Raw genomic sequence first — 110,833 nt, 5'->3', positions numbered from 1 at the left:
TTTTGAAAGCTTCACAACTCAAATCTTACCTGCAACTGCTGATAAGAAGGGCATAAATTGGTGGCGATGACGTAAAATCCCCCCCCCCCCCGTGAGTCTACACAAAGTCCTATCGATCGTATCGCATCAAACTAATAAAACGAAAAATAAAAGCCAAAGAAAAACCTCATACAATAGTGTAATAATTAGAATTGTGTCACAAAGTCCGTAATTCTCAAACGTCGATTTACAAAAATGTAGGATTTTAGCTCAATCAAACCTAGACTGACTTTTTGTTTTTAGGCTCAAAATTATAAAAATAGCCAAGTGGGTTAAGTTTTTTTCGAATGATGAGTTGGATGTTATTGAGTAGGCTAAACATTTTCACACCATAATGATAATGCTCTTTAAACTTTTACTTTCATAGATCAGTCGTTGGATGGAGAAAAATATCAGACATAAAACAGTCATCGAATTGTAACATTTGGTCTGCTCCCCATCGTTGACAAGACATGTACTGTCAGTTTGTACATTGTGAGAAGGGTACCACGCACACGCTGTAGTATAGTAAAATCATCTTTCCTGCACTGACACTTCATAATGGCATCATTTGGTAGCGATCCTTGGTGAGAATGTTGCTTAAATTGAAACTTTGTGATATTAATTTCTTGTATTTTGAAGTTTTTGGTATATGTTAGAGGGTTATTGTTGATAATATTAGATCAACATCCGTTTATTTTGCTTGAAAGTTGGCAAATTCAGTGCAACAAATCTTCACTGTTTTCTTTCGGAGTTCAACTGAATTCGATGCATGTCACACATGGCATGCTGCGGCATGCACACTGTAGAGTCATACGAGACTGTGTCTGACCGTGGCGAAAAATGGAGGAAGAAATTAAACAACTCCATGCATGGCCATGGTCAGACCATGGAGGACTGTACTTCAACGGATAACTTTCCGTATCCTGCCACCACTTTCAACTTTGTCACTCATTTTTATGTCACTCAGTTTGATTTTGAAGATAATGATACTATTTCCTATTTATTATTATAATAAAATACTAGTGTATCCTGGTGTCATGTGTTTTCAGTAGGATAACATTAACAGACAAGTTGTTTACAATCAAAAACTGAAAGGTTTTTTTTCAAATCGTCTATCCAATTTTTTAACAATAACACTTACACTTCATGGTGTGTTAAAATTTTTAAATTTTTGGTTTTACATTGCGAGAGACAGTCCGCCATTAACAGTGCTTATGCAGCATGCATGCACGACATTGGAGCAACGTCATATGTTTTCACACCTTTCAGTGGTTGGTATTTTATTGAATATTCAGAAGCTAGTATGGCGTGCAAAATAAATCAAAAATATTATTCAATTTCTACTTACCAAATTTAATGACATTTTTGTCCCAAGGCAATATGGCTACAATATTAGAATCCAGAGGTATCATAAGGCATGAAAGTAAAACACCCCCCCCCCCCCCCCCCTTGAAGCACACACACTTCATAAACATCCGTTTTCCCCCATTTCAGACCAGTAATGTTTGGTTTCAGGAGTTAAGAAACCAATCTATGATATTTTATTTCTAATGTAGACTTAGTATTTATTACGCTAAATCAGAATTTATTACAGTATGCAGTTGAGCAAAAAAGAATGTTGTCATTTTCACGTAAAATGTTTTAATTTTTTTCCCCTTATCGGCACACCATAGAATCCCAAAAAGTAACCACCTCAAGTGATCCATCTAGAGACTAAAGCAGAATGAAACTCAATCTACATTGTAGCAGATAGTAATTTTGTTTTGAACTTTCGAGGTTGGATGATGTTTCTTTGACTCATATGAATGTTGGCATAATAATGCACTAGTGATTTGTACCGAAAATCAATCATTTTATAACTGTTTGAGCATAACCAACGACAGGAAACTTTATTCTCAGCATGATTAAGCCTGATGAAAATACAGACCGTGAGTAAACTGCATAGCTTCTGTCACCGGTGCAGCTTGCACAATCTCGCGGTAAACAGGAATCAAAGTTGGGGTTCGAAAACATATGAGGGACGATAACGTATGACGCTACGATACTAGAAAGCTTCCCTTCAAATTTCACTTTTGAGGTGCTATAGTTTTTTAGAAATGAGTTAAACAGTCACAAAAATAATTTTGGTCTCAGTTTAAAGGCAGTGGACACTATTGGTAATTACTCAAAATAATTTATTGGCATAAAACCTTTATTGGTTACGAGTAATGGGGAGAGGTTGATGGTATAAAACATTGTGAGAAACGGCTCCATCTGAAGTGCCATAGTTTTCGAGAAAGACGTAATTTTCCACGAATTTGATTTCAAAACCTCAGATTTAGAACTTGAGGTCTCAAAATCAACCTTCTGAATGCACACAACTTCGTGTGACAAGGGTGGGTTTTTTCTTTTATTATTATCTCGCAAGTTCGATGACCGATTGAGCTCAAATTTTCACAGGTTTGTTATTTTATGAATATGTTGAGATACACCAACTGTGAAGGCTAGTCTTTGACAATTACCAATAGTGTCCACTGCCTTTAAGAATGTGTAAAAAGTTCTTAACCAGTTGTGGTACATGTGTGATATGATATCATATCTGGAAATACAATTTTACATGCTAAAATAATTTTTGTCTCACTAAAGCTGAGACGAAAATTATTTTATGACTTGTTTCACTCACTTCTCAAAAACTATGTACAGCACTTCAGTTAGTACTAATATTTTAAGGGAAGCTTTCTACTATCATTATGTTCAAACCATGTTAGTTTAATGTAAATCTGTGGACATTTAAAAAAAGTAACCGAATCCTTTAAGGCAGCGGACACTATTGGTAATTACTCAAAATAATTATTAGTATAAAACCTTACTTGGTAACGAGTAATGAGGAGCTGTTGATAGTATAAAACATTGTGAGAAACGGCTCCCTCTGAGGTGACATAGTTTTTTTGAGAAAGAACTTATTTTCCACGAATTTAATTTTGAGACCTCAGATCAGATTTTGAGGTCTCGAAATCAAGCGTCTGAAGCACCCATTTTCATGTGACAAGGGTGTTTCTTCTTTCAATATTATCTCGCAACTTCGACGACCAATTGAGCTAAAATTTTCACAGGTTTGTTATTTTATACATTTTGTTGAGATACACCACGTGAGAAAACTGGTCTTTGACAATTACTAAAAGTGTCTGACAGGGTCTTTAAAGACACTGGTCACTATTGGTAATTGTCAAAGACCAGTTTTCTCGCTTGGTGTATCTCAACATGCATAAAATAACAAACCTGTGAAAATTTGAGCTCAATTGGTCGTCGAAGTTGCAAGATAACAATGAAAGTAAAAAACACCTTGTCACACTATTAAAGTTGTGTGCTTTCAGATGCTTGATTTTGAGACCTCAAATTCTAAATCTGAGGTCTCGAAATAAAATTCGTGGAAATTTACTTCTTTCTCGAGAACTACGTCACTTCAGAGGGAGCCCTTTCTCACAATATTTTATACTACCAACCTCTCCCTACTACTTGTTACCAAGTAAGGTTTTATGTTAATAATTATTTTGAGTAATTACCAATAGTGTCCACTGCCTTTAAAATTGGTTTTATCACAGTCGCCATAACGGCTGTGATGAGACCGATGTTAAAAGGTATACATGTACTATACTATAGCCATAACAGCTTAGCAAGGTGGGCTAGTCCACGGCCTGCTGAAAACCAGATGTTGCATCCTTAAACCGTTTAGTCCCAAATGTTTTGGCGACAGTTATTCCAATTCACTTTCATCCCAGTACCGTTTCATCCCAGTTGAAATTCAATAATATGCTTGGTTGACACACACTAGACATGCGAGAGTTCGCTGTAGTTTGCAATAATTGTAATCCTCCGGTTTGGAGTTTCTGGAGGCTGCAGCCGATTTCATGAAGGGCTAGGATTAATCCTATCTCGAGTTGGGACGAGTAACCCGTCCTAACTTAGGATGGGTTCAATGCCTCCTACGTTTTTGGATACGGAACTTTAGTCGTCCTAAGTCCTAAGATTAATCATAAGTTAGGAAGAGTTTGGTGAAATCGACGGCTGGAGGGTTAAGGTTGTCGCAACGAGTCCCACTGTACAAAACCTTAGGGCAATGTTCAAATACCCAGTCGCAGTTGGTATTTATGTAATTGCACTGACTGACTCTAAGTAATAATAATAATAAGTCTTATATTGCGCACTTATCAACCAAACAAGGTACTCAAGGCGCTGAGTATATACAAACTTTCAGAAAGATAGGTAATTGCAGTGATGAATTTTGAGAACCAATTATTTAGCACCTTATAAGGGTTTACAAGGTGCCACTGACTCTGAGTAACACAGACTGTTGCACAGACTGCGCCTTGAACACGCAGCAGGGTGGATACGTGCGCATTACAAGTCTTGTTATTATTATAATTATTATTATTTATTATTAAAGTTGGAATGATTGTAATTATTATGTGAGCACGATGTTCTTGTTGCAGGTTAACGGAGTATGAAACATGTCAACGTACAGGGCAGACGGTCATGGAGATGATCAATCAGAGGAATGACCTTCAAAGAAAAGGCTCCAGTTATTCAAAGGTTAGTGGTCACATTTATTTCTTGAACTGTTTGAGAGGATACAGTGATAGTGGTATGATCAGGGTCCCAGGGATAGGAGGGAAGAGTTCAGTACAAGCTTGAAGACTAAACCCGGGTGTGTTTCGGTTGTTGGTCGTTGGTTCTGCTGTTCAGACTGAACGATAACCGAGTTGTGAGCTCGGTTACCGTTTTGGTTATGACATCAGAAATAATTATTCGTTACAGCCGCCAAAATCGCACCCCTGGTCACTGGTCCTACATTTTGTACTCCTAAAATAGACCATGTCATTACGCACAACACTATAAACATTGGAGGGATAATGTGCGTATAAAGTGCCCGTGTTTAAGCCCTGTTCATACTTCCTAAAAGTGCCGATGCAAAGCGAATTTAACCTCATCAGTCTGTTTTCACTTCAAACGTTTCGCCATCTATCTATCCAGCTATCTTGCGAACTGTTTGTTGATAATCAGTGACTTCAAATTTGCACTGTATACTGTATTCTCAACCCAAATGCAGCGTTTTCATTGGGTAACTGGAACAATAGTTAAATCTTACAAACAAAGAGTCATCCCTTTCATCATCCCTTCATTTGTTATTTTGTTGTAAACATTTATTTCCAGTTCGCCGAAACAATAATTTTAAAATTTTTGAAAAGAACAATTAGGCTAATAATGTTTACGTACAGGTATGTAGAACTGATAGAATTGCGAGCGAGGCATTTCACTACAAACTTTATGTTACGTTTAAAGCTGGTCATAAAATTGTTGCTCGACAAATTTGGGTTGTTAACATTTAATACAATGTTTTGCTGAATTTTTTCCCCCTGTCCGACGACTTTTTTCAGCACCTAAAAATTGGAATGGCCTAACAAGATTGTACTGTGCACCACATTTGAACAGCTACATAAACATGTCGGTTGAATGTTCACGATTTATTCTCCCTATTTTAATCTGATTACCAATTTTGAGCCTTTGAAAACAAATATGTAAAATTTGTATTCAATAGCTGGAATGAAAAAGTTAATAAGCAGCAGTCTCAGCAGCCAACTTGAATCGCCAGATACTTGTTTTTGTATCCCACTCATGCTGTGATTTTACATTTAGCATTTGTCAGCCCTTGTATTCCATAAAGTTGTCCTACTTTGTTCAAGAACAATAATGCCTGGGAACTTTGTGCCAATATCTGAAATATGAAAACTGGCATTTTCTTAAAGTTTCAGAACAAGGGATTGTTTTTCACTGAAAGAGTTATAAATTTATTTAAAAATTTTGTTTCACTGTAAAGACTGAGCTTTGAATTTCTTAAATGTATTCTTATTATGTTTGTCAATTACACTTGCAGATAGAAGCAGAGATTCGACTGGCACTGAGAAGGTTCACTAAGGACACAGAGACACTCAAAGGGAAACTGACAAAAGCATCTTCAGCATACCACTTGTATCCTTGGTTTGGTTTGCCAGTAGCTAAATGGTGACTGCTCTATATATATGCCAACACCCCTTTGTTCCGACAACCTTATGTTCCGAAAAATAACCTGTGGTTTATTTGCTAGGGTTTGGGTGAGGTACACTAAGGTTGTCAGAACGAAGGGTAGGTGGGTTGTAATGGATGTATCTTTCCTTGCCTTCCATCTCTACGAGTGGCACCGGGGGCACTGTGTGGATTGGGTTTCCCTACCTGACTGCATGGGTTTTCCCTGGAATAACCTTTGGGATTATCCTGCCACATATAAAACTTAAACTTCCTTTCTTGTCTTCCCTCCATGGGTTCTTATCTGGTACAGTGATGGAGTCCTTGGCTTCACAACAAGAACGTAGTGTGTAACCAGTTATAAGCATGAGGCCTATGTTGGTCATTGTCAAAAACAGTATCTGTATTCTCCCTTGGTGTATCACAGCATACGCATAAAATAACAAACCTGTGAAAATTAGAGCTCAATCGGTCATCAAAGTTGCGAGATACTAATGAATGAAAAAACACCCTTGTCACACGAAGTTGTGTGCTTTCAGATGCATGACTTCGAGATCTAAAATTCTAAATCTGAGGTCTTGAAAACAAATTCGTGGAAAATTACTTCTTTCTCAAAAACTACCCTACTTTAGAGAGAGCCGTTACTTCAGAGGGAGCTATTACCAATAGTGTCCACTGTCTTTAACTGTAATTGCTTCTCACCATCCAGGAGTATAAATGGATACCTGCAAGGGAGCTGAGAGAGATTAAAGGAATTACATTTGCCCAATGACCAGCCGTTGATTTCACAAAACTCTTCCTAACCTAAGACTAATCTTAGGACTTAGGACGAGTCCCAACCCTGCACTGTAGCATTCAGACCTTAAGACTAATCCTAAGTTAGGAAGAGTTACTCGTCCTAACTCGAGATAAGACGAGTCCTAACTCTTTGTGAAATCGACCCCAGGGCACTAATGCAAAGCGCATCGATACAATGTTATTGTAGAATGTTTTGTAAGAACTAGTTATTATTATCCTAGTTTTTAATGTTAAATTTGATGTCCCATAATGATCTCCTGAGATTCCTTAACTGTTTGACCGAAGCACCCAGAGGGAGGTGGACAGAAGGCTTGGTCTCCTGGAGAACCTCCACGCTAAGGACATGATCCTCAATGAGGCCTTCAGAAAAGACATCACATACTCCGCCCCCGAGAGGTAAATCTAATGTTCCCAAAATCTGTATGTCTAGGCTTGTGCGTAAGTCGCTAAAGGTTTGTCATGGTTGTAGTCGAGATTCATGGTGGTGGCGTAATTATTCAGGTATACATGTTTGAATACTGCTCTCACGAGATCACTACACTCGCGCAAAGCTGCTGGCTGCCCACTTCTCCCCTATTAACTGCACAGTGCGACAGCAGTAGTCTCCTGGTGGCCAGCAGTCTCACAAGAATGCTTGTGTTGCGCAGAGAGATGGAAAACTATCACCTTGACAGACATTTGACAACTTGTCCACAAGTCTACTAATGTCAGGTGTTCAAACATTGTGTATGTATGGACTGATTTGTTGTTTCACTCCTTTATAATAGAGTTACATGTAGCTTGAAACATCTTTAAAAAAATCAGGAGAAAATTTGTCCCCCCAGGAAGAATAATCCCAAACAGGAGTACACAACTTGAGAAGCGTTTATTGTATCAAGTTCAAGATTTGGGGTGAAAAAAAGATATCTTTTTCTATAATCACTTTACTTCAAAGTGAAGTGCCTATTACATGTACTTTGGAAAGCTGCTGTACTTCAAACCAAGTAAGTTTTCATTGCCATTATTTTAAAGAGCGATTACCAAGTGTAATCATGAACCTTCCTTTTTGTGGAGTCAATTTTGTTACTCTATAAAATGGCCGACCATTTAAGTTTGGAAAGTTAAAGGAAAACCATGCAGTTTTAAGGCATTGTGTGGGTTATAATATTCTCCCTTTAAAACATCTTTCTAACATACATATTTTATACCAAATGGTTGCATACGCTTTTCATTGACCAGTTCGCCCGATTCAAGGCATCGTACTGCCCCTTTAACCTCATGATTTTGTGTGTATTGTTCATATTATTGCAGAACTAGACTTCTAGCACCTAATACCTCTGGGTTTGGACAGGACACATTTGACGAGCCAGAGGAAGTAAGAGGTCTTTCCATAAATGAAATCAGAGAGCAACAACTCCTAGTCATCCAAAGTAAGTACAGACAAGGTTCAAACCCCTAAAGTTGTATTTAATACCAAGGGGTTTGAACCAGACAAACTTTGCTTTTTCTACATACACCCCGCCCCATTTTTTGGCCGCTTTTATGTGCAAGGCATACTGTATGTTTTGTCTTATTTTCTTCAAAACATGTTTTAGTTCGCATTAATGACTTGCTTAGCCATAACTTACACTGTACCACTTCAATTTGAAAGGGCACCAAGGCATTTCTCTTTGGCAAAGGGCACCCTATGAGGAAATTGTAAATTTCTACTGGAGCATTTCAAGGGCACCAAAGCTTTTGAAAGTTTTGAAAGTTTTTGAAAGGGCACCAAGGCGTTTCTCTTTGGCAAAGGGGACCCTATGAGGAAATTGTAAATTTCTACTGGAGCATTTCAAGGGCACCAAGGCAATGGCAAGGGGCAACGGAGGCAATCACCTCCGTTGCCTCCGTGAAGTATCAGGCCTGTAAGTTGAAACTAAGCAAGTCAGACATGATGGCTTATTAGTGCACACCCTCCCATACTTTCCTTTGCTGGTCTGTATTTCCACTGGCTACACTCTGAATGAGGGAGGTATCATGGAGACATTAACTATAATTTTAATTACTGTTTCAATTTGTGATTGCTTAGTTTGTATTTTGTGTTAAATTTGTGATTGCATTATTTATATTTTTTATTCAATTTGTGATTGCATCATTTATATTTTGTATTCAGTTTGTGATTGCATCATTTATATTTTGTATTCAATTTGTGATTGCATCATTTATATTTTGTACATAAATATTGTTTTAGCTTATATATATTCTATTTGTCTTGCTCTTTAAATGTACTCCAATTTCCGATTGCATCATTTATTATGTTTTGTACAAACATTGTTCATTGATTTGTCTGCTTTTTGAAATATGTTGAAGAACTGTTCCTTATCTGAACAGAGTTTCCAACACTTTTGTCTGTACTATTTTGATTGTTGTTCCTACATTTGCCTTAATTTTTTCATGATTGAGGTGCAATGTATCATTAACTTTTCTGTTTCTAATCGCTTCATTTACAATTTGTACTTTGATATTGTGTTTACTGTTGTTTCTTGCATAGTGCTGACATGTACATATATTCATTATAATGTAATCCCTCTCTTGTTTTTAAATCAAAATTGTTCCAAAATTTGAATAGCGTCTTTGACACCTTTCTCTTATTGGTGTAATTTTAACCTTTTCCTTGCTGTCTCGTACTTGAGGCATGGAGGAAGGAAGAGAAGGAGCTTGAACGATGGGACTTCAAAAGTCGAACCCGTGGTACCGCAGTCGTTTAACGACACCTCGTAATCAGCCACATACCTTATACAGACAATGGGTGACCTGGCGTATGTGAGTTTGCACGTGCGCACTTGGTTCTTCACTCAACTATGGTGTTGTATGTCGTATGGATATAATACAGAAAATTGTGTACGTCACGTTCGCCCACCAAATCGAAAAATACAATTGAATACCAACCACCCTCGTGTGCTAATACCCAAATTTTGAACCACCGCTAGTGACAGGAGAGTCACAAAAAATGTAAAAATATTCCATGATGTTTCCGTGAAACACCACAAACGGTAAATGAAAACTTGTATATTCACAATTCTTGTCTCCAATGATTCAACTTTACAAGAAGGCAACGGCGCAGTCTGGCGGTACCACACCTTCTGTACAAAGAGATTTAATCCGGCTCGTTAATCGGCCGTCCAGCTGGAGGTCTCCTATCTTTTTCCACTGGCCAGACAGGGGCATTGTCAGAGTATTCTTTTGTTACTCTGTGGTTTTGCGGGTCATTCGAGCTCCTTCTCTTCCTTCCTCCATGCTTGAGGCAAGTATCGTTAGTGGTAGACTGGGCCCCTGTCTTTATCCCCAAGGATAATAAAGACAGGTACCTGCTATTTAGATCCAGTGATTCCATTGGATACAATGATATTGCATAACTGGCACAGTGAAATGAGCTTTCCATAGATGCTCAAACACTACACTCCTATCACGTTCGCCATAGAATTTGACTGTGTATCTCTTTGTGAAATTGATGTAGGTTAAAGGTGAATGTACACGCTGGTCCAGAGATAGGTCTCTGGCGTTATTCACGAGCCTTGAAGTGTGACAACAAGGCTACATTATTAACTGACAATTATTAATTAATATTTGTATTAATTTAGCTCTTATTTTATTATAGCTTTAGAGATTTAAAAAAAAATGTCAAAAGCTGTTGGCTGCGATGGTAAAATATTAGGCCTACATGTAGTTAACCATTCCATATCAAATATACGAATAGGTAGTTATAAACGATGCTCAACTTTGTCTCGATCATAATATAAGTGAACTAAGTAGAACTAGCTGCTGCAATCTTCTTACCAACCAAAATGACCTATATGCACTCATGTCATGTTCTGTTCTGTTTTTGTGAAATATTTATTGTGTGCTTTTTGCTTGAATAATTATTGTAATCGTTATTATTTTGATTGGTTCGTTGTGTTATTGTTTAACTTTTGCTGTGCTTTTTTATGTACTTGTATTTGTTGAGGTCAAATAAATAATAATAATAATGATAATAATAATGATAGTTAATTGCCCTAGGTTTCGATCCTAGCAGAGTCTGTCTGGAAGGCTAAAGGGAAAGACTCTGCTAGGGACGAACATCATCAAATATTAACTATTTTTGTATCTCTTTGTTTGGACTCACAGAACAAGATAAAGGGTTGGAGGCACTGGCTGATGTTATATCCAGACAGAAGCAGATGGGGCAGAGGATAGGGACTGAGCTGGATGAGCACAATGGTAAGCCAGACTCAAATAAATAATCGGAATAATATTAACAGTTTTTATTTATTGGATTTGAGGCATTGCATTGTGAGGTATCGATATATTTGGTTTGTGGTAACAAACATGTATGTACACATGCCATGTAGATTTTGTTCTATATTCTACTACCGTTGAGTAGATTTTCGGAATCCAGGAGACTTCTTAGTTCTGTTTAACTATTTACTACATACCTGGACAAAAGGTAGAAAATCGGCTTGGACTTCTACCTTAGATTTTTATGGATAGTTATTAACTTCAGTGCGGACTCAGGAGTGAGTTCTTTAAATTGGTCTCAACATTTTGTCTAGCTTGCTCTAGTCTAGTCATGTTTTACTGGACATGACATTTTAGAGCAGTGTCTTTTTACCCCTAGAACACCGAGCTTGCTCGGTAGCTAGAGGAAGTTTTTAAGACACTGGACACCTTTGGTAATTGTCAAATACCAGTCTTCTCACTTGGTGTATCTTAACATACATGTAATGCATAAAATAACAAACCTGTAAAAATTTAAGCTCAATTGGTCATCTAAGTTGCGAGGTAATAATGAAAGAAAAAAAGTTGTGACCCCAAAATCTAATTCTGAGGTCTCGACATCAAATTCTTGGAAAATTCCTTCTTTCTCGAAAACTACGTTGAGGCACATACATGCTTGAGGGTAAAGATGTTGCAAACCGAAGAAACCAGCGGCTGTACTCAACTGCAATGGAGTTATGGCCACTTTTGGAGATAAGTTTATCAACCTCCATGACCTCAGCTCGATCAATATCTGCACTTAGCAAGTAATCTGTTGCTCTGATCGACCATACACATGTACATACAGATACAGTAACAGGAAAGTTAGGCATGGTCACTTCATCATTTTGTGCATTAAGGAGATTTTGAGGCATCTTGAAAAAGTATGACATAACTTATCCTGTCTTGTCTTTAAATCCAAGCCCGTAATGGTGAATTCCAGGCGTCATACCACAGGTCAGTGTCCTTAATAAATCCCCTTGTGATAACAATCAATGAACTTTCTGGGTCTTTGCTTTTAACGTCAAGGAAGTTTCAAATTGACTTACAGAAAAACAAAACCACTGATCCTGAAATAGACAGGGGTGTCAGGGAACATATAATTACATGAGGAACTGATCGGGCACACTGATGAGTGACGACTCGGAGAGAACTTATATAATGCAGAGGAAAATGTCATTACTGCTCAGTAAACACAGATTAATCTTGTATTACGGAAGGCATTTCATTCTATAGCGCTATTGACAATGAATAGTAAGTGAAATACATGAATTGATACATGTAGAAAGACAAGCCATTTATTTCACACTCACAACAACACGCTGTATTTACATTATAGGCTTATATAGCATTACCCAACATTATAATACAATTTAATAAAAATAGGCGTAGGGCTCATGTGAATACGGAAGGCATTTTATTCTCTAGCCCTGATTGATGACAATAAGTAGTTGGTGAAATACGTATTTAAAGCGGACAAAACATTTATTTAATACTCACAACAACGTGCCATATTTACATAGTAGTGCTTATAATAACATTATCCAACAGTATAATACAAATAAACAATACATAGTATATAAAAATAGGTTGATCGCTTTTGTCTGCCATAGACGTTATCGCAAATACTCGGTACTAGCACAATAGAGGTGGAATGAGGTGCATGCTGGTCTAGCTAGCTATCAAATTTGATAGCTAGCTAGACCAGCATGCACTTCATTCAACAGTCTGGGCTTGCGCAATGGTATTTGCGAAAAGGTCTATTAATATTGAGGGTCAGTAAGTAGGAAAATAGTGAAGCTAAAAAACGTTTTTATTATTCCCTCTTTAACAGACAAGACAAATAATCATAGACAAGGGACGGTTCAATTGGTTCATGTCCAATCTAAACTGATTGAATATCACTTGACATTTTATATATTTGAGTAGAGCAAGTTCAACTGTTGTAACCCGAAGGTTTGATTCAATCTCCATTTTTGTTGTCCATTTATCAAATGGTCAGATTTATCACTGAAATGATAGTCTGCTGCCCTCATGTGTCAAGTCGATGCTAAGTGACACACAGCACTGTGGGTTCATTGAACTTGTTGAAAAAAGTACATTTGTGTGTAAACATGCAAGGGTTCAAAGGCTTACATACATTTACATGTAAATGTTTATCTTGTGAAAAGAGTGTGTGACTTTAGTGATGATATACATGTACCTGTCCTTGTTTCTACCTATATGTACTCCAGGGGGATACTTCTATGGGGGAAATATGAGTTTGTATTGGAACCTTGCAGAGGGCACCACAGCAAAAACACAGGGCACCACAACAACTGCTGGGTTATTTCGAGGCCAGCATTTGTTTCCAAATGGATTTTCCAGTCTAGTTTGCTTTTGTGTAACTTGAGGCAGCAGTGGGAAGTGGTCTGCCCAACATAGTGTGTGTCATCCACTCTCTCCATCGGTGATGACGTTACCGAAACCGAGAAGGGAGATCAGTCGAGTTTATTGGCCAGTTGTTTCATATCCCAAGAAGGATGAGATGAAGTTTCTCTGCATGAGATAGCGTCCAGTTGTTAATTCTCACACAATACGCAGTCATTTCTTAAATTCCTTCTGCATATTGGTTTTCATTGATGTTTGGCCAGGTTTTTCGATTGTTTTGTCCATGAAACTGTAAAGTGTCTCAAGTAATTGATTGATTTTAGTTGAGGTACATCAAGCTAAATCATAAAAGGTAAAACTTTTGTTCCCTCTTTGTTTTGGGGAAAAGAATTTTGAAAAGTTCTGGAGAGTTCTGAATTGATCCTTGTACGGTGTGGGTATAAGAATGTTGGGTGCAATGCCTTTTTTTTTTCAAACCGAGTGAATGCTTTTCCAGCTTATTTTGGTTTAATTCAGTTAGATTTCCCTGGTTCGTCTTAGACTGATTTAAATGTGTCTTCCTTTGGTTTATTTACATGTAGGTGTCTTTTTGCTTGTAACTTTTACTCTGTGCCGTGTCGTGGCCAAGCGGTTTAGTTCACTAGAAGCTCTGGTGTTGTCAGCAGCAGAGTGTGGGTTTGACAACTGGTCATGACACTTGTGTCCTTGAGCAAGACACTTAACCATAATTGTTTCACAGAAGGTTGGGAAGGTAGCGCACTCTGCTCTACCAGCCAGGCTTCTAGTGGATGATACTTGCCTATACCTACAGCCTTGTGGACTGTGGAGGGGTATACCCCGTTTCAGCCCCTGGAGTAGATGCCATTGTTTAAGTTACTTATTATTGGCAAGTTTGATACAGTACAATACCTGAAAGTCAAAGTATACATCTTACATGTATACATTTTATGACCATAAAAACTCACTTGGGAAGCACTGCAGCTACATAATCTTTTGAAAACATTCCATTCATAGGAATGTAGTATTGAGAGAGGGATTTAAAAACATTTCAATCTGAGAAGAGTGTGTATTCCAGTTTCACAAGTTAATTTTATTGTTGCATTTCGAACAGTTTAAACAGGTCCAAAACCTAATGCTTACTTTTGAATTAAAGCAACTTTCAATGAATTTGTAAGCCTACCCAGAGTCTTAAAAAGAAAAGCTTTTTAAAATTTAAATCTCAATTTGGAGATCAACTGAGCCGACAATAATCGTTAATACCACTTCTGTTTCATATGTGAATGGTCCATTAATCATAGGTTGTCTTCTGCGATGTCCTACATGTGTTCCCAATACTGGGATATTTAAAAAAATCTGACACTCCATCAAGTTAATAATGTAGGCAGTAGCAGGTGAAAGGGAGCTCGCCCATATCAAAACACCCACACTGGTAACCCAATACGCCCTGCCCAAATAGCCCTTCATGGATTATATAAACTTGATTGGCAAGGCACTGCTGTGCAGCTTGAGTATCGGTTTTTTTATTCAGAGGTTAATGTTGGTTATAAAAAGGACACTTGGGACGGAATTCACACACTGTATACATGTATCAAAAGGTGGCTGTTCAATTTGTTGGTCAAACTGTCTTTAATTTGAATTGACCATTCGGAATCATTTTGAGATTTGCTCATTCTTGTCTAAGTTGGTGAGATCAGCTGGAAGTGCCCCGGGTTTCCCTGACAACTACATTTGTATAGCTGTTGTCTTCCCCTATTCTTTCTTTCCTGTTTTGATGACTACATCATGTACATGTCCATGTAGGTGATAGCTGAAAGATGAAGGTTATTTTGTATGAGTGCCCTGCTAGTCTCCAGACAACTCTGTTGTATTTTACAGTGGCTAGTTTTGGTTCATCTCCATACGTTTCAGTACTTTTGCTGACTCCGTTTCACAGAAGTTTTGTGTAGCACCTGTCTAGTAGTTCCCCCTGACTGTTCATTTAGACCATGGAGGAAGGAAGAGAAGGAGCTCGAACGAAGGGACTTCAAAAGTCGAACCTGCGGTACCGCGGTCGTTTAACGACACCTCGTAATCACCCACATACCTTAAACAGACAGTGGGCGACCTGGCATATGTGAGTTTGAGCGTGCGCACTTGGTTCTTCACTCAACTATGGTGTCGTATGTCGTATGGATATAATACAGAAAAAACAAACTTTTTTGAGACCTGATAAAAATTGTGTACACTTGTGCCCACCAAATCGAAATTGAATACCTACCACCCTCGTGTGGTAATACCCAAATTTTGAACCAACCGCTTGTGACCGGAAAGTCACAAAAAATGTAAAAATATGCCATGATGTTTCCGTGAAACACCACAAACAGTATTAATGAAAACGTGTATATATTCACAATTCTTGTCTCCAATGATTCAACTTTACACGCATGCAAGAGCGCAGACTGGCGGTACCACACGTTCTGTACAAAGAGATTTAATCCCGCTCGTTAATCGGCCTTCCAGCTGGAGGTCTCCTATCTTTTTCCACTGGCCAGAGAGGGGCATTGTCAGAGTATTCTTTTGTTACTCTGCGGTTTTGCGGGTCGTTCGAGCTCCTTCTCTTCCTTCCTCCATGTTTAGACAGAGCTATGATAGATGTAGTTGATTTGAACCGGGCACTGTAGTTTGGTCTTTCTGTTGGGGCCTGATTAATGATGCAGCAGTCATTTTGTTGCATGCTGACCATGCCATCCCTGAAATACAGATTTTCTTTTCAACCAATATTTTGTGACAACAGTTTGAACTTTGAAGTGTTTATACAGTATGACACCTGAAGAAACCAATATGGGGCTTGAGTGATTTTTTTGAGGAAGTAATTTGATATGGATATGTTGTGATTGAAAACACCCCCAACTGAAGGAAGGAAATTCCTGCATGGATACATGGGACTGATTGGCTTCTACCCCCACTTGTCTGTAAAACTAGTGAACATTGTATCCTGTGTGCAATGTGTGGAGTGTACCCATGGTCACTGGTTCCTAGCCTCTGGTTTGATTGTGTAGGCTATGTTGTAGGCCTCAAGCCTAGGGTGAAAATCAAAATGCTTTTAAGCCATCCCCCATTTCCCCACCATAGGGACTTTTCGTTTTCGACGACGGATGGTTCTGCGACGGTAAAGATGACATTTGGCGTCATCTGCGCATGCGTCGGCTTTGAGGACGGTCGTTCCTCAATTTCTACGACAGTACTTGGGATGAATCTTCGTTGTGCTGAAAACGACAACGTTTAGCTGAACAACCATCGCAGAACCATCCGTCGTCGAAAACGAAAAGTCCCTCATGTTGGGGACAGTACACCATCTCAAGCTCTTTGTCACTAGGTACAGTTGTACGTACATGTACGATATTACAACATTTTTGGTAATGCTAAGGTGATGTAGTTTTATGTAGTTTTTACAATTTAGATTTTTGTTTAATTAAAGTCTGAAAGAAAACACAAAATATAGATTGTACATGTACCCAGGGGAAGAAATGTTTTTAAAAACTGATTCTTTACATCATGTAAGTTTTTTCCAGTTTGTTCAGTTAATGACATTTTCAATTTGAAGATAATGATAGTGGAAAGCTTCCCTTCAAATATTACTTACTGAGATGCTGTAGTTTTTGAGAAATGAGTAAAACAATGTCATGAAAATACGTTTGTAAATGCTTTAAATAATTTTGGTCTCATGAGCCCAAAATTATTTTCATGCCATTGTTTTACTCATTCCCCCAAAACAAGAGCACCTCAGCATGTAATGTTTTCAGGGAAGCTTTCTACTATCATTATCTTCAAACTGTGTAAGTTTAGTGTAAATCTGTGGACATTGTGTTTTTTGTCCTACAAAAAGTACATACACCCTTTAAGGCAACCTCCAATTTCCCTCACTGTAACTTGGACAACTCATTTCACAAGTTTGTGTAGAGCAGTTACAAGATTCATGTCAAGTCAAGTCTAAGGACAGAAATGTCCATCATTCGTTTGGCGTTAACCAATGCAAACAGTTCCATTATGTATCCATAATGTACACTGCTATCCATAAAAAATGATGAGCATTGGTGTTTTGTTTTCACAAGACTGCGCACTACCCATTACACACAAAGCATTGACTGACTCCTCGATTTAGAACTGGCCTAAATTGAAGGAGCCTGTACAAGAAACCACACCACAAACCAAGCCTACTGCAGGGGACACTTATTTGTCTTTTATTGTGGGTTTAAGGTGCAACATAGAGTTAGTTAGATAATTGCTGGCTATGCACTCACTGAGGTCGGCTGGTCTTTTTCTAGTTGGGCTTAGTAATTTTTCGTAGAATATTCCCTATGACCTGTTTTTCTGAATGTTCACTCATTGTTTGACTTACAATTTAATAGGCATATGATACGTCTGGACCTTACAATAAACACCTAAATTTCATCCAAGAAAAGCTTAGCGCCGCCCCCCCACCCCTTCTCCCCCTAGAGGAGAGAAGTAGGAGGAGCTTTCAACACCTGGTCACAAGTTGCACTGTCGCTCTACCCAGAAATACTCTGTGAACCCTCTAACAAAACACGGCATCTCGTGCGAGAGAAAGGGAAAAAGAAACACTGAGCTTCCCCTCTTGGTGTTGCCCTTGGCTATGGTCATACCTTCTTGTTTACACCAGCACCCACAAGTTGATGGTAGCCTGTACCCTGAACCTATCCTCAGTTGTAGTGTGTAGGGGCTTGCACATGCCCAACTATTGCCCACTGTTGACAGGTATGTGCAGGTGGGAGTTCAAGTGTAGGGTTGATTTTTTTTCCTGGAGATCTATATTTCAGGAGGAGTTTCTGATTTTGTGTGTATGAGCTTTTGAAACTATTGACCGAACAAAGCTCCTAAAGATACATGTATTATACAAGGACAGACAGCAGGCTCGATACTTCTCAGGGGCAACGAAGGCGATGGCCTCCATGCCCCCTGGTCATTGCAGACTAACAATGTTTGTGCTTGTCGTCTGGACTTAAACAAACCAAACAAGTATTTTAGATGATTCATTTGTCGTGAAACAAACCATGCTTGGCGATCCAAGCAAAGAGGGCATGGTAAAACATGGTGATTTGCAGATTTTGTTTGATCATGAGGCCTAGATGTACTTGGTGATTTGCAGATTTTGTTTGATCATGAGGCCTAGATGTACTTGGTGATTTGCAGATTTTGTTTGATCATGAGGCCTAGATGTACTTGGTGATTTGCAGATTTTGTTTGATCATGAGGCCTAGATGTACTTGAACGTGGCTCTTGAAGGGGTACAGCAATTTTCCTGTGGTAAAGGGTCACTTCAATTAGGAACATTGAAATTTGTATTGGAACTTTGAAAAGGGCACCACAGCAAAAGCCAGGGTGTCATAGCAATTGATGTTGATGCTGTGGGTTACTTTGAGGCATAGGCTGGCTGTTATATTATGTGCATACATGTAGGTGCGTAGAGAAAATTAATCGTAAATCTACACGTACATGTATGCCCCCTTGTGACTATATCAGCTTTTGTTTGATCATGGACCTTATCCCCCATGCCGTAAGTAGGAACAGGTCAAAATGAATTCGTAAGATTTTACTCATGAGCTTCTCTCACAACACATGAAGGGTATCTGAATGTGTGTGAGTTAACAGGAAAAATTGTAACCCAGCCCCTTGTGACTGTCTGTCTCATGTACCCTAGAGTAGGTACATGTATACCAAGGTGCCTACATGTAGTAGGAGTAGTAACAGGTTATCTAAGACCGATTTAGACTCGACCTTTGTGTATGAATCTGGGTTAACAGGAACACATCCAAAATGAATCTCCATGCGACCATCTGCCCCATAATTCAAAATTTTCAGCAGGTACCCATACTTGGCTAGGAACATCTCAGTATTTGTTTCATTGCCTGCTTTGTGGTCTAGACGATTTATTCAACTGGTTTTTGGGAGATAACAGTAGATGAGCATGTTGTAAGATATTTAAGAGATGTTTAATTTGCATCAGGGATCAAGAATGTAAATTTTGGTTTTACCAAGAGTAGAGTTTAACAAGAGGTTTTGGACAAGTAAGGCACAAAATGTAGACCACAGTTGCACTAATTCATATTACATGTATTAGGTATGGGTTATTATTTGGAAATAAAATATACATATTTATGCAACGCGTACGTTGCCATGTCCAGTACACCAATAATAATTTTGAGAATGACTGCCTGTGTTTAGTCATCATATTGAGTAGTTGACACTACTTCCCCATTATACCAAACAGTACCACAAGCAGGTTCAACAGAAATGAGTCTGGGAGAAACTCTGCATAATCCCCTTTGTGACTGTCTGCCGCTGTCCACATTACAGTAAAATCCGACTTTGTGCCCAGGTACCTCTTTTGTCTGGGTAACGTTCCCATATGTACTTGGTACATGTATGTACATGTACATGTACAAATGTAGGTACCCAGTTTGCCAAGGTATCCAACAATATGGAGGTTCGTACAGGTACGTACATGTACGTGTACATGTACATGTAGGGTCAAAATGGTTGCAGGGATGAAAGGTCCCTTGTGGCTGTACAGTGTATGTCACAGTCCACAGTCACCCAACTTACAGTACACGACTTGGTGCCCAGGCGTGCCAGGTACATTGTACATTGCATGTTCATGTACAATGTACCTCTTCTGTCTGGATGCTGTTCCCGTGGAGTAGGTACCCACTTTGCTAAGGGTACAGGTACATGATGGTTTCATGTATGAGAAATCCATTGTGGCTGTCTTTGAGCAGACACCTGTACGTTGTGTACCCACTTTCAGTCTCTGTTCTTCCTCTGACCCCAAGTACTCCGAAGTAACTCGCCTTCCCTAAAAAAAACCTGGACCTGTGCGTGCAGGTGGGTTCAAAATGGTTTCAGGGATGAGAACTCCCTTGCGGCCGTCTGCCACTGACTATTTTTGAGTAAGTATCCACTTTCAGTCTAGGTTCTTTCTAATGTACATGTATGACCCCAAGTACTCCGAAGTACATGTAACTTTCCTTCCCTCAACAAAAAGCTGTCATCCATGTCTGTTCTCAAATACACATGTCCGCGGCCAGTTACTTGTCGGCGTGTAACAGGAAATTCAGAAATCTGTCTGCCTCGGTCATTGTATTTTACTGGGGGGAAGAGGCAGAGATGTAAGTTGCTCACTGATAAGGTAAGCCCCGAGAATCTAGAGGGACTTATCCAAGTGCGAAATGTCGACACCATCGCTCATGAAACGAAATAGCCAATGTGATAATCGGAGTAGAGGAAGGGGGCGGGTCTGTGTTATGGAAAAGGCTTGTACAAGATCCGGAAAGCTATGATGATTACGACCAGATGGTCGGGGGAATAAACCCTTTAATTTATGTGTACGGTATTTAGTCCGCAGAGAATTAAGCTGGTTATTTTATTCTAGATATTTTGGAATGAGGGAGGAGTACCTGTGACATTTTTGTACATGTACATGTAGGTAGCTGATGTACTAGGTGTTGTTCACCCTCCATTGACTGGAAGCGATTTGGTCTATTTCAAAAACAAATTTAAAGTGTAACTGAGGTTGACTGGGTTAGGCTTACTTAAGACGTTGTCTCACACACATGAACTGTTGTTGCCCACTCATTGGCTTGAACACGATTTTCACAGTTGACTTTTTAAGTTCATGAAAGTATTACACTGTATCATCGAACAAAGATATTGCCAATTAAAGAGACCACCCACATAGGGCTAGATATAGCACAGTTGGTAGAATGTCAATCTGGAGGTTGCTGGTTCAAATCCCACTCTGGTAATTTTTTCTTTGTTCGACCCCAAAGAACAATCTATTTTGTGACCTCAGATGGCAGATTGATGTACAATGTTTATAACAAATTGTGTTCACAGAAAACACGTAGATGTAAACAGCGCTAGAAAAGGCATGTCAATATAAATTTTGTTCTCTGACATGGCATACTGACAATTTCAAATTTTTTTTTTGCTCAATGGCAAAACTGCAAAGAGCGGCTAGTATATATAGCTGCCATTTTGTTTTGATTTCTCAGAACAGAGTGTTCCCAGAACTCCCCCAGTTTTGTTTTAAAGCTACCTACGCATCAAAGGTGCCCACACCAAAGGGTTGGCCAGTGGGTACAGGGTCAATTTTGTGTGTTGATACCCTTGTAAAAATGTATCGTGCAGAGACAGAATAGTACTGCAGACATTTGTAGCTTTGTGTACAACCATTAACCTTATTGAGATCTGATTGACACTTTAGGAGTGTAGCCAAACGTTGTAGTGTTATGTACAGTATCGCTCAACCAAATCTTGAAATGGCTATTGCACTTTCAACCACCACACCTTGGATGATCAGTAGGTCCTGCAATCATCTCTTGGTGACAGGCTAGCTCAAGATGTGACTCTTTAATGCTCATCAGGATGATTGCTTCCACTAACCACCCCCCCCCCCCCCCCCAGCCTCAACAGGCCTTCAAGAAAGACCTGCTTTCAGTGTTACACTTTAATTAAGATCTTAATTTATTTTGATTTTTGAATGTCGGTTGTTCAGTGCAGTGCAGTTGAGGTGCACTGAAAGATTTGAGGATTATGTTCGGGAAATCACTTTCAAAACCGAGTCTGCTGTGTTCCTCGTTTGGATATTTCATTCCTTGTGCAAGGTTAAAAACTCTATGGCTCTGCTTACCCTAAGCAAGGAATTGACACTTGCTGATCATGAGTGTTCTTTAAAGTATTTTTTGGGCAGTATGAAGTAAAACATTTTAATTTATTTTTTCAATTTGTTCTCTTAAAATGTATATGCATTTTTCATCTAGTTACTTTTTGAGTATGAAGTTGCAATTAATGACCTTACACCACGGAGGCAACGAATTGTGTCCCATTTGTGTCAGGCTTGAAGTACAATCAAATATGAAGGTCAAAAAAATAAACTTGTGCATTGAAGTTAAGTTACACAAGTTTGAAATTCAACAAACTTTCATTGGAATGGAGGAGGGAACTTAAAAACACTTTCCCATCCACAAGGACTGCCTAAAATAGACCAGAATCTCAACGTTGAGTTTGTTAAAAAAATAATCAACCCCCAGTGCTGAAAGGGCATCACGTAGATGCTACTCAAATAATAATTTGTTAACATTATAGCCTCGAGTCACAGATCAATTCAGCTACGGAGAGAACACCTGCATGATGGTTTATTATTTTAGTAATGAATTTCTCCGTCGAAAATCAAAAGAGGAATAAAACAACAACACCTCGGCCACCTCTTTCTGGTGGCTGGTGGTGGTACCCGGTGCTCCTTCCACGCACTCAGCCCACCCAGTAACACAAGCCTGTAGGGCCCAGGGAAACTTACCATAAGCGATCAAAACTCGGGAACAATTTACACTTTTTTTTCTTGTGGCGGAAACTCTCTGGAAAAGTTGCACCTGACAAACAAACTAATTTTCAGGAGTCAAGCCCCGGCTTGCCCTGGAGCGAGAGAAGCCAGCAAGGATATTTCAGAGGAATTAGGAAATTCAGAGGTTGCACTTTGCAGGGTCAGGGGAATCATTATTGGATAATTTACAGTCATGATGAAAAAAAGGACAAGTTAACACTCTTGATATCGGAGTATTTTTTGATATTTTTTTCTATGGTATCACAATTGTGGTTGAGGTTAGTATTTATAACTGGGGTTACAGAGTGTACGTAAGTCGGTCAGGACAGCATCTCACCAATGGCCTGTCTTGAAACTGTGCTTGAGCTGTTCTTTAAGCTTAAAGGGAGGGTACAACATTGGTTTTGTGAAGTACAGTAGACAGTTTTGTTGCTTTTGTATGTTTATGAGATAAGAAAGGTCTTAACACCATTGTATCATTTTAAAATGGTGTGCAAGTTGCTCTTTAAACTTAAAGGTGGTCTTGTGCAGAAGATTGTTGTTTGTGTAGTGTTTGTGAGATTTAAAAAGTCAACACACCTTTAGCATGCATCTTAAATCTTAAAGATAGGGGGGGGGTAGAGTAGAACATTTTTTCTTGGTTTTATTGAAATGTACATTTTGTAACTTTTTTACTTTAACATCAGGTAAGTTCTGGAATACGTACTTGGAATGTTTAAATTCCATTACACAGCTATTTTTATGATACATTTGTACAGTGTATCTAGATTAAAACGTCCACCCCCCCCCCTCCCCGGAAAGACGAACATAGCATCGTTGATGAATTATGTCTGGTCTGGAGCAGTCCGTTGGTATAATCTAAGTCTCCCTTTCGGATGTGCTTCATTCCTGTCCAGTGAGTTTTTTAAGTTGTAATCAAAATAGAAATTAACACATTTGTTGGTCTTCTGACTCCTGTGGTTTTGAAGTTGTTAGTATCCAATTACATCTTGTATTCAGTGTCTAAGTTAACACTCGGGGCCCGATTGCAAGGGCCACCGTGTGTATTTCCACCTAACCGCTCAGTGACGGCTACATTAGGCATTTGTGCCGTCTTCAATTTGACACAGGACCATAAACTGTTTTCCAATTCCTTGCCAACACCTTACCAACCAAATGTTTACTTGAAACCAATGTCTCAATGGAGCTTACCCACTTAAGCACAACAAGTAGCTCAACACAAACAAGTGTGCTTACCAGCATAAGGTTACCCTAAAAATACCATCACTTGTTGTTGTTGCTTTAAACCGGAAATTGTTGAGCAATATTGAAACTTTGTGTCTTTTGAAGGCAGCCCTATCTAGTTGGGTGGTGATTAATCAAAGTGTAAACAGATATTCCTAAATACATGAAATACAATCACAGAACTTTGACAAATTCTGCAGGTTTCTCTGGCCTAATTTTTGTTAAATAAACTTTAAAAACCGACAAACTATACATTGTATACATGCATGCATTATTAACTGAAATGAAAAGTTCTGTAGCTTACATAACATGTACATGTAGCTTCTCTGGACCAATCAGTAGGTTGGTGTTTCAGTTACACCAAGATTATTTGTTTTATAGATATGTAAAACAAAGAAAGAAAAAAAAACGAAGGAAAAAATAGGTCCCTACCATGATTGATCCTAAATAGTTTGTCACTTGCATTATATGAAGCTGTCAACCGCTGTTATGATATGTACTATATTTCACACCTCATTTGCGCATGTGAGTGATTGATACAGTAAATAGCGGTCTGGTATGGAGAGGCTTGCAGTCTGGGGGACAAGGCTATGGGCGGGATCATTTTAAAGGGATGGAACATTGGGTTTTTTCCTTGGGAGAGGATTCTCGGCCTTTGCTGTAGTGCTTTTGCAAAGTTACAATACAAAGTTACATACATGTATTTCTCAAATATTAGTACCCCTTACCAGAGGGTTGGGTGGGGGGGGGGAACGCTGTGGCCCTTCAAGAACAAAGTTCAAGGTCTGAAGTGCTGTTTTTCCATTCCCTTTAACAGAGAGTTCTTGCAAAGTGGAATGTGGTTTACAGTTGCCAACATGTTAACAAATTACGCAGTATTACAACAAACGCGGCTGGACTGTAAAGGCGGAGTCCCCCCTCCGTACAAGCAAACACACCCAAGGCATGGGTGAATGTGATGATGTGAATGGGCCTATTCGAAAGATGAGGGTGAGGGGTTTTGTGTCCACCAATTTGTTCACCTGTTTACAGAGCCAGAATTGCAATAAGTTTTCTCAGGGGAAAATATTTTGGTTACCCTGGTGTTAAGGAACACGTTGCCTTGGATCGGTCGAGTTGGTCTTTGAAAAGCGTTTGTAACCGTTTGTTATAAAATGCATATGGTTAGAAAGATGGTGTAAAAGTAGAATACAATGATCTACACAAATATGCCGCGAAAATGCATGGTTTTCTTTTCACCTCGTCGACAAACACGGTCGACCATTTATGTTTGACTCCCATAAATGGCCGACCATGTTAGTTCGCGACGTAAAAGGAAAACCGTACAATTTCGAGTGATACTTGTGTGGATCATTATATTCTACTTTTAAAGTATCTTTCTAACCATTGCATTTTATAACAAACTGTTACAAACGCTTTTTTATAGACCAACTCGTCCGAACCAAGGCAACGTGTTCCTTTAAGAATGTAGACTCACCCTCCCACCGCACTTTCCCTACTTGATCAGGCTTTAACGAAAATGGAACAACCCGGTTTCTCCTGCCTAATAAGAAAGTAGACAGTTTTTAATTGAAGAGAGCTACACCATGTATCTTTTTTTGCATCAAGGAAACAAAAATTACCCTCGCCATCCACACTTGACGCGGGACCTGAGAAAAGTGTCAGTATTTTGACGCAAAGGGAAATAGTAGATTTAAGGAAAAGTGATTTTATTTTATTTAAATGGTACAAGAGTACAGAAGCTGCGCAGACACACTTGTTCACTGTTCACACTGCATGTGTAGGCCTGATATCATTTTCTTTTTTCTATAAGAAGAAAATGTCCAGGGCCCAAAAAACAGGATTACCAACCAAGTTTTCACGTGATTTTCAGGATTTGCATTCAACAGCTGAACACCAGTAATTAGCAATTTACAACAATTGGAAATTTGTTTGGTAATCCTGTTTTTATGAAGGAAGAAATTTCATGCTAAGCAAATTTTTGTGCTTAGCAGCTCTCTGAAATTGGGCCCAGGTATTACTCTAGCTTTTAGACAGTCTTGCCACCAGCATACACTGTACCATGTACATATAATTTGACCAGTCGTTTGGCTGTGCGTTTGCCCATTCGGTTTTGCCTGTAGCAATATTTTCTTCTTGCACATGTTGTACATACATGTGTCCCCTTAACATGGAGGAAGGCCATGCCCTTTCCAAGATTGTTTTTTTAGCTTCGTCTCAGGTAAACTTAAATATATAACAAAGGTAGCTGTCTACCAAACCTATAGAATGATCTTGCATTTGAAATTTGTCAAGCTTGTTAAGTTGTAAACTTAAAATCAGTTCAAAACAGCGCTTAATTCAAATTACTCTAGTTCTGTTTTGCATCGTTTATCTAACTGTTTATTAAAAGCGTTTTGGGGCTTTACCTATTTGTGTAAATTTGTAGGGAATGTTCTTCATTGTGATTAATTCAGATTAACTCACATTTAAAATGTTGTGAAATGGATTGTGGTGAGTGAGGGGGAGGGGGGGGCAGGGGGTATCATTTTGTTTGGAATTTTAAGATTGTGGGTGTGTTATCAAACTAAGTGTGTAATAGATTGCAAGAAATCCAAACAAACAATGTTGTGGAGTGTGAGTAATGACAAGATCTCTTCAACTACTGTGGAATCCCTTCAACTACTGTGACCTCCTGACTTTACTTTTTTCCTTTTTTATCCTTCAAGATGTATGTGTGAGGCAAAGCACTGTACCTGATAGTGATACTCGTACATGTATGTAGTGTATGTCTGATAGCCTGTAAACTTATATGTTGATTTCCGTGTAGTTTCAGATACTGTTTTGCAGGACATGTAGTTTGACAAATTATGTTTTGAATTTTGGGATGGTTAATTACAACGAGAAGAAGTCCCCTTGAGATCTCCTTAACCCCCCCCCCCCCCTCAGATAGAAGCTAATAAGCGGTACATGTACAGTTTCTTTTAGAACTACATACTGTACATTGTAGTAGGGGTACATGTAGTGTAGCCTCCACAATTCTACTCTGCAGCAGTAGGATAAATAGCATTGACCGACTTCTCAAAGAACAAATCTATACACATGGTGTTACTGCAAACTGAGTATTGATACTTCACCATGCAATGCCTCAAAACCCCTATGATACAATATACTTTATTTAAATATTAGTAGACATATAATGGACTTATCATATTTGCTATCATGAAATATAAATACAAAATGTCAGCCATAGATATTAAAAATTTTAATGTTTTTGTTACTTTACAGAAATCTTGGATGACTTGTCCAGGCATGTCGGTAGAACGGACGACCGCATCTTGAAAGAGACCAAGCACATACGAACAGTCACACAAAAGGCCAAAGATTGCTGTAAGTACTTGACTGGATAAGAAATTTGTAGAGATCAAAAGCCCTAAAACCAAAAACAACTTCACCACAGCCCACAAACCCTGAAAAAAGGGAAAACAGAAGGTTGTGATGATTATTGTAGGATGCAAGGTACGGGCGCCTAGTGAAATTTACTTCTGAACTATTCGCATCTCAAATAGTCGCGAGTTTGACAATAGTCTCGGCTAATTTTAAATCCCCAAGATGCATTGCGGCATAATGTTTGCCCCAGGCGCAATATAGCAACACTCATGCTTTTAGGATTGAAGGATTGTGTCGCTGATGTCTAATTGTGTTTCGTAAGTAAAGTACGTCGTGAGCGACACAATTGGTTCACCAAACAGGTAGTTGCGACTATTTTTCTAGTACACCTGGGGTGGATTTCACAAAGAGTTAGGACTAGTCTTATCTCGAGTTAGGACCAGTTACTCGTTCTAACTTAGGACTATCCATGCAATTTGTATATCTCCTAGGACTAGTCCTAAGTTAGGACTAGTCCTAACTCTTTGTGAAATCGACCCCTGGTGGCACATTGAATCGAGTAGTTGAAAAAACGGTAGTCGCAACTCGGCTAAGCAATCAATACCTGTAGTCGTGACTCGACTAAGCAATCAATAGTCCCGACTATGACACTACAGCCGCATTAGGAATTAAGGTTTGTAGCGAGGTAAGGGGTATAGTGATACTTGGTATCTCACTTTATACAAAACATGTTTAGCTTGTAAATGTGTCCACGCCATTTTGCGCATGGGTTTTATCTTGTGTTGGTACTAAATTTTGATCAGTACTGTATTAGGATTCGGACATTTAGGACTTGGGACCAGTCAAAAGACATTTACCTTTTGAGACCTGTGATGGGTTATCAATACTCAGACCTGCCTTGCTCGACCAACTATTATAGGTCCCATGCTTACCAAGGTACATGTAAATGTACACAGTAGAATAATGCGAAACATGTGATGTTCTTTTATTAGGTGGAACTGGCTAGTATCACATCCCCATGGGAAGTGTTATACACCCCCAAGTCTGTCCCCTGCTTCATCCCATGTTCCGTGGCTAGAGAGCAGAGGGGCCGGCCCATCTGTTTCCAAAGAGGAAATGTTGTGTGTATGAAATTTGTCCCCCTGTAACCTAGTGGACACTTAATACTGTATTTTGACTGTCAGAAATTTGTGTAGCTACTGGCTATGGGCATTCAGTGTAGAAGATGACTTGAGAAATAATTTAACAATGTTTTTATTTTCTTGACATAACTTTCCGGGAAAAAAAAGATAACAAGTTTGAGATTGTAGTTCACTACCTGCATACATTGTTTAATGTGGCTAACTACTACACCAACAACCATGACAACATACATATTGTACAGTACATGTACGTGTATGTTAGGCCATGTCATTTGACATACATTTGTACATGTTCTATACATGTTACCCTCCCCGTTCTTTTCTTGTAGCCCCCCTCCCCACCCCCCTATATTGAGTTATGATTTTGTGCTGGACAAATCTCAAAGACGAACAAGTTTTCAGAACATTGGATAAATAATGTCTGACATCACTTTTACTAGACAGCTGTTGGTTAAAACGCCATTTTTCCTGCCTACATGTACTGTAGTTGTCTAATTGGCAAACGTCTTGTTCCCAAGTGTCCACACCCCTCCTGTTTTCTTGTTTGCCCATAATTGCCCCCCCCCCAATTTCATTAGTCATTGTGACAAGTTTTGACAGAAATAGCTGTTCATGTCAACATGTTCTTCCTACACTTGATGAGGAAGTTCGTCAGTTAAGAATCCTGAGGTCCAATATGTGACTTCTTTATCGCACTGGTGTCACCGCTTCATCAAGATACTTGGCTCTGAATCAAGTATCCTCTCTGCTGAACACACTGATAGAGGTGGGTGGGAAGAGGAACTTTGTAATGCATCAACTTAAGATGACGTTTGTCTTCCAAGAAAACGTGTGCATCAGGGCCAAGAAATATATGAGTTTTCATTCCCCAACCCAATGATGATGTACATAGTGTGTACATGTGCAGTGTACTAATTGTACACAAGTTCTGGTTGTCTTTCATAGAATCTTGGTGTGCAGTACTTGTATTACATGTATGAAACATTTCCTGTTCTGGTGATCAGTCATCACTTCATGACAATACTATGTCAAAGAACTCAAAACCTTCCCGTGGGTGTAGTGAGGGCCACTCCAGTTTCTTCCCAGTGTCCATCGATAACATGGGAGTAAATGTGAATCATTCGTGTCATCATCGTCAGTGTTGAATACAAATTAGGAGGAGTCTGTTTACTACACTTACAATGTAGAAGTATGTGCCACAAGCGTGTTTCATTGATCTTCCCTCAAGGGCATTTACATACAAACATGTATGAGGCACTTTTAAACTTTAAAGTGTTTTACTCTTCTTTTTGTTGGGCCATAGCATTCCTGGATCTCTCCAAACTCCTTTTGAGTATGCATCAACAGTAGCCGAAATTGGTCTGTATGGATGTTGCAACTGACATGAGCCACAAGCTAGTTTCATTGCTTTTCCCTCATAGGCATTTAAAGTACAAGGCACTTTTACACATTGATCATAGAGTTTTACATCCATTTTGGTTTGGCCTTGCCCTTAAGCATTCTTGAATCCAGCTCAACTCCTTTGGAGTTTGCAGCACCGCCAGTCAAAATTGCTCTTATTAGATGTTGCATGAGCCGCGACCCAGTTCATTGTTTTTCCCTCATACAAATTGGTATTTTTTTAAACATGGTATCAAAGCTTTTTTGTATCCTTTTTTATTGGGCCTTAAGCACTCCTTTTAAAGCCATCTTAACTCCTTTGGACTGTGCAGCACCGACAGCCATAATTGGTCTGTTACTCTTATGTTGCATGAGCCACAACTCAGTTTATTGTTTTCCCCTCATACATGTACAGTAGGTACTTTTTCAAAACATTGTATCAAAGCTTTTTTCGTATCCCTTTTTATTGTTTCATTGGGCCTTAAGCATTCCTGAAGCCATCTCAACTCCTTTTGAGTATGCAGCATCGGCAGCCAAATTGACGCACAAGTTTCTAAAAGTTCCCATCAATAATCTCTACCTTAATAGGTACCCATTTACATGTACTCTAATTTGACCTACTATTGCGTGCCAATCATGCGCGGAAGAAAAAATACCACTTTTTATTTCTGATCTCCTTCATTTTCCAGTTCAAAGATAAAAAGCACATCCTTACAGATTATTTCTCAAGTCTGTTCAGTTTACTTTGCCAACTTGACATTGATAGATCTCTCAATTACTACCTCGGTAATTTCAAAATCATGTTATTATCAATAATGCACTTCTAGCCACTAAATGCTGCATCCTCTTAGAGCCAAGGTGTACATGTGTAAACCCTGGTTTTTAGGTCTGTTTTCCACACCACAAATTAGTTACTGATTTGGTAAATTATAAAATTGTTTAAGAGAATTCCATCAACTGCAAAATTTTGCAGTGAACCAGCCACAACACAGGAAATATCTTCTTATAATCTGGCTGGTGACCTTCATTCGTCTCGTCGATTTTTGGGCTATGCATGATGGAAAGGTTTTCTGTCGAGTGTCAAGTACATAAACAACATGTAAAACTCCCTTAAGCAGAGGTGTAGGCTCTGACCAACAGCTGGTTAGTTTTAAAAAAAACATGGCGCACAGCACAAAGGGTAAAATGAGTTTTGTTACCAGTATACATATTATGTATCTTGATTTGATCGACCCCACCGTTGGTAGATTTCCAGCGCTTTGTACAGTTAGAAACAGCCATGGTTTCGAGAGAACAGTGAATAATTGTTTTTTCTTTAAACAACACAAATTAGTTACTGATTTGGTAAATTATAAAATTGTTTAAGAGAATTCCATCAACTGCAAAATTTTGCAGTGAACCAGCCACAACACAGGAAATATCTTCTTATAATCTGGCTGGTGACCTTCATTCGTCTCGTCGATTTTTGGGCTATGCATGATGGAAAGGTTTTCTGTCGAGTGTCAAGTACATAAACAACATGTAAAACTCCCTTAAGCAGAGGTGTAGGCTCTGACCAACAGCTGGTTAGTTTTAAAAAAAAAAAAATTCCGGAATAAATAGTTAAGTGTTGTAGGTCGAGAACCAATCACTTAATTGGATACAAAGACGCTTGTTACAAACATGTACATTGCTACGTATAAGGATGCACTATGCATGGCGCACAGCACAAAGGGTAAAATGAGTTTTGTTACCAGTATACATATTATGTATCTTGATTTGATCGACCCCACCGTTGGTAGATTTCCAGCGCTTTGTACAGTTAGAAACAGCCATGGTTTCGAGAGAACAGTGAATAATTGTTTTTTCTTTAAACAATATGTACCCCGTCGGAAAATGTTTGAAGATGACAACTAAATGGCTCTTTAAAAGAGAAATACGTTACCATACAAAACAATTGTTATACCCTGTGACGAGGTCCATGGGTTTTATACATTCTCGGGGGCAAGTGGCACCCTCATCCTCTCATCAGGTGCCATTTTGCCCCCTTGGGCATGTTGGGTGTTCAAAACGCCACGGATCCTGTCACAGCGTGCACCAATTGTTTAATGTATAATGATGCTCTTAGCTTGTCCTGTACATGTAAAATTGACCCCAGATGTAGGCCTGTGTTTTCCGCGATCCATAATTTGTGACCACATAAAGATAGAGTCATCATTTACAGTCACTACAAACTAACATGGCCATGTTTGTGGTCGTGTGCTGCAAACTGTCAACACCTCTTCACACAGCCTTAAGGAAATTAAATGGGAAATGGATCAATACAGTCTTCAATAATTTGGAAAACTCATCAACTGGCTGCAAAAAATAAGACTTGATGATGTTGATTCCCTGTGGGATTCCACATGCTTCCTCGTTTTTATATTACCATAGTCCCTCTTTATACGTGTACTTAAAGGCACTGCCGTCGATTTCACAAAATTCCTCCTACGTAAGTTAAGACTAATCTTAGGACTTAGGACGAGTCCCAAGCCTGCACTGTAGCATGCGGACCTTAAGATTAATCCTTAAGTTAAGACGAGTTACTCGTCCTAACTCGAGATAAGACAAGTGCTTACTCTTTGTGAAATCGATCCCTGGACGTCTATGGTATTTGTCAAAGACCACTTTCACACTTGGTGTATCCCAACATATGCAAAAACAACAAATCTGAGAAAATGTGGGCTCTATATGTAATGGTATTTGCAAGCTGAAAGAAAAAACACCCTTGTTACACAAATTTGTGTGCTTTCAGATGGCCAAAATAAATGCTTCAGCCCAAAGTCTTTTACTACATGTATTTGAGTGAGAAATGACCTGTTTCTAAAAAAAACTTTGAAACTTTGGAGGGAGCCGTTTCGCACAATGTTTTATACTATCAATAGCTCTCCATTGCTCGTTACCAAGTAAGTTTTTATGCCAACAATTATTTTGGGTAGTTACCAATAGTGCCCAGTGCCTTTAATACTAAAAAGAAATGTCTGAGTAAGGCTAAAGGGAGTGGGGAAGTGGTGTTTTAAATCATGGCTAACGATCAAAAATATGTTTTTGGCAATATTTTGCATGTACATGTAATATCTTAATTGGTTGACGGACTGTTTCATGGTATTAGATTTCCTGAAAAGTTGCTACACCTGTTTGCTCTCATGAGGGGCAGTAGAATGTTTAACAGAATATGAAATGGATTACCGGTCTGTGGGACATTCTGTCCGCTTGAAATGAGGTCATGTGCCGCTGTATTCGGGGAAATTAAACATGTAATACGCGGGCCTTGAACTTTGTACGAATACACTTGCCCAAGGCTTTTTCATTTTGTAAATCTGTCAAAAAAACTAAATTGTTGTCTTGGCCTTGACACCCCTTAGATGTTCTAATAAGATTTTCTTTAACATGTATTAAATCGTTGCAGTAATGCTGCTAAAAATATAGGATTCAAACTGCCTCCGCTACCAGGCATTCCCAGTGGTCTAGTTGGTAAGACACTGCTCTAGGATTGCAAAGATTGTGGGTTCGAATCCCACCCGAGTAATATGCTCAGAACTTGAGGAAAGTACTGAAGTATACAGTGGTCAACACACATCGGTGTTAGGGTATAACCAAAATGTGTTCTTTTTTCTCCTATACAACACCCCCCCCCCCCCCCCCGAACAGTTGTATTGACTAAAAGGGAGTCCGCCAACATAGGGCTAGATAGCTCAGTTGGTAAAGCGCAGTTACTTGAACCCAGAGGTCATTGGTTTAAGTCCGGCTCCAGAAATTGTTTATTTTTTTTTCAAACCCAAACTAAGATTTGTACTGTAGTGTTAATGATATTAGCTGTATAATAGCAGAGGTGGTGGATTCGATTCCCCCTGAGTAATACGTCTGTGGATTTGTTTTTTAGACAGTTGGGAAAGTACCGAGTATACAGCGCTTTACACATTAGCGTAATGGTCAATCAAACAAATACTTGTTGTCCCCATTGCAAATTTAATATCTAAAAATAATATTTCAGTAATTTCCCCCTAAAGAGATCCTCAATCCAAAAGAGGAATTGCTCACCCATTCAAGAAGAAAACTTCTAATCCAGAACCTTTTTTTTTCTGTTTTTCCTGAAACTGTTTACTGCTTTTTGTTGTTCAGAGCCCAAACCTCAAATCTATGGACACAGGAAAGATGGCAAATTGTCGATGACATACGTTGTTCACAGCTTCCTGGACCCTATTGTGATTAACCCAGGGAAACTGTCATCGCAAACTGGCGGGAACAAAACCTTCTTGGTGTGACCAGTATTGTCAACATGCCTGGACCCATTTAACCATGACACTGAAAGTATTGAAAACTAAAGATATGGAAACAACTGCACAACTCTGCTTGGATATCGCGCACGCATGTCCGACTTTATAGTGTCCTACTTTTGGTTAAGCAGTGGGTTGTGATTGGTCAATACACAGTGGGGCGGAGCTTAATGGATCGATCTATTGTCTTCATCCTCAAAGTGATGTGAATTATCTGTCCAGGTAGTGTTGTCAACAGGACAGGAGATCATTTTTCTCTGGTCCTCGGTTGTTTTGTGGTAGATTGCACACATGAAGGGAGTACTCTGGTCTTAGTCAACGCAGTTGGTTCTGATACTGGTCTTCCACCTGCAAGTAATTTGGTACAGTTAATATTGAGTGCTACATGTGCTAGTGATGGATCATCGGTAAGGAGACATTTTTAGGCCAATTTTTTTTCTCCAGGTCGATCAGCCGCTGTGATTGCGTGAGCTAAGCTGATCAATCAATCATGATTTAACTTGGCTAGAATTTGTGCCAATGTCCATTAGTCGGAGGCAAAGACAATAAAGTTAGGGTGGACAACAGAATAATGTTTGTTTCATGTCGTTACCTAAAGACTTGTTTTGCAGTGATAAGGGGGGGGGGGGGACTTTATGCTGTTTTGAATCTTTTAGGTTGACTTTTGAAATCAATCATAGTCAGTAACGATAGTGCCTTATCAATTCCATGTGTGTTCCAATTTTTCATGCTGGTTCATTGCCTTGTAGAACGTGCACATACAATGTTGATATGCGAACCATGTTGAAAGCGTGAATGCTTACTAATTGTCAGCTACTGCAAGTTTGACTACTAACCTATAAGGCAATGTTCTGCAAGTGTGACTGCTAACGCACATGTAGAGTCATGTCACTGCAAGTGTGACAACTAACTTAGGGTCAGTTACATGTACTGCAAGTGTGACTGCTATTTAGGGTCAGTAACTGCAAGCGTGACTTCTACTTACATGTAAGATCATGTCACTGAAAGTGTGACTGCTAACTTGCACGTGGTGAGTACTAACTTGGGGTCATGTCACTGCAAGTGTGACTGAATCTGCCAAAGACGAAAAATGCTGTCTTTCATGTTTTCACTTTTAGTGCAATCGGTTTCTTAAATAATTCTTCTTCTTATAGTTGACATGGTGACTAGCACAGCATTTTTCTTCTTTGGCAGATTCATCATTAACGTTTACTAAACCTTGGCAGGAATCTAAAACTTTGGGCGAAGAACAATGGGCTATTACTTGGGAAGAATATTGGAACTAAAACCTTGACTTTCAGAACCCCGAAGCAACCGCTCCACTCCAACAGCGCCCTCAATCGACAGAACCCCAGTTCCCTGAGTTTGGGTGTTACAGTGACTGCTAACTTAGGGAAATGTCACTGGAAGTGTGACTGCTAACTTAGGGTCATGGCACTGCAAGCAAGTGTGACAACTAACTTAGGGTCAGTAACTGCAAGTGGTGAGTACTAACTTGGGGTCATGTCACTGCAAGTGTGACTGCTAACTTAGGCTCATGGCACTGCAAGTATGACTGCTAACTTAGGGTAATGTCACTGCAAGTGTGACTTCTAACTTAGGTTCAGTTACTGCAAGCGTGATTGCAAACTTAGGGTGATGTCACTGCAAGTGTCATTGCTAACTCAGGGGCATGGCACTGTAAGTGGTGACTGCTAATTTAAAGTCAGTTATTGCAAGTGTGACTGCTAACTTACAGTAATGTTACTGCAAGTGTAACTGCTAGCTTAGAGTCTGTAACTGCTAGCTTAGAGTCTGTAACTGCTAGCTTAGAGTCTGTAACTGCTAGCTTAGAGTCTGTAACTGCTAGCTTAGAGTCTGTAACTGCTAGCTTAGAGTCTGTAACTGCTAGCTTAGAGTCTGTAACTGCTAGCTTAGAGTCTGTAACTGCTAGCTTAGAGTCTGTAACTGCAAACATGACTGCTAACTTGGGTCATTGCACTGCTCGTGTGACTACTAACTTAGGGTTAGTAACAGATTATGTCACTGCAAGTTTGACTGTTGTGGTTTACTGTTGTGGTTAAACAGAAAGTGTTTATTTTGGTTCATAAAGGAGCACTCTTTCTTTGATCTGTGTATTGAGAACTCACAGTTTGGGTGTAGATTTAATCATCACGCAGTTGTGTGATTGCTGTACTCATGTATTTGTCAGTTTGCAGACTGCGTAAATAAATGTTGCTTCAATTATTACTTTAAATTATTACCACCTCGCTCAGTTCATTAATAAGGGTATACTACTCGGGTGGGATTCGAACCCAGGACCCCTGCAACTCCAGAGCAGCGTCTCTCCAACTAGACCACCGAGGTTGCCCGATAGCTAGAGGCAGTTCGAATCCTATGTTTTTGCAGGGGGTACCGCAACGATATAAGAGATGTTAAATTTGCATCGGGGATAAAGAATATTAATTTTGTTTTTTACCCATACACCGATGTGTGTTAGCACTGTTTACGCAGTACTTTTCCGAATCCTGTGAAAAAAATATCTTGGGAATACACTAACACAGATGTGTACGCTAAGTACACTACAGAAGTACACTACAGAAGTTGACTGGAAAGTTCAGTCTTGCCTCTGTCTGTAACGGATGTAATGGTCAGTAAATTTAAACTTCCTTCTTGCCAGAGGTTATAGGTACGTGTACATGTAGTATGAAATCACAGAGTATTACATAAGGAAAGTTGTAGCTGATTGGCAAAGCAATTTAGTCTGACCTTTGAAATGAGAGGGATTAAAATCTATGGAAGCCAAAATTGTTTTTTAAGTAGTATTTCCATCAGTGACTGATGGGAGCATGTGGAATAGCACCTCAACTTGGAACCCCTTAAGCATGTAAGAGGTTGTACAATGCACAGAGGTTTCATTATTCTTAAGACCGTTTTGACAGTACAGCAATAGACAGATCCATTAAGCTCCGCCCCAATGCGCATTGACCAATCACAACAAAACGAAGGTCCGACAAATAAGGTCCGACATGCGTGCGTCTACCTTGGCGCGCGCAGCAGAGTTGTGCAGAAAGGCATTGGAGAGGCTCATGTGTTCTTGCTCACATGTGCATCGTGGGCGGAGCCTAATGGATTGGTCTATTAAAGACACCCCCTCTATAACCAAAGAGTAGTACTCATTAACATTGTGTCCTCCCCCGGGGTGGAACTTGGGGTATGAGGGGGTCCCATATGTGTGAAAGTTTGTACCCTCCACCATCCAGATGACTAGTGAAACTAGTCGAAACGTAATCGATAAGTACGTGAGTATTGGCCGTGTTTCATAGAAAATTAGTTTATTAAGTTGATATTTTACCAGCCTGACGATTTCTTTCATGATAACATTGTAAACATCTTGAAGTCTTATACATGTATAGTCTCTGACCACCCTACCCAAGTTGTTCTGTTTGTAGATCTTGGTGAACATTTCGACAACTTTGGATGGCCTATTGTATGGCACCTCATATCCATCTGACGTTTTTCTATCGGTAAAAAATCCTTCAAGAATTGCAAAGGTTTGCGCATACTGAGAGAATGCACACGTACAAATGGCCAGGTTGATGCATGCTTAACTGTTTACTGATGTTAGCAACGTCTGATGTTCGAAGTTTAGATTTTGCATATATTTTGGTCTCTTCTTTGTTGATCAAACTTCAAATACTGTAGCTACATGTACACATGACGCTGGAACCTGTTGAACATAATTTCAATTTGTCTTCAGGCAAATTCCAGGCACAATACAAATGTTAAGTCACTAGTGCTATGTGCTTAGTTTACGCCACTGCGGGCTAAGTTGATTCCAAGTACCTTATCCAGTTCTGTTTCTTAAGTCTTTACAATACGATCCAGTTGAACTTCAACCGTCATACTTAACACAGTCTGCAGCACAAGGATCATGCCTGCTCATGAACATTATCGATGTGGCCGAGTGCTTAAGAGAACAAGACTCAAACTCTGGTGTATCTGATCAGTAGAGTGTGGGTTCGAGTCCCCGTCAGGGCACAAGTGTTCTTGAGCACGATATACTTTACCATTGTTGCCTTGTTCTTCAGATGAGACATTAAGCTGCAGGTCCTGTGTACTACGCATTGGTAGTGGCCGTAAAACATCCAGAACACTTATCGTGGAAGAGTAGGGGTTACCCCAGTGTTTCTGGCTCACGTAGCAAACACCCTTGTTTACAGGTTTCCTCAGGCTTGTGAGCTACAGTGATTAAGTTCACTTATGAGGGATCCTTGAAATATATAAAAATGACAATTTGTTTTTATAAAATCAAATCAAAGCAAGGCACTTTCCCCTTTGTAAAAGGGCACTTCAGTGAGGGCCATGGTGAGGGCAATGGATATTTGCACAGGAACATCTCAAGGGGCACCAAGGCATTGACCAGGGCAATTGAGGCAATTGTCTCTGTGAAGAATCATGTTTGCTGACTTTTAGGTTGTTCTTTTCAGAGCAAAGGCAACCCCTGACAGATATTTCTCCAGCAGACAAAAAAAGGCTCAATTTTGTTCTTGTTTTTGTTTTTATTCTTTTGTAGCGTTCTATATCGTCATGCTTCTACTTCTTATTGCTATTGTTGTTGTCATCGCCATCCCCAACTCCTAGTCACCCTCGCAGACAACGTAAAGAAGCCACACTGCTGTCATCGTAGCGTCACACACATGTCTAACAGGATGTTATAGTATAATACTGTAGCTGTTGGAATCAAACATTGGGCCTATGGACATGTCACGCTCAGGGGTCTATACAGGGTGTCTCAAAAAAAGCTAAATGCTTTTGTAATGCTGCCGAATAAAAAGTATATGATTCTGGTGGAAGAGGTTTATATGTATGGATAGCTTATGGATTCAACTTTCATATATGACACCAAACAAAGTCCGAAAATAATTCATGATTGGTTGAGCACTGCTCACTTTTGTAAAGGGTATGAAAATTAGGCTGTGCAGAAATTAGGCTTCCAATCTGTGAGAGCTTTGGAGCTTACAAAATTCACTCCAAGATGTCAGCTACATGTACATGTACTTGTTCTTCCATGAGAAGTGCACCCAAGCAAGAATTATTTTTAGAGTTTTTGGTGTCATATGAAAGTTGAATATATAAGCTGAACCTTTTCCCCCAGAATCATTTATTTTTTATTCGGCAGCCATTTCAAAAGTGTATAGTGTTTTGAGACACACAGTAGTGGTAAGATATCTGCTGTAGAATACGTAGGTGGGTTTGAATCCCACCTCTGTGTTGGTTCAAATAAGACTTCAAGAAAAGCACTCAGTGCTTATTACACATTGGTGTAGGGTAAAAACTATTAACTAAGGGTTCAAATCAAAACCTTAGTGGTATACGGTATGCCTAGTTTTTTTTTTCTTCACACAAATATTTGGGGGAAGGTACAGTGTGATCAAAAATGATCATAATTTGTTATGATTGTTTCTTTTGAGAAATACAATTCTAAGTTGAATATTGTTTTTGATAATAAGTATTTCAATACTATTTTTGTATAAAAAAATTGATATCTGTAAATAAAGAATTATACATAGTAGATGGGTTTAATGTGGTATACATTTGTAATTTGTAACTTAAATTTTATTTATTTATTTAGTTGTTATTGTTTTTGTTTGGGGGGGGGGGATATACAATTTTACCCCAAAAGATATTTGTATTTAATATTTTGCAAGAAATAGTATTTGGCAAGCTTTGGGTAACATCGTTGTAAACATGGAAATACCTATGTTTAATCAGAAAAGTGCAATGAAACTTATCAGATCTCGCAAGATGCCACCAAGTTATAAGTGTGTATACTGGAGACGATGGCTAAATGTGGGACCTACTAATGTACAGCCTTTACCACACATCGGCCATCTTTATCGTGTTCCTCATGTATGCAATCACGAGCACAGCACTGATCCTCATACACAGTGAGGTATCAGACTATTAAGGCTCCCAGTCTCACCTAGGTTTTGGTTAAAAACACTCTCTAGTAAACCAATAAAGACATTCATTCACTCAGCGTGGAATATACATGTACAATGTTTTATTGTTTAAACAAGTCAAAGCAAAACCCCTCTCTGCTTTTACTAGGACCTCGGTCCATTGAATGAGAATTTACATCATTCCATTTTGCTATAAACAATAACAGGTATTGTGAGCTGTTTATTCAAAAACAAGAACACAGTTGCAAAATGTCATTGTATTGTATTTTAGAGCAGAGTAGACGTTCAACACATAAATAGCACTGTTCTCTATTTGCAAAATAGTCTTAAAAACTGGATTCATTTATACACGTTGTAATGTCAGATGCAGTAATCTGGGCTAAAGATAGTTCCTGAAAAAACGCCATCTTTACAAACATTTGGGGTTTCTGTTGTAAGCTTTTGAGTTGCGTCAAGCGTTTTAATCTTTCTATGCAGCCAAATGGTGCACTGATAAATCATGCGCAGGATTTGTCTAGAACTGAGGCCAATTTTATGGCTGTGCTTACCGCTGAATTCTGAGCTTACAATCACTGCTTGCAGGGCTATTTCTGTGCTTAGGCTGAGTAAGCAAAGAATGTCTACATGATGTAGTAACATGGAGTACATACGCAGTACGCTCGGGCATAGGCCAATATTCCCTGCTAACCCATGAAATACGCTTGACATCAGCACAGAATTCCCTGCTTCCGAAAGCGTAAAACAAATTCTTCTGAGCTGAAATTGGGACCTGATCTGGGCGTTTACACATAACGCACAGTTTAGCATTAACATTTTGTTTCTATCATTGCTCATAAAGATGGCCTCATAAAAGTATAGGAACTACCTGTTGGAATGTGTAACTATTCAGACTTAAGAATTTGTATTATAGCGATATCAGCATGTACCTAAAAATAGAATGTTGGATACCATGGATATGCTCTCTGAATTCATGAACTATTCCTAGATACCATTTATACTCTTATTTGTGAGAGCAGTACACATTGAAGCATATTATTAAATAGAAAGCAGCACAGGGAGGCATAACATTGAGAAATACACATGGCGATGACAACATTTTATCACAATTTTTGTTGTAAAAAGCATTTTGAAAATCTGAAGATTAAAGCAGACATATATATATCCAATGAACTTTTCTTTCTCTTTTTTTTCCGTTTGAAACATTTTTTTATACAAAATACATAAGTTCTAGATATTACTGGTTTAAAATGTGAGTACAAATTCAATTGAAGTATACTACCAAATGATTGGAAACCCTTGTAAACTCATTTACTTCTGAGTGTCCTATTGTTTGAAGCCTGTACATATAATGAATACATCGTGTTGGTTCACTAATTTATCTATAAACGTTAATAGACGTTTATTTTATTCATGAATGACAGTGGACATCCTTGTGTACAGTATATGGCTTTATGTTGAATACACTTTATAAGTAATATTTGAATACTATATTTTTTAATCTGCAAATTGCAGTGAGTTTAATCATTCAACTAAGCATGTTTCATCCAAAGGAATTAGCCACTTTGCCATATACTTTAATTATTCTAAATAACAGTTGAAGAATTTGTATCACCATATCTCAGTGACTGAGTACATTTATGCCAACTTTGTATGGTATGCTTCAAGAAAATTGTATCTTAACCAACTTATGCAAATTAAGGATGAATTTTGAAAAATACTTCTAAAGACAAATTTTGCAAGTACATGTTATTCTATACTTCTTAAAATCAACGTGACTGTCTTACTAATTTCAGCCAGGATTAATTGCCAGGAATGATTGAAAATGTAATGTACTTTACATGGGGCATGCTTTGTATGTGCTGGACCGTTTTGATATTTGAGTGTGACCGGGAGCGTACCTCAAAAAGAAACAGATACATTTTTCACGCAGTAGAGAAACAGGAAATGATATGCTATGACTGTATCCTACAAGGGGAGTCTTTGAAAGAGGATAGGTTTCCACATCTTAATTTTCTCGCTAAGCTAATTAACAGGTTTTTCAATCAATTATAATCAGTTTTTAATTGGTTGACTTTGTCAGGTTAAGATTATGTTCTGAGGCAAACTGTGCAAAAGGTAACAACCTGAAATTTAAACCCATTTTGCAAGATTTGATCACATTTATGGATAACCTGCTTGGAGCATAAATACATTTTTCAAAAAGAGTAAATAGAAATATACAGATTCTGCTTTTTTCCTTCCTTCCTTTTCCCACTTTTTTTACCCTTCTGCCTCTAAGACATGAAATTCCCAAAACACTGAGGAGGTAAAATTCTTCGGAAACATAAATATGACATTTACATACTATTATTCAAAAAATAAATCAGTTGAAATTCACTGGTCTCAAAAAAACAAAACAAAAACAAAAACGGAACAAAATAGTAACAATAAAAATAGGAAAGCGAGACTTGCCAGTTTAAATTAATAATCTATTTACAAAAACCGTAATTACTTAATTAAAATACATTGTGGTATAACAAAAAACTTTAGCTTACTGAATAACTCAACAGTGTACTAGGATGACAGATAAGGCATACATACAAATTGGAAGCAAGATGCACCAGACTAAAACGCCTATTATTTTCAATATGATAATACGGTCTGGCACCACAATCAAAGCATAATACTGGGGTTAAAAAAAATAATAAAAATTACCAATACAGATCATGACAAGAGAGTAAAAGAAAAGTAATTCCTTTTTTAATATTAGAAATGTCTACAACAGTGTATTAAACATCGCTCAAAATAGTGTACAGCGGGGCCTTTTCATATAATACAATTGTGCAGCCTTTTTACATTGCCAATCAATTTTATCTAAAATATGTTTTTTATTGTTTTTAATAAACAATAACCTCTTTCTCATAGAGTTAAAATACTATTCACAGTTGTTTTCTTCCTCGGTCAGCCATTTTGGTGGGGTCACATCATAACACACAGATCACTTTGTACACCTTTTTTGATAAAAAATAAATTATAAGCCACATCAATAAGCCATTTGCGAGTAAGAGTTGAATAATGTCTGGTACAATGACTTGCTTAGTCTTAAGTTACCACTGACTATTCAGACAGTTGCTGCGTCACTTGATTAGGGGTAAGGTTTTGCTTAATTACGTAAGAGACGGTGAGCACCCAAACACAATTCTGAATGGATGTGTATGGCACATTGGTACCAGGGTCTGCTCATCTGGAGGTTGCTATGTAAAAGCTTGCCCTGAACCAGTTGACATAGCAACTGTCTCTATAGACCAAACTGACGAAACAAAATTGGTAGCGCCCTCTATTGAAAAACTAACAACTGCAGTGTCTTTTTGTGCATAATCTAGGCACTGAAGACACCGCAGCAAATGGTGCACGGTGCTCAACACTTGCGCGCTCGTTGGGCACCTGGATTGGTGTATAGTCTGATGAATTCAAATTTAAGTGGTAAGTTGCTATCAAGCACGTCATTGTACTAGACAATATTCAAATCTAACGCGTAAATGCCTTATTGTAATACCTTGCATTCCAAAATAACTGTTCTGGCTGAGGACTCTTTTTCTTCTCTAATATGAGAAGATCAGTGGGTGCCACAATTCCAGGGGGTCACCTGTACCCCTAAAGGCCCCCACTATGGTTGGATGCCTATAGAAAAGACAACTACCCCCTCTGTTGATGGTAACCACCAATTTATTAGAAAAAATGTATTTTCCTATTCAGACATGTGATCCTCTTTTAGTTAACTGTTTCAACCTCTGTTAACCCTAATCCGTTTGCAGTAACGCCATGTATGTATCTACTTGCCAGGTATATACATGTACATGTATATTAAAGTCTTTTGAGAAGTTGTCTTTTTGCTGTATATTCTGCTACAGCAGAGTAGATTTCTCAGTTCTGAAAACCCTCTCGCCTAGGAGCAAGATTTGTAGTATGTGCTTCTTCAAAAGAGATAAACAATTTACACTAAGCAGTACACTCAACATGATAGTCTATTATGATTATCCAAGATTAAACATATAATAGAAACAAATGTTTGTATGTATATGTATGTATATAAAGCTTAAAGCTTGATTGGGAGAAACGGGGTTTGTGTAATTGGGGAGGGGGTAGGAGTAGGTGGGTTTTACAAGGGGCTGATGCTTGTACTTAAAAACTTGTCCTCGAAATAGGGGACAATGAAAGAACACCGTGGGCACAAAATACTCTTGAGAAGCAACAAATAAACCGAGTTTCCTCAAACTCTTAGGAAATCATCGTAGCAACCATTCATGGTTGCCATTATAACTATATTTGTTCATTTTTCTCACTTGGTGGGAGGAGACTGAGGGGAGGCTGGGGGTCTAACTAGCACTCGTTAGATCGCTCCTTCCGTTGGAACTTTCTCATTCTCTCGTTCCAATCGTCCCTCCACTGCAGCACAATGCTGCGGCTGTCTGTGTAGATGCCGTCGTGGTCCTCGCTGTCGCTGCCCAGGATCAGGTACTTCTTGCCCAGCCTCAGCTTGGGACACTTGCAGGTGAGGTCCTTTCGGGGCACGTACAGGAACTGGTCGCCCCGTCGGATGCGCCGGGCACCGCGCTTGAACACCGAGAGAACGTTGATGGTGAACTTGACATACTCTTCCCCCATCTCCCGCGAGAGGACATGGGCCTGGATAACTGGAGGAGAAAGAAAAAGACGAAGAAAGCGATTTAGAATGACTGATTGCATGTGTTGTATCTTCAAGTGGTGACTTTTGGGGGATCAGGTTGATTAAGTGGTTTCTTTATCCACTGCCTTTCACCTTTGTTGTCCCCAGTTCGAATCCCACCTTGGACCAGAGCCAAGTGGATTGTTTTGTCAGACCCTTCCTGGTTTGTCAGACCCTTGCTTGGGTTTCCCTATTAATTAGACAGAATGAGCTCTGCCCCTCCTCATGCTGCTGCCCCGCCCCCTCATACCAAGATGACATATGTATAAGTACAACAGTGCCCTCTCAAGTATGAATCCATCTCAAGAGTGAAAAGGTTAAAGTTCATCTTCATGGATCATAAAACAACGTTTGATTCTTGGTGATCCCCAACGCTGTTACAGGAGAGAGAAAGAGGGCATAGAGAGAAACACTGCACACAATCTACAAGATTGACTACATTCAATGGGACATATCGAAGCCAGCACTCCTGGAAAAACACTACTTTGATAATGACAAATGGGACAGCTATATAGGCTGCAATAACACCTGCATAAAGCATGGGTCACAACCCGGGGTCAGAGGGCAAGCTTTTATAGGCAACTGGGTCACAACCCGGGGTCAGAGGGCAAGCTTTTATAGGCAACTGGGTCACAACCCGGGGTCAGAGGGCAAGCTTTTATAGGCAACTGTGGCATTCATACAAAAAAATAATCATCAAACTTGGGTTTTGCCTGCAGGAAGGTAACATGTATCACAAATGTTTTTGTCTCCTCTGAAAATCTTGAAATTCCAAGGAATGCTCTACACAAAAAGAGAGAGCAAAATGTGCGGCTTGATCCCCTCCCCCAATGTATAAAGCACAAACACAGCCCTTTGAAGGAATTAAACCAAGTCTTGCACTGTTGCGAAGTAAGAGTGGGGGAGAATGGTTGGTGTTGATAAAAAGGCTGTTCAAATATTGAGTCTTGATTTTAAAGAGTCCCGTAGCTCATTGTGGTCGTTGTAAGCGCATTATTGGCAATAGCCTATGGTCATTTTGACTGAGATTTGGGAGTCCACCGGGTACCTTTCCCACACATATCAATGACCAAGGAGATTGTTCATTTTGTTTCCCTCTCCTTCTGTGTTTGCTTGTCTGTCTCGGAGAAAAACATTCAAGTGAGTGGTCGCTTTAAAGTGGTAGTTACTGCTAGTTATCACCATGCAGTAAGACTGGTCCCTTCAAAGCAAGCCTGGTACCTTCAAAATGTGATCAGTCTAACAACTGGTTGTTTTGAGAACTGTGTTCAAGACTACAGGACTCGAGTGCCAACTGATGCGTTTCTTCTGTATACGGCAGCTTTTTAAAACCGCCAAACCCATGACTACTGGCACATATTTGGCTTAAAGCAGGCATGCAACTTTTCAGCTGATTTCCTCTTTTGCATATTCAAAGCAGTGCCACATAAAACTGAAAAACACTGTAAAAAAGTTAAGTGTGATCAGCCATTTTTTATTTATTTATTTATTCATGTATTTTATGTATTTTGGTTTTTTTTTTTCGGGGGGGGGGGGGGGTCACTAGAAAGGTGCATGTCTGTATATCGCGTGCAAATACTGAGCTTGTTGTGGATATAGGAATGTTCAACGTGCATTATTATTCATTTCTCTACCAAAATCATGAGAAGAAACCCATGTACTGTCACATAAGCTCATTATGCTATTCGTGCTGTGTCTGGCATGTTGTTTTGACTGCCTCTGTTAAACAGTTTCCTCAAACCCCTCCAGCAAACTTACTGCGACCCGTAATTGTTTTGAGGGTTTTAATTAAACAAGCAGCTCTCTGTGCAGAGTGAGTGGTTTAACCCATGAGAGACGGATGAAACACTTAGAGCTAGCCAGAGGTGATTGCTCGATCAAATTCAGGATTGCAGCTTTTTTCATTTGATGCACCGCTATATGCAGCTATTTATCGAGCGAGAGCGACGGGTCTGTAACGGTAGAGAGAACCTGGCTCCTGGGGACACCGAGAGGTCGCTTTGTTTTAAAGAGGAAGTTTGATGTGCATTGCGGAAAAATTTGTATGTGAATGTGTATAAAGTTTTTGCCATACTTAGCACATGTGTCCATGTGGATATTCCTGAGTCAAGAGTGACCCGGATTCGGGTATGAGGGCAAGAAGGGTGCCAGATTTGGGGTCAGCGTGACTTTGTTTTGTGCTAGTCAAATTGCAAGAAATGCATTTTTGAAGAGGAGTTATGATATGCATCACGGAGAAATTTGTTGTGAGCTTTTAAGCCATACTTGTACATTGTGTTTCTCTGGATATTCCTTGATGTTGACTCGGATTTGGGTTTGTGTGGAAAGGAAGGGGGGAGCAACATTGTTCAATATAAAAAACCCGTTTCTGACTCTCTTTTTCGACTCATGAATTAGTCAGACTTAGTCAGAAATTGGTCCCACATTTTAGGCCTGGATGTTGGGTCAATTATAACCCTGGAGTTTATGAGAGTCCAGGGGTGGTTTTCACAAAGAGTAAAGACTAGTCTCATATTGAGTTAAAACGGTTTACTCGTCCTTAATTAGGCCTAGTCAACTAAGTTTGTAACAACTCCTATAAAGAGTCCGTGGACTTCTAGTCTCAAGCTGGACTACCTTTGTGAAATCGACCACAGGCTTCGAGCAGATACAGTTTTAAGGTGATTGATACAATGTGCACAGTAATACATCAAATGAGATCTGAGCTTTGAGATTCATTCGGTATTATCTCTTTAAATGGGATGAGAGGAAGGGACGTTGGGAGTTATTGATGTTTCTGAAGAGTATGAGTCTTTATCCCCATTCTTTATGTATTGATCCTAGTAGATACCTGAGGCAAACTCTTACATTACGTATTACACACAAGGTCCGAAGAGAATTACTGACATGATAATGCGATGTTTATGACTCAACCTTTTAAACCATGAAGGGGTGGGTTGAATTTGCTAAAATGCAAAGGGAAAAAAGGTAGAACACCTGTATGAACAAGATTGGGGTAAAAATTAGTTTAAATCAGTTATAGAGTTTCTGTCTATTATTTAGTTTCAAGGTGGTGTGATTTAATACAGAAGGGGGACAGTGGAAGCAGATACCACTCCCAGCAATAATAATATAGGTTTCTTATATGTGCTCATATTCGTCACTCATCTCAAGGCGCTTAAACATACAGTATATAGTTTTCCTGCGAGGTACATGTATGTGGGATTACGTTTGATTTATAAGACCTACTCCTTTTTACAAAGAATGTAATAGTTTACAAGGTGATGTGGTGCATTATGCAGTCGAGCATACTGGGAGCACCGGGCGAGCCCCTCTTCTTTGCGATAAGTGCACTGGGTTACGTACGTTACAGAACACACGGGACTAACCGCTTTACGTCCCATCCGAAGGACAAAACAAATGGCAACACGAGTATAAAGAATCATCATTTGTGGCTGTTCTTGACTTTAATTCCGGTGGGATAGGACTGATAACTACCTGTATACCGGACAAAAACGTTTGTCTGATGTTTTACATGCTGCTGTGTTTAGGCCTATTACTCACACTCCAGATGGGGTGAATTAGATACAGGTAAAAGGAGAAAAGTTGCGAATTATGTGGGCCAAAAAAAAGAGGAATTTACTGACTTCTATGGTGTACGCAGGCCTGTATGCTTCTTTTTTTTCTCCTCGGTAAATGGCACCCTATCGAGGAAATGTCTACTAGAGCATTTTAAGGGCACTAAGGCCATGGCCAGAGGGCATGGAGGCAATCGCCTTCGTTGCCTCCGTGAAGTATCAGGCCTATGTAGGTGACTCATTTTCTAGACGGCAGTGATAACAGTTGGGGGAATAGCTAAGCAAAGCAGACAGAACTGAGTACAGTTAGGGGAATAGCTAAGCAAAGCACTGATATCTGGCAGTGACAAGGTGACAAGTTACTGTAGGTGAGGATGTCCCTAACACTTCAACAACACATTCCGTGTAGGAAACAGCTAATATTTCACCAGTTAGAATTGAATCGTAGATGTCAGGATTGGGGTGGAGGGTCGAGGGGCTCTGGGGCTCGGGAGGGTCGCCAGGGCTCCGGAAGTTCGGGGCTCCGGTATCTCGGTCAGAGTTGACTTCATACTTTTGATACGAGGTCCTTGTCCCCTGAATGAAGTGCAGTCGATAGGGGGATGTGGCTGCCAAACACCAGCCGGGCACTAACCACAGACATAAAGAATCCAGGTATTTTATTTTACTGTGGCAATAACAGGCATGCTAGTTTCCATACTTTAGTCTGTATTCTGATTATTTTTTCCTAGTAAAAAATCTGCAAATATTGATTAAACAGCCTAAAAAGTATTAAAGCCATTTAAACATTTTTTTTTTTTTTGGGGGGGGGGGGGGGTTGGCGGGAGGATTAGGGAGAATGCCATTTACCTTTTCAATCTTATACCATTTTGCACTAACCGTTTCTTGGATCTACCGCAAAGGTCAAGGCCATCTACATGTATCTGCTTGGGGCATCCCCCATCTCGCCGGGCTTTAGTGATTGGGAAAATAAGGGCCTGTGAATTACGGGGTAACTGGGGAAAACTTACTTGTCTAACTAAGTTAAATGACGCTAAATGTACCCTACAAAAATATGCGTGTTCATGCTTCCTGATGATCAAAAAATCATGGTATCGAAGGATAAATAGCATACCCTGTGGATATTGCATGGTTATATTTAGAATAGAAAACTATGTTAAATACTATTATACGGATATGGTACTTTCTAAACCGAATTTCGTTTTTCCATCTCGTTCAATATTTTAACGAATTTGACTGCCATACCTAATACAATCAATAATTGCTTTGGTTTGATAGGTTTTAGTTTTCCAAACACTTGGACTTGGATTGACAATAAGCAGAGAAGGCACCAGGGAACTGCACAGATGAGTCAATAAATGGTCGATAGAAACTACGGTATACTATCTAGTGATGATTCAGCACATTTCCAACCACGTTAGTGTTTGCCTTCATCCTTGTGGAGGCACTTTATCAATTTAAAACTTTAAAAAGGTTCAGTAATTGTAATCGTATAAACAGTAAAGACTGCGATTTAGTAAGTAATAATAGCCTGTTGAAATGCCTATTTTTGTTGATACGGTTTAGTTTATACCAGTCACTGCCCCGCCCTTTCGCTTGTTAATGAGCAACGTTGTGAGAAGTAAGTAGATGGTTATATTATAATAATAATAATAATAATAATAATAATAATAATAATAATAATAATAATAATAATAATAATAATAATAATAATAATAATAATAATAATAATAATAATAATAATAATAATAATAATAATAATAATAATAATAATAATAATAAACTACAGCATTTATAACGCGCACTTTACTGAGAAAGAGAAACATTCAAAGGCGCCGGTCAAGTTTTGTCAAGATGTTGGAAAGCAAGCAAGAACAAGTGTGTTTTGAGTTTCTGCTGGAAGAGAGTGATGTTGTGTAATTGTCTGAGGTATTCTGGCAGTGAGTTCCAGAGTCTGTTTTTGCGCCCAGAGTCTATATTGCGCCCAGGTAAACTGGACATGAACCAACAGCTGTAAGTTGTATCACACCATTGTATACACACAATCATTCGTCAAATTGTGGTTTTCAAGCAAAAAGTGTGGTTATGTTTGTAATTTCCATGACCTTATACGACACGTCTGCAAAAGGAAGCGATATATCGGTGAAAACTAGTGCAACGGGAACCTTGTTTAAACCACTTACAAACCTGACATCATTGGGATACAAATTTGTACACAAGTTGTTTCTTCACATTAAAAATTTTCTGTTTCTTATCAAGTTGTATAGGTCGACACCCCAACAGTAATTAGTTTTTTCCCTCGTTACATATAATTTTCACAAACTGGATAATTTCCCTGGAAAAACAGAATACAATGAGAACATTAGGCCTACGTGGCTTACACACCTGCCGGAATCATGTTCACGTCTCCACTACCGAAAGAATGTTATACTTTTCGTAAATATGATTACAAAAGAAGGTGTAGTCATATACATACACGTGTTTTTTTTTAAATTAAAGTTGTTGTAAAATGTTTTGAGCAGAAGCAAAACCATGGTGGCGAAATTTGTTTTTGTTTGGGGGTGCTTTTTGTTAAATCCAGCATGGACGAGGAGCGTACTTGCGACAAATAAATGCATGATGAATGGCTGTCTGACAAATTCAATGGATGTCTGGCAAGTTCATTATATAACCAATTCCGGACAACATCAGCACCATTTGACATTTTGTTTTCATAATGAACTTGCAGACTTTACAGTTCACAAATAAGTCGCACCATATTTTCTGCTTAATGATTGCAAACCACAAATTTAGGCGTACATTACTGTGGTAGGGTTGGTGGTCCTAACATAGCATTCGCAAAACTCTTGAAAAAGATCACAGAGTTGATCCTGCGCCCCGAGCCTATTGATATTAGTAACAACACAATCTCTTGGGGTTAATGACCAAGTGCAAGACAGACCGCCACTTTTGATTGGCCAGTCATAGTTACAACGCCCCAACGCAGGAAGTAACAACTTTCACTATTGGTCGCTTCGGGGCATGTGATGGGTGTGCGGATTGGCTTGTGTTAGGAATAAAGTTCGATCCTGCTGGGAATGAAAGTGTATACACATAACAGTCCCAGTGATTGGTTGCTCATGGCGATCGGGCTTTCTTACAGCCACTCATCATCCTGAAGCAGGAAGGAGTCATACCGGGTTGTAGTAAAAGACCGCTGATTGGTCGCTTAAGGCAGAGGGCATTGTACTACTCTGTGCCACCTCGACACCAGGTTCTAGGGATCCAGCCACACACCACAGGGGAATGAACTTCATTTGGGGTCCAGGTATAATGTTCACCCCTCACCGCTTTTACAGAAGCACACTTCTGTCAGTCAGTGTTAAACTGTCCTATTTTTAAAAACACAAGCGGGAAAGCGTGTGTACTCTTATTTTGTGGATGTTATTAGGGACGTTGCCTTGAATAAACACCAGTAACGATATAAATTCACCGCGGACTTTATATTTGTTACTGGGTCAAGAGATCAAGCTGGTGTATAGCAGCTGTTTCTTTCACAAGTTGGTATCGTGGTCGTCATGTAAAACAAACAGCGCGTAGGACTTTCTTGTTTATTGGATTTCGAGGCATTTGATGGTGAGGTATAAATAATATTTGGTTTGCGGTAACACCATGCATACTTGGTAGATTTTGTTCTTAGAGAACTGTCTTGCTGTATCGTCATATGAAACGAGCAGCGCGTAGAAATGTCTTGGTTAAAAAAAAACGGTATTTACCAGAACGGCTAGATGAATGTTGTTGGTGTTGTTGAACGACAAACCTTTCAAGTGCTGTGGGAAATACCTGTTCTCTTGTCTGAGCTGATGAGCATATCACAAATAAAGCATAAACTATGTTCTTGTAATAGTTATACTCACTTGGCAAAATAACATAAACATGCATTTGTTTTGGAATACACCCCTACCCCCAGTTCCCTATTGTTTATTTCATGAACTTAGACATTCACAGACAAAACGTTTGTCGTTTCTCAACCTGAACATATTGAACAAGGACCCTCGCCCTTGCTGCATGGACTATTATCACCCCATCAGACCTGTTACTTCACGGCGAGGAAACGAATGCGCGTGCCCCATGTCCCCTGGTTGTTGCTTTTGGTGCCCTTAAAAATGTACAATTTTCTCATTGGGTGCCCTTTACGAAGGACGTGCACTTGCCCTTTCAAAAGCGAAGCATACAGGCGTGCCCCCAATACTTCATAAGCCGACAATTAGACCCTCTGTTATAGATGTGTCTTTCTCACACAAAATATTACAGTAAAGTCTGAGTATACATTATTTCCGTTTGATTCTGTTTACCTATTAGCACCCAACCTAAATCTCTGTTGCTCATAACAAACAAAAACACCCTGGACCTTTCGCCAGCGATGTATGCTCTTTTTAACCCTGAGGTATCCTTCTAGATTCCTGTACGATTCCCGTCAATACCCATCAGCATTAAGTGCTAAACACCATACAAATACCAACAAAGACTGCGCTAAACATCCTTTGCGGCACGGTGGAGCCTGTACAACACATCATCAGTGTTGTGCACAGATTTGAGTGGACGGCTGTGGTAGCTTTGCTGAATTAGAAAGTTTTCAACTATTATGGCTTCTTCTTGTGCAGGGGGCGGGGGGTTTAGGGGTAAAAGGTAGGGGGTTTCAGGGGTTATTGTTGTCGGTTTGAATGAGCATCAACGAGGTGGGAGAATACACCGTGATGTTGCGGTACTCGGAAGGCAGTCTCTTGCTCTTCAGACACCCGTTCAAGATCGCACGCCTTATATTCGCTAAAGGGGTCCTTCTTCCCTCTGAAGTGCCGCCACCCTTACAGAGGTTAAGACCCAACAGAAAACAGGCTTCGGTTAAATTTAAAGGCACTGGACACCTTTGGTAAATTGTCAAAGACCAGTAACTCACTTGGTGTGTACACATATTAGTAATCTCATCACTTGGTGTATCACAAGACATAAAATAACGAATGTGAATATTTTGACTCAATTGGTCATCGGAAAATGCAAGAGGATAATGAAAGAAAAAAGACCCTTGTTGCCCAAATGTGTGTGCTTTCTGATGCCAAAAAAGGGCTTCAGGCGTGAAGTCTTTTAATATGTTGAGTGAGAAATTATCTCTGTCTCAAAAACTACGTGAAATACTTCGGAGGGAGCTGTTTCTCACAATGTTTTATGCTATCAAAAGCTCTCTAGGCGCTAGTAAGTTTGTATGCATGGTCATTCGAGAAAGACTCTGCTAGGGTCGAAACCCCAGACCATTAACTATTTTTAAAAGTTATATGTTAACAATTATTTTGTAGTTTTTGGTGGTGTCTAGTACCTTTAAACCACAGCATATTAGTCTTTGCCTTCAAGTACAAAGTATTGTTGTTTGTTGTTCTCAACCAAACCCCAAAAAGAGAGAGCTAGAGAGAGGGTCTCGAGAGAGTATGGGCGACAACAGAAAGGATGAAAGACTGGGAAAAAAGAACAGTATCAAAGTGGAATTTAACGGAAGGTTTGTCGGGAACTTTTAAACATAACCGTCGGCATAAATAAACCTCAAACTGGCCCACACCACTGGTTCTTTTGTTGGTGGCTGGTTGTGAGCCTGAAAACAGTTGGCAGTTTGGAATGTAACAATTGACTGTCGGTGAGATGTGGAATTTCTTTTCTAAATTGTTACACACAAAAAACGTAGAATCCACATTTTCGCAAGTATCTTCATGTGTTTTGGTTGTTACCTTTGCTGATAATGGGTTTTCAGAACTGAGTAAATACTGATGAGGTATTTTCAGGTCATGGCGAGGTCATTCCTGTAACTGGTGGTCACATTGTGACCTTATTATAAGATACATCCAGTCTCTTCAAACACTGTTTTTGAAAGGGCAAGGGCACCAAGGCCTTTTCTCCTCGGTAAAGGGCACCCTATGAAGAGATTCAGTAAATTTCTACTGTGGTATTTCAAGGGCACCAAGGCATCAATGCACCAGGGGGCATTGATGCCATCGCCTTCGTGCCTCCGTGAAGTTTCAGGCCTGACCTTAATATTTGCTTTTCCAGATTAACGTTTTCATCGTAATGATGAGGCAGCCTCAAACCTTCTAATCCCCTCAGAAGCCCCCCCCCCCCCCCTCCACACTTGCTTTGCCAGCCCCTTAATTTTGAATCGGTTCTCCCCTTTGGCTGTTTGGTCGTATTGCAAACGCTCTTGAGTAGTTGGTTATTGATCATAGGAAGTTCTGATAGCACCTCAGTCTTCTTATCATTTACCCTTAGGCCGTTCTGCTTCACTCTAAAGATATTAAACTCTTTAAGGGGGCCAGTTTGCTTGTTCTGTTTTTGACGCAGACTTTGTGATTCAATTCTAATGTTGTGTGAGAAAGATGTAGGCCTATTTTCAATATTGGTTGATACCCATATTCAAGTGTGAAAATATGAATTTATCAAGTGGAAAATTATACGTTTCTGCATTTGAATTGGTGTATGCTAATTGGTGTATTTCAAAGTGTTGTAGTGTCTGGGAAGAAACCTAACATGGACTGTTACGTTAAGGACGTGTGATATGGATGAACGAGATAAGTTGTTTTCGTGGGTTGAGCAACACGGTATATAAGGCAGGGGTGATGAGGTCACAGTTTATATGAAGCTGTACGCCCTCAAGCAGGGACAGATGGAGAAGTATCTATACAGTATACGGTAGAGCATGACTTGCATTATTAACAACTCATTTATTTACAGTAATATGCTACTTCATTCAGCAATGCCTCACTTATACACAGAGATTGCACTTTCCAAAACAACCCGACTGTACCGTGTCTACCTTTAATCCTGGGGCGATGGACGATCATGCACAACGCTATGCCTTTTAGTTATTCTGTATATAGACAGTGTGATTATTATAGCTAGGATGATGCATTGCCTCTGCACATCATTACAGTTCCCTCCTCTCCTTGTCAAGAGACAACATCCTTCCCCGCATTTGCAACCGCAGCACCCTTCCCGAGTCTAATGGGTCGAGGGGAAAGAGCTCCAGTACACGGACACTGACTTTGCAATTTTCTTGGATGAGTCTCGGAGGGGTTGGAGTGTCGCCGCCGCCGCAAGGCAAAGATGGTTTTTATTTTGGGTTAGGTGATTACATGGTTTATGGATGTGAGAGAGAAAATCTCCAACCACGTCACCGTGTGTACAACATGCCCTGGTAATTTGTCTCTTCCACGCCCTGCGTTGCTGGAGAACAAAAGGTCTCGTGGAGATGTTTAAAAAAAAAAAATGCTAACAGTAAAAGAGAAATGAATGCAGGTTTTCTTGTCGTCTAATCTTGGATCGTTGTGAAATTTATACGGGGGATTTGGACAGTCTTGTCCCCGGGGGTTTGTGGAGGGTGTGTTGGTTAGTTACATGATTTACTGAGTGACGAGTTTCCAAGCCACAATCTAGACGTCGGTTTCACCCAAGGCCAGGGTAAATATTGTCCTCAACTTTTCACACACCTTGACTGAGATTTAGTCAGCAGTCACAGTCATGGATAGTGTTTACAAACACTCGAAAATAGCTTTAGTAAAACAATTCAGCCTGGGCAGTCGGGCCGTCTCGGTAGTTTTTACCTCCCTGCCTTTCACCTTTCTGGACCCCTGGTTTGATTTCCGGACCAAGGCCTTGCATGAGGATTCGGGTTTTTCAGTCCCTGCCTGACTGCTTGGGTTTTCCCTTCTTGTGTATAAACAAGCCATGGGAGGGTGTGAATGACAGGTACATAGTTTCTAAGACCAAGTGTAAGATGTATTGTGTTGTGTCACTCGTGAACACGAATCCACATGTTACCACCAGAGCTTCGTACTCCTCACACCTTCCCCATGCAAGGGGCGGTACGTTAAAGGCAGTGGACACTTTTGGTAATTACTCAAAATAATTATTAGCATAAAACCTTACTTGGTGACAAGTAATGGGGAGAGGTTGGTGGTATAAAACATTGTGAGAAACAGCTCCCTCTGAAGCGCCATAGTTTTGGAGAAAGAAGTAATTTTCCACGAATTTGATTTCGAGACCTCAAGTTTAGAACTTGAGGTCTCGAAATCAACCATCTAAACGCACACAACTTCGTGTGACAAGGGTGTTGTCTTCTTTCATTATTATCTCGCAACTTTGATGACCGATTGAGCTCAAATTTTCACAGGTTTGTTATTTTATGCATATGTTGAGATACACCAACTGTGAAGGCTAGTCTTTGACAATTACCAATAGTGTACACTGCCTTCAAGTTTTAAAAGAAGGGTTCAATTACTTTCATTTACTACACATTGATAAAACATTTTTAAGAAACAATGAGGTGACTTGACTTACCATAATCCGTCTTGCAGTATCTCTTCTGATTTATCTGACTGCTTGCCTTACAGCTCGGGCATTCATCTACAGAGATAAAACAAGTACAATTCATTAAGAAAAGTAAAGGCGCATGCTGTTGGATGTTGGTTTTACATTTGCAGATGATTTGAGTGTATAGCATAGGAAGATGGGCTATACCGCTAAGCCACATGTTCATGTATGTGCGCAATTATTAATTTCAATTTCATCAAGCGAACTGTTAGCAAAGATGATATTTTAATGGAAGTTCATATTTCTATAAAATGTACATCACTGAACAAGTGGCACTTCAACCCTCTCTTTACAAAAAGAAGTACACGCTACTGCCTCGAAAGATTTATCATCACGGCAGCTATATCAGTACGCACTGGCACTTATTACACAAGTCACTGGCATCAATCAGAATGTGACGTCCTGGCACAGTTCCGTTTCAACTTGAAGAAAATGAAGATGTTCTTGCGTGAAAAACACATTCCCCTAAATAATTCCACTCTAAAGGCAAGTTATTATACCCTTTGGTTTGGGGAACATTCGCTTGTTTCAATCCTAAATAAATGTAGAGGTAGACAATAGAACTATTACCTGACCTGTCATACAAAAAAAATCAAAAGGTTTTTGTGTTTTTGAGATATAGCCGAATAATCCGTATTAAACTATTAGGAATAGTGAGAAGCGTTACTGCAGTAACACTTCAAATTTGGGGGCATACCAACTTATATCTGTTTACTTAACCGCATAACTTCAAGTGAAATGTTTTCTCAAAACGCTTTATACTATCGAAAGCTGCATGTTGTAGGCTTCTATTCTAACCCAAAGTTTGTATTGTCATCATTAATAATGAGTGTTTACCGAAAGTATACGCTCCCTTTAAAAGCTGGCTACAGTCAATGTTATACATCTTTCCATACTCAAGACAAAATAGATTAATCATTATGAGAAACTGCTCCCCCTAACTGTGGCACACCATATGTTAGAACCATGTAACACTTTCTTCCATTTTGATATCTCCCCGAAGGCATGGTGGCAATGTCCCCTGCTTCAATCGGTATGTACCGGGGAGGCAATCTTGAAATACTTGGGTGTTTTTTTTTCAGTCTCTTTGACCACAGACTTAAAGTTAAAGTGATGATCCGAACAGGTGAATCTTATTTGAACATTGTTAGGATGTTCAAGACCAATGCCTCTCTTTAATTAATCTCCACACATAGTCATTAGAGAATATTACACGAGGGTACAACAGTTAAATCATATATAACATATACATTAATATACAATGAAATAAGTACCGTAATAGTATAATGTCTCTTTGGGTCTTATTTTCTAAAGCAAAACATGAATCTAATTATTAGGAATCATCATCACTGATCCACGTTAACATTTAAACGATTTCTGTGTGCTAAACAAAGATTGTGTGCTTGTTTGAAAATCAAGCCCTCGTCAGTTTTGGACGTGCGCATTTGTACTTTAATATATACCATGGTAGTTTGGCTGATACCCTTTTCTGCTAAGCTCATTTCATGACAACTACTTATTGTGCTTAAGCAGCTCTATAAAATTGGGCCCTGAGCGCCATTGGATAGTGTTGAGTAAATCCACAGAGAGCTCAAGTCTCATTCCTTCGTTTTTGTTCCAGGGGAAAATAAATCATAGCATTTCGCTGTCGTCTGCTACCGCGGTTTGTGAATGCAGTTTCACGATGAATGCAAACAAAGAAATTACATTTCTGACATACGATAAGCGCCAATGATATGAAATGCACACCCCGTTTGAAATTAGTGGCAACTTTTTTCAAAGTATTGGTGTAATTTATGATTGCAAGTGGCTTGGGGTTCATAACTGTTCATAGACTATGGAAAATCTGATTTTTTTTCCTTTGGGGACCACATAGCCTATCCAGCACCACTAGAAAGGATCCCATTAAATTAAGGGGCACAGACATGGGGAGGGACATGAAAGAAACAAGTAAACTTGGTAACCACATACATCCCACCAATTGTGTGATTTTAACTTGGTATTTTGTGTAATTAATTTTGTCTTGCTCGACAAACCAATTGTTATCTAAAGATGGAACATACAGAAGACAACCTGATTCATGGTGCCTTACTTGGGTGGTTATTATAGGTCCCGTGTGATCAAATCTGTTTGGGTCAGTATGCACATGAATCTGTGTCAACATGACACAGAAATGGGCCAAACTAAGTTTATATGCTAGTTTTAAAAACTAGTTCCTGGGTCAGTCTGACCTAGATATGGGTCAGACCTCTTGGATCTGGAATGCATGTCAGTTCTGACCCGGTGTGTTTAGCGTAAATAAGTCGGTCATGATACGAATGGTATGGAAAAGGTATATTACCCAAATTTGTGTAACATGGACAACGGTATGGACAATGTGAATGTTTAAAACACAAATCATGTGTAGCCCTTGAGTATACAAAAATTCGCACTGAACTTGTACCATGATCATGTAAAAACGAGTTTTTTGTGTGTTTGCAATGACTTGTAATAAAACGAACAATGCTCAGTTTGTCTGTGTCACGCCAACAAGTAACTCAAGTTCACCAGAACATTATTGAGCCGGCTATAAATTGAGCTCACTGCCAATTTGCCAACACGATTACTACGAACATGAATGTTTCAGTCACATTAGACTAGTGAACAGAACTTCATTATCTTAATGAGTTATGGTAGTAGTGCAAGAAATTGACATTGGCAGAATGTTGTAGGTTGACGTCCTCTGAATGCGTGTCATAAGGATTCTTCCTCCTACGGTAAAATATGTCTTCATAAAATCGGGAGGACTTTTCCATAAATCTGTTTCTAGAAAGAAAATAAGTCGGTCATGAACGACGTGGGTTCAACCGGCGTAGAGCCTAATAAAAGCTCATAGCACCTTGACTTATGATTGACTCGTCAGAAGACAATTCAATCTGTGCAAGAACAAAAGGGATCTGTTTTCACAACAAAACCTTAAACCTTTCATGCTATCAATTCAAATATTTCTAACGGCATGGTTGGACTATTTTGTTACATACCAGAAAGTAAACAGAACAATGGTTGGTATTATTGAAGATCATAGTTTTACTCTGTGCAGTTAGGTCAGGCGCATCGAGGCAGAGAATACTTGGCATTTTTCGGAGTTTGTATTTTTTTACTCGTTGTTTGAGAATGCGAGTCAGGCGGAAACGTGAGGAATTAGTTTTGCTTTTCCCGTCTCTTCTCTCTAAAAGTATGTCATTAGGTTTGAACAGATCTCTTGTTTTGTTACATTCCCAAAGAGTCCATGTTTGCTATCAGGTATGTACTGTCTCGCACTTAACCACATCGTGATGTTGCCACCCATGTAATGTTAGTACGAGTGTGAATGATATTATAAAATGTACTTTGGTTGTTGAGAATTCTTAAAATGTTTCAGACCGTAAGCTAGACTACTTCAAGTTGAGAACTTACCAAAACAGTTGCTGTTTTAGTCGCAACAGATACAATGATGGCTGGGAAAAAATCTCTCTCATCAAACAAAAACAACAACAACATTCAAAGTGCCCGGCAAACACAGTTGTTGTTTTGAGCACGGGTTCAACAAGGGGGCTATCAAAAGATTGTACACAAAACACTGAAACAAACTAATCTCAAAACGATCAAAATAAATGTACCGTGTTACAACTAAATCACCTTGGGAGATATTTTTATCAATACGAATCTGTGAGTGTTATAAAAAACCCTATTTACATGTATGCACACTATTAACATGGTATAGAATTGACCCATAGAGAGCTCCATGGCTGACCCAATTCACATGACGTCATGACATACGATCATTAACTGCGCCATTTTGGATGGTAGATTCCCGTGTGTGAATTGGGACAGAAGAAAAACAACTTTTAGCCTTTAAATAACTTTTATTTCCTTAAGTTAATAATCCTCTAAGTTGTCTTTAGGTTTGTTCGCACCGATCGTGTCCTTTACTCACAGGATCCCACATTAAAGTTCATTGAAACTCGGGCCGTACTTAATTTCAAAGGAAACCCAGTTGACCTAGACAAGTGCCTTCTAATTTACTAAACCCAACGTAATTTTGAGTGGAATTTAGTCAACATCCCCACTTCAATTAGACCTGTCAGTATTATTATAGTGACAACAATTGTGTCGGGGGGGGGGTATTCGTTATTTAGAGAACACGTGACTTCTATTTACATATGGGGCGCCCTCTTTTGAAATGTTCTATATGTGTCGACCATTCGAATATTTTGAAAGTGTCAATATTTTCAAATGGAGAAACTCGAAGACTTTGGGATACACCCCAATCTAGCACACATTACTGTCTATGGATTAAAACTTATTTCCAATCTCCCTGTGTATAGTTCTCAACGTCGAAATTCATTTAATACCTCGCTGAAATGTTGGGGGGGGGGGGATACAATGCAACGGACGTCTCGACAAAAATTGCTCGCAAATCACTTCATCAATTACTTTAGCTAAGTTCAGTGTCCTTTCTGAGGCTTAACACATAAGTTTAAGGGGTACAAAACATTAACACCTGGGCCGAGATCATAGAAAAGAATCAGTTTCATGGCACTGCAAGGCATTTCTGACTGTCACATTTTTACTAATGTTCCTATTGACAGACATACGGCTTCCTGTTAGGGCACCTCTGAACACGAACACCTTAAAGGGATAAACACAACTTCATGTAAAGGTATCAATTGCACACACATGACCTGACAATCGTGATGTATAACCTACTTTAAAGGCACTGTGATTATTAACTGGGATTGTGAAGGGGGGGGGGGGTTTCTGGTCCTGCAGAATTTCCCTTCACTGAAATTCTCACCACAAAACAAACAGAGCGAATTCAATCGTATTTGGTGCTTGCTTTGATGTTACCCACAGCATTTACCATAGCGCCCTGTGCTTTTGCTATAGTGCCCAATACAAACTTCTACCTTCCCCCCATAGAAACGCCCCTACCAGTGAGCCCCTTCAAGAGAGAAGTCCAAGGTCTGGATGTGTACATGATTGTTTTATTGTATTCATTTATTTCTTTGTGCTGTGGGAAGGATTGGCTGTTGCAAACTGCTGACTGTTGTGAAAAAAGCAATTTGTTGTGACTTGGTTCAAAGAATTGCCCCATCTCGCTATTTAACAAAGCACTGCATAAAACACAACATACTCATGATAGTAATTCAGATGGGAGTATGGTTCAGTTTTTGGGTTGGTTATACCACATGTAGAATTGAACTGGATTTGTGTGAGTTATTTATTGTGCTGCACATTACCAATCCACCATACACTGTCTTTAAGCGGTTATCTTGGTTATAGTTTGCATTGTGTATATTTTCTAGCGAGAACACACCTGTGTCTCTGATATACACTTGTTGCCACACCTTCTTCCCTACAAGGGGTCAGGGGTCAGGAGGGGTCAACTTAAACAATATTTTGTTTAGACTGAAAAGCCCAGGTGTGTGAACAAGTGTTTTGACAAAAATACATTTATATACTCTATAGGCACACTTAAAATGGCAACTCCAAAAAAAGGTTTTGGGTGTTTAATTTAAACATATCCCAATCAGGACGGTATGTAACTAAAATACTAAGCAAGATTTGAGAAGGACTTGCGATTTTCTAACTTTAAACATCAATCTGACACTGTATTATATTAGATATACACTAAGTGTGCAATGATAATTTATAGCGTGTGGATAATGCAGTGCCTATTTTGTTGAAGTTTTGAATCTGTGTTTTTCCGGGAAGTTCATCATTCCATTACTAGTCCATTTAAACTACATCCCCTTTCAATACAAACAGACAAACAAAATAGTCGTATACGACGACAACAGGTAGGCCTATATAGATGTGCTTGGGAATGCTGAGTTCTAACCACCCTAGTCCATCTGTTATTTTCATTCCTAAAAACTCAATGAGAAATCTCATTATTGGTTAGATTATAGTTACACGTGTAGCGGTGTGTGTGGGTGACCCCAATCTGTATCGGTGTCACACACCTTTTTCCTCCGTTCCATCATCTTTTCACAACTCGTTACCAATAAAGCTTGCCACGGCTAAACGCTTCACCACGCTAGAGAAAAGTTCAGCAAGCTATGCTTCCTTATCCCTCAACACCTTACGCCGTAATCCTGTCGCTACCCTGACCCCAACTTGCTTCCCTTCCTGTTTCCAAAATACCGCCACCGTACAAAAAATGCACTCGCAGTACCACCAGAGGACTGCTCCCTCCTTTAGCCCTTTCCCACGACAGCGATTTAGCAAGGGTCTCTCGCTTATTTTAGCACGGTTGCGAAATTGCACGTCGTGTGAAATTATAACAATGTTAAACTGTCCACAAAAGATGGCAAATATGAGATTTCACTACGGACATTGGATGATCCATGCTCAAATTAAGCAAGGGACCCTTGCTAAATTGCTGTCGTACTAAAAGGGTTTTTGAAAACATCGAGAGAAATGAGTGGGACGGTTAAGGCTTGATGATATTATGACCCCAAGGTGCGCCAGAGTTTCAAAGGGTAGCATAATATCAAAAAGAGGAGTCAACACAAGTCGGTGCCAGAGGGTTATAATTTTGCGTGCGAGGTAAAACGGCAGTATTAATGAGATAAACAGCTTTAACACTAAAGCCATATACGAGACTGAAACAACCAATATCACTAACACACGATTTGGTAATGTTAAACGATTTCACAATATTTTGTACTTAATCTCAAAGCTTCATTTTGATATAGGGGGCCAACTGGGTGCCTACTTAGCATCAGCACTTATATATTACCCGCTCCCTCTAGAATGGAAGCAATGAGACAAACAGCTCAAAAAAAATATCGGCATAATGAGACTGAAATAACCAATACCAAAAACGCACGATTGGTAATGGTTAAACATTTCAAAATGTTTGTGTCTCAATCTTTAATTTATAGGTTCATGTTGACACAATTCGCATCCGTACTAATATTACCCGCCCCCTCTGAAAGACTGTTATATGAGATTGTTTCCAACTATCGAATTGCTATTTTGATTTGACATAGACATTCTTTATAACAAGATAAAAAGTACACATACATTTTCTGAAGGTAGTTTTACGTTGTGAGATAGATGTGACCTGGACTTGTATCTTCCAATGATGGAGTCTACTTTTAAAAGACCGCGAATACAAAATGTTGTTTCGCGATGTTGTTGCCTTGAGCCAGTGAACCCTATCACATGTTTTCAATGACTTCATTTTGAAGTCCCTGTAACTTATAGGAAAACCAATCAAAACTAACGTCTCAATTATATTTTTTCCTTGGGGGATGCTGTCCCTCAGTCAATGTCTACTCGACATCCCAAGACTCATTTTTGAAAAAACAACATTCAAATTGAATTATTATTTTTCTACATTTTTTAACTGATCAAAACACCCGATATTCCTAGTTGCCAGGTAAGCGACGTTAGAGGTTGTTTTCAGCAAACCTGGGAATTTGGGGATACTTAACCTCATAAGGCAGGCATTGGCCTATATTTAAAGACTTCCTTTTGAAATACTTGCTTCTCGTCTTGCTCATATGTTCGTGTTAACTATTATGAATACGTTTTCTATGCAAAGAAATCTACATTAACAAAATAGTTTTTTATGTTGTTGGCATTGGATTCGAAACTTTGCAAGATATAAAACTAATCTTGAAATTAGCACCACCATGCATTACCACGTCGTAGAACCACCATGTATACAGACTTTGTCATGATGTTGGACAGGTTACAAGGGCCTTGAACACTACCAAAAACTGTTGTCTTTGCATACGAAGCATATTTTTTTAACACTGTAGGCTACACCCTTGCTACAACTCAGCAAGAAACCATTGCTAAATTACTCTCGTGTGAAAGGGGGCTTAAATATCACGGTTGTCCAGTCTATAATATTGACTTATCTGGATTAATTGCTGTTTTAATTACGCAAAACGTGACTTTCTCTTTGAAACATTAACATTTCAGACCATGAGGACAGGTCATTTTCCAAGGCCTCGTTTTTTACAGATTCTTCTCCAGTATTTCTTTGGACGTGGATTATGATTTCTTACCCCTCCACCTGTCTCTAGACCTGTGATAACCATTCACCGCAACACTGTGCTTTCTTGGTGAGGGGTTAATTTCTTGGCGTTATCATTCTGACCTTGCCACGAAGGCCCCCCCCCCCTTATCTCTCTTTCTTCAAGAGTTCAGTCCAACTATGCCAACCTAAAATGATTTATCTCTCTGTCGACACCTTTCGTTTCCTACTAACTGCCCTGGTATTATTAAATGTAGCACTCCTCGCCTGTACTGTATACCCATAGAATATTCGATTGGAATTTGATGTTGCATTCTTTTCGTATTTTTAACAGCAGCCAGTAAGTTTCTCTCTTGCTCGTTTTTGCTGCCTTTTTTAAAGTATTTTTTTTATATGCCCTTGTGTAAATACGGTTTTAAGATCATATCGTAAATATTGTTTACTTGAGCATAATAGGTGTTTTCGGTAATTAAGACTGACAATCACTCTGCTGATTTTTTCAGTAAAATATTCTTGCAACATTATCTTAATACACAAACAATGGGAAAATAATAACCCAGCCTGCCATGGAAGTTGACTGTTTATTTTTATGTCAAAAAATATAGGGAGAGGCACGACTGCACTTCCTGTGTAGTCGTGTTTAGTATGCAACGAACATGGGAGAAGCAGACCATGGTAGAATTGCAAGGTTGGGCTACTCTCAAGTGGTGTGGCAACCGCCTCGCCTCATGCCGCCTATATCTGTACCAATACACAGAGCTAACCTTTTCAATGACACATGATGCCCACCCAACGCCTTCCCACACCTCGTAGCTTGTTAAATATCAGTTTGTAAAACATAAAACCAATTCCACTTGCTCCTACATTCTCATACGATGGTGCAAAGAATATTTTAAAACATCATTTGAAGATTTGTGGAATTGCCTGGTTAGGTATCAAGCAATGTTTGGTTTGCGGTAATACCACGGTGTTACCGTAAACCAAATATGACTACAACGTGAGGACTTTCAATGCTTGGAACAATAATAAATGTTATTCCTTAGGTAGATAGTCAAATGTTGTTTAAAGGCATGAGAAAAGGCTTCTTCTGAAGTAACGTAAAGATTTTGAGATCACTCTTTCTGAAAGTTTGTATATACTCAGCGACTTGAGTACCTTGTTTGGTAAATACATGCGCTATATAAAACTTCGATATTATTATTATTATTATTAAATACTAAAAGACTTCAGGCCTAAAGCCTTTTCGGCATCTAAAAGCACACAAAAGGTTTTTCTTTCTTCATAATTCACAGATTTGTTATTTATGCATATTATGTTTGGATACACCAAGTGAAAATACTTGACAATATTTCCAAATTATGTCCAGTGCCTTTAACACAAACCTCAGGTCAACCCCACTAAATCCATAAAACCCCAATTGAGCAACAATGATTCCCGATTAACCCACTAATGAAGTATATTAACTGTGATAATTTCCCAAATCCAATAAATCCTTGCCAGGTATGGCCCGCCAAAACAACAAAAAGAGAGAGGGAGAGTTTTAAGGTCACACACCACTATATTCAAAAGCCCCCCTCCTAAATCTGTCAGCCTTACAGGTGTTAAGTAGCGCCGAGGAGCTCACCTGTTGCGGGTACCAATCACCCAGGGGTAACCCCATGGGCCCCCGGTGCACCGCTGACCGAAAATAGCAGCCCTCATTTGTCAATTTCGTTTTTTATTTCTTAAAAAGAAATTATCGTTAATTCAAGGCCGTGTTCGTTAAGCAATATTTCCCGTGTCTGATTACTATGTTTTTCCGCCGGGGAAAAAGGGGGGACTACTCATGAAGGGGCGGGGCTTGTGTAAGTGAAAGGAAGGGGTCATCATGGGAACATAAGTTGGGATGGAGTGATACTTATTTGTGTATGCTGCCTTGGTATGTCACTTTTAAAAGGGAATACTAAAGCAAGATGGTAGGCCTATCCTATACTATCGTAAACCTTTAACTGCTTCAACAATGTAGGATGATTATAGACATAATGTACGTGAACACACGTATCGTGTAAGTTTAAAGCTTACAGGTCAAAGTTCAGCATAGACTTTTATCAGTCCGCCGCCATCTTTGCTTGGTTTTCAGTGTGCAACAATAAATACATATTTAAATTAAACCAACAGAGGCACCAAATTGCTTCTTCATCTGTTCTCAATCAAACTGGGACACCATTAAATATTGTTGGATTCAATGGCTGCCAATGTCCCTATGGTCACAAACAAATCTACTGTTACACATGAGAAGTTTCGAACATGAGCAATACCACAAAATAGTTTATTGAAATTTAAAAATCTAAAACAAAGATGCTAATTATTTTAAGGGATGGATACCTACCCCGCGAACGTTTAGAACAAAAGAAATACCTTTTTAAAAAGTAGAACATCACATCATACAAATAAATCTTGACGGTGTGTTACTAACCTGTGTTTGCAGGGGCAGGTGCTGGCTCATTTGGAGGTGTTGTTATCTGCGGAATTCCTGGTTGGAATTAAGAAAGTATAACATTAATGCCAGAGAAAAAGTAAAACATTAAATATATTATCAGCAACAAAAAAAGTGGGGGTCGATATGGACGATCTTGCTTATGTTCCCAAATTTAGACTGACACCTCCTTAAGAAAGGTGTTTAATCAAACTATTTCGCTATAATATATTATATGATAGAATTTCTAGAGAACATCATTTCAAACTCAACACAAGAGCTATGATGATATTTAAACACTGCTTTGCTGGCTAAAAATTGTGCCACCTCTCACTTTTTTCTTCTTAATTTTATTCTACTACAGCGGAGTAGATTTTCTGAATTCGGAAGACTTCTCAGTCCTGCTGTCCTGCTTTACAAATTACTACCTAGGCAGAAGGTAGAAAATCTGTTCATAACTTAAAATTAATGTCTTTTCCAAGTGATTCATATACGACTGCACCGCCATAAGTTCGCGCAGTTAACCAGTCGATGTAAACATCCGGATTGAGCGTTTACCATACACACCCTCAGGGGGATCCGAAAAGAAGTCTGCGATCGAACGGGGGAGCGAACGAAAACATCTGCCAAACAGTGCGAGGATTTCGAGAAAGCGAACCGGCCTGATGTCCTGCAGCGGTTTTAAAACTATTTTCAGGAGGATTCGTAACGGGGATTTTCTAGCTCCTCGAAAGCAGAAAGTATCAAATGACTCAAGATTTGTTGTCATCTTCTTGTTCGTCTTCTTCGTCTGAGATTTAAAGGCACTGGACACTGTTGGTGATAACTCAAAATAACTGTTGGCATAACAACTTACTTGGTAACGAGCAAAGAAGAGATATTGATAGTATTAAACATGAATAGTTCCCTCTGAAGTAAGTTTTTGAGAAAAGGGTAATTTTTCACCACTCACATATTAAAAGACTTCAGGCCTTTTAAAAGCCTTTATTGGGCGTATGCAAGCATACAGAGTTGTGCAACAATGGCGTTTTTTGTTCCTTTCTTTTATTATTCTCTTGCAACTTCGATGACCGATTGAGGCCCAATTTCACCAATTTATTATTTGATGCACATTATGTTTGGATACACCAAGTGCGAATACTCGTCTTTGACAATTTTTTATTACCAAAATGTGTCCAGTGCCTTTAACGGCGGACTGATACCCGAGTGGCGACTTGGACAAAAAAATGAATAAAACTGGGACGCGCTCTGATCGATCTGTGGTGTAAAGTGATCTGAGAAGCTCTTACATTACAAGTCTAAGACACCGATGGAATTTTATTGGAGTGTCCCCAAGGGAATTGATTTTTTGTTCAAGAATTCTTTTTTTGTGAGCAGATGTTTTTTCTTTAGAAAGACAGTTAGGTTTGTGAGTTTAATGACGAAGGCTTTTGATGATGACACTTGTTGCCCATAAGCGGACTGAGTAACCATGACGAACCTTTGGAATAACCAGTGATGAAACGCACTGGTAATTGGAAACATGTGAATTTGTGACAATGTATGAGTACTTCAGACCCGAAGACATGAAGTTTTGGAGTTGGGCCAAAATATGAAAAGTAATTTTTTCTGTTTTTTTATTAGCTCACTGATACTTGAGTTCCTTTTAGTTAGCCTTTTCCATGAAATATGCTAATTATGTTCACGCATTAGTACAGACCCTATTGGTTGGCAAAACGTCATAAGAGCTGTCTACATTGATCATGTATAGTTGATAATGGATATATGGTTGTGCACAAGGTAAACGCACACACGCGTATGCGTCACGCCATCAGCCCCTATTGTGCAGCATTCTTATCTCTCATCTCCAAAGTCAATGACATTTAATTTGTACAAAACGAACGGATCGGTTGTGTTTGATCGATATTTTTCATCTACATTTTGATTTATTCTGGCGTCTTCCAAGTGGGCCGATTTTTGCATTTAGATTAAAAATAACGTCCAATAGCATGAATGATGTTGGCACAAACTGCTATGTGTTTTGGTTGTTTTCTTCTTCAAATTTATAGAACAACTTGTTCTGCATCATGTGTAGGTTGAACCTGCAGTGGATTGTTTCATGTACAACTTATCTTTAATAAAAGGTATTGCATATGCATGTGTTGGTTTCTATTTCGATAATGGTTGCAATTTGATTTTTGTTCAGTTCTGAGTTGTTCTTAAATTTACTTCAGAAGGAAATTATATTTGTGTTTGATCCTTCGCTGCTGTTCTTGTTTTTGAAAGATGTATGAGGGAGAGGTCGTTGTCTGGAAGAAAACCAAATCTAAAACGCCGTTCAACTCAGATTAAAATCTTAAAATTTAAAAGGGGTTTGTGAACTCAAATAGTTTTTATTGCAGGAATCGAGGGAAAATATTAACAAGGCGATATAGATCACGATGCTAGTCTAGGTCTTGCGATTTCCGTCCTCTCTAGTTTAGATCTAAGATTGTTTTCTGTGTCCGACCCCCTTGTCACTCCCAATGGATCCAATGTATAGTGCCGATGACAGGGCTACTTCAGTATCAGGAAGCGATCTACGGAATACATTAGCAGACCATTGCACCCTAAAACACTCAAGAGATCTGAGAGAGAAGAAAACGTGTACGAAATTGACTTATTAAGAGTTTTCAGTTCACACGTCAGATTGGAAAGAAATCCTGACTTGCCTCCCGGGGGGGAAGAAAAGGTGGATGGAGAAATGTGAAGGAAAGTGCCTCCTCATGGATCTTAGAAAGAGATGAGGTGAACAGATGGAGTTCAGGAGTAAGTGGCCATGATGTTTGTGGTGGATGTAGGGGGGAAAAATCACGCAGAGTAAGAGGATATATTTTGAAAAAGGAGGGGTTTATTTATATCTGATTCGAAACAGTTTTTGAAAGAGAAAGTAGGATGATAAGAAAATTGTTGGCTTATTGCATGATTCCCATCGGTATTGAAATCGTGTACAAGATTTAATCGACATTAGTGAACATATCCCTGTGTAGTGTGTACATGTACGTGTGTAGAACACGCTTGTGGGATGTTGCTACCACATGTTCAAGCAAGTGTTTTCCCGATGTGACGTCATTGGCAGGATGGAGTTCTATTTTGAGGCTTTAGTATATCCCATTTGTGATTGTTTGTATGCTGTTTTATATTGATGAGGGATAAATGAAGATTCACGAGAAGGTGTCTTTTCATGCTGATGTCACATAAAGGGTTTACAGTTTGTTGCCCCGTATGACAATTACTCAAAATATTGGCATACAAACTTACTTGGTTACGAGTATAAAACATTGTGAGAAACGGCTCCCTTTGAAGTAACGTAGTTTTTTTCTTTTTCTTTTTTCTCACTCAAATATTAAAATACTTCAGGCCTGAATCCTTTTTAGTCAATTGAAGTACACACATTTGTGTAACAAGTGAATTTTTGCTTTTATTATTCTCTTGCAACTTCGTTGACCAATTGAGTCCAAATGTTTACATATTTGTTATTTTATGCATATGTCGGGATACACCAAGTGAGAATACTTTAACAGTTACAAAATGTGTCCAGTGCCTTAGATAGTTTAAGCGGCAATGACCGTGTATTGAGGGCAAGTTACTTTAGCTGACAAGTCCGGTCACGTCGCTGTGCCTCGATGCTCACGACACGGTGACGCATATTTTGCGCGTTGGTCGTCACTCGAGTTGTGAACCCGAGATATCAACTTTAAAACTCGCATACAACCACCAGCAAGGATTCGACCGTTCATCATGAATACATGTATGAGATGGGGAATATAATAGCGTGGGGAATATTCGGTGCTCTACATTCAGGTTTTGAATCTTTGTTTTTCTTGGAAATTCATGGCATTCCATCACTCAAAAATTTGCCTATGACCTCCTCAGCTATTGTGTGTGATTTTGTTGTTGATGTTCACGAGTGTGTGGAGTTTGGGTGTATATGATTTTTGTTTTCTCGTTATACTGTTCAATTCTGTGACTCTTAACAAACTCCTCTCAAAAAGTGGCCTACATAGCACAGTGGAAGGCCATAGGCAATGTTACAAACCCCTGGAACAAAGGGTCTCGCATTATATTAAGATATAATACACTTGCCAAAATCGACATTACTGATTACCCCCCGCCCCCCCCCCCCCCAACCCAAGGCATTTTGCTCTCCCTATTTTATCAATTCTTAGATCTCGGCCACGGGCGAGGATTGCTGATCACTGTTTTCTTAGTTAAACTATTCTCTTTTTTCTACCCGCATAGAAAAATCCACTCGCTTGGTTTGGAAAAAAGAGAAGGGCGAGGGAGGCATAAACTTTCAATGGTTTAATTTTTCCCACAAACACATAATGTAAACCGTTCTGACAGCTTATGCTACAGGGGCTATTGGACGGTTCAATAAAACTGTTAGTTTTTTCTTCTTTTCTATTTAACTCAACAAAAGAGTTTTAGAAGGAAATTGTACCGCGGGGAGTGAACTGTAAACCTCAAACAGCAGAAGGTATTGTTGAAAGTTATTTTTTTTTCAACATTTTTTTCGTCTCTCTTTTGGTTGAAAAAAACTTGTCTGGCGGTTACAAAATACAATGCACAATAAAACCTTGGTATATAGTGATACTGCGAGCGTTTTGTAAACAGGGTCGCAGAACTTCGGACAAAGTGTGCTACAACTAAAGGAATGGAGGAATTAGGCAGCCTTTATCGGACCATCGCATTTGATTTAACAATTGAACTTTTCATACATTTATAATATTTATCCGTAGTGTAAATCTTTTCTGCAACAATATGTGTTCTGTGTTCCCCATGTAGACAGAAGGGTGTTTAAGACTCATTGTGTTATTTGATTTAACATTAGACGTATATGCCGAGCATTTCATTTGACGAAACCATGACTCAGTGTGATTGCTGAAGGTTTTCTAAACACAATTATCATAAATGACCTTAAAAAAATGACCTTTCGGGAGGGGGGGGGATTAATAATCGATCCATTTATTTTTTATTTCTGTTCGATCCCATTGAGGGAGAGGATGGGATTTCCCGTTTACGCCACGTGTCAACTACTTCAATGCCACATTTGTCGCAATCGAATGGGTGAACAAAAACGGTATTTGAGAGAAGCAGGGGACACGACCCCATTAGGACTTTCTGTCTAATCAAAATTATCATATTAATTGGCTGCCTTGGTTTGGCTGCTAAATATGGTTCCCCCATCTCCACCGAAGCCCAACCCTTTCTGACATACACGTCACTAACCGTCACGTCTTTAGTCGCTCTTTTCCCATATTATTACCCGAGTGAGGCTCAGGAACCAAATAGACTGGTACCTAGAAGTTTATGCTGTGACAACATAATTATATTTGCCTATGCTCAGTGACCCGAAATAGCTTTTGAAAACGTCCGCCAAAACACACCCCGAATTTCAAATGGTCAAAGGTGGTCCGATTCCATCATGTGGCAATATTTTTCAATTCTGTGTTAAGTGTTCTTAGATAGCATAATCGGTCATTATTTTTACTTCCGCATTCAGCGACCCACAAAGAGCATTTGACAACACACCCTGATTTGCAAGATGTTCAAAGGCGGTCCAAGTTCATCAATCTCCTTTTAAGTGGGAATAGGTGAGTAGTGGGATGGTGGGCTTGTCTAAAATAACAGTAAGAATTCACTCTCCAGTCAGTGTTCTGATCGAGCCCTGTGTGTCATGTCACTGTGGAAACGGACCCATTAAAATCCCCTGGGAAGGATCATGACACCGTGTTACAGCGTACTTCAGCTGAAACAACACCTTAGAATGGTGAAAGATGTTACCTTGACAACAAACCCAACTTTTTAAATTGAAGGACTTCTCTTTGGAGTGTTGTGTTGTGTTGTATGCTGCAGCTTGACACTTGTTGGTCTACGAATAAGAAATGCCATTTCCATTTGACATTTAAGTGGCTGGTTTTTTTTTTTTTTTTTTTTACAAGGACGATAGCATTTCTGTTCAAGTTTTGGTGTGAAACTAAATCGGTTTACGTCAATCATGTCAATATATCTCTTTAAAAAATTACAATATGTTTTCTTAGACTTTAATATGTTTGCCCTTGTCGTTAATCGTTGATTTTTGTCTGGCTCTTTAATGTTTCCACTGTTTCTGTGCGTTAACAAATCTGGCCAAATCATGGCTGTATTCATATTGGTTAATAATGTAAGACTTTTTATGTTGTTTTTTTGCCATAGCTTTTCAGTATTGTTTACTTAATGAGTATTTAAAGGTTTGAATGACAATTTTCCTCTGGTGGAAAAAAATAATGATATTGTTAGACGAGGCACAGCCAAGTTTAGAAATTTGTAGTTTTTGCCTTTAGAAACGTGTTTGGACCGTGGCGGTCATTATGCCCAATTCTGCACTATATCACGTCTCGACAACGTAGTAAAGCTTGCTCTGGCCATCTCGCACCACAGATCCCCACATGCACGTTTTTTTGTTTAGACCCTCTTGAGTTGTGAATGGTCAATACCATTATGTGGGCTCTTTAGCAGTAACGTACATTAACGCTTGCTCTGGCCATCTGACATCACAAATCCCCACACGAACGTTTGTGAAATATTTTAAATCCGTGAACGCCTTTATAAATGGTCAATACGTGAGAGGCCAAGGTTGGAACTCATCGGTCTTTTTTTTTTTGCTTTTAAGTCGGGTGTTAAGGAGAATCACAGCAGGTTTTAAGTACTCGTTGCATCTCAACAAAAGTGGTGAATTTTCTGGGCAGAAGTAGGCGTGGCATCGTCCACCTGCGGCATTATTACGCGCACTTTGTTGTAATGCCTTCACACCGTTAGCCTCTTGCACTACATATACACGCAAACTGTTAGACTTAATGACAAGTCGTTAGTCAGTGTCATGTAACGGTCACAGTGCGATTATACATTCATGCAACGATCGTATATTATTGGGATCGAGGGTGTGTGTGTACCGTCCCCGCAACGATACACAGTGCGACGGGCGGCGAATAAGGACGCACAACAATTACCGATTTGATTTCAAGACTAAGCAAAACGGATGCTTGCTATATCATGTATCCTTAAATACCTGGGTAGAAATACAGTGCTTAAAAGTCCACTTACTCGTGAGGGTTTATAATTTTAACATGATGAGGTGCTCTTGTGCAATTTATGAGAGAGCCTGCCGGCTGTGCACATTGTGGCGTACAGATTACACACTCTTGAGCTCAGCAAGTTTGTGATGTGACAAATGGGTGGATGAATGGCGAGTGTGTGCAAAAATACAACATTTAACAATGTACACTAATTATACAATAATTAAGAACCTCAGGCTACAACAATGTAGCGGTAAACATGTCAGCCTGGGCCATCCGTTGTGTCTACCCAAACTTGACATTCCAGAAAAACCCTGGATAAAATTATGTCTTGGTTTTACATTAAGGTGGATATTGGAAAGTATAAAGTTGCAGTTTTTCTTCCTGCTTACTTCATGTGTTTTGGGTAATGACTTTTTGTCTGATTAAAGCAGGTTTCGTTACTAAACAATCGGTTATGCGAGGACCTTACTGGCCCCTCTGATAATAATGACCACTTTAAACCAGTCAAAATAACCATGACACAAACTTACCAATTGTGTTAAGTGCTCAGCAGAGGTAGGCTACCAGCCAAAACTCCATGTTATAAAATATCGTACTGGTACCCTGCCACCTCAGATTAGCAGAGAGTTTGATAAACTTGTCCAGGTCGTTTTACTATTACAACTATTCCCACATAAGCAGGTTATATGAGGTAATATATCGACGGACTAAGTCCCAATTTGACTTTACATAAAACAAATGATCATTGACTGATAGGTCAATGTATTGATGGTTCAATGCACTATCGATGGCCCAGTCATTACATGTTGGTAAACCCTGCAATTGAAATAATCATTAAATAACTATATACATTGGTGCATACCTTTGATCTCTACAAGTGTGTGGTGACCAGTGCAGATGAACATTGTGCACATAGAAAGGGAAAAGAAGATTAAGAAAGAAACAAAAAATATTGCAATTAGCTACACAATTTGGGTCAGATGACCTTGTTTCCCTACCAACAAATACTAACTTTTATAGTATTCTTAACAATATCTATGTCTTCACCCATGAACATTAATCTTCTTTAATCTTTTGTCATTTGTTTTCTTCTACGATTATAGTGTTTGATTCGTTTTTGAGAACACTGTGGTCAAATGAATTTATTTTTATGTCTATACTTATTCAGCCATCTTAAAGTGAAGTTGTTTATACATCTGTATTTTTAGTGGAAATAGTCAGCTAGTTTTCTCGAGAACTACTACTGGACCAGGAGTTAGGTTTGGAATCAAACAACTTCCACAACACAGCGCCACCCGTGGGCTATTTATCAAGATTATTCATACGAATACTTAAAAAAAAACATGCATTGTATCAATGATGAACTAGTTTTGTACTTTCAATGCAAGATAACAAAAAGCAAAGTGCACCCGGACTTTCACCAAAGCCAAAGATCTAGAATGTCCATGGGTGAAAACAATTCTTCAAACGGTACAGAACATACTTGTACGTGTACTTTCCATAACAGGAATAAATAACATTAGTGTTCCTTTCAACCCTTCATCTATTTCTTGAATCAAAATTCAATTATTATTATTATTGTTTGATTGTCAAGCGCATCACAAACCACCAAGCTTTGTTTCCCCCCGAGAGAAAGAAAAGCTAGATAGATATAGAAATAAAGCGCGACAGAAATTGAGATAAATTTGTGTTTCTTGTATTCAAATGATTTCTGTGGCTGCTGAAAACTCCGTGAACAGAAATCCTTGGCTCCCTCCGCAGAAAAAAGCTTAATAGAAAAGAATGTAATTCAGCCACATAATTGTGTATTTATGGATTTATTTGTCGCTGTGAAGTGATTTATGAACTGTGCCCCAAGGCTTTCTAAGCCCTTGAAGAAAAGCACTGAGGCCACTGCGTTATATAGGCGATTGTGAAGAAAGAAAGAAAGAAAAAGGAATAAACATTTGCCACAAGACCAAACTATCATGCAAGGCTAACATGCAGTCGTACCCACCCACTTTTAGCGGGGAATGCAATCTAATTTAGCGTGCATTTAACGAAATAGGTCATTATCTGAAAACGGCTGCCCTGATTGGTTTTTTTTCTCTGTTAGTTTCCTTTGCTTAGCTGCCATGTTGCAAGGTTTTGGTGTCAGCTGGTAAAACACTTTTGTTGTCCTCAAGGTCTGACTTGGAATAAAAAAGAAAAGTCGAGCAGAGAGATTTCTGGGCTCGCTATGGCTGATCCAATTCAGTGGAAATGGGGATAAATTGGCTGACGGATTCTCGAGAATGAACACAGGACAACGGCAATCTAGTCAGAATTGATCAGTGGATGTGATTCGTTGTGAGGAAAAATTACCTCAGGCCAATTTGATTTTCTTTCCCCTATAAAGTAGGAGATGAGAGTCGAATTTCTAGATCGAGGATTATAGATGAGGGAAACATCATGTGGAAAAATATTTTAAAACAAAATGCAAATTTTAAGTAAAATATGTGTAAATCTGTATTGTTTTGTAGTAATTACATGTGTGTAACTATCTTGCCGGGTAGATTATGTTCTTTTGAAAACTTGTCTTCGGAATTCGGGAGACTTCTGTAGCGGTATTGTTTCAAATTTGTGTCAGATCTAGTGAGAATGGATCTGGGTTTTAGATAATTTTGGGGGTTTGAATTTTAGCTTCTCAAGAAAAGCTTTTAACAAAATGAAAAGTGATCTGGTTTTGTGCTTTCCATCCCCTTTAAAACGTCAGAATAATTTGTTGTCATCAAAAATGTCCTTTTCCAGAATATCACACATTTTTACCCCGTATGACTGTTTTATATTTGGCCAGCTGCCAGGTGTGAAATATATATAAAAATGCCACCCTGGAAACCGTCTTGTTTTACCTGCCCTGCAGCACTATTTCCCGCCACAGGCAGTCAGACAAGTGTTAGGGTGTAGCCCGCAAGTTTCCATGTCAAGTCCAAAACCCTTTTTTCCCTCTCTTCCTTGCAACATGAGCCCAGCTTAGAAACGAACAGTACCATGTTCGGATGTATTATATGGCAAGTCGTATCTATTGAATTGCTATTTTCGAAAGCCCGACTTTGTCTTACGGCTTTTGGCTACGGTTCCAATGACCTGAACTGAAATCCAATTACTAAGGCACGGAGCATTTCAATGTCGCTGATGGAGCCGTTAGTCACTAAGCCGAATCATCGAGCTTTCGAACAAGCCAACGGTATTCACAGGTCGGCCATCCTGTCTGTTTTCCCCCAAGACGTACACTACTTATTGCGGTAACCAGACTCATGTATTCACAATGTCAATGCTCTTTTATAAAATAAAGGAAAATACCACATGGTTTGAGTTAATGAACCATGAATCTGGAACACTATTTTGTAGGAATTAATAACAGTACACACTAATTTGTATTTAAAGGATGTGCAAGAAGAACATTCACCAATACCTGTTTATGCTGTTGCATTAATGTAGTATTATTCATACATGCGTTAATAAACTGTTACCCAGTTAAACACTAATTAATGACCATGCCATGCCTTGCTGGTTATGTTAATCGCGATTTAAAAGTAGAGCCAGTAAAAATAAAATCCACATTAACGAGCAAATTAATCCGGGGTTTGTTTTGTTTCAATTAATACTTGTTAGGGAGAAGTTCTTATTGCAGCAACTGCCATAGATTATCAGATATTGGAGATTATTCTAACTGTAGCGCCCCCCCCCCCAAAAAAAAAAAGAAGAAAAAAAAAAAAAAGTCATATGACTAAAGATAGCTAGGCTATCAACACTATATACCCCTTTAAGGAAGTTCAGTATTGGGTAAAAAAAAAATCAAGTTCCGGTAAAAGTAATGCCACAAAAACCCTTATATTTATGAAGAAAATACTTGTGAGGTTTTTCTCAACAAAGACAAGCAATATAAGCTTGAATCTCTCTTTCCTTGCTCACACAAAGGCGTTTCTTTTTATAGAATGACTGACCCCTTTCATTAAAAAAAGACCTTCAGAATTTACGAAAGTGGGTGGCCATATTTTATATCGAAGGAAATCGAGTAATTTTATATGATTTGCCCTGACAAAGAGAACTGCGAGGTAAATATTATAATGCCCAAATACCCATTGCTGTGCCATTATTGCCAAAGATATTAAAGTAACCCTTAAACCCAGATTGGAAAGTCTCGTAGAATTCAAAGAGTTTCTTGTATAAACAGAAATAAGCGCCATTATGTATCAACTAAGAACTAAGAAGCTAGAAGCTACAACACAAATGCAACTGTTGACCCCATAGAAACAGGTTTTAAACTACCGCTTTTTTTTTTAAAGATAAACAATTTTTTCTCTCTTTAGATGTAAGCGCCATTTATTATCCGCTAAGAAGCTAAAAGCTACAACATAAAGCCAAATTGTACACCCTAATGGCTTAAAAGAAGCTGGATTAAATCTACCACTTGTGTTTTGTTTAGAACTTAGAAGATGCAAATAACTACTTAAATATTCAGTAATGAATACACATAGTGCAAACCTCAAGTTTTGGCAAACCACCACAGAAAGCAACAAATAAAAAAACAAGGCTTTTTTGAAAATTTCTAGCTAAGGAAAAAGCTTCCATAGTATACCATCAGGCACAGAAAGGAACAAACATTTTTCTCTTGCAAAATTTATAATAAAAGGAGGTATCTAGCACAGGAAGCAGATATAAATAATAATTGAGGATATAATAATTCCACAAGAAATAACTGAGAAGCAAGAAATGATAAAACAAGAAACCAATTCATTCTTGATCGGTTTGACATTCCAACTCCTGAGAATTAATTACCCAGCTCAAGATCGGCTCCATCTAGGCGCGGTACAACAGTAGCTGATGATTTCAAAATAAAATAAGCAGCTCATTTAGGGATTTTTTTTTCTAATTTTTTGTATTAAAGCAAAAAGTTAATAGCTTATAACATAAATAAATGAATTAAATAAATGACAATTATAATTACGTGTGATGAAACAATGAAACGGTGAATTCTGACGCATGAACCTGTGATTGTTGGCATTCTGGGATCCATTGTTTTAAGGGAAAGTCATGGGTAGGGTCATTACAATTGGAGGGGATAAAGGGGCGTGGCTAATCAATGTCTAACAATGCTTAACACCAGGCAAACTGACCAGTTTTGTGATTTGAAGTTTCATGGGTATGTTCCAAAACAATGTGACAAACAGTCACATTTTGAATTTCCAATGCAGAGGGCCATGTATTTCAAACACCCAGTAAGATGAGTAGATTTGATTTAAAAACGTGAAGGATAGCTTAACGATACAACACTTTCTTATTCCTGTCCCCTTTTTAAGATAGGGTCTAGATCAGGTACAAATAAGGAAATTGTGTTGTGATTTCTTTCTTAGCCTTGTAAACATTGTGAGACACTGTAGGATAGGATCCAGTGGCAACATGCTTTGGCAACTGGTGGATGGGGAGCCATGCTGTGCATGATGATCTTGTGAAATTATTTATGACAAATTGAGTGCAAACATAGCAATATAAAACCAATAAAATTAAGATATGTTTAAGTGTTGTAGTTCACTTAGCTGCCGATACAGGGTTGTTCAGGGGTTTTTTCAAATTCTTTTTAAAACATAATTTGTGGCGACAACAATAAAAAAGATAACATTCCAATAAATATTCATACCGTGCTGCAGCCACTGGCTGAGCAACACACAAGGCTATGAATATTCATTGCTACTCATTACTATCCATAATCTGATTTATTGAGGCTCAATATGACGCGCGTTATTGTTCAATAATTAAAAGGGACATTAAAAATTAAGTGTGTGAGGAAGAAAGGTATTGAAGATATCGTGAACACAAGATTATGTGAAGTGAGAATGGATGGGGTGCACACAATGTGTAAATTTCAGAATTTTGATATGAATATTATTGGTTATAATAATGGTGCTTATTCATGCAGTGCAAACAAAACTCGAAAACATTATCAAACATGTCAATGGTTAGTTGGTACCCAAACGGCTTACTTATACACGGAGCAATGGTGGAGCGGCTCTGCTGGTATCCCTTCGCGCAGCGGTTGCATGTTAGTCCGGTGACGCCATCTTTGCACGGGCACTGGCCGGTGGTCTGGTTGCAGACTGTGCCGGATGAGCCGACGGGATGGCAGTTGCAAGCTGCGTAGAAAGATAGACAAGAAGGCGATTTAATAATTGGTTTATTGCTAAAATCACCTTGCAGCCAAAAAAGGCCGAATTAAATGGCATTTACAAAACTAAAGCACATATTATATTTTATTATTACAATTCGGTAAATCTGAGACAAAAATATACAGAAATACACACTAGAAAAGACAAACAAAGAAATACTGACAAATTAAGAGTTGATTAATAAAATTTTGCGGATAAACTATAAACCAGACCGAGGAATAATTGTATACACCTCAGAAATATTGATAAAATACAAGACAAAATGTCAAATTGGGACATGAGAGAATTGATCATTGCACTCAATGGGTCATCTTAACGAAGAAGTTTCACTATTTCGGTATAGTTATACCCTGGTGAGAAACTTAAGGCATACATAATTGATATGAAACCTGTAATGACCCAGTGCAACTGACGTCATCATCACACCAATCTTGGTTGAACCATTTTGTGTAAGTCTGTGCTCATTGTCGTTACCTCATGGAGACCAAGGACAAAACCAAAAAAAGCAACAAGAACAAGATTCCATCAATTCTTGAGACAGTGCAGAATTACTACCAAACCAAATTTCGGCCATCATGCTGCTTGTTATTATCGAATCATGAACACATGCACCTCGAAGTAAAAAGGAGGAAAAATACAGCAAAGAGAAAAGAAAAAGGATGAGAAATACACACATACGAAATGTACGATCACCACAGATTTGCAGACTTGTTTATAAGACGTGCACGTGTATACATAATACACCCTTTTTACTACTGTGTGACCACTTTACAATAGACTAAACTCATTATCTGAAACCATAGTAAAATAGTAAAGACCCAACGGCATAAACATGGCAAATCCTTCCGATTGCCACCCCGTGGTGTAGTCGGCCAGAAAGAAAAACACAACTGCTGGTATTTTGTCCCTTTCTTTTGCTTTCCAAGATGTTTGTCTGAATTACGTAGTCGGAAAACATAGGAAGGGTTTGAATGAACGGCTGTTTGTTGCACGAACTAATGTATGCCTTTCAACAAGGGTCTGGTGTGCCTTTTGTCAGTCATGAAAGAGCTCATGATTGTAGTCGCTGATACACATTAAGACCCTGTTAGCTGCTTACACTCAACGACAAAATTGCTTACTAGAATAAGGATACCATCAAAATACATCACATGTCAGCAACACTGGTATCCTGCTTATTATTTGCTACTCCAGAAATGTTTTATAGATTTTCTGCTTAAAACAGACTTTTCAAACTGGCAGGTCCCAATTTCATAAAACTGCCAGCATAACCACAGAAGTCTGTACTTTTTGCTCAAATAAAGCGTGTTTTCAAAGTGGTTATACAATGTATGGGCTGTATCTGCATTAAAAGCAGAACCATGAAATTGGGCCAAGAAGCAAATTGGGCACAAAAGAAAGAATAGTTAATGCTAGGCTACACATTCGTGTATATGACTGTCAACCACATAGTTGAGAAGCAAAATGGCAACAGTGTTTCGGCAGCAACTTTTACCTTGAAGTTAGGGCGGGTGAATAAAGGGACCAATGATTGCTCCCTGAGGAACCCACCAAAACAACAGCACGCTATAAAGGTTACACCGTCTGACTCTCTTCCAGCTCACAAAACCATTCAGAATAACAAGATTGTAATCAGTTTGAGATGGTGTTACACACCTCTGAGGAGGACATTTTAATTAACAGGGAGAAGGAAGGTGGGACTCCCTGGAAGGGGTGTGGCCTTATGCGAGACGAGGGGAGTGGGGACATGGAGGACGGTAGTGTGGATCTCTCGCCAAGAGGGGTGGTCTATACTCTCTGTCGAGCTGTGAATCATGGGTGTCAGACGTATAGGGTGGGGCATCTTAGAAACCACTCGGTTAAATTACCCTCCTTGGAATGTCTTTACCCGGAATTTACTCTTTTGTGTGGTTTCTTTTGAGGAGATATTTTATGCAGTTGAACGAATGTGATTAGCCATTTTGAGATATGGCGGGCACGGTCCTCGAAAAGCCGAAGCCTGTTTTTCAGAATATTCATGTAAGGTGCTGGAAGCGAACAGAATTTGAAAAGTGGTTCATGAAAATCGTGTACCCCCTCACGGTGTAGATGCCCCCCTTCCATCGACCCAAGATTCCCAACTATTTAATGTCACTGTTAACTAGCTCGAGGGAGTAGACTCCTCATTTCCGTCTAGATGTATTACCGATCGCTCCATCGGCCTTTTTAAAATTGGACCCGGTTTAAAAAATAAAAACGGTCACAAGTTATTTTCACAAATCTGTGAACGTGTGACAAGTACAGGGTATATTATAGTAGCGCGAACCGCTCAGGCCAAATCACGCAGGGATGTTTTACTTCTGAGATGGCAATTTGTCTAAGTTTGAAATGAGCTGCACGTATAATGCCTGTGGTGTTTTTCAAAGGCATGAATCTGGGGCACGTCTTTTAAATGGGAAAGCCACTGAACATATCGAGACTGCTTCCTGTAGAAAGTGCTATGGGAAGTGTATAGGTGATGCCCCCCCCCCATGTGTGTGCTATGCTGAAAAGTGCAAGGAACTGAACCATTTGTTTATTATTTAGCTTAAAGATTGTTAAAAAGGGAACATCAAACAAACAAAATTCTGATTGTAATCGATTTACTCGATTTACTATGGACGTTCCTTTGTTCTGTATTTTAAATAAAATCATATTTTTCAACACCAAATAACACGTTGTGGACATGTGCAAGGCCGCATAGTGTTTCATGTTCCTTTAGTATATGATGACCTCTTTTGTTCTTATGTCCATACTTCGTATATATAGCGTCAAAACACACAGCAGCACATGCTACAGACCGTATTATTTAAAATGTGGCGTCATTGACCGTTTCAGATTTTGACACAAAATGCACTGAAAGGGTATCAAACACAGTGGCATTTTACACAATTATAATCTAGGAGTAGAAACATTTGTAATCCACATTTTTATAAGGACTCTTAGCGGCAACAAGAAAACGGGTGGATCACAAACTGCATTTGGGAGCCCATCTTTTTTTTTTGCCACAACAGTGTTGGCACTCCATCTTTAACCGTTCTGCGGTTGATCATCACCAGTGCATGTGGTGGCAAGACCGCCAATTTCTTAAGTAATATATCATAACCATTCTAGGTCATCGAGAGTGTGTAAAGCCGCCGTGTAGAGAGCTTGCCCTTAAAGTATACTTTCAGCACCTACCACTCTGTCATCACATCGCTTGTGGGCCAAAGCTTGCTAGTCCTAGAGAAAACACACGAGTCCACTGCACTTAAAAAACATTTTAAAAATCATGTTTAGCCTTTGCGGTTCTTTTTCTCTGCTGTGAGTAAAGTCTCAGGGAAAATGACTCGTAACTCAGTTCTAAAATGTATCTTTAAGCCCCAACATAACAATTCTGAGCTTTTAGGATAACATTTGCTAAAACTCTACTTCCCTCTGCTTACTTGCATGGGCATTAAACCATCTTTAGATCAAGGTCTCAGGGAAAACGACTACCAAGTTTTTAATTGTATCTTAAAGCCCTAAAAGTAACTTGGAACCATTAGGCTAATATTGCTATGCCTGTATATACTTTCCTCTAACCTCAGTGGTTATTAAACCATCGTTGGAAGATTGTGCATTCTGCCTAATACCAATACATATACATCTGTGAAGCGGGTCAACCTGTTTCAGCCCCAGGAGTTGGCATCTCTGAGTTGATGGCCCAAATCAGTTAAGTGTATAGCCCTGATCTTGAAGTGACCGTCCTGCCTTGTGAGTTGGGTGATCCCTCATAGCAAACATTGTACAAAAATCCTTTATCCCTTTATGAGTGACTTTGTCATGAAGTTCATTATTGTACATAACCTATAAAGAAAGTCAACATCCCATTTTAGTCCATGGCAGTTGGCATAGAGCCAGCTCATTGGTCGGTTAGGCTACCCTGTAAATTGCTCTTGGCATATCGGATACGACACGGCAGGGCAGGTGAAGCCGCGGGATGGTGCCTCAGCGACCGGCTCCCTGAGTATTAAGTTTCCCCATACACCGAGAGGAGACAAGACTTTATACCCGAGAGCAACTTCCTATAACAGCCGTTGCTCCTGACCCTATCTCTCGACCAGTACAACATGCAATCGAAGACCACTTAAAGGCCCTGAGTGGATTTTGACGAGTTAGCTAAGGCTAGTCGAGTTCCAACGAGTAACTCGTCCTAACTTAGAACTTGCCTTAACTTTATCTCCTAAGAATAGTCCTAAGTTAAGTATTTGGTGTAATTTTTAAAAATCTTTTTATCTTCTCCATTTTTGGAGGTTTTGAGGAAATAAATAAATAAATATTCCTAATTTCCTTTTTTGAAATTGACCCATGGACAGCTTTGGTAATTGTCAAAGACCAGTATTATCACTTGGTGTATCTCAGCATATGCATACACTAACAACTCCATATTTGGACTCAATAGGTCATCAAAGCTGTTAAAGAATAATGAAGGAAAAAAACCTTTGTTGCACAAATGTGTGTGCTTCAGGATGCCTAATAAAAGGCTTTAGGTCTGAAGTCTCTTTCTGAGTTAGAAATTACTTCTTTCTCAAAAACTGCGTTACTTCAGAAGAAGCCGTTTCTCACAATGTTTTTATACTATCAACAGCTCTCCATAGCTCGTTACAAAGTGCGTTTTTATGCTAACAATTATTTTTTAGTAGTTACCAATAGTGCCCAGTGCCTTTAAATCATAATCTTATTATTAGACACTTATCGTTGACCACGCTGAAATCAAAACTTAAATGACTCACATATAGTTGCTTTATTTTACCCGTTCACCCCGGTGGATGTGGAAACCTTAATAACTCGTGTAAATTAAACACTGTCTTCCTGTTGAAGCTGCCAGTTCAAATCAAGACAGTTAGACCATGACATTATCTTCAGAACACAGACTCTTATTCTGATCTGGACCCCTCTTTCCTCGTGTTATTTTACCCCCCAAAAAGTGTGTTCATTATCCTACCCTCTTGTCAGTACAAGTTACAAATTAGCCCCCACCATCATATACATGCCGAGGGTGCCTATATTTAAGTGCCTACTTCCCACTAAGTGCGGTAAATTACTTCGAATAATCCGACATCGAGTCTTTAATCTAAGATTCACTTACTCATAATTCATTGACAATCTTCAATTTAATCAACAAATGACTTAATTTCTTCACACTTCTGTGTAGAGAGGAATGTGTCAGTGTGCTCCACATATTAATGTAGTGGGTGTTTGTCTGGTCTAGTAAATCAATTTTAAGTTGTGCTTAATCACTGTCCATTTAGAGCATAATCATCAGTCTTTTCTCCTGGGAGAGAGGTTGGGCGGGACGTTTCCCGCCCCCGTATTAGAAACTAACGTTTTCTTCCCTTTACTTGTATCCCAAGGCCCATACGGATTACATTGCAAGTCTTCATTCCACGAAGTGTGTTAGATGCTGAGAACCCCTTTCTCGAAACACTCGTAAACCAATCGTTAAATTCCCTGAGCATGGATTGAAGAACTTGGGAAAACACTAGCCTTTCTTAAACAATAGTCACAATATACAGCTATTGAAGACGTGTTTGCACCTGTTTGTCTTCTTTAAAAGTAGTCATAATAAAATTTCAATTTTGATATACAGCCATTGCACGCACAGGTGTTTCTGCACCTGTATGTCTAATGGGTATCCAACAACAGTTAAATAATAACCTATAATGCAAATATCTACATTTCAATTGTTTTTATCCGGATAGTTTTGCTCAATGTCAATCGTCACATGTACTTCATTCCTCTTGTTTCCCCCCAACACGACCCGAATACCCAAGCGGGTTCTTTGTGTATTATAACCCATTACCTTGATCACACCTATGAGATTAGACAACTATCCACTCTTAAAAGCCTACCAATAGTCTCCTGTCTGTTTTGATAACCAAATTACCCAGGCACAAATTTGTTGACAAAACACAGGGCAGATCTATGATCTAATAAACCACCAAATATTCCCCCCAAAAAGTGAGAAGACATTTTGCGCTATCACTGCGGGAGGTAAGTTTTCTCAGGGAAGGTATTTGAAAATAATTGATACAGCTGGGGTCAGGGGTCACGAGCGTGATCATGTGACCTTAGACATTTTATCCTCCGCTTCTGTGCTAAACTTGTCTTGATTGCGGAAGCATTTTTTTTCCTCCTTCGTTTTAATGACGTCATCGCGCTGCACCTGTTTGCCACTTAACACCCCCTTAGCACCCGGGCAGAATGTAATGTGTTGTAATCAAAATTTTGTACGAAAAGTGCAGACAAACTGAGTGTTAAACCTCGTCTTGTGTTTACACATTCAATGAGTATTTTGTTATGATTTCAAAAGCTGATATTTTGGGAGATGGTGCAAAATTCCAATGGGCGGTTTAACTGTTTGAAAACTTTTATTTTCGTGACCTGACCTAGTCGAGCAGTAGAAACCGGCTTGTCTTGTTACATGTGTCACCGCAACAGCCTGAAGTCTTATCAAACATTCATTCTGCTCATCTGTGGAATCTTACTAACAAGTTGGTTCGTAAAATCACCACTAATGGAATATGTACTGCCTCCTCGCTTATACGTGTCTAACTTGGCCCACATTTCTTCTCTAAGTGTTAATGAAGAAATAAAAAAAAAAACCAATATTTTCATGAACATTGATTTCTCATCTGTACTTCCTCCTCGCTTGTATATTCCAACACGGGCCACACAAGTTTCCACAAAAACACAAGTGTTAGAGAAGTCCCTTATAAGTCAACCTCAAGAGAATTCACAACCCATAACTGCAATACAGAACCTTCAGTTGTTCAATTGGCTCAATGAACTGTCAACACTACATGAGTCTCTATGTTGTAGTTCAGTTTAAGATCCATGGATACATGAAGTCAAACTCAGAAGTGATTTCACAAGTCGTTACTGCAATACAGAACCTTCAGTTTTTCAATTGGCTCAATATGCTGTCAACACCACACGAATCACGAATGATAGTTTAGTGTTTTAAGATCTGTGGACGTATGTAGGCAACGCCGATGTCCCGTTGTCACGACAACCTCACGTATCTGCCATACCTCATTCTCTCAATGTGTTACATCTACGCGGTGGTTCATTAAGTGTGATTACCATTTCCTAATAAATCGGACACTATGGCATCTCGGCGCTGTCACTTATCGATGCAGGTTCTATTTTCTTTTTCTTCTTATATCATACCGTCTCATAGGTCTGCATGCTTCGTCTGTGAAAGGGCAATGACACTGAGGCATTTTCTTTTTGGTTAAGGGCACCATATGAGGAAATTGTAAATCCCTACTGGTGCATTTCAAGGGCACCAAGGCAAGGACTAAAGTTCCCATCCGTTGCCTCCGTGTGAGTACCAGGCCTGTGGCGTATGCATGTTGGCAACAAAGTTCTAAATCCTGGTTTTATGAGCCACGCGTTGTCGACCATGTTATAATCTGCGTAGAACCCAGGCTGCTCCATAAAAAAAAACCTGAGTTAAAAAGTCTGACTAATTTTGGGTCAGATTGATCCAGAAACTTGATCACACTATGTTTCTTTTTTACTCGTAATCTGTTTCGATCTGACACGGTTTTAGGTCATGTTAACTCGTAATCCAGGTCATACTGACCCAGAAATAGGTCAGGCCCCATGTGACCCGGAATCAGTGTCAACTCTGACTCCGGGGGCCTTTAGAATGCAATCTTCCAAACTGTTAGTAATAAAACAAGGTGTTTTTTAGTCTTCAACACGAGGAAGTTTCAACAATTTAACCCTATTATGTTAAATACAGTGTAATCTCCACGGTAGGCCCACTGCCTGCTTTCAACAGAAGGGTGCATTTTTATGCCAGTCCGGCGAAGAAAGATTTAATAGTTGTCGGAAATACTCAAGCTAGACATTTATTTACGCCAGTGCAAAACAAAAACACTACCCTATATCGAAATATCTGGGTCACCCCCATGGGCAATGAACTGGAAGTGAAGGGCCCAGGTTGGCTCAGAGTGTGAGTGTTTCTTTATGGGGAAAACTGAGGGATACGTTATTGGTATCCAACAGAATTTAATATTGCTCCAAATTGAGACACTGTCTTAATTGATCAATTCTTAGCACATTGGAGGGGCTACAGTAGGATGGGTTTTCACAGTTGGTTTAAGTGGAATACACTTGTACGTGTTTAGTATTTAATGAGTTAAGTGTTTGGTTTGCAACGCTCATATATTGGACTGTATTATTATGCTCCACTTGCTGACCGAATTCAGCAACTGTTTAAAGGCTAAGACTTTATATACTTAGCAGGTAATTGGCTTAATTTGTTCCAATTGAAATAATTTACTGCATGGTATTTCAAAGTGAGCTAAAAGCAATTTTATTTAAGACACTTAAATACATGCAGCCTACGTGCGTTTCCACGCATTGCCACAATTGAAACTGCATTTACACAGTGATATCATTTTCTGTTCTTATAATCAACTTTGGTTTTTGATTGTACAACATTTACTCGTTAAAACTTTGAAAATTTTGCCCATGTCTTCCCTGTTAAAGCTATTGTTTGGTTAAAAAACAACAGCATCAACAACTTCCCACCACTCTTTCAGAAATCTAGAATCGCAAGACCAAAGCTAATTTCAATGGTTTTCAAAGCTATCTCTACACCTCATTCGTCATGTAATCATTTGAACATTATATTCAACCTATCCAAGGCTGTGCACACCCACAAATTACTTTGTTTGCCCTAACCCCACCCAACCTCTAACAACAAATAAACAAACACATACAACACAATTGTACCAGTAAATGAGTAAATAAATATATCAAATGAAATAAAATAAATTTGTGATTTTATCAATGAACAAGAAAACTGTTGTTCCCCAATCAAAGTGTGAATACTTAAGGTCAGTGCACTTATAAGACCAACAACTTCACCAATTACTTTCTCTATTCAGTGTTTTCGCTCATGGGAAAAAGATAATAATCACCACAATGCAATTTTACAACAAAATAATCTGAAAAATGGGTACAAAAGACTAACTCCACAAAAGGCCATACACGGTGAATGAATGTATACAGGGTCTGTTCAATGGGAATTACCACTGCAAGTGACAAACTGAACTATTTATACAATTATTGAGAGGTTCATTGTGACTTCAAGTTAAAAAATAAGTAGCACTTTGTATGAATCATTAATTTGTTTAATGTTAATATTAAAAGGAAAGCTGTATTGTGAAGGTGGATATTTCGTCTGAACCAATCAAGCTGTTGGTGTTTTTTTCTTAAAAACGAGAGCATTCATCTTCGAAGATTAGGCCTGCTTTTTATTGGCCTATAATTTCATCTTTAAAAGGGCAAGACCTTTTTCATTTTGCAAACGGTACTTCCTTTGGAAAATCTTTAAAGTCAATGGGAAACTTTTATAGGGGCACCAATGTCAAGACCAGTGGCAACGGAGGTAGAGCCTCCATGGCTCTGCATATAATTCCAGGCCTATTCCTAGGTTTGCTTTTGGTGATGTTTGTTCTTCAAGTCAAGCTACACAATTGGCATGAATGTAAACGTTTATAACCCAATGATAAAGCATCCGTTATCCACATACTTGGAGAATTATAAAAGCATATATACACATTTGGAAATATAATTCAATAAGGCTGCAACGGACCACAACCGCATTGATCATTCTAACTTTGTATGTGTAGTGTGTCCCATGTGAAGCTCTTTAGATGCTGTGGTTCAGGGGGCCATATTTTAAAACAGTAAATTCCGAGCACTCAGCAGCTGTTGAAAACAGTCTCTTGAACCTTCGGCTCGTTCCTTCGGGAACAGACCCACCTTGCAACAAAACACCTCAGTCAAGACTGCTTCAAATGGAGGGTGTAATGTCAACTGCACTTGAAATGGTGAACTGCTATACTTTGTGGCTTGAGACATTTACGGATGAGTCGGGATACATTTCAGTGAAGTTGTTTTCTTTCAAGGGGAAACTCATGTGTTTTCAGAAAAGGTTGTTTTGTACTTTCGTATTTGAATATAACCTGTATATGAATTACAGGTTGACTATAGGCCCTTTTTTATTACACATAGCAAGTAGTTGAACTTTTTGCATGGTGGAAGAGGTTTGCGAACATGTTGTTTGTGTACTTTCGGATTTGAATATGAACTGTATATGAATTACAGGTTCACTAGGCACCTGTATATTACCCATAGTGAGTAGTTGAACCTTTGCATGGTGGAAGAGGTTTGCGAACACCAATGTTGTTTGTGTACTTTCGGATTTGAATATGAACTGTATGTGAATTAGGTTGACTAGATCTGATTGTTTATTACTAGTGTGAGTAGGATTTGAAACTTTGCATGCTGGAAGTATAACTAAGAGAGGTTTGCGGTAACACTCTTTTTTCTGAAAAATGTTGAGTCGTTAACCACCTGTTCTTTTCAGAACCAGCACTACTCAAAAAGAAGTATCTACATGGTGTTACTGCTAACCTCTCTCAGTTATCAGTACCTTAAGATTTCTCTAGTACACATCAAGAACCAGTCAGTCTGAAATGTTACTACTTTAAAGAGCAAACTTGCCTTAATCCACACCAACTATCAGAACTCAAAGTTCAAGAACAATTGGTGCAAAGATCAACATTTTCGAGTCTTAATATATCAATCTCTCTGCGGAGAAAACACCAAGAAAAAGCTCTGAATTTATCTTCTGCCGGATACGACGTTTCGCCATGCCTGTGTTGGTGGAAATCATGAGGGAATACCAGCTCAGGAATGTGAGGGCCACACAGGAGCTGAGGAACTTGAACCGGTTCATAGTTTTTTTCTTTCCCTTTTTCTTTCAGAACCTTTTGTTGTTGAACTCATGTACCGTAATGTAATTCACCCACAGTGTTCAATCGAGTTTAATTTTGAATCGATCAAAACTGACAAGTTCTAAAGCTCTGGATGAAAAGAAAAGACTCGGAGACAGACGGATAATTCCGGCAGCAAAATGGACAGGGTTGATGGATGAATCACAACTTGAATAATTGGAAATATCAATCTGGCTGCGATTAACATTTTTTTCTTCATTTGTTGTATATTAGTGCCAAGTAAAGAAAGTCCAAATGAAGCTGTCAAGTGACTTAGGAAGGGGGAGACAACTTTGAAATTGTTGATTTCGACCAAAGTAACCTAGATCACAAGACAAACATGGATTTTGAAGTCAATGTCTTCTTTGTGTTTAAACTATTTTTGTGACGTCACTCTATTGATGAAAGTGTAGAATATTTTTACGAATATCTACACTTGTTACAGTTTATTTATATCATGTAAATTATAGGTCAAGCATGGGAACAACAAAACCTGTATCACATGGTGAATGTTTTTCGGGGAAGTACGCGAGGTATAGATTCATATACCCCGCTCCCACACAAGACTTTCAAATATACAAAGTTCAACAACACATTTCTTAACCTTCCTTCTGTGTATATGGATCCCTTGGTTTTCAAATTGATTTCGTGTCCTCAGGCCCTGATGAAGACGGGCAAACGATCCCGACGACACCGTAATCCTCACTGACTACAACATTTAAAATCAGAGAACATTGCATGTCCAGACTCGACATCGTCCATGGTTCTTTTAATTCCCTAAGACCCCCCCCCACCACCTAAAAAAAAAAATAGTAATAAAAAATAAAAAGGGACAGTCAATCAAAAAATTGAATACTTCGACTTGAACAATTTTGATTTCATTTGACATAAAATCTGTTTCCTTTTTGAGCGCAAGTCAAATTTGACCTTAGATTAACATTCACCTTCATGGATTTAATGAAAACAAATGACTCTCTGACTGGGACCATTAGAGGGGGTCGATACGTCATTCAACACGTCTAGTTTTCAAGAATAATTTCTTCAAATGTTACCAGAAATTGTTTTCGTTTCATGTAGTTTATGGCATTAGGCCTAGCCTTATATAGTTCAAGTTTAGGTCTATCATACATGGCATCCGAAAAAAACCTATGGGTCTCTTACTAAAGCATTCAAATGAGACATACAATATGGATATGTCAGTACAACACGTTGTATAAGTAAGAATTTAATTTCAAAACAAATTACTTCATGTTTTCCACCCTGGTGGTAAGCCACAACCATGGCACCGTACTCGCACTAAAGCATCGGCAATGTGCACTTTCATGTAAACCATTCAAATGGAAGTGGATACCAAAGTCTTGGTGCTAAGTTCCTGTCCCCATAACTGGCAAAGCGAGTGCGAGGAACATAAAGCGTATATGTAATAACTCTATCAGTGTCTCAGTTTCAGTTTAGATAATGCATCTATTCATTCTAATGATAATGTTTGTCAGAATGTTCCCCCCCCCCCCCCCAATTTAAAATGAGAATGGTGCCCTAACTGAGAAACACCTGACGCGTCCCTACTCACGGGACCCTAACCTCACGGAGATCCAGGTCGTTACTTAATCAATGAATTGATTAAATCTTCCCGTCGATATTGGATTTGAACCAAATGCCATTAGAGACTTCCAAATTCAATCATCAATAAAGCCAGAAGATTTCAAATCCTTAGCGCTCATTCAATTATAAAGGAATACATTTTTTTTATTTTCTCAGAATGTTTTGGGTAAGCCGGAGATATCAACTGGCGGAGTGATTTGATTAAGCGGTGAGTGACCATTTTGAATGTGATTTATTTGACTGCATTGGGGGATATTATGACAGGTTTATAACGTTAAAGGAAAACAAGCTGTGCTACGTATTAAGTTTACTCTTCAAAATGAGTTCGATAACGTCTACAATAATGAGCGTACATTGCAAAAACCAAGAAAATCTGAAAATAGGGGTGTTGCCATACCGACGAGAGAAACAAATTAAAGAGAGTTAAAAACTGTTCAGTTTTTGCGAAAATGTGTGTTTTTAACACCACCATAGTCTTGATTGTTGATTTGGTATCTATGTGACAATACCCATGATGTCAATGTTTCACACCCCAGTCGTTGCAGTGTAGTGGGGCTCGTTTCCAGTGAAAATAAGGGTTGATATATTGATGATGTTCAAGTCATTAATCAATAACGTTTTGAACACTGGCAGTATAAGTCAACCTTCAATATAACTATATGCTATTCCCCCAAGGTTTAAGTGTTGTTATATGGTCTATTGTCCCGAAATGTACAATGATTATGATTTATATGATCAAACTGAAAATTGGTTGCACCATTTAGTTAGTAATGTGTACATAAAATATTACGTGGGTTTCCATCGAACAATACGGCATGTTCATGTTGAATTCTAAACAGAGTTTAAAAGAGCCCAAGGGTGACAAATAATCACAGGGAGAAAGCTGGTGGTTGTCCATATTTTGCAATATTGGTATTGCCCCATTGTGGTGGGGGTCTGTGTATTGAAAAGATTCGGGACCCTTGTTTTCAAATGTACAGTGTCACAGCATCGATTTATGTCAGTCAACGTATTCCCCCATTCAGTGTGTTAGACACGGGGATTTGAACTCTGCAAATACACCAGGGCGAAGAAACAAGAAAAGAACAAAATGTTGTGTGTTTTACAAGAAAAAGTTGGATGAATTGAAGGGATTGTTACGAGGCAGTCAGGGTCAAGGCAAAACATATGTAAGTTCTTTCTACTTGTCGGCTGGGGTGCTTTCTCTGTGTTTCATTGGCATAATCAACAGGATTTGTTCAAATTTGTACTCGTTTGAGTGGCCGTCATTTTGTTGTGTACGTGGGGGGCATCCTCACCACAATACATGTAAATTATTGAAGGTTTATTTTCACTAGTTTTCGAGCTGTCAAGTGGCGACTCTGTTCAAATACTGTGTAAATGGCACCCTGTGATCAGACATCCATTTACAAAAGAGTATTTTTTGCGGTTTGGATAACACAAGTGGTTTGGGAAGTTTTCCCAATGAACTCACGCTGTTGGGACCAGCATGTATTATGTTTTTTATTGGAAACAATTAAAACAACCCCAATATATGTGATCTGATTTCAAATGACTTGTTCTCATTCAAAATTCAAAGTGAACGATAACAGTCTGCACTTTTCCTACTGAAGTTAAAGGAACATTACAGAGTTGGTAATGAAAAAATCGTTGAAGATCACAGATTTACATCAAACTTACACGGTCTAATGATGATGATAGTAGAACACATCTCTTGAACTATTTCTGTCTGAAATGTCATATTTGATGAGAAACAATTAAAACGAATTTTCCGTCGGGATTGGTTTTGCTCGGTGAGCGTTTTATTCATAGCAAATGTGTTATCGGTTTTTACTATTTTCTCGTGACCAAGATGGCCGATCGATCTCGAACTTCTACAGGTTTGTCAGTTTATGTATTTGGTGGATTCCATAAAGTGCTATACACTGCCAGCAACTGTTTTGTTAGCGAAAACCAGTAATGTTCCTTTAAAAAAAGTAACGTAGCGGTGTTTTGATGGCGGCATTGTCACGACCAAGCGGGGAACGTTAGCGAAGCTTGCTGACTTTTTAACGGCGCAAGTCCTGTTTTCCTTCACACCCTTCCTACAAAATTTCAACATCCACATTCCAAAATTTTGACGCCAGTGATGCTCCCACGCCGGGCGGGAACAAAAACCGGACCCGCCGAGGCGCTTGAAAGTCAGACGGGCCCCGGTGTTTGAAAGCCAAGATATGGACGGTGTGAAAATCCCTGACCATGAAATTCATATGTTTGCTCTGAAAACAGACTCAGGAAGTACAAACACGGCGTGACCCCTAGGGATGGGAGGGAGAAACCGAGAGACTGATGAGTAAGGGTAGGTGTTGTCGAGTGGTATATTGACTTCTGCAGAAATCATTTCATACTATACTTCTTTAAAAAACTTTTCTAACTTGAATTACATGGATGTCACGGAGGCCATGACCTCTGTTGCCCATATCCTGGCCTCGGTTCCCCTTTAAAAGTTTCCCAATGGAGGTGCCCTTTTCAAAATGAAAATGGACTTTCCCTTTTCAATGATGATATTCCAGGAGTCAATTTCACACCAAAATTAGGACTTGTCCTAACTTAGGACTAGTCCTACTTTTACAAACTTGAGGCTAGTAATAGGGTAGGACGAGTTAAGTAACTCGTCCTAACTCGAAGATAAACTAGTCTTAATTATTTGTGAAATCCACACCAGACCTGTTGCAATTTATGCGACGAGAAATCAAGGCTATAAAGTATATTTCGTAAATTCATTCCCTTCCTCCAGTTTTGAATACCTAATCCATTCAACCATGTATTGAAATACATATATGTTACTGTCACCATCGTAGTATTGAGGATGAAATAAACTCCCCCATTTTTGCAAAGTCTCAATTGTTGTTCTGTAAGTGATAAATGACTTGGCACCATTCCTCAAAACTAAAAAAGGAAATTGAATAACCAATCGATCTGTAAAAAGCTCTCCTAGATGTATAGCAACCATTGTGTGGATGATTTACTACGGTTCAAATATACCTTTCAGGTTGACATTAACCTTGACACAATTCCCGATAGACTCCGTTTTATAGGCTACCCATCAAATCTATAGTCACTCAAGGATTTTTTTTTTCTTTTTTTCTTTCGTCTACACAGAGAGGGATATGCCTATAGATTGTGTTCCAAACTATTTGGTCTACAAAATGACAAATTTTGAGTGCTGTGGTTTGTTGTGGTCTATAATATATTTCCAATATACCAGAACAGAATGCGCTTAACAAAAGAAGCACCACCAGTCAAAGACAAGTAGGGCATATAGGAGTTCACTTCGGCGTTTGTAGTTCACAGAAAGCACCTTAACATGTTCTGAGACTTTCAAGCTCCATTAGTGATTAGACTTTCTTTTGATGTATTCCTAGTTCCTCCACAATTTTTTTTAATTTAGTCACTACCAAGCCACGTGATGGTGTCCTCGTCAAGGTCCCTGAGTCCATGCTTGCCTTTTGGTGGTCTGAAGTCAGGGCAATTATGAATGATAATAGTTAACAGTCAACCATGTTTTTACAACATCTTCTCCAAGCGCTATTTCATTATTTGTCTTTATAGAATACTGATAAGCACTGATATCTTTCCATCGGACAACTACATGTACTTCGATTACATTCTGATTGATCAAATCAAAGTAAACCGATCCTTACAGCCACTTAACACAAAACCCAAAAGGAAAAACAAAATCATCTGTTCAAATTACTGAGAGGAGATCACCTCATCACTCTAACGGTCCTCGAGACATTTTTCCAATTTGAATAACTTGCCCTCCAAAAGCATGCAGTCAGCAGTTCGTATGTGTTGATAGACATCCAACTCTTTGCAAAGTGTGGGGCAATATGAATATTGCAGAAACCCGAACTCGTATACAACATCCACCAGAAGAAATAGAATCCCTATACTTAATCCCCTTTTCTCATCTGCGAAGTGTTTTGACATGTACGTCTTGTGCGATCCAGCTACCTCCAAGACCTGCCTGGGGATTGATGCTCTCCCGGGCCAAACGTCGCTGAACTCCCGCTGGCATTTCGTTCAAAGTCTCCCCACGTTCGGTCTTCCTCGGTATCTACCATGCTCTGGGGAAAAGTGAGCGGTTCTTCTTAGCCAAAAACTGGCTTTGGCAACATTGGATCTATGGTCTGGTCTTCAGGGATGGTGGATGCCTTCTCTGACAGGGAAATGGATTCCTACATGTGTATATTGGTCATGTCGATTTGTCTCCGTCATACTGATTACAATGAAGTCATTGATGATAAGTTTTTGTAAGGTAGAGCCCTGTCAAGTTAGTCAGGTCTAAGGCCCTGTACAAGCCACAATGCCACCATCCTCCTGCTGTTCAGTGAACATGAGACCGTAGATCAGGGGATGAGGGGACATACCGGTTCCTAAGTTAGCACAAACCTTAGAGCAGAATACTCGCCAAACCATGGGTTAAGCGACATTGACTTGAGTGAATGAAAAAAAAAGATGTAACATGACCAAAGTAGGTTAAAGGTCACTTCAATTTTGTCTTTAAAATGATTTGAAAAATGGCACATTACTCTTCACACACTATTATGTTATGTTGATGTTCACTTTAGCCGTAGCTTACATCTCGTGAACTCAACCCTTGGCAACTTTATGCTGATTTTAAGGCTGTATAAATCGTTTCTCGTCTTCAGACACAAACTGTATATTCGTGTAGATGATTAGCTCAGGCTTTATTCCCAAATTGTATGGCAAATTATATAACAGGCCTTGTGAGTAGGTAAATGATGACATTGGAATTACTTGTCCATGTTAGCGGATCATGGGTTCTACTCCCACCGAGTTTACCCTATGGATTTGTCTTCTGCGGAACACAGTAAGCATTGAGTTTATAGTGCTTATCAAACATCGATTGGTAGAACCATTGCGGTCTCCAACATGTACGAGACCTGTACATGCACATGTTCACTGCCCCCAACTCAACCACTTCAAGGCTCTATACTTCCATATTTCTTTCCCCAAAGCAAAACACAAAATGCCTCCTTGCCTCATACAGTCACGGGGTGAATAAAACATAAGAAAAAGAAGTCACCTGACAGCAATATTAAAAGCATTTCAATTGATCATTAATTTTAGTATTTCCTTTGAAAAACACCCACCGACCGTCATATGTGTCTCAACACTGACAACACACTGTCACTATTTAGCATTGGGACATCCCGGGAGAGTTGTTTTTCAAGAATCGTCAAGTTCAGGTGTCTGGGGAAAATTATTTAACAGAAAGAAGCAAATGCTAAATGGCAGCTGATTTGTGGAGATTTCCTTTGGGTGTTTGTTTAAATTTACCCTTCATAAACCATGTATAGAAAAGACAGGATCTGAGGATCTGTTTCATATTTAGAACCAATGGCGGAATACTTAAAGGTACACCGTGAGCCAAACAAGTATGTGAAGTCCTGCTCACTGACAGTGCATTATGACAGTTCTATCAAAGAAACTTGAATGCAAAGGTCGGAAGAGAAAGATGTAATGAAGAGGCTGTTCTTAGTGTTTTATTTGTTTTTTGTTTTTTCAAGACAAGGTGGAAATATTTTGTTGTGGATGGACCGTTCAAGAAATAAACGATTTGTACATTTTCGACTCTCATATACCGTTTTCAAATGGATCAAATCGGGCCTATACACAAACAAAAAACAGCATTAACGAAAACAACACATCGTGTACAAAGACTCGTTACTAAAAAACAAAAATAAAATAAAAATAAACAGCTTCAATAATTATCAAGGCAAATCAATGCGAAAATCAAACTGGGAACTAATTATTTGTTCATGTGGAAATAAATGAATAGTGCCTATACAACTGTGCCTAATCTTGAACAACCCCTTAAATTACTAAACTGATTAAAGTGACAATTCCCGCCATCCTCAATGTGAAGATTAAACATTCCCATCAAATCGTGTAATGCTTTCTAACGATTGTGTAGTGCTATTTTAAACGAATTAAAACATAGTGTGGTTTCTCCACTGTCAATTTTGAGGAAACAGGAAGAATTAAGTAGATTGGATATTTCCCCTCGAAAGTCAACCACTTGCCAAAAGGAAGGCAATAGCCAGCATTTGTGAATGTTTACCCTGACCCGAGATACATGAACTTTCTTGTTGTGCTTTATAAAACCCCCCTCAAATCGTAAACAATCAATCATGTGATTAATTATAATTGTGACCTTGGGAAATTTGTACCAGCTGACTCGAGGGTGTATAGCAATGCCCACTTAAAGTGTTGACGCAGGATGGATATTTTGACCCCTTTAAAAACATGTCACATTTATAAGACAGAGCACAACAAACGGGAAAGGTTTTTTTTCCTGAAGTTGTTACATGCAGTCGCACGCAAAGGGTGGTTGGGATGTGTATTATTCCTACTGTAAAAACACTCAGTTCTTCGTATTTTTTACACAGTTAAGCCCGGTTCATACTTCCTGCGAATGCGAATGCGAAGCGATTTTTGGTGACGCAACAATCGGTACGCGCTCCATTTCCCTTTGTGACGCAATTAAATTCGCATCGCACGAAGCATTCGCAGGAAGTATGAACCGGGCTTTACCGGTGCGATGTCGCAGGGAACCGCACAGAGATGGCCACAACATTATGACATTCAAATGCATGTTTAAATTACATGACTGTTGAATGCACTATTGTTCGTTTCGAATTACTGTGATGTCTGCAAAATTGAATAAACGGCATTAAGTGGGTAACACAAACCAACCCCAAAAGAACAAAAACTAAATCATAACAATAAAAGAAAAAGAAGAAAAAGAGTTAAGTATTTTAATTAGTATTTGAGCAACATAAAAAAAAACAATCGCTGCAGATTGCTCCAAAAAAGCCTCGGGAAAAACAGTTTTGATGTGAGTTTGGTTCAAGGACAGGTTGGAAGTTTGAAATATTATTTCCCTTGATCTCTGCGCCACCCTGCTGTTTAGGGTCCCAATATGGGCAGGGAACAAACACATTGACTGACAAAACAGCCCAGCTTGGGGCCTCACGGATTACTCCCAAACTTGTGAAATTTGGGGTTTACAGACGACAGAAGAAACACACTTTCATTTCCTGAGTTAACAAAGATTGGGTTATTTTGTTTGCCGTTACCAAAATACTTGTTATTTTGCTCTGATTATAAGTTGAGTGGCGGGGGTTATATTGTGCAGTCACTTGATGTCCATACAATGCGTTTGCTTGAGAGGGTGGCAGTGTACAACTTGAATCTGTTACTATTAAACACCAAATTGTGCCCGAAACTTGCTGGTAATGAAATTAACTTTGGTCGAAAAGGAAACAAATTGTCTAGCCTGAGCTGCTGCTGCTCTTATAAACCACCCTCTGCCAATCTTAGTATAACATCTCTCATCATCTTTAACCACCTCTTCTTCTTCTTATCATGTCAAACAAAAAGTTAAGTAAGAGTGTGCTGTTTGTTATACCCGAAAACCTCACAGGCAAAAGTTGATATCGGGCCCGTTGGACCTGACCCTTTGGTGGGTCAGTTTGACACGGAATACGGTATCAACATTCTAGAGATGGGTACAAACTGACGCACAATCCGAGTTAAAATCACAAGTTTTACTAAAACGTTTCCTGGTCAGCCTGACTCAGGAAACAGACCCCAGGCTGAGACTGGAAATCCGGTTCAATTCTGACCCTCAGTTTTAAAAGTGGTTTCTAAACCTATCTTACAGCCTGGTCCTTGCTCTATGCTCGCAGAGAGAACAGCTCTGACGAGGAACTGTAAGTAAGAGCAGGCACTTAAAAAGAGATGCGCTTTGGATGTCTTGTTCACTGTGCACATCATAGACCTGACATAGACCATTAAAATGACCAACTACATCTCATCAGGGGAGGGGCTGTTAGTGTTAGATTCTCACCTTTGCAAGCTTTGCGATGTGTAATCGGTTTGGCTTCATCCCTGTAGAACCCCTCCTTGCAGTAGTGGCAATAACGCCCAGCGGTGTTGTGCCGGCAGTTGAGACACACCCCACCGCTCTTGCGTCCTGAGAGTTTGTACAGCTCCATGTTGAATCGACACTTCCGGGCATGGAGGTTGCAGTTGCAGGCTGGGAGCAAAAAAAGAAAGAAAGAAAAGTCAATAAATATTATTCCTGATTAATATTTTTGGTCTGTTTCATTGCAGCGGCTGATTTGGTTTAAATTTGAAATGAAAGCGGTGTCCGAGTAAATTATTTTATGCCCACAACAGTGTTTCTGACCACACTTCCTCGAAGGAAAGTTGATTTATGTTAGCTTGAAATTAACTTGTGTGTCTTTGAGTAAATCACTTCATGAACAAACCGATGGTTAATTATTTATAGTATCTTGTTAATAATCCAATTATAGAAACCATCTTCTGTCTCACCAGGTACTTCCTTCCCAAATCTGTTTCTTGTCTTTACTTTGTTGTTTTGGAGAGAATGCATCATCAACTTACTCACAATACGGACTTGTTCCCAAACTGAATCTGATCGTATTGATATAAACGAATGAACGATTGCCTCTTGAATGACCAAGAATCATGTTATCAGATGTGAGCCAAGAACTTTCTCACTTCATTTCCAACTCCGTTTCTTTTTTTTACTTAGTTGTTTTTTGGGTGGTTGCATCATCAACTTGAATGTGTATTCACGCTATATTTCCCAAACTGATTTAGGATCGTGGGTTCGAATCCCACCCGAGTAAAATGCCAATGATATTTCTTTTTACATGACTCGGAAAAGTACTGAGTATACGGTGCTAACACACATCGGTGTATGGGTAAAAAAACAAAATTAATTAATATGATTTAGATCGTGTTCACACGAATGAATTGCCTCTTGAATGACATTTCACCAATGAGTTCATGACACTACCCCACAATATGGTCACACACAGAGCAACCCACTCCGAAGAATCTCACACGCCAGCAATTTGATTCATTCCAATAATTCGGAGGAGTATGCCCCATTAGTGGGTGTGTTGAAGAAACAAATTCACAGTGCGCTGTAAAAACTAAATGGAAAAGGAAGTGCTCTTGCTGTGACATTTCCCGGGAACACAAAACAAAACCAACGTTTCACTTTGTTGGGGCCTATAAATGTTCAGTCATTTATCAATGTTGGAGACATATATGATTCATTTATTACTTTTTATGATTTTATGACGAAGAATGTCGGAAGTTATTTCGTAATTTTGAAAGATCACATGACCCCAATTCACAATGGTAGACCTAGGTATTCTTGGAACCTTCTCGGAGGGGGGGGGGTGCACGCAGTAAGCTATTTCAGTATTCATATACCCGTTGAGCATTATGTTTTCGGATTTGTGTTTGGGTATATACATTTTCAACGCTCTTATTAGAGCAGAGAGAGAAGACAATGAAGAAATTTCAGTTTTAGTTGTGAGAGGAAAACCCCAGAGATTTATTCTAGGGAAAACTCACACAGTCAAGGAGGGACTGAAACCCCAATCCACATAGTATAGTGCCCCCGGTAGGATTCTAACCGGGGTACTAGAAGTGGAAGGCGAGGAAAGACACCACTACACCAACCTGACCATTACGAATGACATGCCATACCATTCTATGTACCAGTCTTTGTGGGACCTGAGCCACACTCAATGAGTTGCAGGCATGTATGCTTCGTTTTTGAAAGGGCAAGGGCAGCAAGGCATTTGGTAAAGGGCACCCTATGAGCAAATTGTACATTTCTCCTGGAGCATTTCAAGGACACGATGGTACAAGGCAATGACGAGTGGGCAAGGAGGCGCATTCGTTGCCTCCTTGAAGTATCATACCCGGAGATGTCGATACTCTTGTATGCGAGTGGAATACCAACATGGCTTCTAGAGAGTCCAAGGAAGGGTGACTGACCCACTGTATGAAGAGCTTTAAAACCCACAAGGTCCCTGGTGCATATATAGGACATATTTTCTAGGTAAATCCATGACATTTTCTACAGGCCAAGCTCTTGCCTCTTCCCAGGGGAGGAAGAGTTAGAACCAAGCGTCTTTTGGAGTCTGTCCTGGGCAGTCTGTTCTAGAACTAAGGACCATGGTACGACAGCGCCCAGCAAAGCAACCCGAGTAACCGAAATCGGGTTTACAGTCTTAAGCATTGAGAACAACAACAAGGGTCTCAACTAACAAAGCCCCTCAACTGCATCCCATTATCATATCATACAAAACCTAAATCTTTATCCTTTTTTTACTTTAGCTCAGTCACCACTACTTACATATTCCTATAAAGTGTTGCCAGACTCTAAAAAAAAAAGGACAATGTACCAGGGTTTTTATGAAAAGACCCGCAAACGAAAAGAGGGGAAAACAACAAACCTCAGCTGTACTTTTTAGCAGTGGCAGGCTGGGGATTAGGTCCAACGTGGGTTGAGTTACCCACGCCTCAAGGTGTCTCTTATTCAACCCCCCTTATTCGGCGGGCAGATGGGATTTAAGCGGGAAGGTGCAGGTTTCATTTAAGAGAAAAGAGAAAGTTCTGTGACATTTTTCCTCTCGCCTTCTGTCGGTCCAAGTGTGTTTAGTTACGTGTTTGAGATGATAGGCATGGGGTCTTGTTTTGACAAGGTTGTAAAAGACTTTCTAAGTTTCTCTTATGGTGAGTTTTTAGAAGCGGAATGTTCCATCTGTAGGTAATGGCTTCCTCTATGCATCGAAAGCTGCAGACTTTCAAAACTTAGTGCCAAGATCTGGGAATAGTTATTGTCATATCGAACAGACGAGAGTTTTGCATTCAAGCATCTGGCTTTTTACACAGACATGTGTCACAGCTCACTGCAAACCCACAAGGTCCTTTTATAAGTATTTGGTACTGATGTACACCCACATTGTACCTGTATATTCGGACTCTGTACCTGTAAATAAAACCTTTCGCAGATGTGCATAATCAGGCCGGAGTGCTCTGTTTTTGAAAGGGCAAGTATGTAAAGGCTATAGCTCCATGATAAAAGGAAATTGTAATTTCTACTGGAGCATTTGAAGGGCACCAAGGCAATGACAAGGGGGCATGCAGGCAACTGCCGTCGTTGCCTCTGTTAAGTATCAGACATGTACAATCCAAAAGCATGAGTTGGCTAATTTAACTGTACCTCTATAAACCAAATACATTTATACTGTGTCATCATTGTGATTTAACAATCAATCCAAGAAGCTAACATAGTTTCTGCCTTTGTGCTCACAACATTATTTTCTCTACACTTGATTAAGACTTTGTAGTCCCTTTAACAACTGTTGCAATAACCCCCTTTCAGTATAATATTACGTTCATTGTCATTACAGAATCAACCATAGAAGCTACCATTTTTTCTGCTTCAGCCATAATCACTACACTTGATTAAGACTTTGTGGTTCCTTTAATTACAATTGCAAACTCCTCTTTCGGTAATAAGACAGTCATCATCCACTTTCTTCAAGGAAATGAGATGGTATAGTTTGTTTGAACGTTAGTTTAAATCAAGAAGCGGTTGATGTGGGTGGTCACTCGGGATGGCTGCCAAGATGGAGGAGCTGAGGACTTGCGGTAGATGGTTTTTCTTCTTCTAGAGGAAGTTATTTGCTCTCAAGATTCGATTAAAAGAAGTAAAAGAGAGGAGGGCCCTTTATCTTGCAGGTGGTATAAGATCCTCTTTGGGTGCGAAGACTCCGCAAACAATTTATGCATACCACTCGAATCCGCTTTGTCAACCCACTCAAGTGCAGGGCACACATCCTTTGCAACTTCTTTCTAGGTTTGCCGAGGCTGTGATGATCTCAGGAATTGTCTCTTGTATCCAAACAAAACGTTTCCTCTGATCAAACAAAGGCTCTTTTGGGGGTGAGGGGAGGGGAAGGTGGTTGATGTTTGTCTAAAACCAGCGCATCACAGAGCCAACAATCGACCTCCCCTCTTCAGTGTATCCCCCACACACAAAAAGAGAATGAGAATTTTCTTTACCGAGAATTATTATTCTCTCATCTTGTAGGACCGCCTTGGAAGATTAATCAAGGGGGTGGGTTGCATGACACACCATGATGACACTTAATGAAGGCAATAATTGCTAGGTGTGGAATTTCAGGGCTAGGTGTGAAAATCTCGACAATGGGTTAATGGACGTATATTCCCCTTTCATCAGCACGCCCTATCAAGTTAACATTTTGAGTCATACTAATGGGGTTTCACTGATAAACTGACTTATCTCGCACCGGCACATGTATAGCCCTGGTGCGGTATATCAGATAGGATTTATTGGTTCAATTATGGTCCTCGCTCTTTATGAATTACCAACCACAGTTCTAAGGTATTAAATGTGTCAAATTTTCAAAAGCATTCTGTTAACTGTGGTGGTTTCTTACAGTATTTGAATACAAAAATCAAAAAGAAAACCAAAACTTATAATTTGAAAACAGGCCTATTTATAACAAAATATAAATCAATTCAAAAGTGTGTTGAAATTTAATGGCGAGAAATGTGTATTCTGATGTGTACCAGCATTATCTGTAAAACATTGATTTTTCAAATGTGGAATAACAGTATGGCCGTAGTCAATTTTAAAGTATTATGTCCATGTCGTGCCCGCCCCCCCCCCCCCCCCCCAAAAAAAAGATTGAATATGAAAAAGGCAAAAGAAGAAGAAGAAACGAAATGCGTGTCAAGTTCATCCCAGGTACCAAATCCCGTCAGGCTGAATTTAAACCATGTGGATACAGCTCAATTTCAACCAAATCATTCTGGAAATTTAATAAACAAGTAACTTCCAACCCAAAGGTAAGATTACTTGACCTTTAAAAAAAAATCTCAACGCCTTGATTTCACTCATTTAAACTAATTACTGCACCACCTGGGCAGACCCAATCACTTCCCCCTTGAGTTTCACACCAAGAAAAACCTTGTAATTTTTTTGAAGTTACACTTGAAGTATATACCTTGGTTATTATTTTTCTTTGCCAGGGGGAAGGGGCTGCAGCTGAGATACATGGCAGGTATAGGAATGTGCACATTCCTGCAGAGGTGGGATGATTTGCACCCACTGAAAAAAAAAAACCTAGCCAATATTGCAATGTCCATCTTGAAGAGCCTAGTTTCATAGCTCTGCTTACCAACGAATTATACGCTTAAAGGCTCTAGACACTCTTGGTAATTACTCAAAATAATTGTAAGCATACAAACAGTTACTTGGTAACGAGCAATGGAGAGCTGTTGATAGTATAACACATACTGAGAAACGAATCCCTCTGAAGTAACGAAGTTTTGAGAGAGAGGTAATTTCTTTATAGTAAAGGTTTGCGGTATGCCTACACCATGTAATGATAATATCTAAATCATGAGTTGGGGAAGTTCTGAAAAGAAATGGTTGGTAATATCTTACTCAAATATCAAAAGACTTCAGGCGTGAAGCCTTTTTGTTAAGCAGCTGAAAGCACATAAATTTGTGCAACAACGGTGTTTTTTTCTTTCAATATTCTCTTGCAACCTCGATGACCATTAGAGCCCAAATGTTCACACGTTTGTTTCACGCACATGTTGGGATACACCAAGTGATAATACTGGTTTTGACAATTCCCGAAGGTGTCCAGTGCCTTCAAGGAGCCATGTAAGTGCAGGATTCTAAGATCCGTAAGCACAGAATCCGAGGTAAGCAGAGCCATGATGAATCGGGTCCAGGTGTGTGATGTCCAAGGTGTTAATTCCTCATCAAAGAAGGGTTTAACCCACAGTGTATTAACATGATTTAACGGCACATCATTTCAACTAACGGATTGTCCCTCAAGTGCGAAAAGCTGGGGATTTTTCACACCAATTAAATTTGCTAGTGGGTATAACAACTTGACACGGGGAGGTTGACATGATCTTGAACCAATTAAGGTGTTTGTTGTGATGGATTTCTTGTTGTGGGTATGGTAGTTACTTATGACCAAACTCGTGGTGCCAGCAATAGGTGAGAACACCTGTTAGGGGTGAAGGCTTAGACTGGGCAGTTAACTGGCCAATTAACATTGACTTGTACTACCTCTAGCTATGATTATTAACCTGTGTATTGGTTTAAACCTGTCTAGCCCTCTCGCCTATATCACTTTAGTGTGGTTGTCTATCAAATTAGCCATTGATTGGCAGTAGTGATTACATTCAGGCTGAGGAATTCACCACAGACATCACAGACATCACTGTGCAACTGTCATGTGTATCAACAAGCTACTCATTGCCTACTGTTCAATTGGAAACTCAAGTTACATCAACATGCACCCCCTTTAAAATAGGACACTTGAAAATCATTTAGTAATGAACACATACTCATATAGCAAGGATTGCGTCTTGATTGTTATTGGCAACTGTCAAACTACTTGGTTCGTGTTGTCCCTCTGTTCTTAAAAACTTTAAAATGTGTCAGTAATAAACGCATGCTCATAACAAGGATCGAGTCTTAAAAGTACAATTTGCAACTGTCAAACCAATCTTCGCTTTAAGAAATGTTTACCACAACAAGTCAACAAAATCTACTAAATTATTCTTGATGTTTCTCTGTTCTTTAAACCATGATAGAACATTAAACTTGAACAATCTTTCATAAACTAAACCATCTCACAACAAGGACTTAGTCTTAATTGGCAACTTTGAACTTTACATAAGATTTGAGAATGGATCTCCCAACAAGTCAACACAATAGGCTATGTTCCCTTGTTGTCTCTCTTTTTTGTTTTGCGGGTTTATTGTTGAAAAGTTCAGTGTGGATGAGTATAGCCAAATCGAACTAGGGTGTGGTCCTTTCTTTACCCGACCGTAATGGTGTTTCATCACGTAGACTTCCAAGGGACAGTTTGTCAGAAACAATAGACCAACTCCCACATGCCAACCCGGTGGGACTCAGGAGTCCAGCCCCGTTTCTTATTCACGGGTGAATTGTGTCATGCTTAAACCACATGTAGGTTAAATGTGCCACTCTGTCAATTGGACATGGTCATTGTCAATAAATGCCACACTCAAAACACCAAACCCCAAGGTTCACAACCTTATCATTATAGCCTCTGTTTTGGGAAAACAATTGTAGTAAAGGCACCGGACACTAATGGTAATTATTTTGCTTGAATCTTTGCATGCTGTGGATAAATAGAGAAACTATTAAGATATAGGGGCCTAGTAAATATGTGTAAATCTCTTTTGTAGGTGTAAGCTCTGAGTAGAGCCGGCGTGGTCCCGACGTTTCGAACAGTGTACTCTGCTCGTCTTCATCAGGAAAATCAACATAATTGTTTAATTTGCATAAAACTTACTCGGTAGTGAGAAATGGAGAGTTGTTGGTAGTATAGAACTTTTTTAGAATCGGCTCCCCTTAAAGTAATGTAGTTTTTGAGAAAGAGTTAATATCTCACTCAAATATTAAAAGATTTCAAGCCCGAAAACCTTTATTACGCATATGAAAGCACACAGACTAACTTGTGCAACAAGGTTTTTTTTTTATTCATATGTTGGGATACACCAAGTGAGAATACTGGTCTTTGATAATTATTACCAAAAGGTGTCCACTGCTTTTGAGCTTCAACATAGGGCATGGGGGTTGTTTGGTCCCCACCTAGTCCGCGAAGCAGCATTGTTTTTAATCTACCAACACCCAAACAACTTTAGCTTGCCACATTCGATCTGCAAACTCAACTTGAGTAAGGGGCAAACCAATCCATCACACCTTTAGGTTTACTATAGTGCCTTCATGCTCAGATTATTATCTCACACGTACACATGCTCTGCAATTATTCTGAAACGTACGTGGCAGTATAAAAAAACCCATTTTAAACAGACCCTACTTAGCTTTAGTTTATTCTTCTCTTCAAAAACATCAGAAACAGTTTCACTCCGGACATCAGACAGTGTCCAGGAAAATTGGCCGCTTATAATAAAATTAAATAATATTTTGGAGCCCTACGGACCAAACTGTTGGCAATGAGTCACTCCCCAGTAGCCCACCCGCCGGGAGAATAGGGCTGGCTATGCAGGTAAATACATTAAAATATTATTAGGCACAAAAAGCTGCTGCTGTTGACAGTTTTCCAAAATCAAGACTGATCACAGTTTCAAATCATAACAGAAAGATTTCAAAGCTCAAAGGTAAACCGGTAAAATACTGAGACTATGTCTATGTGCGTTTGAACCCCCTACCTCACCCGCTTCTAAACTAAAGTTATCCTCTGCATATTCTTTTTCCTCTACTTCCAATTAAACTTCATTTAAGACAAACATTTCATGACAGTAAACATGTCCATGGATGTACTCGCATTTGCTTTACTTCGGCGCTCTTGGCAACCCTTATCAACGTTCCTAAGCCCGTGGCACGTTTTTAGGGAAAGCGGTTGTGAAACCGTGTCCACGTTGCATTACCGTTTTATGGTTGATCAACTTATTAGTGATGTCAAACTGTATATGAAACGGATGACATTTTCTATGACGGATCTATTGTTTTCTGAGAATCTGGGTGAACTATATCATGCCTCTCGGTATAGTTTCCAGTTGAAAGTTTCACTGAAAACTGTACACCGGAAACCTACACCAAATGCCAAATTGTCTCCTTAAAAGTGCATCAGGTCACATCATCCGTCAGGAGAATAGTACACCTTAAAGGTGTATGTAAGTCAGTCTGTGTTAGGTTCCCTGGGTAAATGTCTCGCCCCTATACTGTACAACAAACTATGTTGCCTTGTACACCCTACAAAAATGGAATCAAATTTGCCATGCTGATTCCAACTGTACTTGGACAGTTTACACCCAAAAAAATATAAACTCCTGTACTTTATGAACACCCATTGAATGACCACAGCATGGCCTTTAACATCAAGTCCATACGACAGGCATGTATGTATAGGGTGAATATGGAGATATTTCAGGGTCAAAACAAACCAGTAGGGGGACTTACTAATTCATGGCCAATACCTCCTGACGCTGCCGGGGTGCCATGACAAGATCTCTCAGATTCACACCTCAAAAATGTAGCTGTCAATATAACGATGAGTTGACCTCATAAGGGGTCGTCCAAGGGCACCGTTAGTACATTGGATAGTTTTTGTTTAAACCGTCTATCCCATGTTAATTCCCTTGTTCAAGACCAAACCATGAGTAGGAAACTAATAACAACAGCAATAGCTTTAGCGCTCATATTCGTCACTCAGTGACGTTTAAGACGCTTCAACATTTAGTTCCTGCACGGTATATATTGGACTACGTTTGAATTTATGAGAGCTACTCCTTTTAATAGCACAATGTAATGCTTTACAAGGCGATGTGGCGCACTGCAGCTATTCGAATCAGAAACACAACACACGGGACCAACGGCTTTACGTCCCATCCGAAGGTCAAGGCGTCATGTTTTATTAAATTTTCTCCCCTGGTTCACGAGTAAAGCATGAATACATAGTTACGTCACTACTGATCAACTTGACTCGGTCCATATTTCGCCCTTGTCCAAAATTAGTGTCGATTTATACCCATCATTGATTAGTATGATTGTGGTTAAAATCTTTCAGCACCCCCTCTAACAGCATTGACCCTTACCGGTCATTCGCTCTAAATGTTCCCATCAAAAAGTCGCCTTTGGTCGGTTCTAATGCTTGTGTGTCCCCGTCAACAAGAGAAGTTGACCATACGACTATTTCCTTGACACTTTTTCCACCCATGAGGTTTCCGTGACTTTGCTCTACGACACAGGAAGTGTTTCTCCCCATCACTTCATTAGCATCAGACCCTGAAATACACACTTTTCCCGGGTATTCCCTTGGCTTGGCGAGGCATC

At 39.2% G+C, this 110,833-nt stretch overlaps 2 protein-coding genes across 4 annotated transcripts; one reads left to right on the top strand and one right to left on the bottom strand.

Moving 5' to 3' along the window:
• The first annotated feature begins 526 nt into the window (after positions 1 to 526).
• Positions 527 to 41,832, top strand: LOC117292512 (syntaxin-8-like). Its single transcript, XM_033774582.1, has 8 exons — positions 527 to 605; positions 4,491 to 4,590; positions 5,933 to 6,027; positions 7,144 to 7,254; positions 8,149 to 8,267; positions 10,984 to 11,076; positions 27,353 to 27,454; positions 38,827 to 41,832. Exons 1-8 carry the CDS (start codon positions 580 to 582, stop codon positions 38,892 to 38,894), a joined length of 714 nt encoding a protein of 237 aa, XP_033630473.1. The 5' UTR covers positions 527 to 579; the 3' UTR covers positions 38,895 to 41,832.
• A 2,084-nt stretch (positions 41,833 to 43,916) lies between these two features.
• On the bottom strand, positions 43,917 to 101,149 carry LOC117292194 (netrin-1-like). 3 transcript variants are annotated; one of them, XM_033774148.1, is made up of 7 exons: positions 100,967 to 101,149; positions 80,420 to 80,569; positions 79,218 to 79,259; positions 75,280 to 75,288; positions 67,339 to 67,395; positions 56,834 to 56,899; positions 43,917 to 44,889 (listed from the first exon to the last, which is right to left on the bottom strand). In XM_033774148.1, exons 1-7 carry the CDS (start codon positions 101,112 to 101,114, stop codon positions 44,576 to 44,578), a joined length of 786 nt encoding a protein of 261 aa, XP_033630039.1. In that variant the 5' UTR covers positions 101,115 to 101,149; the 3' UTR covers positions 43,917 to 44,575. The 3 variants fall into 3 exon arrangements, with proteins under 3 accessions (XP_033630039.1, XP_033630040.1, XP_033630042.1); XM_033774149.1 differs by lacking the exon at positions 79,218 to 79,259; XM_033774151.1 differs by lacking the exons at positions 75,280 to 75,288; positions 79,218 to 79,259.
• Between the last annotated feature and the right edge of the window lie 9,684 nt (positions 101,150 to 110,833).

Source organism: Asterias rubens, chromosome 7 (genome assembly GCF_902459465.1).
Source record: "Asterias rubens chromosome 7, eAstRub1.3, whole genome shotgun sequence".
NCBI lineage: Eukaryota > Metazoa > Echinodermata > Asteroidea > Forcipulatida > Asteriidae > Asterias > Asterias rubens.
Note: the sequence above shows the minus strand (reverse complement) of the source record. Positions and strands in the feature narration are given on the sequence as shown.

Bases quoted from the DNA above. Each gene is read 5' to 3' on its own strand.
- LOC117292512 (XM_033774582.1), top strand. From the start codon at position 580: ATGGCATCATTTGGTAGCGATCCTTG. The intron at 606-4,490 runs GTGAGAATGTTG...TTCTTGTTGCAG, and splicing joins TCATTTGGTAGCGATCCTTG to GTTAACGGAGTATGAAACAT. The intron at 6,028-7,143 runs GTATCCTTGGTT...GTTTGACCGAAG, and splicing joins GCATCTTCAGCATACCACTT to CACCCAGAGGGAGGTGGACA.
- LOC117292194 (XM_033774148.1), bottom strand. From the start codon at position 101,114: ATGGAGCTGTACAAACTCTCAGGACGCAAGAGCGGTGGGGTGTGTCTC. The intron at 56,900-67,338 runs GTTAGTAACACA...TTATCTCTGTAG, and splicing joins ACCTGCCCCTGCAAACACAG to ATGAATGCCCGAGCTGTAAG. The intron at 44,890-56,833 runs GTAAGTCAAGTC...TTTCTCCTCCAG, and splicing joins ATACTGCAAGACGGATTATG to TTATCCAGGCCCATGTCCTC.